Source organism: Xyrauchen texanus, chromosome 23, assembly GCF_025860055.1.
Source record: "Xyrauchen texanus isolate HMW12.3.18 chromosome 23, RBS_HiC_50CHRs, whole genome shotgun sequence".
NCBI classification, from domain to species: Eukaryota; Metazoa; Chordata; class Actinopteri; order Cypriniformes; family Catostomidae; genus Xyrauchen; species Xyrauchen texanus.
Genome location: NC_068298.1, coordinates 40,835,257 through 40,978,711, shown reverse-complemented (window position 1 = coordinate 40,978,711; position 143,455 = coordinate 40,835,257). Strand labels below are relative to the sequence as shown.

General features: G+C 41.1%; 5 protein-coding genes and 2 long non-coding RNA genes across 11 annotated transcripts in view; 4 read left to right on the top strand and 3 right to left on the bottom strand.

The window, feature by feature from the left end:
- LOC127663289 (misshapen-like kinase 1) overlaps positions 1-488 on the top strand; it is an 88,947-nt gene extending 88,459 nt beyond the window's left edge. For both annotated transcript variants that reach the window (XM_052154798.1, XM_052154799.1), the window contains one exon: positions 1-488. This exon is cut by the window's left edge and continues 2,591 nt beyond it. The gene's annotated coding sequence lies outside the window, so the exon portion shown is untranslated.
- Positions 489-831: 343 nt separating this feature from the next.
- On the bottom strand, positions 832-12,252 carry LOC127663290 (E3 ubiquitin-protein ligase TM129-like). Its single transcript, XM_052154801.1, has 4 exons — positions 11,830-12,252; positions 5,114-5,588; positions 2,848-3,007; positions 832-2,330 (listed from the first exon to the last, which is right to left on the bottom strand). Exons 1-4 carry the CDS (start codon positions 12,032-12,034, stop codon positions 2,082-2,084), a joined length of 1,089 nt encoding a protein of 362 aa, XP_052010761.1. The 5' UTR covers positions 12,035-12,252; the 3' UTR covers positions 832-2,081.
- An 818-nt stretch (positions 12,253-13,070) lies between these two features.
- Positions 13,071-22,524, top strand: LOC127663291 (uncharacterized). Of its 2 annotated transcripts, none has more exons than XM_052154802.1 (3): positions 13,071-13,587; positions 14,827-15,024; positions 21,584-22,524. In XM_052154802.1, exons 1-3 carry the CDS (start codon positions 13,182-13,184, stop codon positions 21,937-21,939), a joined length of 960 nt encoding a protein of 319 aa, XP_052010762.1. In that variant the 5' UTR covers positions 13,071-13,181; the 3' UTR covers positions 21,940-22,524. The 2 variants fall into 2 exon arrangements, with proteins under 2 accessions (XP_052010762.1, XP_052010763.1); XM_052154803.1 differs by having other exon boundaries at positions 14,811-15,024.
- Positions 22,525-53,365: 30,841 nt separating this feature from the next.
- On the top strand, positions 53,366-55,768 carry LOC127617334 (uncharacterized). The gene is made up of 3 exons (XR_007967306.1): positions 53,366-54,231; positions 55,020-55,094; positions 55,687-55,768. It is a non-coding gene; the product is annotated as an uncharacterized LOC127617334 (long non-coding RNA).
- A 3,587-nt stretch (positions 55,769-59,355) lies between these two features.
- On the bottom strand, positions 59,356-64,805 carry LOC127617188 (uncharacterized). The gene is made up of 3 exons (XR_007967289.1): positions 64,050-64,805; positions 63,005-63,964; positions 59,356-62,921 (listed from the first exon to the last, which is right to left on the bottom strand). It is a non-coding gene; the product is annotated as an uncharacterized LOC127617188 (long non-coding RNA).
- Positions 64,806-71,816: 7,011 nt separating this feature from the next.
- On the top strand, positions 71,817-81,158 carry LOC127617039 (transcription factor atoh8-like). The gene is made up of 3 exons (XM_052088906.1): positions 71,817-72,806; positions 76,902-77,093; positions 80,482-81,158. Exons 1-3 carry the CDS (start codon positions 72,210-72,212, stop codon positions 80,485-80,487), a joined length of 795 nt encoding a protein of 264 aa, XP_051944866.1. The 5' UTR covers positions 71,817-72,209; the 3' UTR covers positions 80,488-81,158.
- Positions 81,159-89,992: 8,834 nt separating this feature from the next.
- LOC127617228 (lactosylceramide alpha-2,3-sialyltransferase-like) lies at positions 89,993-143,034 on the bottom strand. 3 transcript variants are annotated; one of them, XM_052089163.1, is made up of 7 exons: positions 142,983-143,034; positions 141,707-141,782; positions 141,506-141,626; positions 105,226-105,563; positions 93,904-94,090; positions 93,642-93,800; positions 89,993-90,647 (listed from the first exon to the last, which is right to left on the bottom strand). In XM_052089163.1, exons 1-7 carry the CDS (start codon positions 143,029-143,031, stop codon positions 90,390-90,392), a joined length of 1,188 nt encoding a protein of 395 aa, XP_051945123.1. In that variant the 5' UTR covers positions 143,032-143,034; the 3' UTR covers positions 89,993-90,389. The 3 variants fall into 3 exon arrangements, with proteins under 3 accessions (XP_051945123.1, XP_051945124.1, XP_051945125.1); XM_052089164.1 differs by lacking the exon at positions 142,983-143,034 and adding an exon at positions 142,912-142,968; XM_052089165.1 differs by lacking the exon at positions 142,983-143,034 and adding an exon at positions 142,841-142,897.
- Between the last annotated feature and the right edge of the window lie 421 nt (positions 143,035-143,455).

Sequence of the window (143,455 nt, the reverse complement as noted above, 5' to 3'; positions counted from 1 at the left end):
GGGTCTTTTGAATGTTGTATCTGGGCTTTACTGCGGTTCATTTGAGCACAATAAATCTTCTTACAATCTTTATTCAGTTTGATTTTCATTTTCTCTATTTTATCATTAAAATGTCTTGATATAGTCAGTTGATTCTCACGTTGCTGTTTCACTTTTGGTCACCACTTGAAGTTTGAAAGCTTTTAATGTCATGTAATTCTTCATTCATGTGAGTCAGCTAATAATGTAAATGTATACTAAATTTGACCTTTTTTTCTTTATATCATTGTAATATGAATGTACATTTCCTGTATAAAGTTTTGTAGAGTTATTGTACTAGTATAATGGACAGTTCAGTATATGGGAATTATTTTATATACATTCGAGTGTTATGCTTGTCAAAAAACCCTCTTTTGTTCAGACTGTGCATTTTACTCTATGTATATATTCCTTTTGCATTGTCTGACTGGTCTCAATAATAAAATATCTGTATAAATGTACTCTTTCAGCCAAATAAATGTTTTAAAAGTTCTTTCTATATTTTTGGTTGTTTCAATTACTGTTAAGTTTCAGTACACTTAGCAAAACACCAGTGGAAAAACTGATAAATCACAAATAAATCGCTAAAATTTACATGAACATACGTTTTCAGTAATCAATCATTATTTTGGTTTCTGTTCAGAACATACAATCTTATATTGAAACAGTAAATGGCAGTAAAAGTGTGCATTGTGTCTAAAAGAATATAGATGTTTTCTTTGTAAATGATGGCCTTGCTTGAGTTCAGATATGAAAAATACCAGCATCAAGTGTGAAGAATGTTTTATGTTAAAGACTTCTGTGCTAGTGAAAGCGGAGTTATTTGCTTGTACATTGTGAAGTGATATTTATGTCAAAAGTAGCTCAAGCTTTTGGTTGGTTTTGAGTGTCAAAAACATACAATGTAAAATCAACTACAAAATAATACAAATAATACAATCCCAATGTCCAAAATCCTCATAATGCACCTAAACAATGATCAGCAACTCACTAAAATAAATCTTTATTATGAGGAAGAGATTCTTTCACAAAGATCAGAGATGGCTTTTTCTCAAACTTATATTTATTCTCAACAATATTTATAAGCATTATGCCTGAAACACAACTCAATTCTAACTATCAGTTGATGTGCATCACATTTCTGCAGCAGCAATATTATAAAAATTAAGCAAAAGGTTTCAATTCAAATCAGAGTTTGCATTTAAAGTAAATGTCTGACAGCATCTGTAATCAATTGAACCTTCAAAAATAAAATGAAAATGAAGCAACATTACAGCAAACTAAAGCAGATAAACCCAGCGTGATAGAATCGAAGCCAAACGCTGATTAACTTGATATTTCAACTTTTGATACGGTGTAAACTGATTTAATTCAATGTATTTTCATGAAAATTCAGCACATTTGCTCCCCAGTGTGTTATTACTGTAATGCATCTAAATTCTCAATGTTTTTTTTTATTGTTTTATTTGGCAATTGTCATTATTGTAAATAGCGATTCTCATAGCTGTACGACAGTAATTCTTACTTGATCACAGTAAAATGTATGCCTTTTTTCCAGTATAACTGAAAATTAGTGCAAGACATACTAAATAATTATGTATAAATACTTTGCAAAGTAACACTTTTTCTGGCACTACAGTAATGAATGGGATATATTTGCATTAAGGCAAAGGGGGGGCTTAGCTAGCATGAAAATATTGTTGCAATGCAAATTCTTATTTTCTTTAAACAACTTTATGAAAATGTCTTTATTTTCTTTAAGCAAAATATAATTTCTTGTTTCTTTCTTTATATGTTAGGGGGTGCAGTATAACCTTTGTTTTTTCATTATTATTACACCCCCATTATAATCAGATATGTGTTTAGCTTGGGAGGCACAAATATTTTTGAAGCGGTATGGAGGTGAGGTTTTACTGCATCCTTATTAAATGGGATGGGTGGATTTAACTTACCAACACATATCTAACCACAACACACATCTGATACAAAAATGTCCCCTTGAAGTGATCTGTGAGTGTTTCAAAGGCATAAAGATATAAAAAGCTTGAAGATGTAATATTCAATCAATGAATGGGACAGACATCAAGAATGCAGAACTTGGCCCTGCAGGTGGGACAGGGGACCCTGCTGCTCAGCCATGTCTCCGGCTGCTGCTGGTCCTGACGGCTGGCGAACCATTTGCCCATACAGGTGAGACACCACATGGGTCTGCAGTAACAGTGCTGGCAGTCACCTTCACCTTCCTCCTGACACACACGCACAAGCTTCACATTGGCATTCACCTGCATACATCCAATACATGCTTCCAGTTCCTAAAAAGAATGAAAACATGAACAAAAAAAACATGTTGACAGTCAGAGGACCAAAGTTTTGTCTTTTTAAAACTCAATGTAAAGGGACTAATGGAAAGGAGGCGGCGGGAGCTGGCTTGACAATATAAATGATATTTAATAATGAACTTAACCAAAAAGACAAACACACACAGGTGTCAGACAGCTGCCCGGAAACGCTATCTCTCGCTGTCTCACTGCCATCTCCGGTCGGCCCTTATCCCTCTCGGAGGCTTGATTAGCCTGATTAGGGGCCGGGTGTGCGGAATCACGACCCGGCCCCGCCCCCCACCCTGCCACACTCATCATACTTCTTTAACAGTCGAGAAGAACAGTCTTCAGTAGTTACAATACATACTCTAACAGTACTTGAAATTCTTCACTCGTTTAAGGTGGTCTAGTAGTACATTGGACAATTCATTTTAATTTCCCTTATTCCTGAATGGCCTCTTCAGATCCTAAAACATTGTAAACAATGACTGGTTGGTGATGTGCTCACCTGTCCACTTGGGCACTTGTAAACTTCATTCATCTTCACATAAGACATAAAGGTCTCCAAAAACAGCTCACTCATTGTCAAATGGATGACAACATTGGCAGCATTTCTGATTGGTGCATGCAGCTTCTCTTGTAGCTCAACGTACTCTGTAGATTTCAATCTGGAGGGTAAAGAACAGTTAGAGTAGCATATCATTTGAGGAGAATAAATGAGTCATACACAAAGGTTGCACTAAAAATAATCATTTTTCATCACATTGTTGCTGTCATTTTCTATAAAACAGTATATAGTGTTTTGGTCTATAATGATCTGGACTCGACAAAAATGTTCTGTGATGGAAGCTAAAAAAGATTTCAAGTTTGGCGAAACAGATTTAATTTATTTATTTGGTCACAAAACAAAGACAAAAATGTAAATCATTATATCTACAGCAATCTTACTATTGTTCACATTCCTATTCACATTTGAGGATAAGAATTATACTGTATAGGCTAATTACTATGCTAGTTCTTGAGATCAGCAATGCAATTAAGCAGATTTTTCCAGTGATTTTCAGGTGTGAGCTTCATGTATATAATCACCGGCCAGTAGGTGAGAGACGAAGCGCATTAGAGTCTGCCAGCGGAAATTGGTAATCACTTGACTGTCGGGACTCCCTGCTAAAAGTTAATGACTTCAAAAACTAAAAAAGCACATCAGCCTTGCTTGAAAACAAATTCTGTCGCTGAGGGCTCTTCAAGTGTTCTCATCAAGTGACCAATGTGCTTCTTATTTTACTTAAGAACTGACAAGACACACTCCGCTGCATAGCATCAATGCTGGTTGTAATGCAAAGTGATTATGTCTCAAAGCGTTTTTCCTGTGTTTTCCTCCTACACTAATATAACTAATGAAATCAGAAAGCGCAGACCCAATAGTCTGTTTTTATTGAACATAATTTCTTTGCTCTTTACTCTCTGCATATGGACATACACGTTCATCGCCATCAAGAGAGATGGCGATGAGAGATATAACAGGTGTAACTCTGCAGCTGAGTAGTTCTGTTAGCTTTACAATTATTGCAAATGGTGATGTAAAATAAGAAAGCGAAACAATTTGAAAGTCATCAAAAGATCGCTCCAACCTCGAGCATTTGCAAATTGTAAGCTTGCTTTTTTGATTATAAGCAGAAGTGACAGAGTTAGATACACAAAATAACAGCATTTGCATTTCGGATTAACAGGTTTATGAAGGTTTATACATGTGTAACATTGTAAGATCAGTAAATATGCGCTTCTCTGCACACGCTCAGATGCACGAGAGAGATTTTGACTTGTGCAGATTCTGCAGTTTTAAGCTTCTCCTCTATTCACGGCCCAAAATTTACGAAATTTAAGACTTTTTATGGCCTTACATTTTAAAAAGTTAATTTAACACTTTTTGAGGACCCGTGGATACCCTGGTTATTTTGATAAACTTTTATTATATTGAATTATCTTTAAAAAAAAAACAAGATTTAATAAATGTACTTTAGTTTAGTTACTATACTTAGATTGTATAGTAGTTTCTTTTGATTTCTGTTTAGTCATAACATGTTGTAATTAGTTTCTACATTACGTACTTGTTAATATATTAGAAAGAATGAAATGACAGTACACACAGTAGACCAGCAAAGATTTATGGCATTTGCGCATTACCAATCGCATTTTCTCATAAAAGACCCAATCAAATTGTACATACAGTGCGCAGAGAATATGGCATTTACTCATAGTGCACATGAAACGCTTTTACGTTGAAGTCGCACTTACGCACTTGTGCGAATCTAGCGAGAGCAGCAGCAATCTACTGAAAGTTTAAATGCCGTGGAACACCTGCTTGAATCATCACGGACTGATCATCATGATTTGTGAATTATTAGAGGAACATTTGATCCTTATCCTGAAGTTTTTGATTCTGGCTGATGGAATACACGCTTCAGAGGACAATATTAGATGAGCGCTGGACGGGAAGAAAACACTGGATTTTCGTGAGGTGCGTGAATCTGTTTAAATCATATTTGCAGACAGATGATAGTAGTGTCAATGTGATATGTTGCACACAGACACTCCTACACATGCAAGCAGGCAATTCTCTGCTCCCTCATGGCCTTAAGAATCCAATTGCCCAAATGGGAAAATGTATTGGCATCTCATTTTTTCTTTTTCTTTTTTTAAATTAATAGTGCACATCTAAAAGAAAGCATTTAAAAAAATTTTTTTTACAATACATATCCACAATAAGAAATTACCTTATGTCAAAAGACTTGACTCTTGGGTTGATGCTGGCAACGGTGATGGTGACAATCTGTACCGGTGTGTTTAATTCAGGTGATAGGTTGTGATGCTTGGAGTCTGTGACAGTCAAATGACAGTTCTGATGCAATGCAACATGCAAGTAGTATGTTGTGACCTTCATCACCCAAGTATCAGTGACTATCACTCTTGCGCTCAAAGAACCTGAAGTGAATTTGTCAATACGGCGAAACTCTGTGTTGATGGACGACGCGACGGCCCTCCAGCTGGAGTGGGGTAATGCATGCACACTCAGTGCTTTACATATCGGATGATTCGCCCATCCACGTCTGGACCAATAGAAAGCAAGAGCACAGCTTAGAAGCTGGATGGCCAGTGTAACACCCAAGTAGATTTGCCATCCTTTACTTGCATGATGGACGTACATGAGATTCTGTTCTGGAGAGGCAAAACACATTCCGATGTAGTAACCTGCAACACAGGTGTAACACAAGTGTTATGTGCTGATCAGAAAACTATACACACAGTAATGAGGAAAGATGTTCACAGATGCCAAGTGTTCATCAAACTATTCAATCATAGAAAAAGAAAATATATTATCTAATGAATTATGAACATATTACATCAATGTGCCCTTGTGTTCATATTGAAAATGCAGTGCACAGTAAACTTTTCATTCAATAATAAAAATACAATAAAATACAACAGGAACAAAATAATTACATTGTGTTTAAACTGATTGGGACTAATGATGGCAAACATACTGTATGTTTCATGTGTTTACAGTTTTTTACGATTGCTATGACAAATTTTTCAATAATTTTAAAAATTTTCCAAAACTCTTAACACAGTTAACACTACATCCGTCTGTGTAAGCTATACTATTAACGCATTTCTTGTTGCTTTAACACAAAATGCAAACAATTAACACATATTTAAAATGCTTGAACTTCTTTTACACACAAGTTCAAACAAGACCAAAACAATGGATTTTTACTGCCAAATTTAACAATGCTTTAACACTGTATGTCAGAACAGATAACACCATGTTCTAAACCTAACCTTACAGGCTAAAAACATGTATGGTAAACAGCTGTTTATATTGTGAATTGAAACACAAATATATCCTCTGTATTTTATTCTATTGTTGCTGAGAAACAGCTGATTGAATTATGCAAATATATAAATCACAGCCGATTCCCATCTAGGAAACACACTCAGGTGTTGAGGTTCTTTCAATCGCATGACCATATGGTATAATGTAAAAGAGGACCTTTTGGGCTGATGTTTTGTGGAAAGGGAACAATATAGAGCAACAAAAGAAAGAAAAATGTCTGCACTAAGTAGAGGAAGACGTATACCAGGACAAGGGAGAGGAGTGGGACAAGGGCAAGGGAGAGGGAGAGGAGTGGGACAAGGTCAAGGGCAAGGGAGAGGAGTGGGACAAGGGCAAGGGAGAGGAGTGGGACAAGGTCAAGGGCAAGGGAGAGGAGTGGGACAAGGACATGGGCAAGGGAGAGGAGTGGGACAAGGGCAAGGGAGAGGAGTGGGACAAGGGCAAGGGAGAGGAGTGGGACAAGGGCAAGGGAGAGGAGTGGGTCAAGGGCAAGGGAGAGGAGTGGGACAAGGACAAGGGCAAGGGAGAGGAGTGGGTCAAGGGCAAGGGAGAGGATGGGTCAAGGGCAAGGGAGAGGATGGGTCAAGGGCAAGGGAGAGGAGTGGGAGAGGAGTGGGACAAGGGCAAGGGCAAGGGAGAGGAGTGGGACAAGGACAAGGGCAAGGGAGAGGAGTGGGTCAAGGGCAAGGGAGAGGAGTGGGACAAGGGCAAGGGAGAGGAGTGGGTCAAGGGCAAGGGAGAGGAGTGGGACAAGGACATGGGAGAGGAGTGGGACAAGGGCAAGGGAGAGGAGTGGGTCAAGGGCAAGGGAGAGGAGTGGGTCAAGGGCAAGGGAGAGGAGTGGGACAAGGACATGGGCATGGGAGAGGAGTGGGTCAAGGGCAAGTGAGAGGAGTGGGTCAAGGGCAAGGGAGAGGAGTGGGAGAGGAGTGGGGCAAGGGCAAGGGAGAGGAGTGGGACAAGGACAAGGGCAAAGGAGAGGAGTGGGTCAAGGGCAAGGGAGAGGAGTGGGTCAAGGGCAAGGGCAAGGGTGAGGAGTGGGTCAAGGGCAAGGGAGAGGAGTGGGACAAGGACATGGGCATGGGAGAGGAGTGGGACAAGGACAAGGGCAAGGGAGAGGAGTGGGACAAGGGCAAGGGTGAGGAGTGGGTCAAGGGCAAGGGAGAGGAGTGGGACAAGGACAAGGGCATGGGAGAGGAGTGGGACAAGGACATGGGCAAGGGAGAGGAGTGGGACAAGGGCAAGGGAGAGGAGTAGGTCACGAGCAAGGGAGAGGAGTGGGACAAGGACAAGGGCATGGGAGAGGAGTGGGACAATGTGGCATTCCACCATTCCCGTGCAGTCACAGCATGGTTTGACGCCCATCCTAGGATGATGTCCCTTTTCCTTGCTCCTTACTCCCCTTTCCTCAACCCCATTGAGGAGTTTTTCTCATCCTGGAGATGGAAGGTTTTTGACCATCATCCACAGGACCAAATGTCCCTCCTGGATGCAATGGATGCTGCATGCCAAGACATCACATTGAACACTGCCAGGGGCGGATAAGGCATGCCAAAAGATTCTTCCCACGATGCCTTGCCAGAGAAGATATCAGGTGTGATGTGGATGAGAACATGTGGCCAAATGCAGAAGACTGGGCAGATTAGAAGATGACTCTTTTTTTTTTCTTCTTTTTTTCTTCTTCTGGTGCTGGCGTATATTTTGTATTTTCACATAATAAATGGCAGCTATATTGCATATTTTTGTTATCTTGCAGTAATGTCCTTTTGCAAATAAAGTCTTTATTGCAGCAATTCTGTCTCTGTATGGTTACTGTAATGAAAAAATGAAGACATTCTATAAAGCACTCTGAGATGGGTCTTTTTTTATTGAATTTCTGCAGCAAAAGACCTAAACCCAACAAAACAAAAATGTAGAGAGGCTTCAAAAGAAACTGCAGTGCAAAACACAATCTATGATCAATACAATATACTGTCTGTTGTATAAGACCTGACACATATAAAATAATGCAGTTTCTGTAATTCCATCTGATGTTAGTGTTTTTATGACATTGTGCTATGATTGACTAAATCTTCCTGTTGGACGAGAACATATGTTAGTGTTTTGAAAAATTATTTGATTTTGAGACATGTTTGCAGTGTTTTGGTAGACATAGTGTATTGTTGCTAGTGTATTATTTTATTTTGAAAATTAGTGTTGGAGTTTAGTTTACAATGTGTGATTTTGAGCATGAAATTAATTGTTTTGACAATTGTGTGTTGTAGGTGTGTTGGTGCGTTAAGAGTTTAGGAAATTTGTTAAAAGTATTGAAAAAATTGTCATAGCAATTGTAAAAAAACTGTTAAATTATTTTGAAAGCTTATAAATATAAAAGTAATCTGGAAATGTAGTAAGGTCATGCGACAACAATGAAGTGCACAACAGCCTAAATCAATTTTGTTTTTGCAACATACAGTGTACTTGTATACTATTTTTAAACAGTATGCAGTACATAGTATGTCTAGTATGCAAACACAGCAATTGTTTGAATGTGTCATTCCTACAATTTGGTGCCTTTTCAGTCCCAAGTACAAGTTACGGTTTTTATCACCCCAAATACTTTCCTTTCACTTATTGGAGAGTTATATTTGAATGTTAAATTTACATAGCACTTTTCTGATACTACACTCAAAGCACTTTACACAGTGAACAAGGGGACTCTTCTCAACCACCACCGGTGTGCAGCATCCACCTGGATGATGTGACAGCAGCCATAGTGGGCCAGTACGCTCACCACACACCAGCTATTGGTGGAGAGGAAAAAGTAGAGTTATAGTGCCAGTTATTGGATGGGGATTATTAGGAGGCCATGACTGAGAAGTGCCAATGGGGAATTTGGCCAGGACACTGGGGTTACACCCCTACTCTTTACAAGGAGTGCCATGGGATTTTTAATGAACACAGAGTATCAGGACCTCAGTTTATCGTCTCGTCCGAAAAATATATATACTGCCGGCCAAAAGTTTGGAATAATGTACAGATGTGGCTCTTACAGCTGAAGAAATTGGTACTTTTATTCACCAAAGTGGCATTCAACTGATCACAATCTATAGTCAGGACATTAATAATGTGAAAAAGTACTATTATAATTTGAAAAAACATTCAGAACTTCTTAAACAACTTCAGAGAGTTCTCATAAAAAATCCTCCAAATGCAGCAATGACAGCTTTGCAGATTCTTGGCATTCAAGCTGTCAGTTTGTTCAGATACTCCGGAGACATTTCACCCCACACTTCCTGTAACACTTGACATAGATTTGACCGTCTTGTCGGGCACTTCTCACGCACCTTACAGTCTAACTGATCAAACAAAAGCTCAGTGGGGTTAAGATCCATAACACTCTTTTCCAATTATCTGTTTCTTTGCCCACTAGAACCGTTTCTTTTTGTTTTTCTGTTTCAAAAGTGGCTTTTTCTTTGCACTTCTTCCCATAAGTGCCTGCACCCCTGAGTCTTCTCTTTACTGTTGTACATGAAACTGCTGTTGAGCGGGTAGAATTCAATGAAGCTGTCAGCGGAGGACATGTGAGGCATCTATTTCTCAAACCAGAGACTCTGATGTAATTATCCTCTTGTTTAGTTGTACATCTGTCCTTCTACATCTCTTTCTGTCCTTGTTAGAGACAGTTGTCCTTTGTCTTTGAAGACTGTAGTGGACATCTTTGTATGAAATGTTTTTTGGCAATTTTAAGCATTGTAAGGCCTTCATTCTTCAAAACAATGATTGACTGTTGAGTTTCTAGAGAAAGGGGTTTGTTTTTTGCCATTTTTGATCTAATATTGACAGTCTATTGCATACTGTGGCAACACAAAACAAACACAAATACAACGTTAATCTTCATTTAACGAATAAAATAGCTTTCAAGCGTTTGATATTTGCAAGTGATTTTATAGTACCAAATTAGCGTTACTCAAGAATATGGTGTTGGAGTGATGCTTCTGTCTAGATTTGATCAAAAATTACTTTTTTCAAATAGTGTTTTTTACATCAGTAATATTGCATTCTCTCAACAGCTTGTATTCTTTTGTGGTAAATGTGTAATTTAACCACTAATAGTGGAGGTTTTTTTTTTTTTTTTTACATTTCACATGATTGTCTATGTTCTATGAGGTCTATGTTATAAAATGACATCACACACACACACACACACACACACACACACACACACACACACACACACACACTAGAGGTGACATCAACCATTCGGAAAAACAATGTTATTTGAAGTGTGCAATGCTTCTTATGTTTTATTTTATTGTGTGATGTTAGTCATGTGTTGTCAAGCCTATACTTACGCTATCTCTAGTATAGCTCACAGAGATCACAGGTAAGGGACAAAACATGTTTAAATCTTAGTTTTAATTCTTTATCAAGTCTTTATCTAATAATAGTGTTCAGAAAAGGAGCAGTGATAAAATACATTCTATCATTTTTTTCTTCCGTTTTCTCCCTATTCTGAAAATTCTGAGCGAGTTGACAAGCTTTAATATTTTTCCATCTTAACCATGTGTTGTATTCTGGAGCCCTTTAGTTTTTCCTCAGTTGAAGCTGCTTCTATAATCTAAATTCAAATGCCGAAATTATTTTACAGTTCTTAACAGAAATTATCAGAATGGGATGAGGAAATTAACATATTGAATCTGTGACCGCAGAGATTTAAACTTTATTTCAAATAATAATAATAAAGAAATATGTGTCAAGCATGCCAGAACACATGTCTTACTGTTGCATCCACCATGAACAGGAACTGGGAAAGGGGTACTCAGAGTTACAGCTGAACATGACATTTTCTGATTTATTCAGGATTATAACAAATCTGACAGCGTTGACACCAAGTAAGGACACAACTTTTATAGGCAGTTTTATGGAAAATATCACTTAAAGTTTACTTTATGTATTGTTTGATATTTTACAGATCCCAAACTTTCCCAAAGTGTTGCATTTTTAAACACTTTGTTTGGCAGATAAGTTACATGTGCTTCCAAGTATAGAGTATGCATTATATAACTATTTAAAATTCTAAGTAATAAATGGCTTGAGTATACATATTTCCTTAAAATATAACTTTCTAAAGAATTTTGTGATTATGAATGTCTTGATTTTTAACATTTGTAAGTAGGACATGTTTTTTATCAGTTCATGTCAGTATATATCTTTAGTATCAATATCATGTTTTTTGAATCAGTGAGCTTAGTATACATGTTCAGTTTGAGAATGGTCTGTAGCTATGCATGGAACAACACAATGCTCAGTGTTCAACTAGAGCACACAATGCAATGGGACATCCCTAAAATGGGACAATGCTCAAATGAGGTCAGTGTTAACAATATACATTCTACAGTTTGAATCGTTTATTGTTGTACACTGCTTTGACAAATTAAAAATGAGATGCACTAGTGAGAACAGTATGCAATATATAGCATATAAAACACAGCGGTAGGTCATTTTTGTATCGCTTCTATTTGTGTAGAAAATGCCTTTAGGGTTTTATATTATTTACTAACATACAAAAAGAATACCAAAACTAAAGATCAAGAATCGTGAACGTGACATTACCCAGCGGTAAGAAGCAGTGGGCGAGTAGAGTCAGTGTGGTTCTCCTGATGTGGTGCTGAATAAAGCAGATGTCTTCACTGCCCAGCAATTCTGAAAACAGATGCTGAACCGTAAAACCAGCCGAACGAAATTCATTTGGCGTAAAAATAAAACACAGTGTGAATACTATATACGCCAGAGTGAAAGTAGTGTCCGGCCTGTCCATGTTTACATCATTAAAACACGCATGAAGCCAGACGCAATTTCATTCATACATATTCAGTGAGTCGCCCATAACAACAGCTATCGTCGATTAGATTTACATTTTTCTGTCAAATACATACATTCATATATAATTAACATGCACTCTTAATTAGCTTATGAAGTCGTCGAACACGTTAAAAGCAAAGAACATGTATTATTTCGTGACATTTCCATCAGTGAAAGCAGTGGACGTAGCAGCAACGATCGAGATTTTTCAAAATATAAGTCACAGACACGATACGTTTTCTGCTAAACAGTGCCCCCTGTTGGTCCATGAAGGTAATACAGGGACAGCGATGCGATTTGTATAAAAACTAGTAGTCTTGTGTTGTTTTGTTTCAGAACAAGCCATTTCATATTCAGATACACGTACGTAGCTGTAAATGATAATTGATTAGTGATGTTGTACGAATTAGTATTTGTATTAATGCCTCTTAATCTGATAATTTATTTCATTTAGAAACAGTAATATTTTAATATCAAAATGTCAAATTCTGTCGTGAGGGGCGTAGTTTCCAAAACAATAATAAAATAAAGTAAAATCTTCACCCTTGGCTGTCATTGAAAACAAATAAATGATGAAATAGGATGCATGAATACTGTGCTTAAAAGAATATACTGCAATGCTGATTCTAAATAAAAACTTGTTCTCTACAACATGTCCACAAGTTCACATTTCCATTCTGGTCAGGGTTGCAATAGTAACAGCAAACATGCCGACCTTTAGGTTTCATATGTATTGCTGTACCCAACAAACGTGCTTATAAAGGCGGTCAGTGAATAAACATAAGTATTTGGGCCATGATTTTCTAGGCTATGCGTCATGAGAATGCTATAATCCGATTGCAGAGGACAGAGAAATGTGCCCGTACATTTACTGACAGGCTGTCGAGCACATCACAACCAATCGTATTGGGACATTCGAAAGCCTGGGGGCGGAGCGGAGCCTTATGATTGGCTGTGGTCTTTAGGGGCGGTACAAATCCTCGTGGAAACCATTCTCCGTTCGGCGCGTTGAAATCCGAATCAAACAATTGACATTAATCTGAATTTTGCCTCAATTAAACACCTCATTGTGTTCATTAGACATTTATTGTGGGCAGTTCGAGATGTCAAGCGTCCGAAGAAGCACACATTTTTGGAGCGAGGAGGAGACAGATTTTCTTTTACAAACATTAAAAGAGATGAATATAGATCGTTATAAAGACGGGCGTAAGAACCGCAACAGTCTCATTTTTAGGAAGGTTTGTGCTAAACACAAACAGGCTGGATTTGTGCGCTCATGTGATCAGGTGAAACACCGCTGGAAAACACTCAAATCCATTTACTATAAGGCAAAAAAACTAAATCAAACCAGCTCGAATGCAGCTTTTAAGCATTTTGATACAATGGAAGACATTTTCGGACATAGACCTTTGGTGATGTCAAACCAAGCCGAAGTTGACATCGACTTCAAAGTCGGATCCCCTCTATCGGAAAGCAAATGTTTCCTTTTTGAGGATGAATGTGATGATGGTGAGTTAAAGTGTGTATTTGCTGCCCTTGAGCACACTAAAGAATCCTTTCATTGTGCTTGTTTATACCATTGGACTATCCATGGAATATGAATAATATAATAATACAATAATACAGTACGATGTTATACAGTGGTGTCCAAAATTATGGGAGCACTAGGCACAATGCTTCTATTTGCATTTTGCTTCAAAGTAATTTTTATTTCCAGATTTTCAATTTTATTTCCTCTTCAAACAGTGTAGAATGGTACTGGTAATACCACAGTACTGTCACATACTTTTTTCTAAGGGTATAGAAGGTTTGTTGAAAAAAAAACAAATAAATCTGGAAATATTAAAATCATCATATCAGTTATAGATAACATACAATTATAGATGTATGGTACACTAGTATAACCATAGCTGACCTTTTTTGGTTGTCTTACAAAAACCTCCCTGCAGCGTTCTAGGAAAGTTAGTTTATGGTTATAAGAATAAAACAAAAATATGGCAGCAAGCGGCAATTATCGGGGGCCAAGCACATATGGAAAAATGAAAAAAATAATCAGATTTGACAGAAAAGGTCCTGTGGAACCCTAACCGTAAATCAAACCCATAACCCTAAATGCTTTAATCACAGTTGCACAAATAGGACTTTAAGTTATTGTGCCCACTAGCATCACAAATTGATGAAATTATGCATGTGCCTGACTCAAACACTAACCCTAATAAAAATCCTAACAAATAACAATAGAGATCCAGCACCTTCGGTCATTGGCCGCCTAAAAAAAACCGCATTAGAGAACGTTTTTTACGTTCTTTTTAGATTGTCACACCAAAATCTCCCATCAAAGTTCTAGGAACATTAGTTCATGGTTGTTAAAAATTGGAACCTAAAGAGAGTGTTCCTAATATGTTAGGATTTGGTTCACAAAAAATGGGGACCGGATCTGTGTTTATTGGGATCTAAGCAATGCAAGTTTATAACAGTTTAATCACAGTGTTAATTCAAACTGGTATAATACTTAACAAAAAAATAGACATAAAAATAAAATAATCTAAGATCATAAGTTAATTCAAAAATGGACTATAATGAATAAGAAGAATTTAAGAACATCCATTGGAAGAAAATAATGCATGAAGTAAATGTAAAGAGCAGCTAAGTGCTTGATCGAAGAATGCATGGAAACTCTTTAATATAAGCCGTTTTAGTTGTGATAGCTGTGTGAAATTTCTAACCTTAAGGGTTTGTCTGTTGAAGACAATGAAGTGGATGACGTGGAAGGTGGATTTCAAGAAATCCAGTCCGTGAAAATAGAGGATGATCCCCTCATCCTCACACAGCAATCAAATGAGAGCTCCACCTCTACAGAAAGCTCCACATCCACCCAACTATCCATCTCTAAAGAGAACAGCACCTGTACACAGCCATCCACCTCCAGGCAACCTCCTGTTCAAGGTCTGTCCCAATCTATCTTTGAATAATCAAATGGTTTAACTGTGTTAAACTGTGTCAATTGTTGACAGTAGCCCCAAAATGATTTAGACAGTTAAAGGGATTGTTCACCCAAGAGTGAAAATTCTGTAATTATTTATTCACCCTTATTTTACTTCAATTACTTTTGACTTTTTTTTCTTCCTCCGTGGAACACAACATTTAAATGTAATTTTTTTAAGAATATCGTGGTCATTTTTTCCATATAATGAAAGGGAAAGGTGACTTGATCCATCAAGCTCCAAAATGAAATAAATCAATGTAAAAGCATCATAAATGTTTTCCATTCAAATCACACACTTTTCTGCATGTCATCTGAAGCCATATGATCTTTGGGTGAGGAACAGATCCAATTTTAAGTGGTTATTCAATGATAATCTGAAACAAACTAGAAAATCATATGGAGAGTGTATCGATGGCGTCATGTGACGCACAAGAACCAGTTCCATTTGTCATCTAATGACATTGAAATCCAGCATGATTGGAACACAGTAAAGTCTTCAAAACAGTGCAGGTCCACAATCCCGGGATCATTATACATCAAGCAGACATTGCATTTTCTAGTCTTTATTGTCAACCTTTTGGAGACCGCTATAGATTTTAAAAGTGTCCAAAAAAAACTTGCATCTGCATTTTCGAAATTGCCCAGCTGGGTGTGAAAACATTAACCTGGCAACACTTTTTTTTTTTTTTCACAGATATCTTTATTGAATTTTAAACATTTTTCAGACATACAAAAGAAAGGATGTACAAAGAGAAACATAAAAAGAAAAAGAAAAAAAAGACAAAGCCTCCCCCCACCCTAGAACCCCATGCTCACTCCATCAAAAAATATAGTTTACATGTCACAGGCTTTTACAAGGCGCAAGAAAGGCAACCACATATCTTTAAAATCCTCAAGTTTCCCTCTCGCAATATAGGTCAGTTTCTCCAGTGCCAGGTTGCTAGACATTAGTTTAATCCACTGGTTTATCTTTAGTCTTTCTGTGTCCTTCCAGTTCAGAGCGATTACATGTTTAGCCTGCAATAAGCCGAAACTAACAAGATTCCTCTTTTTGGTAGTCCCTTTAGGAAAGATGTGCAGCAAACAGAGTTTACCGTCCATTGGCATGTTACATTCAATCAAACAGGAAATAAATGTAGTAACCTCCTTCCAAAAAGTCTGAAGTTCCGGACACTGCCACATACAATGAAGAAGAGTGCCCTTGTCTACACCACATTTTACACAGACATCAGGAATATTAGAATTAAAATGGTGAAGTTTTACAGGAGTAATATAGGTTCTAAATAACCATTTGTACTGCAGCAATCTAAACCTGGTGTTAATAGTTTGCGTCTGTGCAAACAGGCAAGAATTGTTCCACTCATCATCTGAAATTTCTGTTTGTAAATCAGATTTCCATGCTTGTAAATAGGAAAGACTACTTTCTTTTGAGGAAAGTTGTAAAATGTTGTAAAATTTGGAAAGCAGGCCTCTACTCTGATGATGGTTAATGGCTATGTTCTCTATAGTGGAGAGTGGGGGTTTCACAGTAGACTTTAGTTGGGTAGTAATGAAACTTCTAACCTGTAAGTACTTAAAAAAATGTTTTTTGGGCAAACCATATTTATTTACCAATTGCTCAAAAGACATCAATACTTTAAATCTATAATTTCCCCAAATTGGCGACAAACATGAGAGCTTAGATACCTCCGACAAGGCAGAATGAGATTGGTGCCAGATTGATATTGTATTTTAGAGAAAAGGATTTTTCGTGTTTTTTAATAATTGTTTGATTTCAGCTGCATAAAGATAATTTGTCAAAGGTAGCTTCAATGTATTGTTCTCAATGTGTATCCAAGATGGTGTATCAGTGGTAGAAAAATAATAAGTAGCAGCACAACTTGAGCTGCCCAATAGTACAACTTAACATTAGGCAAGCTAAGCCCCCCTCGGTCATAGGGCAGATATAGAAGGGAGAGCCGCAGCCTGGGGCGTTTACTATTCCATATACATTTGGTAAAGGTTTTATTCAAGGAGGAAAAGGAGGAGGCTGGAATGTGTAAGGGGATGGACTGGAAAAGATATAAGAATTTTGGGAGAATGGACATTTTAATAATATTAATGCGACCTATCATAGAAATTGGCATCCTACCCCATCTTTCTAAGGAATCCAATACATTTTTTACTAAGGGATCATAATTAATAGATACAATTTTCTTTATGTCAGGATTTATTTTAATTTCCAGGTAAGTGAAGCCTTCATAGGTACATGTAAATTGTGTCTGTATTGTAGGGTTATTTTTGTTCAGCATTATCAGGGAGCTTTTCTTTTGGTTAATTTTATACCCTGAGAATTCACCAAACATCTTCAGAATTTGGCCAACAGCCTGGACAGACCTCCCTAGATCAGTTAAGAACAAAATGACGTCATCTGCAAAAAGAGACAATCGATGTTCTGTTCCCCCGATTTGAATACCAGTAATATCAGGGGAATTACGTATTGCCATAGCGAGTGGCTCGATAGCAAACAAGAAAAGAAGGGGCGATAATGGGCGTCCTTGTCGTGTCGATCTACATAGGCTAAAAGGTCTCGATAACTGGCTGTGTGTTACAACTTTGGCTATGGGCTCTGTATATAGTAATTGAATCCATTTCAAATATTTTTCTCCCAAGCCAAATCTTTTGAGTGTTCCAAAAAGAAAACACCATTCGATCCTGTCAAACGCCTTTTCGGCATCTAATGACAGAAAAGCATGATCCATGGCAAACTGTTTTTCGTATAATATATTCAATAATCGGCGGGTATTGTGAAAAGCTTGGCGGCCAAGAACAAATCCATTTTGGTCGTTCGAAATTAAATTAGGAATATGTGATTCAATCCTCCGAGCTAGAGCCTTGCATAGTATTTTGGTGTCACATGACATCAAGGATATAGGCCTGTATGAGCCCATGTCTGTCGGAGCTTTACCTGGTTTTAACAGAGGTGAAATAGCTGCCAATCTTAAGGATGGGGGTAGGATGCCCTTCTCATAGGACTCATTATACATTTCAAGTAGATGAGGTAATAATTTATCTGAAAATCTCTTATAAAGCTCAATAGACAGGCCATCAGGGCCAGGGGCTTTGCCTGTATTCATATGGGCAAGTGCCTCCTTAAGTTCTTGAATGCTCAGTTTTCCATCTAGACCATTTTTAGTTTCCTCAGACAAGGTTGGGAATTGAAGTTGGTCCAGAAACTGATCCTGTTTATCCATATTATCTGGATATTGGGATGTATATACATTTTCATAATATTCTGCAAAAGCGTCATTTATACATTTTGGATCCACTAAATTCTCTCCATTGTCAAGTACAATTGAATTAATATCCCTACTTTTCTGTATTTTTTTAAGCCTCCAAGCCAGGAGTTTTCCTGCCTTCTCACCCTGATCATAGTATGACTGTTTCAACCACAGTAAACTAGTTGCTATTTTATTGGTAGTGAGTTCATTATATTGAGATTTTAATAGGAGAAGCTTTTTATAATTTTCAGTGTCATCACAGTAATACAGCTGGTCCTGCAGTTCCTTTATTTGCTTGTCAATGTCTTTCAATTTATTTAGATGTATTTTAGATTTATGCCGAGTGTAGCTCATTATTTCCCCCCTTATATAGGCTTTAAATGCTTCCCATTTTATTGATGCACTGGTCTGGTCTTAATTAAAATTAAAATATTCCGTTATTTTTTCTTCAAGAAATTCCTCAAATTCTGCGGACTTCAGCCATTTAGCTTGAAACCGAAATGGAAGTGGAGATGAATAATAATTGGGAAACTTAATTGATAAGATAATTGGGGCGTGGTCTGAGAGTAGTATAGTCTCATACCAGCAATTCTGAATCATAGATACCAGACCAGAAGAAACCAAAAAGAAATCTATCCGAGAATATGTTTTAAAGGTAGCAGAAAAACATGAATACTCAATCTTGCTCGGATAAAGTTGTCTCCAAATCTCCACTAAATTAAGATCTTTCATAAATTTTCCAATCGTTTTCCTGGCTTGTTGGTGAGATTTGTCGGAGCTATTTGAACGGTCTACTACAGGATGTATCACACAATTAAAATCTCCTCCGATGATGAACTGGCCCCTATAAGCTGACATAGTTAAAAAGAAATGTTGGTAAAAGGCAGGATCATCCCCATTGGGGGCGTATAAACATACCAAGTTGACTAATGTAGAGATAAGTATAATAAATCTCCCAGATGGATCCAAATATTTATCTTTTAGATCAAAGGGAACTGATTTATGAATCAATGTTATGACCCCTCTTGCATGAGTCGTAAAACTAGAGGAGAATACCTGACCAGGCCACCTACATCTTCATCTACCAAGTGTGTCTCTTGTAAGAAACACACACTGTACTCTTCATTTGTTTAATTCTGCCCAGTACCTGTTTAAGCTTGACAATTTTGTTCAGACCTCTTACATTCCAACTAGACACATTTATAACAGCGGTATCAAACATAAATTATGTAATTGAAAATATCTCAGGCCATGTAAAGTCATCAAACACAAAAAAATATGGAGTGAGCCCCTTATTACAAAACCCCACACATTTCCCCAAACGAAATGTGATGCTAAACCCTTTAAGACTAGGAACTTGGGTTATATAAAACGTTTCATCCACATAGTGGGTAACGTGTAAATCTGCACACATAACATAGCCACACATGGGCTAGCTGTAGTAGAAATGTTTGGACCATAATAAAACTTGACACACATAAACGTGCACACAGTGCGTGATAAATCAAAAATCTATATCAATAATACAAAAAAAAGAAAAAAGAAACATATCTTAAGACAATCGTGCCAGTAACGTATTTTAACAAAAAGGCAACTTACTAAATTATCCGTTGAATTTTGTCCATTTTTATGGCCATACTCGTCAGTGGCTCCATTGCAAGAGAAACGAAAGAGAAAGCTTTAAGTCACGGAGTCTTCACAAGTCTGCAAGCTTATTTCCTGAACGTATTCTTCAGCCTCAACAACCGATTTAAAAATCCTGCGTTTGTCATTGTGCGTGATGATCAGATGAGCTGGGTACAGCATGCCATACCGAACATTCAGTGCACGAAGCTGGGTTTTCACACCGTTGAAGCGCTGCTGCATTTTACGTGTCTCTGCGGAGAGGTCAGGGAAAAAGGCGACTCATTGATTCTCATAGCGTACCTCCGTCATTTTCCTGGCGGTTCTCAGGGTTGCTTCCCAGTCCCGGTAGTTCAGAAACTTCATTATTACCACCCGTGGCGATGTAGATTTAGGGTTAATAGGCCCGATCCTGTGTGCTCTCTCTATGATGGGGGCGAGGTGAAACCTTCACCTAGTGTATCTCGGAGCCACTTCAGCCCAACCAGTCTCAAGTTAGAGCGTCTGCTTCTGTCTTCTTGCTCTGTAATTCTGTCGCAAAGGGTCTCCACAGTTTTCTCCAGTATTTTAACTTTGCCTTGAAGAGAAGTTACATCATCTTCTGTTTGCGAGATTCGCTCCTCCGTCTCATTGATTCTTTGAGAGTGTAACTGTATATCTCCTTTTATATCGTTAATTGCTTTCAGCATGTCGGTAGATTGTTTGGCTATGTCACCTTTTAACGACAGAATTTCCTTGAGAAGGTCACTATTTGTCGGACTCGGCGCCTCCGGCGTTTCAGGTGTCTCTAGAGTCTCCGATGCCTCCCATATATTGGCTTCATTGGGAATATCCAGCGATGTTTTGCTAGCATTAGCCGTGTCCACATTGGCCCCTTTGCCTTGTGAAGCCGTTTTACCCGGATGTTGGCCAGTTTTAGCATTTTTTGGTGGCATATTGTCCAGTAAAAGCGCGTGGGTCAAGAACAAGTAGAATTATGTTTATTGGTCCAAGTGAAGGATAGTTTCAAGGGATTTAACAGCGAGCCTCACGCACATGCAGCCTCCCACTAAGACGCCATAACCGGAACGAACCTGGCAACACTTTTAGTGATTTAGTGTCATGCACAAGAAAGTGTGTGAACGAGCTACTCTCATGAACATGCCAAGGAGGTTGTAGATGTCAAGATTTATAGTGAACAAAGACTTACATTTGTATCTGTTTCTCAGCCAAATTGATCATATCATTTCAGACAACATTGATTAAACCATTTGAGTTTGTATGGATTACTTTTATGCTGCCTATATGTCCTTTTTGGATCTTAAAAGTTTTGGGCCCCATTGACTTGGACAAATCATTTCATTCTATGGACAAAAACACGTCATACATCCTACAAAATATCTTAATTTGTGTTCCGCAGAAGAAGAAAAAAATATCATACCATTATGCAACAGCAACATTGGCTTGCCAAATGTTATGAGTTCAGGGTGGGACTTTCTATTTGTACAACCAATTTAAGTCGAAGGGAAACAATGTTTGTTTATTCAATTCCATTTTGTGATGCAGCAATCACACACTTCAGCTTTAAGTGTCTAGATACTTTTTGCGGCTATTGTATTGGTCAAATATTTGCTCATTTTCTCTTTGTTCTTTTCAGGTATGTTGAAAAGCAGAAGGCCTTGTTGCACTGCATTGCATGTGCAGTATCAAGATTTTCTGGAAAGAATACAGCACTCACAAAACATGTGGCTGGAGCGTCAGCTGGAACAGAGTCATGTCCGAGAGGAACGGCTAATTTCCAGAGTGCTTGCCGAACACACCCACTCTATGGAGGCCTTAGTTAACCAGTTGTTTGCAGGGTTAAGAAGCCTCCTGCCCCAGCCCCCTCCCAATATACAGTCCAGTCCCCAGTCCATGCACACCCCCCCAGAAATTCTCAATACATACCCTCATATGAACCCAGATGAGCACTTGCCTCCTGCAAATAACCCAAAATCAAGCATTCCTCCTTGACCTGAAGATCATTTAAATGACCAAATATCAGGGACTGTCAACCAGTGATCAAAGACTCTTTCAGAACTTGTAAAATATTTTTTAAATCCATGCATTCTTAGGTTGTTTTTTTGAGCCTCTATTGTTAGACTGGTTTGTAAAACTGAATATCTTACCTTGAAAATGTTGTCATCCAACATTGAATTGAATGGTCAAAATTGACATTTTTAGAAAAGAGAAGTTTAGGCATTCTGCTATTAAATAAATCCTTGTGTGTTCCGCAGAAGATAGAAAGACTTATGGGATTAGACTAGGATGAAGAAATGATTACAGAATTGTTCTTTTGGGGTGAATTGTTCCTTTAACATTTATTCACAGATAAAGACACCCAGTGATGGTAATTGTTGAGTTGTTCAAACAGTGATTTTATTTAGCCTACCTTATAGGGGTGTAAATACTGACTTCCATTCGATTAAGATTATTTACCTAACAATTAAAATGCATCGTGAAATCAGACATTTGTTTGCAATTCGATTTAATAATTTTTTAACTATTCATATGTAGTTTCTAAAATATGCTGGAAAAAGTTTTTATTGAATGTTCTTAATTTAGACAGCACAGACATGTACAACACTTGAGCACTATAGAATCATGGATGCGTTTAGGGCCAAGGAAGTTTGGCTTATGTGTGTCTGCATAATGATCAACAGAAAAATAATACTCATGTTACATGCATTATAGATCTGATATGAATAAAGCATAACATGTAACGACTTGATGCAAACACGCACATAAACAGACGGTAGGCGGAGTTGGTTCCGCTTCGCCTGTCAAGCTCGTTCACGAGAATGTTTTATCTTTTCGCTGTTGCCATGTGTCAAAGACCAATCAAAGGTAACTTTAATCAACTGGCATTTAGCTTTTAACTGGTTAGTTCCCTTTCAAAACACTCTGAAATTGCTGCCTAGTCCATATACTGTATAGTGGCATATGCATTCACTGTAAAGAGGGTGACTGATTTCATATATCCACATCTATTTAGGCTGTGTACTATTTGTGATGAAACTTTTTTCTTGTGACCTCACACAATTTCAGGGCTCCAGACTAAAAAAAATTACTGAGGTGTCATTGATTCCTAAACTGAAACATCTAGGAACCAATTGGCTGTTTTAGTTGCCACATCATAGAATTGCTCGATTTAGATTGTTATTCAAAATTAAGATAGAAAGCCAAAGAAAAGACAGCTGATAGCTCATTCATCTGGTGTTTTTGTAGTTAACATTTGTTTTTATTGATTCATATGTACATGACAAAGAAAAACCAATCACATATACAAGGAATCATCATTTTACATTCAAACCCCACTAATACAATCCCACCCTGACCCCCAACGAACACCCCCATGGTCCCACATAATAACACACATACACAAAACCCCCAAAAATATAAATACAAAAAAATAAACATACATAATTAAACCAAACTACACTCTCCACATCTCCCTGATACTCCCCCCCAAAAACGAAATAACTGCCCCATTTTTTAACAAGTTCCTAAACCCCAGCCTCCTACTTATCACTTCCTCAAATGCAGCTACCCTCCTCATTTCCACACACCACTCCGAAAAAGAGGGTGCTCCATTCGATTTTCAACCCCTTAAAATTATTTGCCTGCTGATCAAGAGACTGGTCAGAACCCAATTTTTTATGTGATTAGTCAAGTCAAGTCAAGTGTTTTTATTGTTGTTCAACCAAATACAGTAAGAACAGTACACAGTGAAACAAGACAACGTTCCCCCAGGACCATGGTGCTACATAAAAGAACATAGGACAAACACAGAAACACATGAGACTATACAGACTAAATAACACCTATATAAAGTGCACTTGCAAATGTGTGCAAAAAGTACTAGACAGTACAATAAATTACTAAAAATGAACAGGACCATAGGCACAGTGAGAGACAGCACCGACCAGTAAGATGACAGTTTCTAAAAATGCCAAATGTAAACATAACATACTATGAGATAGTGTTCTATGCACATAGCTGTTATTGAGGTAGCAGCCAGGTATAAAGTGACAATAATTAAAGTGCAACTCAGGACACGTATGTGTCAGTCCTGTCTCTGAGTATTGAGGAGTCTGATGGCTTGGGTGAAGAAGCTGTTACACAGTCTGGCCGTGAGGGCCCGAATGCTTCGGTACCTCTTGCCAGATGGCAGGAGGTTGAAGAGTTTGTGTGTGGGGTCCAACCAATGCTGGTTGCTTTGTGGATGCAGTTTTTTTTGTAAATGTCTTTGATGGAGGGAAGAGAGACCCCGATGATCTTCTCAGCTGTCCTCATAATCCTCTGCAGGGCTTTGCGGTCCGAAATGGTGCAAGTCCCAAACCAGGCAGTGATGCAGCTGCTCAGGATGCTCTCAATAGTCCCTCTATAGAATGTAGTGAGGATGGGGGTTGGGAGATGTGCTTTTCTCAGCCTTCGAAGAAAGTAGAGATGCTGCTGGGCTTTCTTGGTAATAGAGCTGGTGTTGAGGGACCAGGTGAGGTTCTCCGCCAGGTGAACACCAAGGAATTTGGTGCTCTTGACAATCTCCACAGAGGACCCGTTGATGTTCAGCAGAGAGTGGTCACTCTGTGCTCTCCTAAAGTCAACAACCATATCTTTTGAGATAGGTTGCTGGCTCTACACCAGTCCGTTAGCCGCTGCACCTCCTCTCTGTATGCTGACTCGTTGTTCTTGCTGATGAGACCCACCACGGTCGTGTCATCGGCGAACTTGATGATGTGGTTCAAGCTTTGCACTGCTGCACAGTCGTGAGTCAGCAGAGTGAACAGCAGTGGACTGAGCACACAGCCCTGGGGGGCCCCAGTTAAAGACCAGATTATCCCCCAAATTTAAGACCGCCCCATCACCCAAAATAAATGAGTCTGGGAAAAAGTAATATTTTAATGCTCAAACAATTATAATTAATTAATAATAAATCTTGGATCTTAACACACTCCCAAAAGACATGGGTTGCGTCTCCAACTTCTGATTGGCATCGCCAGCAGGTGGGTTTTTCTTTAAGACCAAGCCAATATACTCTAGAGGGGGTCCAATAAAATCTATGTAAAATCTTAAAGTGCATAAGGCAAACCCTTGCATATCTACTATAGATACAGACTTTGCATTTTTTAGAATCCTAGTCCAAACTCCTTCAATACCAAATTCAAATCTTTCTCCCAAACCCTTGATTGAAGTCAAAGCTCCATTCCCCAGACTCTGAGTTAGCAGGGAGTTATACATTGATGATAGGGTGCTACTCCCAAAAACAGTATAGAGCATGTGGTGCAGCTATAAATACCAATAAAACTGAGATCTGGGAATCCCAAAATGATGACCCAAATTCTCAAAAGATCTCAACACATCACTGTCATACAGGTTGCCGAGTGTAGTAACCCCCCTCACAATCCGTTCTGACAGAAAGGGGACTTGTTGATACATAATTTGGGGTTCAGCCATATGCTTGAGGCAGCATTTAAATAAATGTCTGAATTAAATACTCTGGCCACTCTTGTCCAAATCACATGCAAATGTAAAAGGGTATGACTTAACGTCTCCGGTTAGTTTGATAGACAGGCTTTGCAATGGCAAAATAGGGGCAAGGACTTCCTGTTCAATAGAAAACCAGGGAGCAGCTCTTTCAGATGGAAGTGATCAATGAGCCAAACGCTTAATAATAAAACATAATCTCAGGTAGACCTAGCCCACCTATGTCAATCGGCCTGTGTAGTTTGTTGAAATGTAGTCTGGGACATTTACCATTCCAAATGAAGAACTTCCCTATGCTATCAATTTGCTTGAAATAAGAGAGGGGGAAATCTATTGGAGTGACTGTAGCAGTTAGTTACATTTTGCAATACAATTCATTTTAATAACATTAACCTTCCCTATCATTGATAAATGTAATGAAGCCACAAAACAAATTCCAACTGATATAAAGCCATTCAGTTTCCTCGGACAGACAAACAAGTGTTCAGTGAGCCAGCTGTTTATGAGTGCAGCAGATGATGTAATCATTCCAATGTCCCACAAAAATACTCAACAAAACAAACTCCAGTCAACAGGAGGCATAAGCACAAAGAACGAACAGAATCATCCAACTGTCCCGAAACAGTGTTATTCCACAAAACAAACTCCAGCCACTAGGCGGAACCAGCACAAAATGAAACAAAACAGGCGTCCCGAATCTTCGGATGGTCAAGAGTCAAATTCACTCGGAGGCCGCATGAAAGAATACAACATGACTTACTCAGTCCATCAACTTTATAAAAGACATCCTTTGTGTGGGCATGTAGATATTTTGTGGCCATCCCCAGCATCCACTCTCCATCTGGATGAGAACCCCAGTGCAAAAGCAATCCTCCATCAATGCAAAAGTTTCTTGAAGGTGAAGAGTTATTCCACAAAACAAACTTCAGCTGCTTGGCAGAACCAACACAAACTGAAATAAAAATGGCGCTCAGCTTCCTCAGACAGTAGAGTGTGTGTTCAGCGAGTCAATCAAATGGCTTACTCACAATGTATTTATGAAGGACAGTGCTTCCATTGATGCAAGAGTTTCTTACACTGCTTGAATCGATCGTGTTTATCTCTTGTCGAATTCGCAAAATCCGGGAAATATTTATATCCTTATAAATAAAGTGTAAGTTTCTTACACTGCTTGAATCGATCGTGTTTATCTCTTGTCGAATTCGCAAAATCCGGGAAATATTTCGCATCGCGCAACATGAGATCTCTATTGGATGATATAAAAAAATTTGACAGAATTGACCGTGGCCTGTTTCCCTCAGCCGATCTGCGAGTCGATACTCTGTGAGCTTGCTTGATTTCCAGTTTATGTCCTGTTATGTCGAGCAGACCTGGAAAGAGCTTGTCTAGGAATCATATCTCTGCCTTCTTCATGCTCAGGAATTCCAACAATCCCTATGTTATTTCTTCGGCTCCTATTTTCAAGATCTTCCAATTTTGGTCACGAGCAGATTAGCGGATAATTCCCTTTCCAATAACTCCAGATAATCGATGCATTTCTCAACATCTGCAACTCTTGTAAACAATTCTGAGAATTTTGTATCCATCGCCTTAATCAATCGACGTATTACAGTGAGATCCTCCAAGTCAGCAACAAACTTTGTCAGCATCACAGACATGTTGGACAGTTGACGCTGGATTTCTTCTCCTGCCACGCCATCCAAATCAAGTCCCCGGTCTGCAGATGAGGTTTCCTTTTGAGCACATAAGTGTCTTTAATGTCTCCAGAGCCCAAGGATTTTGACTTCTTTGCCAAGCTACCTCAAAGAACAAATATGTAAATAGGTGTATCGAATCTCTCCGGATTATAACATGAAAATTATTTAAAATATAGCAAAGTGTGCAGAGCTCATCACTCACATGTCTGCTCCTCGCATGGCATCACTTGACCCCATTCATCGGGTGTTTAATATACTGAATAGTTGAGTGCACACATTTGCATTCGCTTTTTGTCTCATAAGTTTTTGCACCCGTTTCATAATTTATATAAAAATAAGGGTAAAAGGTATTTTTTTATTTAGTACTGCCCTTCAGAATCTACATAGAAGGTATTTACATAGAATATGCATATAGTAGTGTGTTGCCTTCTTGAGCAGTGAATGTTTGCACCTTGTTTAATAGTTATGAATGAGTTCCTCAATGGTCCTAAGTGTCAAAAGCTGGATCTCACATCACAAATATTTGTATGTGGGTGTGTGTGTGTGGGGGGGTTTGCATACATTAAATGTTTTTGATATATTATACATATGTGTATTATAAATAATATAAATATACAGTTGAAGTCAGAAGTTTACATACACCTAGGTTAAAGGCATTCAAAACATTTTTACCACTCCACTAATTTCATATTAGCAAACTATAGTTTATAATGGCAAGTTGTTTAGGACATCTTCTTTGTACATGACACAAGTAATATTTCCAACAATTGCTTACAGACAGCTTGTTTCACTTTTAATTGACTATATCACAATTCTAGTGGGTCAGAAGTTTACATAGACTAAGTTAACTGTGCCTTTAAGCAGCTTAGAAAGTTCCAAAAAATTATGTTAAGCCTTCAGGCAATTAGCTATTTAGCTTTTGATAGGCTAATTTGAGTCAAATGGAGTTGTACTTGTGGATGTATTTTAAGGCCTACCTTCAAACTCTGGTTCATCCTTGGGAGCAATTTCCAAACACCTAAAGGAACCACATTCATCTGTACAAACAATAGTATGCAAGTATAATCACCATGGGACCAAGCAGCAATACTGCATTCTGTCTCCTGGAGATGAATGTAGTTTGGTGTGAAAAGTGCAAATCAATCCCAGAACAACAGAAAAGGACCTTGTGAAGATGCTGGAGGAAACAGGTAGACAAGTATCTATATCCACAGTAAAACGAGACCTATATCGACAACCTGAAAGGTTGCTCAACAAGGAAGAAGCCACTTCTCCAAAACCACCATAAAAAGCCAGACTACAGTTTGCAAGTGCACATGGGGACAAAGATCTTACTTTTTAGAGAAATGTCCTCTGGTCTAATAAAACAAAAATTGAACTGTTTGGCCACAATGACCATTGTTATGTTTGGAGGAAAAAGGGTGAGGCTTGCAAGCGAACACTATCCCAACCTTGAATCATGGGATTGCTTTGCTGCAGGAGGGACTGGTGCACTTCACAAAATAGATGGCATCATGAAGAAGGAAAATTATGTGGATATATTGAAGCAACATCTCAAGACATCAGCCAAGAAGTTAAAGCTCGGTCGCAAATGGGTCTTCCAAATGGACAATGACCCCAAGCATACCTCCAAAGTTGTGGCAAAATGGCTTAAGGACAACAAAGTCAAGGTATTGGAGTGACCTTCACAAAGTCCTGACCTCAATCCTAATAGAAAATGTGTGGACAGAACTGAAAAAGTGTGTGAGTAAGGAGGTCTACAAATCTGACTCAATCTAACCAGTTCTGTCTGGAGGAATGGGACAAAATTCCAGCAAAATATTATGAGAAGCTTGTGGAAGGCTACACAAAACATTTGACCCAAGTTAAACAATTTAAAGAGCAATGATACCAAATACTAACAAATTGTATGTAAACTTCTGACCCACTGGGAATGTGATGAAAGAAATGAAAGCTGAAGTAAATCATACTCTCTACTATTATTCTGACATTTATCATTCTTAAAATAAAGTAATGATCCTAACTGACCTAAGACAGGGAATGTTTTTTATGATTGAATGTCAGGAATTATGAAAAACTGAGTTTAAATATATTTGGCTAAGGTGGACTTCAACTGAATAAATATATATTAAATGCAAATGAAATTCCAGATGTAGTTTATTGTGCTACTCCAATCCCAATCAATAATAAAGGAAGATTTGGTACATAACACAGGACTTTTAACACGGGACTTTTAATTATAAACAAGCCCGTAATAAACATGGGACTATTATTTTGAAAAATCTGCTCTCCCAGTTGTGAACTCACTGACAGCTGATTTGAGAAAGTGACTTGAATTCAAACTGCTAACCTGAGCTCCCGAGTTCAAATGAGCTCTTGTCGGGTGATTCATTATAAAGACAGAGTTCAAAAGAGTAATTTGTTCATGAATCGGACATCATGGCTCGTGCTGTGTTTGCTGTTGCGTGCAGGCAGTGAGCTCATATCATCAACAGAGAGGGTGAAAAACTGTGTGAGAAGCACTGGCACGCTAAAGATGTATTCAATAACTCAAAAGATGATATCTGATGAAACCGCATATGATAGCACTTATCCTGACTGTCACCAATGGTGAAAAGATTTTTCCATCCACAGAAATTCCACTCACTGGATGTTTTTTGTTTTTGGCACCATTCGGAGTAAATTCTAGAGACTGTTGTGAGTGAAAATCCCAGAAATACTCAAACCAGCCCTTCTGAGACCAATTATCATCCATGTGATTATCTAATCAGCCAATCATGTGGCAGCAGTGCAGTACATAAAATCATGCAGATACTGGTCAGTAGCTTCAGTTAATGTTCACATCAACCATCAGAATTGGGAAATATGTGATCTCAGAGATTTGGACCATGGACCGTGGCATGATTGTTTGTTGGCAAAGGACAAAATGACATCAAAAGGATAAGGATAAGACAGACAGTGTAAGTGAAAAATGTAACCTTTAGGCCATGAGCTTCCTGGACCTGTTGTTGTTGTTGTGTTTCTGTTGTGGGGCAGACCTCAGGGTCACTGATAGGGGGGTCCTGGTGACCATTGTTCTTCACAGTACATCTGATGTGCAGTTGAGAACTCTGATCTAAAGAGAGGAATGATTTCAACCAAAAGCTTGTTTTAATCAAATAATATTCTTTAAATATTATATAATTTAATTACACTTAATTACAGTCACAAGTTACTATGTTCAGGGGAGGGAATGTGTGTGTCCCTGCAGAACATTCTTCCTCTTACCAGTTAACACTTAGTTTTGTTTTGATCATGTGAAAAGTTATATACAATTCATATTATACACTAAAAAATATACATTTAATACTGCTTTCAGAATTTTACTGTAAAATAAATGCAGGCTATGCCATTTTCTGTTATAACACAACAAATTATTGCAAAAAAGAAATAACAATATCATTGCATCATATGCACTGCAGGATAATTGTGTTTCATTTGAAGTCACCATTATGGTGTTTAGGGTTCCCTTTCAATAGGAACTTTGACTTATTTAAAGTTAATACATTTTCTTCTAGCAGATGCAATTGTGTTTTAAGTACATTATTCTTTATACTGTGCAGCAGGGAGAAAATTAGTTCCATTTAGAGACTGATATGGTGCATTTGTAAGTATTACACAATGAGGCATAGATGCCATGCTGTAATATGATTCATCTGTTACTGCACATTAACTTTTAGTGGAGTTTAGTTGGCAAACAGGTACGCACAGATATCAACACTCCACATACAAAACTCAACAATGGTGACAGTTAACAAACATTGCAGGTTAACATTTATACATTTAATGTGATTCTACAATACAGCACTGCTACATTACCGTCATTTCCTGGACCTGTTCGATGTGAAGTCACAGAATGTTATCTTTAACTGTAATAAATTGTAGAAACACCACTGTAAAATATACTGTGAAAGTCTGCAAACTATTTTAATTAACTGTAAACATTTATATTTTAAACCTTTTTTTAAATTATAGGGGACCAAGTGCCTGAGGAACTTGGTCCCCTTTCTCACCCTGAGCTTTTTTTCCATCTTTTTGAATTTCTCCTCTTTTCTCCCTGTTGGAGACAAATGAGGAAAACACATCCACATCTCCCTTATCAACGCCAGCTGGTGTCTCATCTGGATTATATGAACGGTTTTCCACCAGTGTGGAATGTGGTGGTGTACACTTCATTGCTATCAAGTTCAGCTTTTACTTGTCGAGAACTTTGCTGGCCCATGATCAAACTAAACTCCTGCAAAACACCCTACAAATTGAGCAAAGAAATGCCATGTGTTTATATGTCCTCTCTAACAACATGACCATCATGTCATCACATTCTAGAACTATCACATAGAACTGATGTGTTTATAGCAGACTCGAACTCTGTGGTCCAATGTTGCTTGCAGAGCCTTTTTGGTAAGTTCTCATGTGATGCCCAAAGCGCCCATTGGTCCATTTTCCTCGGTGGGCGGGGCTTCCGCATAAGGGCTGAACTCAAAGAATCAAAGCACCAGAAAGCAATTCCTATAGTTTTGCAAGAAAAAGCAACACACTCTCACGGCGAAATCGTCAGGATTCGTAGGACTTTTCTAAATTTGGCTAATTTGTAGGATTTCGTGCGACTGCACTACAGCCATTCACTACAGCCAATGCCTCATTAAAAAGAATAATAATAAATCCTTGTCTGAAAAGGGAGATTACCATATATTGGCCTGAGAAACTTTTATAGTACTTATGCAATATTTAGCAATAATTTTGTGAGTCCCTATTTTCAGTCTCGTTATGCCTATTCGGGAAAGGATCATTCTTTTGAGTCGGTTCTGTTTAATGAAATGGTAAAAAGCGATCTGAATTGGTTTGCAGTTCACTCTGAATGATTCGGACAGTTCACTTGTGTGCAAATCGTTTGGAGAGGGTTTTCACTCAGTTAAACAGACTGAGTTTGAAATTGAGGGGAATTTACATATATCCAAATTTAAATCTGGAAATACACATCCTAATTTTAGGATTTTTAATCTTAGGATATAAAGTATCTAAGTGCACTTTTTCTAGGTCAGTAATCAAATATGCAGATTCATACAGTGTCATCATAATAAAAATGAGGCAAGTAGGAATTATGTCTTTCAGCAAAGAAGTTAGTGAAGTCAGAGATAATACATTAATTGTTTGAAGATGGCACTTCATTTGAAGTTGTTTTTTTGATCAATATCAAAATCCATAGACCAGCCTATTTGCAAGCACAAAGTACAAGCAAACTAAGTATTCTAGCAAGTGTGAAGGTGAAATAAATCAATCTTAATTTTGTGAACTTTAATTAAGTGAAAGTATGATCATTTGGACAAATCACATTATAAGTGAATTTATATTTATGCAAGGAAATAGCAAATTGTGTTTATGTTGATATTATAGGTCTATCGTTTAAATAATTGTTTAATCCCCAAAATTTGTCAATCATAATTTGATGCTTATTTTTGACATTTTGGTTTTGACCTGACGTGACCAACCTAATGCTTGACACAGAACAACTCCAGATCCAGAGGGATCATTTGAGCCACCTCAAGTATCTTGTAAACTGTCCACAATGGGTGTTGTGACCATACGTTTAGGAAGGACCATCAAATCTAGCTGTCTATGATTAAAGAGATTCATGGGTATGATGCACATGTGCATGCAAATCAAAAAACATTTTTTTTGGTATTTTTATTCTTCATGGCAGTTATAAAGAATTTTATGTTGAAACTAATTAACCAGATAAATATACGTGTTGGTACTTGCCAAGATATAGTCATGTAAACCAACATTAATTATCTGTCATTTTCATGTAATATTTCACCTGTTTATTGTTTTAAACACACATTTGCTTTGATGATGCAGGATTGTTTCATGATCCACAGGCTTATTTACTAAAGAATATATTTCTCACAATTCCTGTTTGGAATGTTGAATACTCTGACATGGAAAACTATTGCCTTACATTGTGAACAATTGATTGTTGTGAAAGTTTTTTTTTAGGTTTTTCCAAAGAACTCAAATGCATTTTATGCTTTTAACATTCTGCAGAAGAATATGGCGATATGACAGGTTTCAATTTGACATTTTCTTTTCCCTCTCTCTTTTTTTATACTTTGCTCACCGTTCATTATTCATTTTGTTCACAAGTACATTTGAATGATTAGCTGTGCACATGACGGATGTCAAGCAATTAAAGAATTAAGGTGTAAGCTCAATTCAATTCAATTTATTTGTATAGTGCTTTTTACAATACATATGGGTCCAAAGAAGCTTAACAGAAAATAGAAAAATAAAAAAGCAAAAAATGCTGTAATGTCTAGTTAGTGTCTCTTCTTTGTAAATGTTCCTTCAGGTAAGGATGCTAAAAGAGAATAGAAGTGATAGGAGAGTAGATTTAATTTTGAGTGCCCAATAAGGAAGGTGTAGTCAATAAGCAAGTATTTCAACTCATGTAATTGTTGTTAAAGCTGAGCTTGTAATTTCATCGCTTTAAGCTTTACCAAACAGAATTGGAAAAATGCCCAGTTTCTCCATTGGTCAGTAAATTCCATCGTTTGAGCCTATTTGGTTTGGACAGGATGCTCAAACAAACAGAGCAGGGCAGTTTCTGAGCATATGGGGCCCTAAATCAAATCCTACTTGGAACCGGCCATTTTATTAACAATAAATAACTTTACAAATGAACAAAAAATGACTATAAATAACAATTAATAACTACATACAATGGGAAACAGCTGCACAACATTAACTAACTTATTTTTGCAAATGAATGCATGACAACGAACAAACACAATTTAGCCAGATAGAAGGCCAACATTCATTTCTTAACAGTGGTCTGGCTGTGTTTTTCCTCTTCCCTTATCTTTTCCTCTCCGATTTGTTGGTGAGCTTCTTGATGATGATAAACTCTTTGAACGTTCGGGTCACATTTAGCTACAACTCTCTCCTTGCAGTTACATTCTCCCTTCCCTCTTGGGCCACAAGGGGGCCTCTTATAACTGTCTAATTGAGCCATAACAGCTGCCTGAGTCACCGATTTTACTCTTTTCATTAGCCACGCTTCCACCGCTGTGACAAATGAGGGCATGCGTGCCAGGGCCAGTTGCATTCCCACAGTCACTTAGGGGCATAATCGTGATCATAAAGGAATTTCATTGCCATATGTTCAGGGAATGACAAAAAACAAAACTGTAACACTCCCGTTAGCTTAACAGTGGTTTGACTGTCAAAAGAGACGTCTCCTAGCAAGCCAACTGATATTTGGTTTGCCTTGTGAAATGAGTGGGATGTGTGGTGTTTGCAAAGGGTGGGTTTTAGGGCAACTCTGCAGGGCTTTTGGCCCGATGGTGGGAAAGCAGAGCGATTTCGGTCTCGCGGCTTGAGGTCCAAGACTATCGGCCCCGGCTGACCAGTTTTTGGCCCTGGTTCGCACTGGCCCGTTAGTGGAAAAGTGGCTATTTTGTTATATATTGTGTATCACCTTTTATCCCAATTTGGAATGTTCAATTCCCACTACTTAGTAAGTCCTCGAGGTGGCGCGGTTACTCACCTCAATCCGGGTGGGGGAGGACAAGTATCAGTCGCCTCTGCTTCTGCGATCCGTCAATCTGCGCAACTTATCACATGACACTGCGGAGAATTCACAGCACGGGAGGCTCATGCTCCTCTCTGTGATCCACACACAACTCACCACATGCCCCACTGAGAACGAGGTTACCCCATGTGACTCTAACCTCCCTAGCAACCGGGTAAATTTGGTTGCTTAGGAGACCTGGCTGGAGTCACTCAGCACACCCTGGATTCAAACTTGTGATTCAACGAACTTGTGATAGTCAGCATCAATACTCGCTGAGCTACCCAGACCCCCGGAAAAGTGGCTTTTGAAAACAACCTTATAGTTAAGCTGATTTATAGTTGCCTCTGCATATTAAGCAAGGATACATAAAATTATTTTTACATCTAAAACATTACACAAATCAGCTGTAAAATCAAACTGTTCATTTCTACCACTAGATGTCATTACTTTGTTATGGAGGTATCTGTGGTTTAATTGATGGTTTAATTGATCAACAATAAACAAATCTATTCTAAACACAAATGAATTAGGAACTAATAGCTTTACTGAAACAGACACATGTACATACACATGAAATATTTGGTAATAAATATTCTTACAATGTTTTTACGGTAGATCTGCAATACAGTTAAGGAGCATCCTTTCAGTTTCACCATAAACATTTGGGATTTCACGTTTCCTTGCTCTTCTGTCCAGGACATTAAAAGCACACTGTGCTCTTGTGATGATGAATGCAAAGAGGCACCTCAAGCATTTATAGTTTAAAGATCTGCAGTTTGGTATTTTACAACAATGTACAAAGATATTCCATGCCAGTACTGAATTTTACTTCTTTAACCAAAGCCTTATTGGGAAACAACTGAACTCTGAACTTTATATCTTTCATTATCTGACCACAAGCAAAATAATTAAAATGTACAAAACTTGTATTAATTTAAAATACCTCAATAATACAATCAAATGTAAAAAACAGTCTAGAGCCTGTTGTGCAGACTTTTGAAACATTTTAAATGTGTGACAATACAATGAATTACCTCACTAGAGAGCACAACAACATTGACAGCTGGAAATATTTACTTGTGAGTTCTTGTGGAGGGTTGGCGTCAGGCAGGGCACAGTCAGTGCCAGAGGAATGTAATTTCAGAGGCAAGCAGCAGGTCGCTGGATGACTGGCACACTGCCCAGGAACAAATGGGCGCCCTTATGTTTGGAAAAGCAATTAAGGGAAAAAAATAGAGCGATGTTTAAGCATGTGTGTTCTCTATACCATACTGTCCTTTTAATTCATTTGATATTTTCCTTCGAGTTCATAACTGGTTTGTTTGCATTAGTTGTTTGCATTTATTTATTTTTTGACATGCAGTTTTTTAATCTCATTGTAGAGTAAGAGCGTCTAGGTTACGAATGTAACCTCCGTTCCCCGATGGAGGGAACGAGACGTTGTGTCGGAGAAGCGACACTAGGGGTCTCTCTTGAGCCACCGAATATACCTCTGATCTATGAAAAAAGGCCAATGAGAAGTTGGCAGCTAGTATTTGCATACCCCGCCCCCGGACATACGGGTACAAAGGCGAGGCAAATACTAGAGTTCATTCAGGATTTTTCTGAGGAGCCGGAAATGGTCCGGCCACTACAGCGGCTCGGCTCAGCGACGTGGCCGGGAAGGACACAACGTCTCGTTCCCTCCATCGGGGAACGGAGGTTACATTCGTAACCTAGACGTTCCCCTTCTGTCGCTCTCTCCACGTTGTGTCGGAGAAGCGACACTAGGGGTCCAATTTAAATTACGCCATGCGCTGGGCCGTGTGCGTGGTCTGACACAGGAGCTGGCAGGTGTTTTTTACGTGCCAGACGACCAGCTGTATCAGACTACAAGTACCCTTCCCCAATGCCCCACAAAAGTCGTCGGAATCCTTTCGGTTACCCTGACAGGGGAACAAGGCGACACTTTCCAACCTGGGAACGGGCCAAGCCTGGCTGGGCCTCTTTTCTCTCTTTGTTTCTCGCATAGAGCAATAGACAGCCGGGCCCTTACACGCACTGAGGGAAGGGGGTCTTACCCAATTTCCTATTCTATCAGGGGGAAAAGACCCTGCGGAGACCACCCCTACCCAGCTGGGGAGGTAAGGTGGTGAATACATCACATGTGTTTTTAGGCGACACGTGGAAGTGGCGCGGTGGTAGATCCAGCCTCAGCGAGGGGGGAGTTGCTACACACGGCGACCGAAGGGCATCCGGAACTTACCCAAGGAAAACGCGGGTCCACTCGTAAGGGGACCGTATCGCGGAAAATACACACAGGAGGAGTCCGCGTAGGATTCCTCACCCTGTGGAGCACCTATTCCAGTACAGGGTAGATTTGAGTACCCGCAGTGGATTGGGTCGGCAAGTTCCTCCGCCGAACTGCGGACCCATGAGGGCTAGGGAGGAATCGACCAGGGATTCGAGTTGAGTGAAATCTCCTGGGAAAAAAGATGCACAGTTTTACCTCAAGCGAGGGAAAGGGCGTATATGCAAGCGATTCACCCGGTCAACCCATCAGTGTGTTACCGAGTTCTACTGGTTCGGACCTGAGAAAACACGGGATGAAACTGACTCAACCCTGAGATTATAGTATCTCGTAAAGGTGTTGGGTGTCGCCCAACCCGCTGCTCTACAAATGTCTGCCAGGGAGGTACCCCTGGCCAGTGCCCACGAGGACGCAACACTCCTTGTCGAGTGAGCTCGGACCCGCAAAGGGGGGGGGGGCACGGCCTGAGTGTGATAAGCCAGTGAAATGGCATCTACTACCCAGTGGGAAAGCCTCTGTTTGGAGACAGCGTTTCCTTTCTGCTGTCCCCCAAAGCATACAAAGAGCTGCTCAGAGTGTCTAAAGCTCTGCGTGCGGTCCAGATAGGTACGCAAAGCATGTACCGGACACAGCAACGACAGGGCTGGGTCTGCCTCCTCCCGGGGCAGCACTTGCAGGTTCACTACCTGGTCTCTGAAGGGCGTGGTAGGAACCTTGGGCACGTAGCCCGGTCGCGGTCTTAGGATCACATGAGTGTCTGCCGGATCGAACTCCAGGCAAGTGTTGCTGACAGAGAACGCTTGCAGGTCCCCGACCCTCTTGATGGAGGCAAGCGCGATCAGCAGGGCAGTCTTAAGAGAAAGGGCCTTGAGTACAACTGATTCTAGCGGCTCAAAGGGAGGTCTCTGGAGGCCCGCGAGGACTACTGAGAGGTCCCAGGAGGGGAACAGGCTTGGCCGGGAGGGATTTAACCTCCGGGCGCCTCTTAGGAACCTGATGATTAAGTAGTGCTTACCAAGGGACTTGCCATCTACTGCGTCGTGGTGGGCCGCGATAGCAGCAACATACACCTTCAAGGTGGACGGGGACAGCCTCCCCTCCAACCTCTCCTGCAGGAATAGGAGCACTGACCTAACTGCGCACCTCTGTGGGTCTTCAGCCCAGGAAGAACACCAATTTGCAAACAAGCGCCACTTCAGGGCGTAGAGCTGCCTGGTGGAAGGGGCTCTGGCTTGGTTGATCATGTCTACGACAGTAGGTGGTAGGCCAGCTAGATCTTCCGCGTCCCGTCCAGGGACCAGACGTGGAGTTTCCAGAGGTCTGGATGCAGATGCCAGAGCATGCCCTGCCCCTGAGAAAGAAGGTCCTTACCCTCGCCAGGGAGGGGCTGTAGCGAGGAGTACGAGGTCCGAGAAACAGGCCCGGTTGGGCCAGTATGGAGCCACTAGTGTGACTTGCTCCTCGTCCTCCCTGACCTTACACAGCACCTGTGCAAGAAGGCTCACTGGGGGAAATGCGTACTTGCGCAGCCCCGTGGGCCAGCTGTGTGCCAGCGCGTCTGCCCCGAGGGGAGCCTCTGTCCGGCCATACCAGAGCGGGCAGTGGGAGGTCTCTCGGGAGGCAAGCAAGTGTACCTGGGCCTTGCCGAATCGTTCCCAAATCAGCTGAACCGACTGGGGGTGAAGCCTCCACTCTCCACTGGGCAAGCGTTGTCGTGACAGCGCGTCCGCTACCACATTGAGTTTGCCGGGGATGTGAGTGGCACGTCGCTGCTGGCTCCAAAGGAGGAGACGACGGGCGAGTCGTGACATGTGGCGGGAGCGTACGCCGCCTTGGCGATTTATGTACGCTACCGCAGTGGTGCTGTCTGACCTGATTAGGACATGTTTGTCTCGATTCAATGGGAGAAACTGTTGCAGGGCAAAGAAAACAGTCAACAACTCTAGGCAATTGATATGCCAGTGCAGCGGGGCCCCTCTCCAAAGGCCCGCAGCTGCGTGCCCATTGCAACGGCGCCCCAACCCGATTTGGAGGCATCGGTAGTGACCAGAACGCGTCGGGACACCTGCTGCAGGAAAGCAGAGGTCTGTCCAGGGTTTGAGTGTTTGGCGGCATGCAGGGGTGATTATCACACGGTGCGTGCCGTGGCGCCATGCTCGTCTCGGGACTCGAGTCTGAAGCCAGTGCTGAAGCGGTCTCATATGCATCAACCCCAGCAGCGTGACTGCGGCGGAGGATGCTATATGCCCCAGGAGCCTCTGGAAGAGTTTTAGAGGGACCGTTGTGCCTGGCTTGAACTTTGCGAGGCATTTCAGCACCGACTGTGCACGCTCGTTGGTGAGACGTGCAGACATTGAGACTGAGTCTAACTCCATGCCGAGAAAGGAGATGCTCTGAACCGGAGTGAGCTTGCTCTTTTCTCGGTTGACCTGAAGCCCCAAGCGGCTGAGGTGTTTGAGCACCTGGTCTCTGTGAGCGCATAGTAACTCTCGGGAGTGGGCCAGTATGAGGCAGTCATCGAGGTAGTTGAGTATGCGGATGCCGGCTTCTCCGAGCAGGGCAAGGGCTGCCTCTGCGACTTACCGACGAATGGTCCGGTACAGCCAGCGTGATGGGTTGGCCAGTGAAAGCCACGCCTCCAAACTTCGTGCTGGGGGTACCAAGGGGATGAGTATTTTGGACGTACCCGGTGGGGGCTTCGCAGCGGGGCGAAGCAGGTAGTGTGGCGTCAGGAGGCAAGGGTGTGTCCCGAGGCTTTGGTGCTGAGAACAAACTCGAAGCACTTACCTTGCTCCGCGCCTGGCAGGGGGCGGGTTCTTGACTGGAGGAGGAGGTCTGGTTGTAGGCGTCCTCTAGACTCGTCAGAACCGGCCGGCCGGGGGACAGTCGTGGGGCTGAAGGCGGACTGTGGCCGCGTCCAGCATGCCGGGACTGTTGAGGCCTGGCGGACAAGTGCCGTGAGAACGGCATTTGCGGGCCAGGTGACCCAGAGACAAAAAGGAAATAGCTCTATTATTGAGAATGTGAGTACCGCAGCCCCCGTTAGGGGGAGCGGCAAATGAAATTAATTCAACAAAAGATTCTCCTCCCGGCCCCCCACCGGGGAACGGAGTGGTCTTACCAGCTCCGGAGCTAACGTCTCTGTCTCTGGGTCGGTCATCTCAGGAGCGCCTGGGAGCCTTCTGGGTCCTCGAGGGGGTCCGTGAGATGAGGGGGCATCCATCTTCCGCGGGGAGCTCAACGCCGGGGCTGAGAGCTGAGCCCATGTTTGTTGAGGCGGAGCACCGCTTTTCTTTCTTTCTTGAAAGCCGCAGGAGGATGGCCTCGGCGAGCAGACAGGGCATGGTCCCTGGCGGCAGGTGTTTGCGGCAGGGCAGGATGTGTAAGTAGCCTCCGTCTGTTTCTTCACCACTGAGCACTGCTGGGTGGAGTCGTCAGGTGGTGTCGCCGAATGGACGGAGCTGGGATATGGGAGAGTTTGAGAAAGCCTGCTTTGTCTACCTCCTCTACTGCGACCAGGTCCAGTCCATGCGTTTCCGGACCACGAGGGTGCCCATCGCCTGTTCGAGTGCAGTTCCTGCGGCACGTCAAGAACAGGACTACCCAAGTGCAAATTTTGGAGTGCCTTGGCCCTGTGGACTTGCAGGAGGGGGCCATGGCGTGCAGGGGGGAGTGGTCTGCGACCGCTCTACCGCCGAGGTTAGTGAGAGTGGAGGAGCGAGGAAGCTTGGCTTGCTCAGCTCGTCATGCACGTCCATCTATAATTAAGCCTTTGTGGTGCTTTCAAAAGATTGCTCTGTTTGGAGCGGAACTATCTGTCTGATCATTGGCAGATGGGGAGGGTGTTTAGGAAAGCTATTTGAAAACAGTCATAATTTTTACTATTTTATTTGGTGTCGCTAGTTTGGCTTATTTTCACATTCTGGGATTTTGTCTGTAAACCGAGTTGAAATAGGCTACAGAAGAACGGATCAGCCTTTACACAGTTTAATGCTATATTATCCCTTGGTGATAGTATAGCTGTTACCAGCCATATACACAACAAAGAGAAATAATATAAATGTGTCAAATGCTGCTTCTGGCCCCATCATGCTGAGTTACTGACAAGTGCCTTTTCCAATTAGAAATGTTTGTATCAGTTCAAATGTGTAAAGTGTCAAATGTCTTTCTCCTTTGTCATGACTGGAAGTACATTTCTTTAGCAGTGAGAGAGACTTGGGTTCAGTTATACATTTATACATTTGTTAGTTATACAGCTAAAACCAACAAATCAAAAACATTTTTCACTTTGGCCAAAGGGGCAGTGCTTTGAAATTTGTTAACTGAAGATAGGTCAACCAACTTTTACAAAAATACACATAGAGCAGGTTCAGAAGAGTGGTTGCTTTTTACTCTCACAACAGCAACACAGACCCCGGCAGCTGCCTACATTCTTCACAACAATGCAGTGCACAAAATACAGCAGACTTTGTCACAAATTAAAACATTAACACTGAGATAATATGCATGAAAACAAAATAAACAGTTGCAACATGTTGCCCTCCAAAAAGTACTGAATTAGGTGTGGGAAGAAACCTCATAGTCTTTAAGATACCCTGGGCGCAACCGCACCCACACAGGGTAGGGAAAAACCTGCAGTGATTGCTGCCCCAGCTCCTGGTTGATTGTCCTCCCACCCCTTGACATGGGCTCGGGTATTGGTTCAGTGACAGGCTGGGGTGGCAAACTGTCCTGGGTTATTGTGGGAAGGCCAACCAGTTGGAGTGGAAAAAAGAAATGACGTGCTGTACAAAAAAGTTGATGCAAAATCCAAAATGGTGTTTTATTGGAGAGTGCTAAAATATTTACAGTGCAGGAGAAACAAAAATAAATAAAAACTGTACAAAACGAAAAGAAAACAGCAATAATGTGTTAATTTTGGCTAAACCAAATGGCCCAACGTTCGCAACACTGCTTACTATACAAGTTCACAATCAAAAACTGCTATCCTTTAAGCCAGCAAGCTTATTTATAGGCTGAAGCCCCGCCTATAGGGCATACCAACCAGAGGTACAAAACTAAAACGTTTGTAACAATCAATTTAAATAATATAAACACCCAACACAACACTTAAACCTTCCAAACAGCTAAAACAACAACCATTAACAGAAAAAGAGTTTAACAACAAAGTATATGACAAACACAACTGTTTCCAAATCCCCCCTCCTCCGACATCACACCCAAAATGGTATCTTCCACAGGAAGTGATGTGGCTGTTGCTTTAAAAAACAGTTTAACCTGGATTATGGGTTTGGTTGTGCAGAGTGTGAACCGGGAAGTTTAACTGCAATAAGGTTTGTGGAAAATATGTGGGAAAATAAAGGTAATGATCATATAAATTATTGCGTGTTCTGGCATTCTGTTCATTTAGGAAAATAATGACAAACTTTAAGAAAAACTATAAAGATTTGCAAACTTTAACAAAACACAGCAGTGACAAACTTTGGACTAAACAAAGCAAAAGATCCATAACACGTTCCTGATGTGTACACAGATGTAAATATTGCCGGCAATGCACAGTATCCGTGAAATGGGTGTATGTTTGTAAGTCCAAGTTTATAGAGTCACCAGGTTAACCTGTGACATTTCTCCCCCCTTCCTCAGACACCTGAGGTGTCCTAGAGAGATAATCTGCTGTACAATTTTGAGATCCAGCTTTGTACAAAATTTCAAAGTCAAATGGCTGGATGGCAAAAAACCATCTCGTGATACGAGCATTGGTGTCTCTCATACGGCCCAACCAGGCCAATGCTCTGTGATCAGTCTCAAGTGTGAATTTGCGTCCCACCAGGTAGTATCGTAAAGCCTCCAATGCCCATTTAATTGCCAGACACTCCTTCTCTACTGTGGAATACCTGGATTCACGGGGAAGGAGCTTCCTGCTGATGTAGGCAATTGGTTGGAGCTGACCTTGACCTTCTTGAAGCAGTACAGCCCCAATACCATGCTCAGAAGCATCGGTCTGCACAGTGAAAGTCTTTTCAAAGTCGGGAGTCTGTAAAACAGGCTCTGTGCATAAGGAATCCTTTAGGTCCTGGAAAGCCCTCACACAGTCCTGAGTCCAGTTAACTTTATTTGGCTTGTCTTTTTTAGTTAAATCAGTTAGGGTAACAGCTCGTTCAGAGAAGTTTGGGATAAAACGCCTGTACCACCCCACAAGTCCAAGGAAAGAACGGACCTGTTTCTTGGTCACTGGTCGTTCTGCATTCTTGATGGCCTCCACTTTCCCCACCTGTGGACGTATTACTCCATGACCCAGCACATACCCTAGATATTGTGTCTCAGTCCTGGCTAGGGTACATTTGTCTGCACGGATGGTTAGACCAGCATTCTTAATTCTCAGTAGCACGTCCTTCAGATGACCCATATGCTCCTGCCAAGTTTGGCTATAGATGATTATGTCATCTAAGTATGCAGCAGCAAACTTCTCAGTTCCCGGAGGATCTGGTCCATCATCCTTTGGAAAGTAGCCGGAGCTCCGTGAAGCCCAAAGGGAAGGACACGGAACTGAAAATGTCCAAAGGGTGTTTTAAATGCGGTCACCTCCTTGCTCTCTGAACTTAATGGAACCTGCCAATATCCCTTGCAGAGGTCAAGTGTGGTGAGATACTTCGCTCTTCCAAGACTCTCCACTACCTCATCCACTCTTGGCATGGGATACAGGTCAAATTTGCTCACACTATTGAGCTTACGGAAATCCAGACAGAATCTAAGACTGCCATCCTTCTTAGACACTAGGACAATGGGATTGCTCCATTCACTGGTTGAAGGTTCAATAACACCAAGGCTCTGCATGGTCTCCAACTCCTTCTTCATAACTGGTAGAAGTCTTTCTGGGACCCGGTATATTGGCTGACGAATGGGTTTGGAATCTTTGAGAGTAATGTGATGGTGGATAACGTTTGTTCTGCCAGGTGTCTCCATAAAGAGTTGGGCTGGGATGCATTGTAAATGTTCCAGCTTTTGACCATCTTCCAGGTGCTCAAAGTTCAGCTGACTGTTCCCCTGACGACCAGGCAGGTATTGTTCCTCTATTTCCTCCTCTCCCTCCACGGATCTCATGAACAAAGCATTTGTGGTTCCCGGTACTTCCTCAGACGTAGATTCTGGTTGTGTAGAACCAGCATACCACTTCTTCAACATGTTAACATGAAAGATTTGCAAGGGCTGGGTCCTGGATAGGATCTCTATCTCATATGTCACAGGACCCACTTTCTGCTTTATTTGGTAGGGGCCCTGCCACTTAGCCAGCAGTTTATGCTCACTCGTTGGTAACAACAACAAGACCTTCTCACCTGGCTCAAATGTACGGGATCTGGCTGTTCGGTCGTACCATTCTTTTTGTCGTTTTTGAGACTGCAGGAGATTTTCTCGTGCAAGGGCTGTTGTCTTCTGCAGATGCTCCCTCATCTTCAGTATGTAAGAGAGAATGTTTTTCTTATCTGGTTTATCAGTGGCCTCCCAACTCTCCCTCAATACATCCAGAGGCCCTCTGACATGGTGAGCATACAGCAGTTCAAATGGCGAGAACCCTGTAGATGCATGAGGCACCTACCTATATGCAAACAGGAGGAATGGAAGCCACTTGTCCCAGTCCTTGCCAGTGTCAGAAACATATTTCTTCAGCATGGTTTTCAAGGTCTGGTTGAAACGTTCAACAAGACCATCAGTCTGAGGATGGTAAGGGGTGGTTCAGTACTCTCTTTATGCCCAGCAATTGATATACTTTTTGTAGGGTGTGGCTCATGAAGTTTGAACCCTGATCTGTAAGCACTTCCTGAGGTATGCCAACCTGAGAGAAAAATCGTAGGAGTACAGTGGCTATTTGCTTAGCTATGACCTCTCGTAATGGATATGCCTCAGGGTACCTGGTAGCGTAATCGCAAATAACCAAGATAAATCTGTTCCCTCTCTGACTCTTTTCCACAGGCCCAACTACGTCAACTCTTATTCGCTTAAAAGGAGTGTCAACTACAGGAAGTGGTATAAGGGGTGCGTAGGCAGGAGTACGGCCAGTAGTGAGCTGGCATTCTGGACAAGATTTACAGAACTCCTTAACCTCACTGTACATCTTTGGCCAGTAAAATCTTTTTGCAATTCGCATTAATGTCTTCATAAAAGCCAAGTGACCTGACCAGGGAATAGAATGCCCAAGTTCTAATACCTCCTTCCTGTATGCCTTAGGTACTACCAGCTGCAGTCCGTCTTCCTTACTCTGTCGGTACAAAATGCTATTTTGTACCACAAAAGTCTCACCGAGCAAAGACACAACACCCTCAGTCTCCTCAGCCTGGTTTAAACATTCAGTCAAGGTTGAGTCCTCACGCTGAAGTTGAGCTAGATTACCTGGGACAACCAAGTCTTCTTCAGTGAGTTCGGGTTCTTCTGCCCCTTCTTCAGCTTCCTCTGAAGTTTCCAACAACCCCTCAACCCACTCCCTGCGTTTCTGCAGCCTTTCCTGCTCTGTAGGCCGTGACTCACCTAAACTAGTCTCCGAGCTGAAGGGCATTTCTCGCAGTGTGTCTGATGTTATTTCTTGGGGCTGTGGAACCTGAGTAAGCTGCTTTGCTTGGGCTCTCGTGACAACACCACACCATACAGTCTCTTGCACCAATTCCGCTAGTACAGGGAAGTCAGTACCTAACAGTACAGGATAGGGCAGCTTGGTAGCAACACCCACATTCATCAGATATGACTGATTACAGACCTCAATATAAACCTCAGCAGTAGGTAACTCAGTGCTATCCCCATGCACACAACAAACTGTTACCGCATCTCCTTCACTCCAGGAATCTCTGGGTATATATTGGGCCTGTACCAGAGTATGGGAACAACCTGTGTCCACCAATGCTGGAAGGGGTTTACCATTTAACAGTACAGTGATGACTGGCTCCCGATCGGTCTGTGTTCTTAACTGTTCTGGCCGCGGCATATAACAAAGACCAGTTGTCTTAGACTTTTTGAGTGGGCAAAAGGGCCTAGTATGACCTGGCTCACCACAGTTATAACATACAACAATCTCTTCCTTAACTGTTGTCTGGGGCATTGTGGCTAATAGGGGTTTAGAATGAATGAGCTTAAAGATTTTAGGACCACTTTGAGAGTTTGAACCCACCCCAAACCCATCAGACTTACCCTTCGAAGAGTGGAGGATGCCAGCATATCCAGTGGTTCCAGGTCCCTTTCGTGCAGCAATGTAGGCCTCAACCAATGTTGCAGCTTCTGCAGTGGTGTCAGGATCTCTTTCCTTTACCCAAGTCCTCACCTCAGGGTATAACACTCGCAGGAACTGCTCCAACACAAGTGACTCCATAATGTCCCTCTTACTACTTTGCTCAAAGTGTACCCATTTGGAGAACAAGTCCTTCAGTCGGATATAGAGTTCCGTAGGGGTCTCATCGGCAGGGGTACTAAGGGACCGGAATCTTAACCGGTATGTCTCTGCACCGATTTCATATTTTTTTTAGAATTGCAGCTTTCACTTGGTCATAGTCTCTGGTTTGTGAGGGATTCATAGCCACAAAAGCACTTCGGGCCTTGCCAGTTAGCAAGGGAATAAGACGAATGGCCCAGTCGCCCCTTGACCACTGATACACCTCTGCAAGTCTTTCAAAAGTTGTAAGGTAGTGTTCAATATCATCACTGTCCTCCAGCTTGGCTATTCGAGGTTCATGGTCTATCACCCGCTTTGCAGCTCCTTCCAAAGCTCAATGTCTTGTCCGCTCCATGTCTAGCTGCATTTGGGTGACCTGGTGGCTGAGGACCTTGTAATTTTGTTCGCAGCGAGAAGTCTCTCTCTCCTGCCTTTCATCCCGGTCCTTTTGATACTGCATGAATGACTGAAACATTTGTGCCAGCGCTGTGATGGCAGCATCTCCCCCAGTGGCTGGGATTTCCACAGGCAGCAATCTCTCCTTGGCAACACCTCCAACAGCAACTTGGTCCATTACTGCATCTGTGCCCTCTTCAGGCTGACCCCTCGTTTTGGGTGGCATGTCAGCAGGGCATTACCTTATGCAGGCACGTCACTCACTGGTGGGAGGATCCCACTTCTGACACCATATGTGGGAAGGCCAACCAGTTGGAGTGGAAAAAAAGGTAATGACGTGCTGTACAAAAAAGTTGATGCAAAATCCAAAATGGTGTTTTATTGGGAGAGTGCTAAAATATTTACAGTGCAGGAGAAACAAAAATAAATAAAAACTGTACAGAACAAAAAAGAAAACAGCAACAATGTGCTAATTTTGGCTAAACCAAATGGCCCAACGTTCGCAACACTGCTTACTATACAAGTTCACAATCAAAAACTGCTATCCTTTAAGCCAGCAAGCTTATTTATAGGTTGAAGCCCCGCCTATAGGGCATACCAACCAGAGGTACAAAACTAAAACGTTTGTAACAAACAATTTAAATAATATAAACACCCAACACAACACTTAAACCTTCCAAACAGCTAAAACAACAACCATTAACAGAAAAAGAGTTTAACAACAAAGTATATGACAAACACAACTGTTTCCAAATCCCCCCTCCTCTGACATCACACCCAAAATGGTATCTTCCACAGGAAGTGATGTGGCTGTTGCTTTAAAAAACAGTTGGATTACCTGGATTATAGGTTTGGTTGTGCAGTGTGTGAACCGGGAAGTTTAACTGCAATAAGGTTTGTGGAAAATATGTGGGAAAATAAAGGTAATGATCATATAAATTATTGCGTGTTCTGGCATTCTGTTCACTTAGGAAAATAATGACAAACTTTAAGAAAAACTATAAAGATTTGCAAACTTTAACAAAACACAGCAGTGACAAACTTTGGACTAAACAAAGCAAAAGATCCATAACACGTTCCTGATGTGTACACAGATGTAAATATTGCCGGCAATGCACAGTATCCGTGAAATGGGTGTATGTAGTCCAAGTTTATAGAGTCACCAGGTTAACCTGTGACAGTTATGGCAGGATCAGTGTCCTGCAATAGTTCTGCTGGAGATGACACCTTACGGAGACAACTAGCATGCCAACGTGAACCCAGCTGCCGAATGACATGAAGGGAAGAGGACCAAAAGGAACTGAGCTTGTTACCTCGATGTGAGTGGTGAGTACGGACCCTGTCTGAGATTTTGATGGTAGTGTTTTTGTCACCATGTTGCTCGTTGACCTGTTGGTGTCAATGCAGTGATTAAGGAATCAGGGAAGCACAACGGTGTGTGTGTGTGTGTGTGTGTGTGTGTGTGTGTGTGTGTGTGTGTGTGTGTGTGTGTGTGTGTGTGTGTGTGTGTGTGTGTGTGTGTGTGTGTGTGTGTGTGTGTGTGTGTGTGAGAGCGTGTATTTATCACTTTGTGGGGACCAAATGTCCCCATAAGGATAGTAAAACCCGAAATCTTTGACCTTGTGGGGACATTTTGTCGGTCCCCATGAGGAAAACAGCTTATAAATCATACTAAATTATGTTTTTTGAAAATGTAAAAATGCAGAATGTTTTCTGTGAGGGTTAGGTTTAGGGGTAGGGTTAGGTTTAGGGGATAGAATATAAAGTCTGTACAGTATAAAAACCATTATGTCTATGGAAAGTCCCCATAAAACATGGAATCACAACATGTTGTGTGTGTGTCAATGTACCATGAGAAATGTCTTAATAAAATAACAAAAAGGCATGGCAGAGGTAAATTTTATGTATGTGAATGTTGCTTTGTTTTCTGTGAGCAAACAAATACAAACACAAAGGAGCTGAAATCAACTTAACCATCTTTATTCGACACTCCTTTTCTAAGTTTTACCATCCACCTAAAACAATACAATTTTGTGCAAGCATCACATCAGGTTTTCTGGATGACTCTTCCTCTAGAAACCATCATTAAGTACAGAATATATCAAACAATTATTCAATTCTTAAGTCTTCACTTTTCTCTGTCTTTTCTTAAACAATATGGTAACTTTCCCTGCTGAAAAATCCAGCTAAAACCAGTCTAAGCTGGTTGGCTGGTCTTAGCTGGTTTAAGATGGAAGTAGCTGGTTTTAGTTGGTCTCCCAGCCTGGCTTAGCTGGTTTTAGCTGGTCTCCCAGCCTGGACAAGTTGGTGGTCAGCTGGTCTCCCAGCCTGGTTTAGCTGGTTTTAGCTGGTCTCCCAGCCTGGCTTAGCTGGTCAAGCTGGTCTCCCAGCCTGGCTTAGCTGGTTTTAGCTGGTCTCCCAGCCTGGCTTAGCTGGTCAAGCTGGTCTCCCAGCTAACTAAGACCAGCTAAGAGCAACACTGACCAGCTAAGACCAGCCTGACCAGCTAAAACCAGCTAAGACCAGCCTGGCCAGCTGAGACCAGCCTGACCAACTAAGACCAGCTAAGACCAGCTAAGCCAGCTAACACACGACGTACCAGTTACATAATCTTTCTGTACTTTTTGGTAATTTCATGACTTACTAACTGGTAACGTAACTACAACGTCGCAGGCCCATAATATATTCGTAATTTTGTGTGCAATTGTATGACTTAGTGGCAATGAGACTGCAATGTCCCAGGCCCGTAATTTTACCACCTTTCACGTAATAACTCAAGACAAATTGCATTTGTTTGTTTGTTTTTGTTGCTGTAGCAGTTGCATAACACCAAGTGTACATCTGGAAGACAGTTACATTTTACAAAAAGGGGTCATATGAAATAAAATGTTAATAGTAATGTATTTCACGCATTCTTTGTTTTGTATCCGTTTGCTTTACAGTCTCAGACGATTCATTATTTGGACATTACATTTTTAAATCCTCTGCAACAGAATACAAACCACAATTTGGGATCCTGACATGTCAAATTCCTATGCTATGTGGAGGTCCTCTGGATAAAGACAACATACACATATATATTAAACTTTATGAAGGCACTTTATTTAGACCAGGATACACAATTTCTGTATCAAACAGGCTTCCTAAAGGTTGCAATATATTTATCACTTGATATGATCCACATATTAATTTGCCACAGGTGCATAATGCTTTGTAGTAACTTGTAAAAAAATGGCCAACATAACCCCCTATTGTCTGACCTAAATTTAGGTAATGTATAGGATCTTCACACGTAAGAGTGCCCACTGATATTTTTTCCATTCCGCCACACATTAACTTTGTGTGGGGGAACAAAGTTGACTTTGACATTAACTGTCAGGGATACAGTAGGACATTTAATGATAACAAGGTAGTAAGTATACTGTATGATATGACATTTTGAAAAGGAACCACGATGCACAAAATTACTATGTACACTTACATTTTTGACATTAATTCATTAAGGGATACACTTTAATGATTGCAGGATCCGTACCTTAATGCGCACACGCAGCACAGTCTGCGCATGCGCATTGTCTTGTGATGTTAGAGACATAATTAGATTTAAAAAATAAAATGCTTATAGAATCCAAAAAAAAAAAAAAGTAATGTAATGCAAAGGAAAACAAAATATCAAAATTTCCGTTCATTTAAAAAAGCAGCTTGATTACGTCGTTTAACTTTTTTTTTTTTTTTTTAAATAACCGTTGCCTGAGGCGCGAAGTCCGACCGTGACCACACGCTGGAAGACACAAGGCGATTATGTTCGCGTTCATTAAATGGGTGGAGGATGAAAAATTCCCAATTCTGCCCACTGAACATATTAGAACATTTTATGAGGATGAATACACAGCGGGAATGGGCGAAAATTACGTTTACTTGGTGGAGTTGCGCCAAGGTGTCAAAGAGCTGAAAGGGGGGTGGGTGGCCGGCCTATGAGGCCTCCATCATCAAGATAGCAGGTGCCAATTTTTAATATGCTATTTCCAATATAATACTCTTATATTATCATCTATTATTCTGTATACCGCTTGTAGATTTATAACCAAACGTCAGTAAACTATTCAGTTTGTTATTTTATTTTTTTAGATAACATCAGTTAATAGGTAGTAGGCCTATGTAGCGTTATTCTACCTCCTCAGAAAGGGAAAGAACTTTACAAATGAATCTTAAGGAAATTGAAGAACAGCTACCCAAGTCAGACACTGAAGAGAAAGAGTAAACCTTCAATGAATCTCATAGAGGCCGCAGAGATGAGAGAGGAACCAGCTAAGAAAAAGGTTAGTGTTGGTCAGAACGTGTGTGTGTGTGTGTGTGTGTGTGTGTGTGTGTGTGTGTGTGTGTGTGTGTGTGTGTGTACATATATATATATATATTTACATAATTATAATTACATATAATTGTACTTGTTTACAGTCAATGATGTATGTTTAAGGTACACCTCACAGACCTACCAAATGATCTAAAGGTATGGAATGAAAGAAAAATTCTACAGCGTGTGATAAATCAGCTGAGAGAAGAGAACACGAATCTAAATAAAGAGAATGAGAGGCTGAAAAATGAAATGCTTGAACGTAAGTACTGTACTAATACAATTGTGTGTATATATATATGTGTGTGTGTGTGTGTGTGTGTGTGTGTGTGTGTGTGTGTGTGTGTGTGTGTGCTTACACTAACCACAGTTTGGTCTTTCAACTGTTTTATTTATTTTTTTATTTTCTTCAAAATATATTCACATTTAATTTTACTTTCACAGAAATCCCATCTCTCCTTCTGTCTACAGACCACTTAGGGAGGTTAGAATTGTTTACATAATATAAAGCACAGACTAATGACAATGTTCCACATTTCCTTGCCTTTTTAAACTTAAGACCTTTAGAGTTTTTGGGTTACTCAGTAGTAATATTTCTGCCTATTTATTTCATCCCATGAAATCAAATGCAGATGTCCCTGAAATAAGATTTAAATCTACTAAAAATTAAAAATGACAAAATCACATGTACATAAGTATTCACAGCCTTTGCTCAATACTTTGTTGAAGCACCTTTGGCACCAATTACAGCCTCAAGTCTTTTTGAGTATGATGCTACAAGCTTGGCACACCTATTTTTGGGCAGTTTCTCCCATTTTTCTTTGCAGGACCTCTCAAGCTCCATCAGGTTGGATGGGGAGCGGCGGTACACAGCCATTTTCAGATCTCTCCAGAGATGTTCAATCGGGATCAAGTCTGGGCTCTGGCTGGGCCACTCAAGGACATTCACAGAGTTGTCCTGTAGCCACGCCTTTGTTATATTGGCTGTGTGATTAGGGCCGTTGTCCTGTTGGAAGATTAACCTTCGCCCCAGAGCACTCTGCATCAAGGATGTATCTGTACATTGCGGCATTCACCAGTTCCTGTCACTGAAAAACATCCCCACAGCATGATGCTGCCACCACCATGCTTCACTGTAGGGATGGTATAGGCCAGGTGATGAGCGGTGCCTGGTTTCCTCCAGACATGACCCTTGACATTCAGGCCAAAGTGTTCAATCTTTGTTTCTTCAGACCAGAGAATTTTGTTTGTCATGGTCTGAGAGTCTTTCAGGTGCCTTTTGGCAAACTCCAGGTGGGCTGTCATGTGCCTTTTTCAGAGGATTGGCTTCTGTCTGGCCACTCTACCATACAGGCCTGATTAGTGGAGTGCTGCAGAGATGGTTGTTCTTCTGGAAGGTTCTCCTCTCTCAACAGAGAAACGCTGGAGCTCTGTCAGAGTGACCATCGGGTTCTTGGTCACCTCCCTGACTAAGGCCCTTCTCCCCTGAATGCTCAGTTTGGCGGGGCAGCCATCTCTAGGAAGAGTCCTGGTGGTTCCAAACTTCTTCCATTTACAGATGATGGAGGCCACTGTGCTCATTGGGACCTTCAATGCTGCAGAAATGTTTCTGTACCCTTCCCCACAGCTGTGCCTCGATACAATCCTGTCTCGGATGTCTACAGACAATTCCTTGCACTTCATGGCTTGGTTTGTGCTCTGACATGCACTGTTAACTGTGGGACCTTATATAGAGAGGTGTGTGTCTTTCCAAATCATGTCCAATCAACTGATATTTACCACAGGTGTACTCCAATCAAGTTGTAGAAACATCTCAAGAATGATCAGTGGAAACCGGATGCACCTGAGCTTTTGAGTGTCATGGCAAAGGCTGTGAATACTTACGTACATGTGATTTTTTTTTTTTTTACATTTGCAAAGATTTCAAACAACCTTCTTTCATGTTGTCATTATGGGGTATTGTTTGCAGATTTGTTAGGAAAATAATGAATTTAATCCATTTTGTAATAAGGTTGTAACATAACATAAAATGTGGAAAAATGAAGCGCTGTGAATACTTTCCGGATGCACTGTAGACATACAGTCCTCATGCACAGAGCACTAGGTTGAACCAGGAAGTTATTTAATTAATCATGATCATTAAGTTGTTTGCTGATGTCAAGATTTATAGTAGAGGTATATTTGTTTTGGTCTGTTCTCACCCAAAATCATGAAAACATTTGCTTCAGAACACATTTATTAAACTACTGGAGTCTTATGGTTACAATTAAGCTTTTTCTGTCTTTTTCAGAACTCCTATTCACTTGCATTTTATGGGTGTATTCACATCATACGTCCATCAAAATATAAGTCACATGACTTAAAAGCAGTAATGTTTAGATAATTGGGCAAAGTTCTGATATTCTGATACATCTACAAAGATTTTATGATGCTCAGTGTTATGTGTATTGTTTTTAATCTATCAATATTCTGCTTCACAGGTGCCAAAGGCTCCATCCAAGTCTTCTCTGTCTGGTTCTGCCAAAGTAAGTATTTTTTTTTCACCTTGCAAAAATACATTGTGCAGTTACATCAGTGTCATTGCTTTGTTAATTCTTAATAAAGTGTGTAAATGTTTGTAGGTAAGCTCTTCTGTCTGTAAACTGTCCGTCTGTAATAACATTTAATTTTATTATTTTTTTGTCATTTTTACTTTTATTAGTGTTGCAGTGATGCTAATTATGTAAGTACTTTTTGCTGAGGATTTAGGTCTGTACATACAGATTTGTTATGCATTTCTGTGATGGATGAAATGGTTGAATAAAAACTTAAGTTGAGTTTTAAATAATTTATTTGAAAATAATCTATATTGTAAATCTCTTTTTATGTGATCACAACCACAGGTGGAGTTAGCACATGGCACAGGTATAACCATTCTAAAGCATCGATGGACTTCTGCCGTGCAGACCCAAACAGCCACTTCAATGGTACATGTAATGGCCTCCTTCCCACTGGAGATTCTGATCCACAGCAATTTGAAAGGTAAACAGTTTCGAAGGCCAGGTCATAGTTTAAAAGTTGCTAAATCTAGCAAAATAATTGTGAAGTTTGCATCAATGCTTAAGCCTGCTCTACGCAGCTGCTTGTTGCCGAAGGTTCGCACACAAATTATGTCATTGCAGCGTTGCTGGGTAAAAACTACAGAGTAGTTTAAAAAAAAGGCTAATTCTACCTCAGTGAATGCTAGACCCTGAATCCAACCCTAGAGAAGTCCCTGGACGGGTGCTACACCAGGATGCTGCGTGCAGTGTTTAATATCAGTAAGAGTGTGCATGTAACCAACAAAATCCTGTATGAGGGAGCATCAAGAGTGAGCAATAAGATTGCTGTGAGGAGAATGAGACTTGCAGGACATTGCCGAAGGCATCGCGAGCTGCCAGCCAGCAAGCTGGTGCTATGGGAACCAACACATGGCCATCGGTCAAGAGGACGTCCCACGCTAACATACGTGGACATACTCAAGAGGGATACAGGTGCCCAGAGCACCAACGAACTGGCCGGATGCATGGAGAATCGGGATGCCTGGAGGCAACGATGGAAGGCTCGTCTGAGGACGACTTAGAGAGACCTCTCCTTCATTATTTTCTTTACTGTCCAAAACATACCTATAAAAATATCTTTCAAATCCAGCATACCTATAGTTATTTTTCTTTAGTTCCACTGTTAAGGTGTACAAAAATATTTGGAAATTTAAAACTAGTTTGAAGACAATGGTGCATGCCCTCTGTACCCTATTCAAATGTTCATGTATCGTGTATTGTCTTTTGTAGGAGGAATGAGTAAAACTGACTGTGGTGCAGAGAGAAGGAATGCCCTTGACAAGGACACCATGGCAGCAATATATGGTAAGTCAATAGTTGCTGTGCGTCATACTGTTTGAGTAGGTACTACATTTGTATTTGAATTTACTATATTAATTACATTTTGACTTTTTTTGTTTTTTTTTGTTTTTATTGTTTTAAATACTATGAATTCGGACATACTACCATGTTGGCATACTTTTTCCGAATACTGTATAGTAGATAAGTATTTGATTTTGGATACAGAGTTGGTGAAAGGAAAATTTACTAGAAAAATTCAGTTAAAGGATTAATTCAACCAAAAAATTAAAACAATTTCATAATTTACCCTCATGTTGTTCCAAACCTGTAAGACTTTAGTTCATCTTCAAAAACACAAATGAAGATTTTTTTTTTTTTTGTTGTTGTTTTATGAATTAACTTTTTGAAGCGTTAAATTGGTAGTTAAATTGGTGTGGACTGTCAATGGAGGGACAGAAATCTCTCAAATTTCATTAAAATATCTTAATTTGTGTTTCGAAGATGAACAAAATTGTATGGGTTTGGAATAATACGAGGACGAGTAATTAATGACAGAATTTTCATTTTTGGGTGAACCATCCCTTTAAAATATAGCTGTGATTTTTGTCTCTTACAGTGGCAGTGAAGAAGTTTCCCAATGTGTCCAGAGGAGCTTTGGGGTTTGCAGTGAATTCTAAGATGGGGGAACTGAGATGGCTTGAAAAAAAGTTAATTTTTAGAAATTTAAAGTATGTTCGTTGTTTGATTTTTATTCAAATATGTTACATACATTTTCACATTTTAGACATCATATAAAGATTTTCTTCAAATCTTACATGTGTGTATTTTCTTGTATTGAAATATATGGAGGGCAAAATATATTTTTAAATGCTTTTAAAGTATATTTAAAATATATTTTCAAAAATGCCCAAAAAATTTATTTGTAGAAAATGTATTAAGACAAATATTTTAGCAAATATATTTTTTGTATATTTTGAAAAAGACTCTACAATAGTTTTGGGCAAATGAGGACAGAAATTAGATTGGTACTGCAAGTCCTCCCATATAATATTAATTAAGATTAAAATTACCAACTGGTTACCAACACACAACTATTGATTCACGACATTGCCACAACGTTGCTACGACAAACAGGCATAGTCACAAAGTTACGTCGTGGCGACGAATCCAGGAATTTCACTTTTCCGGTTGTCACGACGTAACCACTTACGTTGCCACGACGAAAGATTCGTAATGTGATTACGTTGCCGTTACGTAACGGTCACGTAATTTGGCTAGCTGGGAAAGCCAACACTGACCAGCTAAAACCAGCCTGACCAGCTAAGACCAGCTAAAACCAACACTGACCAGCTAAGACCAGCCTGACCAGCTAAAACCAACACTGACCAGCTAAGACCAGCCTGACCAGCTAAAAAAAAGTGTTCAAAACCCCTCTAAAACCAGCCTGATAAACCAGCTATGACCAGGCTGGGAGACCAGCCAAAACCAGCCTGACCATCTTAGGCTGGTTTAAGCTGGATTTTTCAACAGGGTTCCGTGTTGAATGGAATGCATCAAGAGGCAGACTGCTAACATTAGCTAGCTAGCTTTGCTAGCATCACTTACACTTAGCTTATCTTTCTTTATGCTTCCTTTCTAAGTGCCGATAAAAGTTTGACGTGGTCCCAGCTGTCTCAGTAAACATTGCATTGCAGACTTTACATACTGCTGTGTGTTTTCTTTTGGATGCTTTTTTGCAGATGAACACTTTGTGATTTAGGTCAGTGTTTCCTAACGGCGCACTTTTTACGAATAAAAATCCCATGGCACACCAATATCCCACATAACCATCATAAAATTTTCCCTTTTCAAGAACTTGTCCATGTTTTCTGTCTGTCTTAGTAGCGTGCACTCATAATGTTTCAAATTCGGCTATGCAAAAAAGGCAAGAAGAAATAAATAGAAGTTCATTTTTGAAATAAATATTTATTTTTGCTCTGAAAAGATTAACTTATATACATACCTTTTGGATACATCATTTTTTATATGAGTTTTATAACAGTAATGTGTTATACTATATTAATTAAGATGCAAATTCGCTCTCTGACAGTTGGTGGCACATAAGCAGCAAAAATATAATTGTTACCCTGGTAACGACTGTACACAATGCAGCCCTGCGCTTATAAACAATACTTTATTAGGCATTATACGGAGGTGTGTAGGATCACGACCTGGCCCCGCCCTCCTCCCTGCCACATTCCTCCTTTGTTCTCTCAGGCTGGGGAGCCCCCAACATGACGTACACCCCCCCCCCCCTCTTTCGCTGGGGGAGGGCGTGCCCTAAGCCCCGTCTGCCGGCAGGTCATCCCCGTCTACCTGGACGAGGGAGGGGACAAGGGGAGGGAAACAGAAATAATTAAACTGGGGGGGTACTTCCTGTAACAGTGTAGTACCCCCCAAAAAACACTGTAAAATTTAAAAGAGGGAAAAGGCCAATGCAGAGCGGCAGTGAGAGAGAGAGAGAGATGAGAAAAAAAAACTCTTACTCGCTGGTTCTCCGATACACCGTCGCATGGTCCTCGAGCACTCCTCCACCCTCTCAGGCAGATGACAGCCGCTTCTCCCCGGGCGGACCGGAGTCAGACTCATGAACCCCGGCATTCAGAACGCCCCTCCGCGTTCTCGGCGACTCGTGGGGACACTCCTCCGCCCCTGGCAGCGGCCCTAAAACTTCCCTCCTCCCCTCGTGGACGGCGGTCTTGCTCTGACCCCTCCGCGTTTCTGGGGATAGCAGGGCTCTCCTCCGCCCCTGGCAGCGGCTCCATCGCTCCAGGCGGTCGGGGAGTCCAGTCCCCACTCGCCTTGCGGACGGCAGCCATTCACCGCATCCGGGCGGTCGTCTACTCCCTCCCCCGGTGGATGGCAGCGGCGCTCCCCTGGGTGGAAGGCAGTGTCGAGGACTCTGCGACGGGCATCCCTCCTCTTTCCCGGGCTTCGGCACCAGTGTAAAGTGATCCATGGAAAGGAGGAGGTGAGAACCGGCTTGACGATATAAATAATGTTTTCATGATAAACTTAAAAGAAGACACAAACACACACATGACGGACATGTCCGTAAACCATCTCTCTCTCCCGCACGATCCTCTGCAGTCGACCTGTATCCCTCAGAGGCTTGATTAGCCTCATACGGGACCGGGTGTGTAGGATCACGACCTGGCCCCGACCTCCTCCCTGCCACAGTATTGCATTCAAGGGCTTCAGTTAAAATTTTCAGAAGTCATAATCACAATGTCTTATAGACATATAAAGAGTCTTATACTACTTGTCATGTTTTAAATAAAGTGTTGTGACTGCAAATCTGCATGTTATGGTTATGGTATATTGTTGAATGTTGAGAAGGTTTAGAAAAGGCACACACACATTTAGAGGCAATGTCGTGTCATTTCAGACTTGTCGTGTCACAAAACATGATATTAATCATGAATCATTTTAATTTACTAACAACCCTCAAACATTTGAACAGTAATTTTATATATTAATCTTTCTGAATACTGAAATGATAATGAAATGATTTACTTACCTTTCATTGTGGTTTTTGAAATATCAGACGAAATTTGAGGTTGTGGTGGTTGTATTGGATATTTTTGCATTGCATATTGTGCAGATGCAGATCAGTGGTGCAGGCATGCTTACATTTTTGCATAATGAATGAATTGATGTTGCAATATTTTTTTAAACATGATTCATTACTCTTTATAATAAGTTATTGAAAATAATAATAAAAAACATTCAAGTCATTGTCGAGTAATGCAGTTCAAGTCAAGTCTCGAGTCTCTGGTTCTCAAGTCAAAGTCACGTCAAGTCATTTTCTTCATTTAGTCAAGCAAGTCACATGTCCATAAATTTGCCACTTAAGTCAGACTTCAGTCAAGTCATGTAACCAGAGTCCCCCACCTCTGCATCTAATACATGACAACTACTTGCTTCTGTCACACACAACAGCTTCCTATCATGTTTACACGCTCTACTGACTGGTTAAGTTTAGATAAGGGGCTTGGGTAAAGTCATCATATTAATAAGTATGTCCTCAATGCCTCGTGCGTGGAACTCATGCTTACTTCTGCATTAGACATCCGGGAATTTTCTTGTGATGAAGGTGAACGAGTTTATGCAAACAACTTTGTGCTAGACCAAAATAGCAACTTGTAAATTATGTACAACTTTTCATGAGATTGGGTTGTGAAAAAAAAAATCAAACATTTGTAGATTTGTAAGATTTTTAATTTATTTACTCTATTTTCCGGAAATAAAGTCACACCTGATTATAAGTCGCACCGGGTCAAAGTCGTGTTGTTGATGGAGAGAAAAAAACACATAAGTCTCACTGACAGAGGTTGGATCCGGCAGGCACTAGGACCCGAGAGCAGCTGCCCGGCCTCCATTCACTGTTTCAGATGTCAAACACTCAGTGAAGATTACAGTACCTCAGAATCTAAACATCATATCATGGAATCGTATGTAACAGTTTCTCATATACTTTTTATGTTTCATGAGAGAAAAGGGACAAGTAAGCCACATCTGTTCATAACATCTGTAACTCTATGTTGTGCACAAATAAACAGCTTTTAGTCTTTGAGTAAAATAATACACCTGTTGTATTCTATTCAGTGTGATGATGAAGCATCATATCGTGGGCATGTGAGGAGTTTGACAGCGGACTAGAATTTGTTATTTTATGTTATGTTATGATGGACAAAATATTTAAACTACTTTAAACTACATAAAATACTTTGTAATGGCAAATATACTGAATTGGCAACTTTAAAACTCTTCTACTGTCTCTATGCCTTCACTAAAATACCAGCAAAAAACTGTATTTATTTATTTTGAGAAATTTATAATTTTCCATGGCACAACTGACAATATTTTATGGCACACTAGTGGGCACAGTGGTTGGGAAACACTGGTTTATGTAGCCAGATTGTTTTACATCTCTCAGCCACTGTTTCTTCTCCTGTCTCCTGCATTCAATTTCTTGGAGTTTTTGTGAAGGTGGGTGGGGAGGGGTGACATCCATTTAAAGTAAAAAAATATTCAAATTAGAAATGAGTCATGTTATTGCTTGCATTTGAAGCTTCCATCCAATCACAGTAATAATAAATCAGACAATGCACAGGCAATTTAGTGATATCCCTGCAGTTGTGGTCTTGACCGGTCTTGAAATTAAATCCAGAGTCCTCTTTGTCTGAGACCGAGACAAGACAGAGTAAAAATGCGGTCGATTGCAAGACGAGACCGGGACTTTCAGAAAGCGGTCTCGAGACCAAGACCGATCTCGAATACTACTCTCACAAATCCCGCCTCTGTAGTTCCTCCCACTCACCACCTGAGAGCTCCATCACCTGAATCAACTGGCTGGTGTTTTTACGGACATTTTCAACCTGTCCCTCTCCCTGTCTGTAGTCCCCACATGCTTCAAAACATCAACCATTGTGCCATTGTGCCTGTTCAATCAGAGCTGGCATGTCACAACGAGGGTAAGACTTAGGATCAGTTCATTGAATTGACTATACGTATTGATAATCTCCTCCAAGAACATAAACCCAAAAATCATGTAACACATACTACCATTGCATTCAACCCTAGTGAATCTGAACCCATATACAATGGACACACCTACCTTAATTCTATGGAGAGAGATCGTCGCGTTCAGCAGCATCTGTGTTTGTACTGTGGTCAAGCCGGACATCAACGGATTTCCTGCACGTTTGATCTTTTCGAAGTCACTCCACTACGGTGAGTGGCTGTAGTTTATTAAACCCCTTTAATTCATGCGTTGAAGTGCCAGTGATATTAACCTTTGCGGGAGATCTGTCTCTACCACAGCCATGCTGGACTCTGGGGCAGTGGGCAACTTTATTGACAAGGATTTCGCCAGGGCTTATAATATACCACTTAACCTATGTGACTCTCTTTTGGCAGTGGTGGCGTTAGACGGACGGATGGTCATGTGTATCACCCTACAAAAAGATATCACTCTGCAAGTAGGAGTACAGCATACTGAAACTTTTCGCCTATATATCATCCCATCACCTCATTACTCTGTAATTTTAGGTCTACCTTGGTTGCAAAAACACAACCCTCAAATCAGCAAATTAGCCAGTGGTCCAGTACCTGCATCTCCACCTGCCTAAAGCCGATTCCTTCCAGGAATGTTAGAGCCGCTGCTGTGCGAGTTGAACCCACTTCAGTTCCTAATCTGCCTCCTGAGTTTTATGACTTAGTTGAAGCCTTCAACAAAGCCAAAGCCTCAAAACTACCTCCTCATCGCTCCTGTGATTGTGCCATAGAATTACCTGGTTCCTCACCTCCACGAGTCAGAATCTTCCCCTTGTCTAAACCTGAGTCCGAGGCCATGAAGTCATGCATTGAGGAGGAACTAGCCAAGGGATACTGAAAGTGAGCACAAGATGGTTGTGCTGCATTCGAAAGGGAGGGCTCACACTGCAATTCGAACGGGAGACTGCTCTATAGAGAGAGAGAGCTCACGGCATTCGAACGGGTAAGCTCAGCATGCAAATTTGAACCACTCTGTGTCTGAAACGGAAAGCGCATCGATCGCTGTCAGTGTTTTGCTTGTGTTGTGTTTTGGCCTCTAGAGGTCCTCCAGGTGCTCTCACGCCCAGTTTCTCTACTTACAATCAGTGTAATTAAGTTCACAAGTGTTTCATTCAGCCCTGTGTATTTAAGTTACTCTGTCTTTTAGTTTCTTGGTGTTTAGTTGTCCTGAAGCCAGTTACCTGAGTAAGTGTTCTCTTAATCTCTGTGACATTTGATTAACTCTGCCTTAGGATTATCCCCTTAACTGTTTTATTTCTTGTGGACGTTCTCCTCTGGAGTTTTTTTTATTTAACTTTTTTGGTGTTTTTTATATACATTTGGGGAATGCCATTTTTGGACTGGTTTTGTTTTTTGAGGATTACTTTGGGTGTTTTTTGCTCCAGCTGTGGATTTTTTGTTTCCTGAACTTTTATCAAAATATATTATGCATCTCAACTTATCCTAAGTGTGTCTTATTATTGGGTTCACCATCCTTCTTTGGCTCAAGGGTTGAGAGATTGACTCTGATTAATTAATTAATTAATTAATTAATTATGATTGAATTGAATTGATCTGATTAATTGAGATTTAATCTGATTAATGATAGACACCTGAGTTCAAGTCCCGGCTCTGACAGATCACCTCGGAGGGAAAAGGCCTTGATACAAGGAAGAGGATGAGCTTGTGTGGCATTTGATCAAGAGGGCTATGCTGCGATTCATATTGTAGGACTTCTGATCTAAATATATATATGCCCACATACGCACTTGAATGCACACCGGTGCTTAAACGTACGTGTACACGTATGTGTGTGCATGTTAGATGTATCGAGAGGGAGGTGGTGACAGGTGGTACTGATAAGGGATTAGCTGGTTAGTGATTGATGAGCTTTCCTGATGTGGAACCGATTGGATCTGATGTAGCTGTGATATGCATCTGAGGACCAATGACAGAGAGATTTAATTTGTTGTTCTGATAAACCTTTTTGGGCAGCTGTGATTGCTGTGCCAATACGGAATGAATGACTGGAGTAAAATTTTGCCTGGATGCCTGAATGGTGGAGGTTTGAAATAACTGAATGAGTTTATTTCACCATAGTTCACAGTGTGTGCTTTTACTGATACTGTTCAAAATAATCAATAGTGGTGGTGATTTTGATTCATTTTAATGGCTTGATTTTTTTGAGGTGATGGTCCATAGGAATCTCAGCTCTTAACAGGGAAGTACCGGGATCAGAGTCGAGTCTGCCTCTGGAATTAATGCACTGAATTTCTGAAAGGAAAAGCAGGAAAGTGAGTCAGCAATTTGATTCTTTGATCCTGTTATGTGTCTAGCAGAGATAATGAATTGGTTACCGGCTGAAATCCAAATTAGACGTCTTAAAAACGGCATGATTTCGGCAGCACGAGAACTTCTTTTGTTGATGCAATGAACTGTAGCCTGATTATAGCAATGAACTATGATGCTTTTGAAGTCCATTCGTTTCCCCACAGAAAGGGTGTGACCACGATAGGATATAATTTGTGTTTATCTCTGGCTTGAGGGAGCTGTAGTTCCTGATGAACCGGTGGTAGAAGTTGGCGATGATGATGATGGTAGGAGTGGGCCAGGATCGCACACCTTCTAACTTCCCCTCATCCGTCTGAATAACTTCAGGGCTGATGTTGCATCCTAGGAACTGGAGGGACATCTGATGAAAAGAAAATTTCTCAGCCTTGAGGTACAGGTGGTATTCCCTCAGCTTTTCCAACACAAGCGTGACATGCTGACGATGGTTGGTCTCATTCCAGGAGAACACTAGAATGTCATTGATGATGAAGAGGATGAATTGATGGAGGTACTCATGGAACACCTCATTCATGAAGCCCTAGAACCCGGAGGGGGCATTGACCAGGCCATACGTCATCACACGGTCCTCGTAGTGGCCGGTATGAGTAATGAAGGGGGTCTTCCATTCGTCTCCCCTTTGGATCCGAATGAGGTTGTAAACGCTGCGAAGGTCCAGCTTAGTGAAAATTGTAGCACCTCTCAACATTTCCAAGGCAGCTGGGACAAAGGGAAGCAGATATCAGAAATTGACTGTGCTGAGGGAGTGGTAATTGATGCAGGACCGCAGGCTTCTGTCCTTCACCACAAAGAAAAAACTTGAAGCAGCAGGGATGTGGATGGCCGAATAATACCTCTGCCAAGGGGCTTGCCGATTATGGAGTGTATCTTGAGGTTGGGGTCACATGGTCGCCTTTGGAGCTAGAGCTGGTGGCAGAGCACATCAGAGATTAAGTTGCCGGCTGACACAGAGTCGAGCAGTGCAGGTACTGTGAGAGAAAATCCAGAAGCAGTAAGCATCACACTGGTTAACAATGGGGAGGAACAGACATTTGAAGTGTTAATGTGACTCACCAGTGGGCTTGGAGGACGAATGGGACATGCCAAGGTGACGTGTCCCTCACTGCCACAGTACAGGCACAGTCACTAGGACAGTCGACGTTGGCACTCTGCCGAGGACAGCCAAAAAGCATCCATCTACATGGGCTCGCCATCTGGTTCTGAAGAGTTGACAGAGGATTGCTGCTGAGGAACAGGCAGAGCCTGCCAGGCAGGCAACTCGTCAAGGCACGTCTTCATTTGGTTGGTGACACAGATGGAAAGTTGGATGAAGCGCTCTAGACCTATGGTGTCGTAGAAGGATGAGAGATTCAGCCACAGCCTCAGTTCGAGCCCCAGACGGTAGGTAGTGAGGAGAACGGGCTAATTCCATCCACTGGAGGCAGCTTGAGTGCAAAACTTGAGGGTGTAAATGTTGATGGTACTATTGCCTTGACGGAGATTATAGAGTTGTTCACAAATGGAAGAATCTCACACTGGGCATCCGAATACTTCCCTGAAGTGTTGGGTGAAGCTCTCATGTGACTGAGTTACAGGGCTGATTGCTACCAGAGAGATTGAGCCCACTGCAGTCCTCGTCCAGCTAGCAAGGAGATCATGTAGGCTATTTTCACCCAATCTGTGGGGAATCAATACAGCTGCATCTCTAGGGCGAGCGAACATTGGAGCAAGAAGCTGCCGCAGTTCTCTGCTGATTCAGAGCATGGCAATGGACCGCAGGACTGGCAGAATAGACTGGTGAAGAAGAAATTGCAGAAATGCTGGTCGAGATCAGAGGTGCAGAAGGGTTAGCCGATGAGGTATGTGCTCGACGGAGTGTAAATCAGCTCCTGGGGTCAACCTGCTGGGTTCATGGTCTTGATTGGTCTGGTCTTCTGTTACAGAAACCCAAACTCGATGGTGTTGAACCTGAAGGCAGGTATTTATTGATACAAAACACAAACAGTGAAAAACCTTGTGCGCGGAACTTGCACGTCCGCATTACGTACAAATTCCCGTATGTCTAATGAAGTCATTCGAGTTTATGCGATCAACATTGCGCGAGTAAATTATGTACGAGATCGGTTTGGAGAAACAGATAAAAGCAATATTTTGTGATATTTATTACTCGGTGACTTCGGATGATCAAACACTATACATACATAGGCCAGACACAGTAACATATTGTATGTCTTTATATCCCGCTTGCATATATAAAGCTTATCATTTTCTAAGAAGAAACATTAAGCTTATTTAGCATGTGCTACAATGTGTTGTTGTTGTTACTGCATACCTTTGTGGTGGCCCTTAATGTCCAGTAACCATCCATGGAATAATAATGACATTATCCTAGAGACTTAAATATCCTGGCGTGCGTAAGCTCTAATGGTGTGCATCAAATGAGGGTACCAATGCACGTGGGTAATATCAGGACCAGAAGCTTTTTTTTCTTTTATTACAATTCTTTCCTTAAAAGTTTTTCGCACTCACATTGTTTTGAATTTCTTTCTCATCATTGGTTCTGGAGAAAAACTGTGATTTTTTTTTTGATCTGAGCTCTCCCTCCAACAAGGTGTTTGATGATGTATTAGAATACTATCTATAGCACAGGATAAATCAAATTCACAAATCAAAATCACTCCTGTTTGTATTTATTAGCATTTTCCAAACTGTCCCAATTTTTTCCAAATTGGGGTTGTATCTTGCTAGCCGGATCAAAAGATATGTGATATTAAAGGCACAGAAGGATTTTCAGGGCATGAACATTCACCGAATGGTTTGGAGATCATTTATTTTTGACCTAGGTGTGTATAAAAAAAAATTTCAGGTCTGATCCCATTCAAAGATTTAGCTTAGATCGATGCAAGGACATTGGCAGCAGCAGTAACTTGGTCATTACTGAACTGTTTCTCAGAAAGTCCCTTTAAAGGCAAGCCAGTACACTCAACGGCACACTTGGGACCACTCCTGGACAGTTACTTTCTTAATATTTAAGCAGCATACAAATACAGCTCCTATCTCCCAAAACGGTTATTCAAGTTTACGATCAAATAACATATTTCAAATCAGCAGTAAAATCTGACAACAATGGTATCCTATATTGTGCTTCTTTAACTCAGATTTAACTAAAATTTTTCATATGCCAGTTAATGCACATGTGCATTCTCAAGTTAACTAACAGGCCATCTCCATCAGCAAAGTTATTGGCTCTTTTATCTGTAAGGCGGGGATGCCTTTTCTGTCTGTTCTGTCTTGTCCTGATCGGCTTGTACCATTTTTTATGACTCCAAGTTGCCAAGGAGGTAAATTATAAGCAGATGAGTCCATACTGGTCATGCCCAGGTGACTTACATCATCTGTCTACTCACTTGCATTGGACCACTGTCATTGGCTTTCCAAGGGCCACAGTCATTTGGGGCAAAAGAACCATTACTTAGAGAGTTAATTTTTATCACCTAAACCATACTCACAAGGCTGCCATCTGCTGTCTGTACTTTGTGTCTATGGCAGGTAAACTGCTGTCTCAGATTGTGCCATTCATTTTGGAAGAGTGCTTGAAACTCTGAAGCCTTCACATTCTGGATCTTGAATCAAACCTAGAGAGGAAAATAGAAAGGTAAACACCAAACAAGGCAATTTGAATCTTCATGATTTAAAGAGTAACAATCTGGTGGCTATCTAGCATGTCTAAGTTCAGAGCAGGATGAATCAATTAGCTTAACCCCAAGTAAACACTAAAGACATTGAGGTAAATTGAAAAAAGACCACTAGAGTTATATAAATAAAAAAACAACAAGCTTTGTTTTTGCCCATGCAAAACTCACTGTCACAATGCCAAATTATTTGGGGTGGTTACCTTGGCGTTGCATTATGGATGCTAATGTGTTTTGAGTTGTTGTTAACAAGTTACTATGCAGCTACTAGGGTGCTCTAATTGGTTGCCAAACTATACTTTAGTTTTCCACATGCCATTACACCTCACGCATAGTGCACATGATGCAAATTTCATCAGCACACTGTAAAAAATTGCCAGGATTTTACAAGATTTAATCGTAATTTCTTATAATAAAATCCTACTTTCAGAATTTTACAGCAAAATCAATGCAGGCAATGTCATTTTCATTGCCGTGAAAAAATAAATCTGAATAGGGCACTGCATTATGGAAATTCTTTATTTTGTTTAAAGTGAAGGTATTTAGCAGGAGCGTAGATTCCAGTGGGGATGGGGGTAACCTCCCAATAAGTAAATACAACCCCCTCAATATTTATACCATGATTAATGGAAACAAGTAAATGCCCCGATGGAACCGGTGTTAATTTCTAGTACATTTTTTAAACCGTGTTTAAGGACAATTTATTGTACTGTCATGTATGGCGAAAATTAGACTATTTATTTGTGGATTTTGTAACAGACCATGATGTGTAGTCTACACTATATGATGCTCTGAAAGTAAAGATATAGAAGTATTTTAAAGGAAACATGACCAAGTTTGGCCATTATATGGTTGGTTCTAACACTCAATAACTTTTTATCATAAGATGTCAAACAGGTAAGCACAGACGTCAAAACGCAGCATACAAATGTCAATGATGGTGACAATTAACAAACACTAGATAAAAAAATACAGATGATCATTGTGATTTTACAACGCAGCACTGATACGATACCATAATCTCTTGGTCCTGTTCACTGTGAAGTCACAGTATACAGTTCTCATTTAATTTTAATAAAATGTCGAAATACTACAGAAAAATATACTGTGAATGTCATGTAACTAGTAGCCAGGAATTTATTCTATTACCACTTACTCTGCAGGACCAGGCTGAACTGTCTCCTCATTGTCAGGCCGTAGCAGAGATGATGTCTCACATATATATATATATATATATATATATATATATATATATATATATATATATTATTTATTTTATATAGAGATATTGATGACAAAAAAGCTATCGAACATTTCCACCATTAATGCCCTGGAAAAGATAAATTAATTCACACTGACCCTATAGCAGGGCATGTTGTCATACTATATGGGGTAGATTGACACAGAGGGAACATGCCATTTATTGACACTGATTTGAAAAGAATGATTTTATACAGAACAGTTAATGGCTTTTCAGCAATATTCCAACAGAAAAACAAAAATTAGAAACACTAAAATCATAAACGAGCATAAATAGACAAGTTAACATACAAAATATTAAATATGATTAATTTGGTTACGTTTATAAAATTACAATGTATAAAAAACTTTTGACAACCTGCTCCTAACTGACATTTATGGACAATACAATTGCTGTGAGAGGGTTCAACCATTCTAATAGCATAAGTCTTCATTGTCGACTCTTCGTGTAATGTTGATGTATTGTGTTCACTTGTTTATCAAACAGCTACTAAGTGTCACAGTCTGTCTTCCCCACGTTCAAGGACTTTTATTTTGAAGTTCTCTCCTGCACTACGTTTCCCAGAAGTCACTGCCCTGATCACTCCCTCCTTATCCCCACCTGTATGTCATTCCCTCATTAAGTTCCAAGTGTATATATATACCCTCTAGTTTTGTCAGTCATTGAATTGTATTGTTATGTTTGATGCCATGCCAGTGTTTGTTCCACTCCAGTGATGAAATTAAAGGATTTAAAGTTCCTACTCCTGCGACTCCTAGGACACCAAACAATACACTAAGTTTGGAGGACGTAATTCACAAATACAATGAGACTAAAGGCACACATTAAGGAAATTCGCTTTTTTTATTCTTGTCACAAAGTGTATAACAATTCAAGAAATAAATTTAGTTTTATTGATGGAGAAACATAATTTATGTGAAAGGAAAAAAACAACAGAAGGTTGTGTTGATACATTTATCCCCCAGGGGGTTATACTGATATATTGTTGATATTGGGGCAATCATTTTTAATATTGCAATAGGCACATTTTTTTAAGACACTAGATGCTTTTTTGAGTAGCAAATTAAGATAATGCTCATTCAAAATAACCACTTAAGAAAAGGGTGCATACTTTCTTGTTTATTTCAATCAAAATCAAGTTTGGAATAATGTACAGATTTTACTGTTTCAAAAGGAATTTGGTACTTTAATTCACCAAAGTGGCATTCAACTGATAACAAAGTATAGTCAGCACATTACTGATGTAAAAAAATAGCCATCACTCCAACACCTTATCCTTGAGTAATCATGCTAAATTGCTAATTTGGTACTAGAAAATCCCTTGCCATTACACTCACCTAAAGGATTATTAGGAACACCTGTTCAATTTCTCATTAATGCAATTATCTAATCAACCAATCACATGGCAGTTGCTTCAATGCATTTAGGGGTGTGGTCCTGGTCAAGACAATCTCCTGAACTCCAAACTGAATGTCAGAATGGGAAAGAAAGGTGATTTAAGCAATTTTGAGCGTGGCATGGTTGTTGGTGCCAGATGGGCCGGTCTGAGTATTTCACAGTCTGCTCAGTTACTGGGATTTTCACACACAACCATTTCTAGGGTTTACAAAGAATGGTGTGAAAAGGAAAAACATCCAGTATGTGGCAGTCCTGTGGGCTGAAAATGCCTTGTTGATGCTAGAGGTCAGAGGAGAATGGGCCGACTGATTCAAGCTGATAGAAGAGCAACTTTGCCTGAAATAACCACTCGCTACAACCGAGGTATGCAGCAAAGCATTTGTGAAGCCACAACACGCACAACCTTGAGGCGGATGGGCTACAACAGCAGAAGACCCCACCGGTACCACTCATCTCCACTACAAATAGGAAAAAGAGGCTACAATTTGCAAGAGCTCACCAAAATTGGACAGTTGAAGACTGGAAAAATGTTGCCTGGTTTGATGAGTCTCGATTTCTGTTGAGACATTCAGATGGTAGAGTCAGAATTTGGCGTAAACAGAATGAGAACATGGATCCATCATGCCTTGTTACCACTGTGCAGGCTGGTGGTGGTGGTGGTGTAATGGTGTGGGGGATGTTTTCTTGGCACACTTTAGGCCCCTTAGTGCCAATTGGGCATCATTTAAATGCCACGGCCTACCTGAGCATTGCTTCTGACCATGTCCATCCCTTTATGGCCACCATGTACCCATCCTCTGATGGCTACTTCCAGCAGGATAATGCACCATGTCACAAAGCTCGAATCATTTCAAATTGGTTTCTTGAACATGACAATGAGTTGTACTAAAATGGCCCCCACAGTCACCAGATCTCAACCCAATAGAGCATCTTTGGGATGTGGTGGAACGGGAGCTTCGTGCCCTGGATGTGCATCCCACAGATCTCCATCAACTGCAAGATGCTATCCTATCAATATGGGCCAACATTTCTAAAGAATGCTTTCAGCACCTTGTTGAATCAATGCCACGTAGAATTAAGGCAGTTCTGAAGGTGAAAGGGGGTCAAACACAGTATTAGTATGGTGTTCCTAATAATCCTTTAGGTGAGTGTATATCAAACACAGTGGAAAGCTATTTGTATTGTTAAATGAAGCTTAACATTGTCTTTGTGTTTGTTTTTGAGTTGTCACAGTATGCAATAGACTGTCTTAAGGTCAATATTAGGTCAAAAATGGCAAAAAAGAAACAGCTTTCTCTAGAAACTTGTCAGTAAATCATTGTTTTGTGGAATGAAGGCAATACAATGCTTGAAAATGTCAAAGAAACTGAAGATTTAATACAATGATGTACACTATATTCTTCAAAGACAAAGGACAACTGGCTCTAACAAGGACAGAAAGAGATGTGGAAGGTCAGATGTACAACTAAACAAGAGGATAAGTACATCAGAGTCTCTAGTTTGAGAAATAGACGCCTCACATGTCCTCCAGCTGACAGCTTCATTGAATTCTACCCGCTCAACAGCAGTTTCATGTACAACAGTAAAGAGAAGACTCAGGGGTGCAGGCATTATGGGAAGAATTGCAAAGAAAAAGTCACTTTTGAAACAGAAAAACAAAAAGAAACGGTTCTAGTGGGCAAAGAAACAGACATTGGACAACAGATAATTGGAAAGGAGTTTTATGGATCTTAACCCCATTGAGCTTTTGTGGGATCAGTTAGACTGTAAGGTGTGTGAGAAGTGCAAGACAGTCACATCTATGGCAAGTGCTACAGGAAGTGTGGGGTGAAATGTCACCTGAGTATCTGGATAAACTGACAGCTAGAATATCAAGGATCTGCAAAGCTGTCATTACTGCACGTGGTGGATTTTTTTTATGAGAACTCTTTGAAGTAGTTTAAGAAGTTCTGAACATTTGTTTCAAATTGTAATGGTAATACTAATCATGTAATATAATATAATCACCTTAAACAAAATTGAAAATGACAACAAGTATTGTCTCAAAATAAATTAAATATTTTCCAGGATATTCATTAGATACATACATTTGCAATATTTGTACTTAATGTAAACATTATTAAGTATTAGATCAAATTGCCTCAGAATCAACCTTTAAACATTACATACAAAGATCTCATAGATCAGGAAAACTTTGTGTTTTGGAATAAAATAAAATAAAAGGAGCCCTTTACACAGTGGAGCCTTTTGCCCAGTTGTACCATATCCTAATTTAATGAGGTGTTTGTCAATCAACATACAAAACTTCCAGAGAAGTTAAGCACATTTACTGCTACCTCACGTGTTAAATATTATCCAAATCCCCAAATGTTAACCTCACCATTCATTTTAGACCTGCTTTCACACACAAAAGCTGATTATATTATGTGTGACAATGTCGTAAATGTGTCTTATTTTAAACGTTTTCGAGGGAATGCTTTCATTGGTAATGTGTGTCAGCTCCAGGTTTTATTTTGGGCGGTCTCTCGGCGGCGCTGACTTATCTATCTCACCCACCAAAAGGGGCTTCTGTGTTAACTGAGGCTAAATAAACACAGATGAACTGTCGAGCACATTCACACAAAAAAAGGTTCTGGCAATGTCTGCCTGACTTCATAAGACTGTTGGAAACCACAGGAGAAGCACGTCACCTCGAAAAATACACTGAGATGGGGTTTTAAACAAGCGAAGCAGACATGTACCGCCTAGAAGACATTTCTGCAGTCATTGAACACTTATTTTAACACTTAACGCTTGTTATTTGTGAATTACCTCTCATCGGTATTTTTCCTTTCCTTTTTGCATCGGACTTTTAGTCAGTCTCAGTCTGTGTGGGCAGCCGAAATGAAGAATCCGCATCTAATCAATAGTCACTGCAAGATCCTAAATTCGGTGTCTGGAGACAGGAAATTCAAACGAAAAGCCAGAGATCCCGTTAAATGTGTCAGTGACGGAAATTTACCTTACTTTAAATTGTACAAGAACTCGCATCTCGTCAATAAGACCCTGGGAAATAACAGTGTAAAGGAGTCGCACGATGTGGAAATAATCGCACCGAAGGATGACAGCATCGGACACGATATTTTCAATAGCGCTCTCGATATGAGAATTAACACCGGGATTACTGGAGACATGTCTGACTCGAAACAGAGGCCCAGCTCCGACGTGGTTGTCCATAACAAAGTAGCAAAAACAAGCACAGAAGTTTCGGGTTTGAGCAGTCAACAGGTTTTTGTGTGGTCTCAGCACGCAGTCTCACAGGCGCCTACAGGCAGCGACAGGAGCGAGTCCGCGGAATCACACAGGAAACGCGCGGGAGAGCCATCTGGCGTCGTCACGGAGATCAAAGCCATTCAGCAGACGCGCAGGCTACTAGCGAACGCGCGAGAGAGGACGCGGGTGCACACCATCAGTGCAGCCTTTGAGGCGCTTAGAAAGCAGGTATTTTCTCACTGCATTACTCCTTTGTTTTGCAGAATAATGTACTCTATTCATGCCATATATCCATAAGGCTCGTGCACTGTGCAGGCATAATACATAATGTACACAGTTCAAGACAGAATATACAGTGCAATGACATTTTGCTGATAAATGAATAGAAAAAAGAACGCAATGTATTTATTTAGCTATTAATAAACTTCTCTGGATTTGAAATGTGTTTTTTTTTTTTTTTTTTTTTACATTCACAGTTATATGATATCAATAAGGTATTTATGTAACACTTTACATTAATGTTTCATTTGTTAATGGTTGAGTTCACTGATGATACTTGTTTACAAATACATTAGTAATTTATATGTAGTAATATCAACATTAATACAAATTTATACTTTAATGCAATACTTGCCAAATAGCCATTTGACCTCACATGTTATAAATTATTATTAACACACATTCAACATTATTTACATATGAAAATGTATACCTTAATACAAAGTGGACACAAATTAAGGATTTTAGAAACGTATGCACATACAGGTTAGAATGATATAGTGGTCATTGAGATTTATTATATGATATTTGCTGTGAATGAGCACAAAGACCTGAAAAGTGTTTTCGCAGAGGACTTTAGGTAGGATGTGTTAACAGGGATGCCTATCAGCTAAAGTCACCTTTTCTAAAGCTAAAATGTTTTGGTTAAATTTTCAAAATGTTCCTTATTAAAATCACTTGAAAGGGTTAATTTAAGCTTAAACACTTAAAAAAAAAAAGACATTCTCACCTTTTTCACTTCTCATGAGTTTGCATCCCTGTGTTAAATTGGGACAGCGCTCAGAGTAGGACCATTTTTTTTTACATTACTGTGCCAAGAAAAGCGACAACACAAGTGAGTCAAAACATTACAGTAATGAAAGAAACACAAAGTGCATTGTAGCAAAATTACATAATCCCTGCATTTAATCTCGCTCTAACATTTTGCTGCACTGACATTAATTTAGGGGGACATTTTATGTTTTTGATTAAGTATGAATACTGTATGTGTATTTATTAAGCATTTATAAAATGCAAGGTTAAATGGCTCATTATTGGGCAAGAATTGCATGAAAGTTGTGCTTTCTATTCATGTTGTTATAACTGCATATCACTATAATGCATTTTTAAATTACTTATTAGTCTTTATAAACCCTGAGCAAAGGAAATATGAATGTTACAATGTAAAAAATTACTGTGAAGTGTAGTTTTACAGTAAATAGCTGTTCTATGCAAGGCATTAGGGGAAAATGAACATTTAAAATCGTGATATCATCTCAAGCTATAGTGACATTTTGAAAAAAAAAAAAAAATATATATATATAATGTATATATATATATATATATATATATCATGATGCTTCTGACCAACTCCTCTGTTCTTTATCATCTCATATCAGCCTTCACTTGTCTGTCTAATCAGAAGTCAAATAAAAAAAATCAACCTTTGAAGTAATTTTTGGCCAAGTTTTGCCAAGATTATAAAGTGTATTTTTTATGATAAAACAAAAAACCATCAACAACCTGCACACAGTAAAATAACAGCATAGCACTGCATTGTGGGTTATAATGGTGACATACCCATAAGCCTTTGTGCTTGAATAAGTATGCATGCTTTGGAAATGCATTGGGGCTACAAAAATAAAAACAAACAAAAAAACATGTACAAAATTTTTTATTCAGACTTAATAGAAGTCTTAGTTTAATTAGTGTTGTTGTTTTGTTTTCAATAGGAGTGGTTTTTTTTAAGTCACCATTATGGTGATTAGTGTTCTCTTGAGCTGGCACCTCAGGCCTTCTTTATTATTATATTATGATCTTCCGGCCAGTCAATTTGTGTTTAAGTAAAACACTAGATGATGCACTGTGCTAGTTGGAAGACAAACATAGGTCAGACTGAATAACTGATCCTACCTCATAAACGTCACTAAACATGTCAATAGTTATGCATTACACATTAAAATATAAAAGCCAAAACAGTAAAGAATATTTCAGCAAAATTATATCAGCAAACTGAGTGTTTTATGTTTTTTATGAACTTACAGAAAAACAGAAGTTGCTAACAAGACACACACAGATATCAACTCGCGGCATACAAAACGCAACAATGGTGACAATTAACAAACATACTTTTACATAAAAAGTAAAAGCTGAACATTAAAATACAAGTAACTTAGATTTCAACAAAAACAATGTCAAAATAAACCAGCAAATAGTAAAAAATCTTAGTACATTCTTCATGCCACAGTGCATGCTGGGAACATAGCTGTTAATTTCAACAACAGTAGACAGTAAGTAATTTAACAACAATATGCAGCTAAATTGCAGTTGTATACTGTAGATGTCAAAAACAGTAACTTGCTGTTAATTTCAAGAATAGTAACAAACTGTATTTTTACAGTATAATGCTGGCAACCAAAGCTGCCAGTAGTTTACTGTTTTTTTACAGGATTTTTTTACAGTGTAATTGTAAGAAATTCAACAGAAAGTATTTCAATTTCAAATCCACTACAAATTACTAATTACTTCTCTTAAAATTGTAATCATATTACTTTAACAATAACTCCAATAAAAAGCAATTACATTACTAATTCATTTTAAGTTACTTTCTATAACATGTCACAGAAAAGTTACGTTTTTTGCTTAACAGATTCAAATGAATGTGTACATTTCCTCTTTGTTCATTGTCACACTCAAGTGTATACACAGCACCACATGCTTCTCACTTATGATGACTAATTAGCCCTTCAGCTGTCACACAAACAGACATATTGACATAATTCATGTTTTAAATTGTACAAAAATACAATTTAGGAATAGTTCACCCAAAAATGACTTTCTTTCATCTGCTGAACTCAAATGAAGTTTTTAGAAGAATTTCTATTTTGGTCCATACAATGCAAGTGAATGGGCGCCAAATTTCTGAAGCTTCAAGAAATCACATAAAGTCACCATAAAAGTAATCCATAAGACTCCAGTGGTGCAATCCAATATATTCAGAAGTGATATGATAGGTGTGGGTGAGAAACAGGTAACTTTCACATTCTTCTTCTTGTGTTTTAGGTAATTCACATTGTTCATGCATACTGCCCTCTACTGGGCAAGGCGAAGAATTTAAAGCAAAAAAATAATGTAAATATTGATCTGTTTCTCACCCACACCTTTCATATCACTTCTGAAAATATGTATTAAAACACTGGAGTCATATGGATTACTTTAATGATGCCTTTATGTACTTTCTGGACCTACAGAGCTGAAATATCCTTCTAAAAATCTTAATTTGGGTTCTGCAGAAGAAAGAAAGTCATTCACATCTGGGATGGCATGAAGGCGAGTAAATGATGAGAGAATTTTCATATTTGGATGAACTATTCCTTTAAGAAATGTCAAGTACTGTACTGAAAAGTAGTTAACTTACTTGAAAGTCAGGAACTGTAATCTGATTGCTAAAATGTAAAATGTTTATTTTAACACTACCTTTTGACTAAAAAACAATTTGATTACAGTAAATAATTACTTTGTAATCACATTACTCCAACACTGCTCATTTGATATAGGATATGCAATACAATGTCTTTCAAAACCTGTAAAATGCTTCTCTCAATTTATCTTGTCTCATTTTATGGTTTGGGTAACTTTATAATAAGGTTTGGGGTTTGTGTTTGTGGTTAAACTAAGGAAAAATCTTAAGAACTCCTGTTCAAAGGCCTGATGTTTCTCTTTTGTTCCGTGTTATACATTGTTTTTTACCCTATTAAAATAACAGTTAGGTTGAGGGTTTGGGGTTACACTTTATGTTTATGTTTGAGTTAGGGTTTGAACTAAGGCAAAATCTTAATAAAATTGCTCATTGTTCCTTTAAGTTTTTTCTAAGGGAGTAAAAGTTGTAAATTTTTGTACAATGCTACTTGTAGGATTTTGCCATCTCATATTATTATTTTGTCTTGTCATAACACAAAGTTCTTGTAATCATTACACAGGAGCAATTTTTACATCTATCTGTGTGTGTGTGTGTGTGTGTGTGTGTTTTATTTTTATTTTATAATGCTCCCATCCCTCTTCTAGGTACCCTGCTACTCTTATGGGCAGAAGCTTTCCAAGCTGGCTATATTAAGAATTGCTTGCAACTACATACTGTCCCTAGCTCAGCTTGCAGACCTGGACTATTCCCCAGACCACCGCAATATGAGCTTCAGAGAGTGTGTGGAGCAGTGCACTCGAACTCTACAGGCTGAGGGTCGCGCCAAGAAGAGGAAGGTAAATAGTTGTGAGCAAGATGTTTTCCAGGGTCTCATGATCCTGTGCACAAGGCTTCAAGCACACTACTGATGTGTAGTAACAGAATATGATGGAACCAGGAAACAAGGACTTTCCTTCTCACAGTTAAATGGCCATTTAGTGTGAGGATTTGCTAGTAATAAAGTTATCTGTAATCATTTTGGAGAAGAAAACGTGCCATCTGAAGTTGTAGAAAATGGTGTATTTATATGTTCGACTACTTTGAGCAGAGCCTGTAGAAAGTCCATGCTTCTTGAAAGTTCTTCTTATATGAACCATGGCATTGGCCCTCCAAACAGTTAATAATTATAGACCGGGTAGCAAAGGGTTAAGACAGAACAGTATTCTGTATTCTTAGACATAATTCTGTCATGCATTTTACTTTGGTTGGCATATTTGCTGCTAATTATTTTCTGCATGGGATACTATAGTAGCCAAGGCACAACATACTTTATGTGTATACATACCTATTAGAGGGAATTTTCCCTCTGCTTAATAATGATCCCATTCAATATAATTCTCAACAACTTTTGTCAGAGGGAGGACTTTTCCAATATTCCTCCACTACTCTGAGAAAGTTTCCCGGCTGAATAAATGGAGTGATTGATGTGTTTTTGCAGGGAGGTTTATGATAGAGGCAGCTATGTACAGTATATTGAGTCTCAATTTCCTGTAGCGCTCTCATGTGCCTACATGTGTGTTCCCTGCATAGTGATGATTATAGTGCCATTCCTGATCCTCTCTTAAGAAAGGTTTATTGGTTCTTATATCTTAGCACAGGGTAATCATTCATAATAAAGAGATGCTTCACTCAAAAATGAAAATTCTGGCATAATTTATTCACCCTCATGTTGTTCCAAACTAGGGATGCCAAAAGTACCAGTACTTCAGTACCAAGTTGATGCCAAAATAAAAAAAAGATTGAACCATGCCAGTGTTTCTGCAGTACCGCTAGTACTGAGTGTTGACTCAATTCATCTGACTGACACACGGCTGCTTTTAAATCTAAGTGTGTGCTCTTTTACTTATTTTAAACTGAAATTCTGCTGATTGTTACATCAGAGCCATAGCTCGGCCAGGTACTGAGAAGTAATCAGAAGAAGAGTGCTCGTGCAAATACGGTAACATGACTGTGCGTCATAGTCAAAATGGCCATCACATGCGATATTAAAGGAATAGTTCACCCAAAAATGTAAATTCTCTCATCATTTATTCACCTTCACTCCATCCCAGATGTGTATAACGTTCTTTCTTCTGCAGGACACAAATTATAATTTTTATTCTATCTATCTCAGCTCTGTAGGTCCAGACAATGCAATTGTATGGGTGCCAAAAGTTTGACGCTCTAAAAAGCACATAAAGGTATCATAAAAGTTATCCATTCCAATCCAGTGTTTTATTCCATATTTCAGAAGTGATATGATATATGTGTGTGAGAAATAGATCAAAATGTAAGTCTTTTTTTTTGCAAATAAAATGTGAATCACCAAAAACACAAGAAGAAGTATGTGAAAGTGAAAGTGGAGATGGAGGAGAATTTCTAGTAAAAATTTACTTAAATAACTTATTCTCACCTATCATGTCGCTTCTGGAGAAATGGATTTAACCACTGGAGTTTTATGGATTACTTTTATGATGACTTTAAGTGCTTTTTGGAGCTTCAAAATGTTGGCACCCATTCACTTGCATTGTATGGACCTACAGAGCTGAGATATTCTTCTAAAAATCTTCATTTGAGTTCAGCAGATGAAAGAAAGTCACACACATCTGGGATAATAAATGATGAGAGATTTTTCATTTCTGGGGGAACTATAACTTTAATGTAAACACAGAGGTGGAACAGAAACAATCAGGTATGTGTAAAAATATTGGAGCTAAGCATTAGACCTTGCAGTGGCCATCTTTAATATTGTGAATATTAACAACGAAAAAATGTTTTTTATGTCTTTGGTTTTTATGTCTGTTCTTAGTTTATTTTATAATTAGCTATTGAATATTATACATTTTTTATAAATTTGAAACACTAAAAGTAAACATGCAATTGTTTTAAGAGATGTTAGGCAGATTTAAAGGAATTGACAGTCTCAGTCACCATTCACTTTCATTGTATGGGAAAAAGAATGGTGACTGTCTGGTAGTGAAAACAATTCACCTTGGTGGTTGACATTTTTCCAAACATCTCCTTTTGTGGTTCACGGAAGAGAGTCATTTGGCTCTGGAACAACATGAGTATTAATAAATTATGGGTGAACTATTTATTCATCGTTTCAAAGCGTTTTAAGCAATCCACTTGTTAACATAATCAAAATGATGATATTTATCATATTTAAAAAATTGATTTATTTAGCAAATGTGTTGATATGGTGTTACAAATCAAATCAATGATTGATTGCTGCTGCATATTTTATTTAATTTGCAAGAAGTGTCTTCAAATAGCTCAACAGATTATATGCAAAGGCCACTTTCCACCTCTATGTGAGCTAATATGTTCTTTCAGCAAAACACATTGAAGAGGAAATGGGTTGAGAGCCCCCCTCCCCTGGTCAGAGCCAGACACCAGATGTTCGCAACACTAGTTGGGAAGTCCTGCTGGCGCCACTCAGGGCAGAGGGCAGAGGGAAGGCACGCGAGCCTGAGCCCAGAGAACTCACTCGCTACAGGAATTGGCACATTCCCCAGCGCGCTCTTGGCTGACTCCCCAGTTCTCCCTTGGCCATCTGTTCAAAAAAAAAAAAAACTTTGAAATAAAAAAACACCGATCATCACTCTCTCAGAGGATACGGCACCAAAGAGCAGCTGTTACAAACACGAAGGGGAAACGGGGGAAGGGTTTAGGGGAGGGGCGCCATCCGAGAAAGAAATCCCTTTGTCAAACAGAGCCAGTGAGTCTGAGGGGAAAAATGTTTTGGCACAGCTGACGATGAAAGCACTGAGTGAACATGGAAAAGTGCGGGAATGTTGCAATTCCGCAGCATTTATGAGACACGTTTAAATAGAATTATGTCCATTTACAAACAATTAGAGCAATATCTTGTCAAATACCTAGTGCAAATGCTATCTGTTTAAAGTTTAGTTTGCACTTTTGTAAAGTTTTTGGTATCTTTATTAATACAGAAATGACAACTCTGTCATCATTTACTCATCCTCATGTTGTTTCCAGCCCATATGTCTTTCTTTCTTCCATATAACACAAAAGGAAATATTAAGCAGAATGTCCAAGTTGCTCTTTTACATATACTGTACAATGAAAGTGAATGGGGAACATGGCTACCTCTGGTCCACTTTCATTGCAGAATTTTCATTTGGGGGGGAATTTTAAGCAATATAATTATGACATCTAAAAAATGTTTGTTGTTGTCTACAACAGGAATAAAATGAAGAATGTCCCCTGTGACTTTGGAGAACGAAGGACCTCAATTCACAATAACATGAAGACACTTTCCATATGAAGAAGCATCCTGCAATATAATGAACAGAAAAGTAAAGAGAGTTTTTTAGTAAAAAAATAAAATAAAAACTGTACTGTTGATTTGACTACAGCTGTCAGTGTTGAAAACCAAATTACGCTATTGTACAACTCTTTGTCCGTTGTTGCATAATTCGATTCAGGACAGAAGACAAGGTTTTTTCTCTGTGATCTTATACAGTTTTACAAATGATTTAAAACATATTAGCAAATCCCATATTTCTCTGTGTTGGTCAAAAATGTCCCGTCATGCACTAATCTCCTGACTTAATGAATTTATCTTTCAAGTAAATCTCTTTATATAATTATATTATTTGTCATTCTATCAAATACACATTATGCATTGATGTAAATGAAATTGGCATATAACTTTAACACTCATCTGCTCTCTTTCAATGGGTTTTAGTTTATGTTAACTGAAGCTTTGCGTTCTGGGCTATCTGGGCTTAGTCTGCCAGTTGCTTTTTTCAGTCTGTATCAGGACCATTTACTATTTAACTTGTAAATGAGGTATCATACAAAGATACACATTATATTCTGTATATAACTGTTTTTTTTTTTGTTGTTGTTGTTGTTAATAAACCAACATTTCAATCAAAATGAAAAAAAAAAAAAAGTTGTCAATGGCAGTTTTATTTTTTCTCTCAGATCCTATTGTATTAAGAAGATTACATTTGTGTCAGAAAGATCATTTTAAAATGGTTAATTTTAACATATTCTTAGGTAACACTAATGCTTACTGTATGTTAAGCTAACAAATGACCTTTAATGTGTCTCTAAATGTAATCCCAGAGAATGAACCATGGTGTATTTCCATGGCTTATTGAAGCAAGAAATTGGACATAAAAGCTTATTAAGCTTAGTAATTAAGTTAACATTTACTTGTTTATAAGCTTAACTAGATTAACCTCAAATATCTGTCATTGTCTTTACCATTGCTTTTCACACCAGTGGTCATGAATTGAGCTCTGCCACATATCAAAGTAAAATCATCCATTTTAAACCTCAAAAAGAAAAAGAAAAATGTAATGAAATATGAATTTACTTACGCTCATGTCATCCCAGAAGTATATGACTTTCTTTCTTCAGCTGAACACAAATGAAGAGTTTTAGAAGATTTTTAGGCCTAAAGACAAAAACAAATCAAGTAAGAAATATTGGTGTCATTTTGGAGTCAGACCTTAGTTTCAGTAGTCACATCAAAGCAATAACTGAAAAACCTACTATCATCTCAAAAATATAGCCAGAATTAGAGGTTTTGTATCCAGAAGAGAAATATATTCATGCATTCATCACCAGTAGGGTGGACTACTGCAATGGACTCCTAACCGGCCTTCCCAAAAAAATCATCAGTCACCTGCAGCCCATTCAAAATGCTGCTGCCAGGATTCTCACCCTAACCAAAAAAATCTGAGCATATTACTCCAGTCCTCAGGTCTTTACACTGGCTTCCAGTTACATTTATAACAGATTTTAAAGTACTATTACTCATTTATAAATCGCTCAACAGCCTAGAACCTAAATACATTTCAGATATGCTTGTTGAATATAAACCTAACAGACCTCTCAGATCATTATCATCATGTCAGTTATGTATACAGAGGGTTCACTCAAAACAAGGTGAGACAGTGTTTAGCTGTTATGAGGTCAGATGTGCTCCAACAGTAACCACATTTAATTCCAGAGTGAAAAACATCTGTTTAGCTGTGCATTCTTTCTCTGAGCACTGTTCTGCACTTATTGATTTCACTGAATCATTTTGCTTTTGTCTTTCTTTCATTTGAATTATTCTATTTTATTCTTTTTATTTTATTTTTATATAACTTTTTCTCAACGTGTTTAACAATTTTTGGTTATCCTCTGTTTAATCAGGGAAAGTTAACAACAGTTATGGATGGTGTTAAATATTTAATATTCTTTTTCTTATTATTCATTTTAATAATTGTAATTTATTTTATATATTTTTTTTCTTATTTCATGTTCTTAATAATTCTTTATTCTTTTATGTATCTTGTATTATCTTGAAAATGTATATGTAAAGCACTTTGAATTGCCATTGTGTATGAAATATAAATATACAGTACTGTGCAAAAATTTTAGGCACTTAAGATATTTCATAAACACATTTGTCTTAAGATGGTTATTATATCTTCAGCTTTAGTGTGTCAATAGGAAATATAAATGTTAGACTCCCAAACATTATTTTGCAAATAGAAAAGATTAGAATAGAAGAACAGGAAGACCTGCAACAGATGTGTAACAGACCCGCACACAGTCCCCCACTGAGATTATATAAAGAGACAGAAGTAATTGAGACAGATTAAATAGACAGAAGAACTGTGGAGAATTCTCCAAGAAGCTTGAAACATCCAATCTGCCAGCAACCCAGAAAAACTGAGTCCATGTGTATCTAGGAGAATTAGGGCTGTTTTAAAGGCAGAGGTGGTCACACCAAATATTGATTTAGCACTTTTTATATTTACTGGACTTTGTATGATGTTAATTGAAAAATGAAAACTATTTATGGCATTATTTTTGAAGAAATCCTCACTATGCAACATTTTTCACAAGTATCTAAAACTTTTGCATGCCTAGGAGAATATTTCATCTCTGTAGGTCCATACAATGCAATTGAAGCATATAAAGGCAGCATAAAAGTCATCAATAAGACTCCAGTGGGTTAATCCATGTTTTCTAAAGTGATCTAATCTGTTTTTGGTGAGAAAAGACCAAAATGTAACTTTTATTTCACGGTACATCTTGCAGTTTCAGTCTACAGGAATGATCATGATTTCGAGCTCAATTACACTTACTAGTGCAGTTCACAGAGTGCTAGATGGAACTGGGAAATATAATTGAGTTTGCATGATTGCCAAGGAGACTGCTGATGTCAAGATTTACAGTAAAAAGGGACTTAAATATTGATCTGTTTCTCACCCACACTTATCATATCACTTATAAAGACATGGATTTAACCACTGGAGTCGTATTCATAACTTTTAAGCTGCCTAAGCTAAACTAAAACAGATCAAACAGACAAACTGTGAAAACTAAACTTTATTGTAATGACAAATTGCATATAAAATCAAAACTAAACTAAAAATCCCAAACTTTAAAAACACTGGTTGGTACATAAAGTTCACACTAAGGGCTTTGTAACTACTAGTTAGTTTGTAACTAAGACAGACACACTCTCACGGCGAATTTGTCAGGATTCTTACAACTTTTGTAAATTTGGCTAGTACGTATGATATTGTGCGACTGCACTCGTTTGAATTCCTACGACTTCCACTACAGCCAATGACGTCGCTGGACATCGATTCCATCTAATATATGACAATTACTTACATCTGTCACACACAACAGCTTCCTATCATGTTTACACACTCTACTGACTGGTTAAGTTTAGATAAGGGGTTTGGATAAGGGCATAATATTAATAAGTATGTCCTCAACGCCTTGTGCGAGAAACGCTTACTTCTGCATTAGACATCCGGGAATATGCACATGATGAAATTGTATGAGTTTATGCAAACAACATCATGCGAGACCATACGAAATAGCAAACTTGTAAATTATTTACTAATTTTTATGAATTTGGTGAAAGATGAAGTTAGTATTAAATTTGGTTGCACTACCTGTTCTTAATTCAAGACATAGCAAGCTCTCCGTAAAGTAATGCGTAGTCGCATAATATGACATTTACCTGTATTGATCCAAAAACCAGCCTCCAAATTTGTACACAGAAGTAATCTTGTTACGGTTTTTGTTCAAACCTTGTTTGCTTACGAAACTGTCAGCTATGATAAATTATAGGCCTGTCCCCAGTGAAATATGATAATTGATTTTAATAAATAGTATACTTAACCTATGTAAATAACTATATTCAGGAACTGTATCTCAATTAATATAGGACAATAAATAAATACTAATACAACAGTCTGGAAAAATTTACATTTATTCATTCTATATCCTATATATTTTGTGTGTTTTTAAACTTGACACTGGGTGACGCACACAGTAAGAGTATCGTTAGGTTGGTTTCATGCTGACGAGCTGCTAAGCAAGTTTTTTTACACAAAGTTCTCTTTCGTAAATGTAAATGAGTATAAATATCAACATCATTTCTAAGGATTGAAATCTGTCACGCATAACATGAGCTAATTTAAGTCATTAAATCAGTCTGCTTTTTTATTCCAGCTGTTACTCCTGGTCAGATGCTTCCATAATAGTTTAGTTTAATCGTAGGGTTACATTCAGTATATAATGGTGTAACGCTCAAATATTTAGTAGTGCATCAATTGTGACAGTGCCTATTTGTGCCACAACATGGCTAAGTTGTAACACATAGAGCTGTTGCAACCAGCCCCTTGAAGGAAGAAGTATCTTAATAAACCAATGGGGTGCATCAGGGTTCAGTGCTTAGCCCTCTCCTTTTCTGTGTGCACACAACATCACTGGGCCCATTATAAAGGGACACAGCTTCTTAACTATGGACATTTTCCACTAACATCCGAAAACCAGAAAGTCTCCAAATACTTGACTTTGAACACTTTATTTTGTATTATCATGTGTGCTATATTTTTGTTAACTAAAGCAAAGACATTCAAACATATTTTGAAGTGATTTAAAGGAACACAAAAAGGGTATTTCTAAGAAGTCTTCACAGGTTTATTTTTGACATGATGAAAGTGAATAGTGAATCTAGTCTATGAAGCTTGAAAAAGGAAAAAAAAAAAGAACATAAAGCCACAGAAAGATTTATAAATAAGGCTCATACACTATATTCTGTAGATACAATTGCATGATGAACAAAACAATGTTAGTCATTCAATCAAATCAAATAATAAAAAAGTTCAAAATCAAATATGGTGGCTACATCAAACCTCTTCGTCATCAGGTTTAATATAATGGACTTTGCCACCATATTTGACAAAAATAGTTTATTAATGTTTTATTTGTGAGTGAATAACATTCAAAGTTCATCATACAAAGTGATTGCATGGCTTCAGAATACTTTTAGATATAGTGCTTGAGTCCAATGAGTCCAAGTGTACAATTATATTCTGAGGTCACATATAGGGCAGTACAAAATACAATATTAGGACAACAACAATAAAACTGATAGCACTAAATTAAATGAGTTGTCCAATGTTATGTTCTGGCCACAACAAGACTAATAAATAATGTAAAAAATTATTTCACATGTAGAGTAACCTAATAAGTAAATCATTGAGCACCCTTTAAGCATCAGTGTAACAAGTTCTAAATCACATCTAAAATATTAACGGACATACTGTACATGTTACAAATCCAAAACACTCAGATTGGGCCTAAACTGTACACATTAATCGTTAAACATTACATACATCCGTCTTAAATCATTGTGTGATTATATATGCATTTAAAGACTCTTTGCACACACTGACAGGAAGACTAAAGAGCGTTTATGCCAGCTGGTCTTAGCTGAAGTTCAGTCGGCTCATAAAGTTCCTCAAACAGTGTCGGGAGCCAGAGGGGAAACATTCATATCCTGCACACACACTTCTGTGTCTGCACACATGCAGCAGAAAGGCAAATGGAAATAAAACATGTCAGAAATATATCGAATCATTCAGTATTACTCAATCGTCAGATATGATGTTGGACTTTTTTTAAAAATTTTTAGACCTCCCATTATGACGCACAGAAAAGATGTTCTTTTCACTAGCGAACTGTACTGTTGAATATATTTTGTACAATTGCTCCATCTGTTGGAAGAGGAAGAGTACAGTCATTACAACATATAATTCACGATTTAACAAGAGCTATGAATGTAACTACACTGGTTTTAAATGAGTCCACGCTTCTTACTGATGTTCACATTCACATTTATTCTTCTTTGCCGTATCATGGAACACCGTGAAAACGTGTTCGCCTGGTAAACCAGCTGACGGAGCTTAAAAGTTCGCTGCTTTCACCCGCCATTCTCTTCTCTCTGACACGCTGCTCTCAGAGCTTCAGCGTTATCGTTATAGTGGTTGAGCATGAACATTTCCGGTGTAGTCATGGAAACGAGTTTACGCTGGACTCAGAATCAGCTACGTAAAATATTTATATTAAATATGTTCAGACAATTATATTTTCATTTATATTTGATTAATTTCTAAATAGTTGAAGCATTACATTATTTTACATAATAGTTAGTTGCAGTCGTCTAATCTGATTGGGCAAGTGACAAGTGACGTTTGAAGAAAATAGAAAATTCAAGATAAATACCATTTTCGAGCAGAATATTTTTATTGGGTGACATTTTCCAAATTATGCAAAAGTGTGAAAATAAAGCTGAAGCCAGAAAGATACACTTAGGTTGAAGTCATTAAAGCTAATTTTTTAACCACTCCACAGATTTAATATTAGCAAACTATAGTTTTAGCAAGTCGTTTAGGACATCTACTTTAGTAAGTAAATAAATTTTATTTACTTACAAATTACATTACTTAAAATTATAAGTAATGTTTCCAACAATTATTTACAGACAGATTGTTTCACTTTTAATTGACTATATCACAATTCCAGTGGGTCAGAAGTTTACATGCATTAAGGTAACTGTACCTTTAAACAGCTTGGAACATTCCAGAAAATAATGTTCTTTGCTGCAGGAGGGACTGGTGCACTTCACAAAATAGATGGCATCAGGAAGAAGGAAAATTATGTGGATACATTAAAGAAACATCTCAAGACATCAGCCAGGAAGTTAAAGCTCATTTGCAAATGGGTCTTCTGAATGGAAAATGACCCCAAGCATACCTCCAAAGTTGTGGCAAAATGGTTTAAGGACAACAAAGTCAAGGTAATGGAGTGGCCATCACAAAGCCCTGACCTCAATCTGATAGAAAATTTGTGGACAGAACTGAAAAGCATGTGTGAGCAAGGAGACCTACAGATCTGACTCAGTTACACCAGTTCTGTCTGGAGGAATGGGACAAAATTCCAGCAACGCATTGTGAGAAGCTTGTGGAAGGCTACACAAAACATTTGACCCAAGTTAAACAATTTAAAGGCAATGCAACCAAATACTAACAAATTGTATGTAAAATTCTGACCCACTGGATATGTGATGAAAGAAATAAAAGCTGAAATAAATAATTATCTCTGCTATTATTCAGATATTTCACATTCTTAAAATAAAGTAGTGATCCTAACTGACTTAAGACAGGGAAAGTTTTCTACAATTAAATGTCAGGAATTGTGAAAAACTGAGTTTAAATATATTTGGCTAAGGAGTATGTAAACTGTATAATTTAATTGTGTGTATTTAGGACATAGAATATGCTGTCTATATAAATAGCCTTTTCAAGACAAAGGAATGAGACATTGAACTTATATATATATATATACATACAGTATCTCACAAAAGTGAGTACACCCCTCATATTTTTGTAAATATTTGATTATATCTTTTCATGTGACAACACTGAAGAAATGACACATTGCTACAGTACAGTGAGTGTACAGCTTGTATAACAGTGTAAATTTGCTGTTTGCTAGCAACTAAAGTGAGTACACCCCTAAGTGAAAATGTCCAAATTGGGCCCAATTAGCCATTTTCCCTCCCTGGTGTCATGTGACTTGTTAGTGTTACAAGGTCTCAGGTGTGAATGGGGAGTAGGTGTGTTAAATTTGTTGTCATCGCTCTCACACTTCCTCATACTGGTCACTGGAAGTTCAACATGGCACCTCATGGCAAAGAACTCTCTGAGGATCTGAAAAAAAAAAGAATTGTTGCTCTACATAAAGATGGCTTAGGCTATAAGAAGATTGTCAAGACCCTGACACTGAGCTGCAGCATGGTGGCCAAGACCATACAGCGGTTTAACAGGACAGGTTCCACTCAGATCAGGCCTCTCCATGGTCGACCAAAGAAGTTGAGTGCACGTGCTCAGCATCATATCCAGAGGTTGTCTTTGGGAAATAGACGTATGAGTGCTGCCAGCATTGCTGCTGAGGTTGAAGGAGTGGGGAGTCAGCCTGTCAGTGCTCTAACCATACGCCGCACACTGCATCAAATTGGTCTGCATGGCTGTCGTCCCAGAAGGAAGCCTATTCTAAAGATGATGCACAAGAAAGCCTGCAAACAGTTTTGCTGAAGACAAGCAGACTAAGGACATGGATTACTGGAACCATGTCCTGTGGTCTGATGAGACCAAGATAAACTTATTTGGTTCAGATGGTGTCAAGCATGTGTGGCGGAAACCAGGTGAGGAGTACAAAGACAAGTGTGTCTTGCCTACAGTCAAGCATGGTGGTGGGAGTGTCATGGTCTGGGGCTGCATGAGTGCCGGCACTGGGGAGCTACAGTTCATTGAGGGAACCATGAATGCCAACATGTACTGTGACATACTGAAGTGGAGCATGATCCCCTCCCTTCGGAGACTGGGCCGCAGGGCAGTATTCCAGCATGATAACGACCCCAAACACACCTCCAAGACTACCACTGCCTTGCTAAAGAAGCTGAGGGTGAAGGTGATGGACTGGACAAGCATGTCTCCAGACCTAAACCATATTGAGCATCTGTAGGGCATCCTCAAACGGAAGGTGGAGGAGCACAAAGACTCTAACATCCACCAGCTCCGTGATGTCATCATGGAGGAGTGGAAGAGGACTCCAGTGGCAACCTGTGAAGCTCTGGTGAACTCCATGCCTAAGAGGGTTAAAGCAGTGCTGGAAAATAATGGTGGCCACACAAAATATTGACACTTTGGGCCCAATTTGGAAATTTTCACTTAGGGGTGTACTCACTTTTGTTGCCAGCAGTTCAGACATTAATGGCTGTGTGTGGAGTTATTTTGAGGGGACAGCAAATTTACACTGTTATACAAGCTGTACACTCACTACTTTAAATTGTAGCAAAGTGTCATTTCTTCAGTGTTGTCACAATAATAGATATAAACAAATATGTACAAATGTGTGAGGGGTGTACTCACTTTTGTGAGATACTGTATATATATATATATATATATATATATATATATATATATATATATATATATATATATATATATATATATATATATATATATATATATATATAAGACTTCAAAATTACTTTAAAATGTAATTTACAGCACATAATTCTATATAGATAGTGCAGAACACAGAATTTGAAATGTGCTGGAAATTACACTTTCATGACTTTCAGAAAAATCTGAGATGCATGTACACTGTTGGACATAGTCAGTAGACAATATAAATAAATGTGAGAAATCTTTTAACAAGCCAAGTTTCTAGACATCCACAGTGCTAAAAGAGCCAAAGGTTGAAGAAGCACCCAAGCATAAAACAGTCCTTCTGATATTCATTAAAAGATTTATTAAACATTTACATAAAAACAGAATTAAATGCAAAAAGTAAAATACATTGTATTCCAGGTCATGCACATGTACTTTAGTATAGTTCCAAAATAGACCAGTGAACATTACAGCACTGGAATAGTTTATTCTTGATTTCACATCAAACTTCTTGAAATGATGCAAACCCATGAGTTAAACTGGATTTAAAATGTCAGAATCTCAGTCTCTCAAGTGTCTGTAAATGGACACAATCCTTTTAAAACAAAATATATATAAAAACATACAATGTACATCATTAGTGTCTTTTTCGTATATTAGTTTTGATTTCACATAAAACAACACAGCTGTGGCAACAAAATCCCAGCTTTGTGGCTAATAAAATACTCATTAGTATGTTTTTGAAGATGCGCATACAGCTTTCCCATGCACTATAGTAACAGCTGGTCCATAAAAGGTGTGTGTTGGTGCTGGATGCACTTATCTTGAACAGAAGTTGCAGTGTATGCCACCTGTGAGGTCGGTGATGGTGCCTGAAGCTATGAGATGTTTGAGCAAAACTCTCTCACTCTGAACATCATGCATGGTTTCCTTTAACATGGCGGTCATGGGTAGATCATCATAGTAATGGAGATGAGCCTCTTTCTGGCTGAGATTATAGCCAAAGCCTGCTATACTGACCTCATCACATATATATGTGGCCAGGTTAAGAGCCGAGACACCTAAAGTAGGGACATTCTGGAGAGAGAACAGAAACATGACAAAATTTAGGAAACATTCATACAAACAACTGTATAAAGGGGAAACCAGCAGCCACATACATTAATGTCTAGGCTACAAAAAAAGCTCAGAATATATTCAGTGTAATTGCCCAGGAAAAAAAGATACAGATCATTTACAAATCTACACTTCTGTTTAAAACTGCCAGCATTATACAGCCCATTTTAGACTTTTCACCAAAATGTAAAAGGTAAAGCAATTTAGCAAAGCAATCCAAAGTGACATACACATAAGGAACATAAGCAATTTGTCTTACAAAAGTCAACATTTTATGCATTATCGCACGGCCATTGCTTTTGTTTTGGCTGACAAATACGGACAAATGTATTGGGCCACACCTCTTAATCACTGAAATCAGGTGATTCATTCAGTCCCATTGCCACAGGTGTATAAAATCGAGCACCTAACCATGCAGTCTCCACGGTAACACGCTCAACAAGCCACGTGATCAGATGCATGGGAGGCAACAAAGATACGTCCTCAGAGTTAATACGCCACAACGAGGACTTAGAGCGCATTGGGCATTCCAAACTAGGGAGAAAAGGGGAGAAATCCCCCAAAAACAAATCGGTCCAAACTTTTGATAAGAAACGTCTACGTTAGATGTAACCTCCGTTCCCTGATGGAGCGAAGAAGACGTTGTGTCGGAGAAGCGACACTAGGGGTCTCTCTTGAGCGCCGAATATGCCTCTGATCTATGAAAAAAGGCCTTTGAGAAGTTGGCAGATAGTATTTGCATACCCCGCCCCCGGACATACGGGTATAAAGGTACTCCATTCATGATTTTCCTGAGGAGCCGGAAATGGTCCGGCCACTACAGTGGCTTGGCTCAGCGACGTGGCCGGGGGGACACAACGTCTCATTCCCTCCATCAGGGAACGGAGGTTACATCCATAACCTAGACGTTCCCCGTCTGTCGCTCTCTCAACGTTGTGTCAGAGAAGCGACGCTATGGGTCCAATTTAAATCACGCCATGGGCTTTTGTAACCTCCATTCCCTGATGGAGGGAACGAGACATTGTGTCGATGTAGTGACACTAGGGATAACTCTTGAGAGCCTGAGATGCCTCTGATCTTTGATAAAAGGCCAATGGAAATTGGCGAGTGGTATTTGCATGCCCCTCCCCCAGACATACGAGTATAAAAGGAGGGGCGTGCATACCACTCATTAGGTTTTGTGCTGTGGAGCCGAGAATAAGGTACCGGCCATTTCCACAGGTAGTTCAGCATTGTGGCAGGAGGGACACAACGTCTTGTTCCCTCCATCAGGTATCGAAGGTTACAAAAGTAAGCCCATAATGACAAAGCAAATACCAGATTATTTACAACTTTGCAAATTTATAAAAAGGAAAAAACTGAAATATCATATTGACATAAGTATTCACACCCTTAACTCAGTACTTAGTTGAAGCACCTTTTGCAGTGATTACAGCCTCAAATCTTTTTTGGTATGATGTGACAAGCTTTGTACACCTGGATTTAAGGATTTTATACCATTCTCCTCTGCAGATCCTCTCAAGCTCTGTCAGGTTGGATGGAGACCGTCGGTGGACAGCCATTTTCAGTTCGATTGCTCGATTGGGTTAAAGTCTGGGCTATGGCTGGGCCACTCAAGGATATTCACAAAGTTGTCCTTAAGCCACTCTTGCATTGTCTTGGCTGTGTGTTTAGGGTCATTGTTCTGTTGGAAGGTGAACCTTTGTCAGTCTGAGGTCCTGAACGCTCTGGACCAGGTTTTCATTAAAGATATCTCTGTATTTTGCTGCATTCAACTTTTCTTCAGCCCTGACCAGTCCCCCAGTATCTACCACTGAAAAACACCCCCCACAGCATGATGCTACCACAACCAAGCTTCACCGTTGGGGATAGTATTGTGCAGGTGATTAGTGGTGCCTGGTTTACTCCAGACATAACTGTAAAGGGGTTCAATGGGAAGGAGGAGGCGAGAACCAATTTAATTGGTAAACTTAAAACAGAAGACACAAACACACACACATGACGGACATGTCCGTAAACTATCTCTCTCTCCCGCACAATCCTCCGCAGTCGACCTTTATCCCTCTCGGAGGCTTGATTAGCCTGATAACGGAACGGGTGTGTATGATCATGAAACAATTTGAAATTTCAGTTGTATAATTTCAATGTACTTGAAATGTACATGTAGGTATAAAAGCCTGAGATCTTACATGGACAGAAAACAATGAAAATCATGAAAAAAAAATATTATGTAAGATTGCACTTTTCATATGGTACAAATGTAGACATCACTGTTTCATTAAGTTATTTGCATCTGTTGAGCTGGAGAGGGTGCTAAGAACCAAGGCAGAAAAGCCTAACGTTTATGCAAAAAAAAAAAAATGGTGAAAAAAGACATTATGGAAAAAATATATGAAGTAGATTACTCCCTAATGACTAAAGTGGTACCTCAAAATGAATAAAATGGTCTGTCCCTATTATTATCAATGAAAGCAAGCCACAAGCGCAGCGTCTTGAGCTTCATGCATTCACAACTAAAATGTGCTGCTTCAATGTAAGCTTGACCGAAGCATAAAAGACATGTATCTCTTACAAGATGGAAAACACATGTCTTTAAAAAGATGTGTTTCGGCAAGCATAATCTTTATTTTGCTCTAAATTTGTATTTTGCGAGTACAATATAGAAACACAGCAAACCAGCACAAAAGAAAATTCTAAAAGTGTGACGCTGGGCCCTGGCTAATATGCTCATGATGATGTCAGCAGAAGCTGAGCACCAAGATTCACCAGCAAATAAATTTGCCGTGATGGCATAGGGTTTTAAAGACATGCCCCCTAAAGGGTGGTCCCATAGAATCAGCTACTGATGCAGCATCAAAGTTACTTTATTAAAAGGGAAATGTAATTAATTAGTAGTCATTACTTTTAGTTAGGTACTCCATAACACTGATGTCTGTTAAAGAACAGGAAGCTCACCTGGTCCCATCCCCACAGGCGCTGTCTGGGAGTGGGGTAGTGGAGCAGATCCAGGGCTGTTTCCCTGATGACCTCGGGATTCAGCAAACGAAACTGTGAGGGCTCAACTGGAACCTTCACTGGCACATGCTGCCAGAAAAATAGCCAGTCCCACAGCGACTGGAAACATGGAATCACATGTAAAAACCTTTCAAATCTTGTTCAGAATTGCTGCAAAGGTGAATAAAAAGTAAAATAATTATAACCTGCTACGAACACTCACAACTGTTGTTTTGGTGATCATTGCTCGAAGCCAGTGGAAGTCTACAGGCTTGTAGATCACAGCCACAAACTTGAGATCTGGATCGGAATCTTCCCAAACCTTTTGGCAGCCTTCAGGGTAACTAATTCTGATGGAGGTACGATTCCCAACATCTACACTGTAATCTTTCACAGGGCCACTGTTTAACCTATAGAGATTTAAATGTAAACAATTAAATGTTCGCCAAGTGTACAGCTCACTTTATCCATGTACATGCTGCAGCTAAATGAAGTTCAGTCATAACAACTCTCAGAATAATTTATTTGTATATGACTAACCATATTTGATATGGAGCACAGGACAGGAAGCAGACAGAATGGCTTAACCATCTGCAAGCTGCCATGACCCATCACACAGTTCACATAAACTACAACACATAGAGACTTTATTACCTATATATCATATAGAGACTGGTCTATTCTCTGAACTACCAAGCAGAAACCCTTCACTAAATAATAATAAAAAAAAAATGATTGGTCAAAATTAAAAATGACAAAAAAATGTAAATGAAAAATCATATAAAAGGTAGGACTACTAAAGCTTAGATCTCTTTTAACCAAAGCACTAGTTGTAAATTAATTTATTACAGATCATAGTTTGGATGCGCTCTGTTTGACTGAAACATTATTGGGCCTTATTCTGATCAGATCTTGTAGTTACTGTGGATAGAGCTTTCATAGTTGTTGACTTTAACATTCATATACTGTAGATAATGAAAATGACACATTGGGATTAGCATTTATCGATATTCTCAACTCTCTTGGGGTGAGACAAAATGTGACAGAACCAACTCATCACCCTAATCATATGCTAGATTTTATTCTGTCATATGGAGTTGATGTTGATAACATTTTTGCTACAGAGTGATGACATCTCAGACCATTACCATTATCATTCAGGTAGAACAGTTCAGAGGTTGATGTAGTCACAGAAAATATAAATACAGTCTTCTATAGCTCTCCTGAAAAGCCCCACACCTTTGTACAATGATCACACTCATGCTCATACCAGAACAGCTAAAAGCACAAGTGGAAGAGAACAAAACTAGAGGTATTTCGTGGTGCATGAATGGATAGTGTCTCGAGATACAGGCACTTAAAGCTGCCAGGTCAGCATATTTGAGCAAACTCATAGAAAATAACCACAAAAATCCTAGGTGTTTATTCAGTATTGTGGCTAAATTGGTTAGGAATAAAGCCTCGACTAAACCAGATATCCCAGCACAGCACATTAGTAATTACTTCATGAATTTCTTTACTGACATAATTGAAATCATCAGAGTTATGCATTTGTCTGCCACAGCACCTCAAAAAACTGTCTCATAATTTCCCCCACAAACAATTTCTAACTTTTTCAATCTAGATTATCGTAATGCCCGGGGGCAGAGGGAGAGCGCGGAGGACACTTTCCGTGGCCACGGGACGAAAGCGGCGAAGTCGGGCCGGGGGGGCTCTGTAAAGCGCGCAGCCGGAGTCGCAAGCCACCTTCGCCCCCTTACCCTTTCACCGTGCATACACGCCTTCCAAGGACTTCTGAGAACAGAGAACAAATTGCAATGCTACTGTCCGGATTAGCCAAATCAGTACTGTATTTGAAGTATCAGTCAGTTGCTGACCATTTAAATAAAGAATAAATTACAATTAAAGCAAAATAAAAATCAGTACTGTATGTTAAGTATCAGTCAGTTGCTGGCCATTTAAATAAAGAATAAATTAAAATTATAGCTAAATAAACATCAGCACTGATCATTCAAATAAAGTATAAATACAAATACAATAAATAGCTAAATAAACATCAGCACTGTATGTTCAGTATCAGTCAGTTGCTGACCATTTAAATAAAGAGTCAATAAAAATAAAAACAAACTATTTTAATACTGCCAGTCAGTTAGGAGCAGGTTGTATGATAAATGCCTGCTCCATCTAATGATGGACTACACTCATAAAATGGAATGCATAGACAGTTAATTAATTGCCAACAAAAGCCTGCATCAGCCAACTAACGAAAGACTATGTGAAATTCTGCACAGGTGTTCTAAATACAATTATTATTTACTTATTTATTTTTAAACAATTTACACTCATATCTTTATAAGAATGCACAATGATGACTCTAAGACTTTATATATATTACAGCTTCATTTTATGTAAAGCTGCTTTGAAACAAGCACTGAATTGTTGGGTGGAGGGGGTTCGAATAGTAAATGGGGGCTTGAAGAATGGGAACCACTGGGTTACCACATTATCTGAGATATCAAACTTCTTAGAGACCTCAAATTATAGCATGGGAGCAGCAGTGGTCCATCGAGAACCATCCTGGATAAATGGGCACCAACATTTTTGTCAAATCTAATTTATATTAAGGCCCACTCACAGCGCCAATGACATGGCGACAGGATGTCTTTCATTTTCAATGAGAGCAGAGTGACTTTGGGCAACACAAGCAAGAGTGATTGTTGGCGATAAGATGTGGGCATGGCAAGCGATATGACAAGGTTACGAAAAGTTATACTTTATGCAAATTACGAGCGACAAAATGACAAAGTTATATCCTTGTTTTATGAGCAGTACATCTCGTCTGTGATCAGATTTTCAGAAGGTATGGGCAGTTGTGCAGTCCACCAAATCTATTTTGTAGTGAACAAAAATAAATCAATCAAAACAATCATTTAGCTTTTTCAAAGTAACCCCTCTTTGTCTAGGTTACATCTCTGGACACAACATACTTAAATATCAAGATGTACTGTATATCAAGTGTTTTCAAAAGACTTAAAAAGATTAACAGGTGTTTCTTCAGATTCAGGCAATTTTAGGTACCTTTTAGATTTTACAGTTTTAGCCTTTAGCCAGACATTCAATATTTAACTATGACAATCCATTATAAGAATACAAATTATTACACATTTAAAACTATGATCATCTAAACCAAGTGAAATAAACATAAGAAATTTCAATATTTATTGTTTGAAAATGATTTCTATATTCAAAAACATCTAGGTTACTATTGTAACCTCTGTTCCCTGATGTAGGGAATGAGATGTTGTGTCGAATGAAGCGACACTAGGGGTCTTTCTTGAAGGCTTCAGTTACCTCTGAACTGGCCAACGCGAATTTGAATTTGCATGTTCCTCCCCCGGACATACGGGTATAAAAGGAGGGAATCGTGCATCTGTCAATTCAAGTTTTGCTCTGAGGAGCCGAGAAAAAGTTTTGGTCATTACAGTGGCTCGGTACAGCGTCGTGGCCGGGGGGACACAAAGTCTCGATCCCTCCATCAGGGAACGAAGGTTACAGTAGTAACCTAGACTTTCCCTGTCTGTCACTCACTCAATGTTGTGTCGAATGAAGTGACACTAGGGGTCCCTATTCAATAACAGCATTCGCTGAACCGTGTACGTGAGCTGCAGATGCAGGTGCGAGCAGGCAGTTGCGTGCCAAAGTAGCAGACTGCATCAGACTGCACGTACCCTTCCCCAACACCTCATAAAAACATCATAAACCTTTTAGGTTCCTAGCATTCCCGAAGAGGGGAAACAAGCGACGCGCCAAGCATGGGAGCAGGCAGCGCCTTTTCTGTCTCTATGTTTCTCGCATAGATTTAAAGCAGCTGGGGCCATTTAACGCTATAACACGCATCAGGGAAGGCGTTCTTTTCAGACTCCTAATATTTCAGGGGGAAAAGACCCTGCAGAGACCACAACCTCGACAGGGAGGATCTGTCGCCAGGAGAGTAAGATCCGAGAACCAAGTCTGTGTGGGGCAATAGAGGGCCACTAGAGTGACTTGTTCCTTGTCCTCCCTGACCTTGCACAGCACCCGTGCATGTAGGCTCACCGGGAGAAATGCGTACTTGCGCAGCACCCGGGGTCAATGCTGACTCCAAAGGAGGATATGGCGGGCGAGTTGCGACATGTGACGAGAGCGCACGCCGCCTTGGCAATTCATGTATGCTATCGTGGTGGTGCAGTCTGAACGGATCAAGACATTCTTGCCCAGAAGTAGCGGGAGAAACCTCCGCAGGGCAAGAATTACAGCCAGAAACTCTAGGCAGTGCCCATTGCACATGGTGGCCCAACCCCGTTTGGAGGCGTCAGTGGTGACCAGAATGCATCGGGACACCTGCTGTAGGGGGACTCCTGTCTGTAAAAAACAGAGGTCTGTCCAGGGGTTGAAAGTCTGGTGGCAGGAGGGGCTGATGAACACATTGTATGTGCCACGGTGCCATGCCAATCTCAGGACTTGAGTCTGGAGCCAGTGCTGAAGTGGTCTCTTATGCATCAACCCCAGCGGTGCGACCGCCGCGGAGGATGCCATATGCCCCAGGAACCACTGGAATTGTTTAAGAGGAACCGCTGTGACTAGCTTGAACAAGGTGAGGCATTTCAGCTCCGACAGCGTGCTCGTTGGTGAGGCGTGCTGTCATTGAGTCTAACTCCATGCTGAGAAAAGAGATGCTATGAACCGGTGTGAGTTTACTCTTTTCAGGTGCCTGAGACCCTGGTCCCTGTGGGCACACAGTAACTCTCAAGTGCGGGCTAGGATGAGCCAGTCGTCGAGTTAGTTGAGTATGCGGATGCCCACTTCTCTTAGCGGGGCAAAGGCTGCCTCTGCGACCTTCGTGAAGATGCAAGTGGACAGGGACAGGCCGGAGGGGTGGACATTGTACTGATACGCCTGGCTGTCGAACACAAACCGTAGGAAGGGCAAGGCAAGATAGAGACGTGGGAGTACGTTTCCTTCAGGTCTACCGCTGCAAACCAATCCTGATGCCGGACGTATGTTAGAATGTGTTTCTGCGTGAGCATCTTGAGCGGGAGTTTGTGCAAGGCCCGGTTGAAAAATCATAAATCCAGGATCGGTCGCAAGTCACCGCCTTTTTTGGGTACGATGAAGGGCTGTAGAAACCCTTCTTCATCTCGGCTGGAGGAACACGCACCCGTACCCGTGGAACAATTCGTCTAGCTGTGAGGGCTACGGGGAGGATGGAGGGTTCCAGTCTAACCCCACGCTCATGGTGGCCCAGGCAAGCATGTCGGCCATCTGGGTGTCAGCCTCAGACTGGGTGGGCCGACCCGAAGGCAGCAGCGGGTCCGAAGGAGTAGTCAGACTGGCCATGAGGCGAGCCGCTCTCACCTCGAGCCTGGACGAATGTCAACGAGTGTGCCGGGGGCGGGTGGTTCGTGGGGATTTATCCAGCAAAACAGAGCACGCTGACATCCCCAAATCGCCTCCATCGCAGTTTAGGAGTGGGTTTGATAATTTGCAATAATTAATAATTAGCATAGATAATTATTAATTATTAAAATCAATAGAACATTGATTAGAATCAATGTTAGTTTTTTAATCCTTCAAATTCAACAATCATCAAAGATAATTGTCAATTATCAAAATCAATAGAATAGTAATTAGGATTAATGTCGACGTGGCACCACCCTTGAATCAGGGACTAATAACCAGACAGTATAACAGTCTCAATATTAGATTGTTCTCTTAGGAAAATTGATGTCCGTAGATCATCAAGATTAAAAAGGGAACAACGAAAGGTTGAATTCAAGCACTGACATACCCTGACAGCCTTTGACATGTGTATGCAAAACAAACCAAAACACTTCTCTTTTAATTATAAAGAAATGTATTGAAAATATAATATCAATTAATAATCAATACAGTGCAGTCAATAAACTTCCGACATTCAATTATAAACTAATGACGTGATTAGATATGGTAACCAGAATAAGCCAATAACACATGAGAGGACGGTATGTGTGTGTGTGTGTGTGTGTGTGAGAGGAGTGACGCGCACAAAATGGCAGACGTGACTTTCGTGGAGAGTACGTCACGTGGGATTTCTGGCCAGAGAAGTTTCAAGTTGCACGTTACTTCCTTGTGCAACGAGGCAACACCTGAGAGCAGTGATGAGCCACTTCTACATACGGCACGCAAAGTCACTGGAAGCGAGGTATAGCCAATTTTAGAAGTATTTCTACTCTTGATAACATCATAGTTGAGGTGCGTTCTGTTGAGTGCCTCATCCACTAGGAGTTGAGAGTTTGATCCTTTGGAATAGTGAGCAAGGCTTCTTGGGATTTGTAGTCGGATTTGTACTCCCTTTGTTTGATTTTTGGCGCGTTTTTATCAGCAAGATTTGTGACTTTGTTTTTGTTGGCCTCAGTCAGGCTTTACGACTGTGTTAGGCCTGCCTTTGTCTTGTATCTGAATACATGAGGCCCAACATCAACAACAGATGAAATGAGGGACTTAGATATAAAAAATATATATATTCTAGAATAAATCTTATGGACTGATGAAAAACATGTATAGTCCCTCCCAGATGGGTTCAAATATCTGTAAGATCAAGGTTTTTACACATCCTGTGAAGCATCAATGTTGCTCTTTGGGGCTTGCACACTTTTGCTTTAATAAGATCAAGGATTAAGTCCATCAATAGATTAAAGTCTCCTCCCAATATTATATCATGAGGGGTGCCAGCGGCTTACAACATCCCTTCAAGATCTATAAAAAAACCCTGATCATCAGCGTTAGGTTCGTAAATCAACCTTTGCCCCTGAATTTCGGCTAAAACAATAATGACTCTAATTTATTTTTAATCTGTTTGAGACATTTGAATTGTAGATGCTTGCTTATCAGTGTAATGATCTTACTTGAGCAGCATTAAAGAAAAAAATATCCACTCCATATCTTCCCAAATTATTCAGCTTCCTGCGGGGAAAGATGTGTTTTTTGAAGAAACACTATATCATATTTCTTACGTTTAAGAAAAGAAATAACCTTCCTTCTTTTTATGAGGTACCCCAACCCATTCACATTCCACATGGAGAAAGACAATGCACTCATCTTAACATTTGACAAATTATTGTGTCAAAAATAAAATTATAAAGACCACCTTCCAACATTAGTGCAACAATCGACCTCTAAACTATAATAATTCACGCTTTCATATCAACAAGACTTGACTACTGCAACTCTGTTTTTATCTGTCTGAATAAGTCTGCTTTGAACAAATTGCAAATTGTTCAAAATTCTGCTGCTAGACTTTTAACAGGTGCCCCTCGAAGGTCTCACATAACACCAGTCTTACTGGATCTCCATTGGCTCCCTGTAAAATTCAGGATTGATTTTAAGATTTTAGTGCTGACTTTCAGAGCCTTAAATGGTCAGGCCCCACATTACATCCTGGACCTTTTGAAGCTGTATTCCTCTGACTGCACTCTCCGGTCCTCTGGCCAGAACTTGCTTGCAGTCCCTAAAGGGGGTCGCACACCGAGCAGCGCAGCGCAGCGCCGCGCCGCGCCACGTCTAGAACAACTCGCAGGTATCGCACACCGGACGCGCACATTCTATTCGCGCGAGTTCAATTTTGAATCAACTCCTGGTAGAAGTCTAGAAGAGCTGCAGGATGGGTGAGTTTTAACTTGATGTATTATTTATTTTTTATGTTAATTGAATAATAGCTGATGTTTGAAAGTTAATCAAGTAAAAGTGTCTATCACGTTGTTAAGTCTGTTATTCTGTTGTAATGTTATCCGTTTTCTAGGCAACTATGTTACATAATACAATAGTATTTATTTAGCTAGCGTTTAACCCGAGTGAAAAGTATGAGAGTATGGTTAGTATGGTAGAGTATTGAAAAATGGCACAACATGAGAAAATGAAAGATTTAAAAGGGCTATGTTTGTTATATATTTTTTCCAATATGACATTATTTAAGCTGTTAAAATAGGAATGTTAAACTAAATGTATATTGCAGCACAGGGTGAAGTCAGTATGTATATTAACGACGATTTGAGACAAATAAATGTAAATTCAATATACAACTATGTAAATGGCGCTCTGTGGCACGGCAGGGTTTTGAACAAGGTCCTGAGCAGTAGCTGAGCGCCATGGACAGACGCCGAATGGCGCCGCCGGTGTGTGTACACTCATAGAGAATAATGTGTTCGACTTTTAAAGACATGGCGCTGCGCGGCGCGTTCGGTGTGCGACCCCCTTAAGACTCGTTATAAGACCCGAGGGGACATGTCATTTCAGTCTGTAGCTCCCAGACTGTGGAACGCCCTGCCCCTGTCCATGTATCTGGCAGACACTGTAGCCTCTTTTAAAAAGGCTCTGAAAACATGTTTATTTAAGAAGGCTTTTGGTTGATGGGTTTTCACTAGTGCCACTTTAATCTTATATATGTATATACATTTTATACTGTTTGTTTTTACTTATCCTCCTGTACAGCACTTTGTGATTTTATCTGTGAAAAGCGCTTTATAAATAAACTTTACTTACTTACTTACTAAACTTCCCCCCGAACCAAACAAACAGAAAAAAGAAAAATGTGCACATTAACCCCGCACACGACAGTGCCAACTAGCATCCATCCCTCTAAACTCAAACAGCCCATGTACGCCTACCAGAAACAACTTTGCTATTAGATTGCTCAAGTCCGGTGAGACACAATTACACAACAGAAGATAATCTATAAAACACACAAACAGCCAATAGGTGGAATAAACACACAGAATATGTAGATTCATCCACATAACTGTCCCAAATGTATGTTCCTCCACAAAACAAGCTGCAGCCACTAGTGGAACCAGCACAACAACAAAAAAAAGCCACTCAGTTTCCTTGGACAGTCAAATGAATGTTCAGTGAGGCGGCCCATTCGACTGCTACATGAGTGCAACAAATGACACAATCACTCCAATATCTTGCAAGAAATACGCCACAAAACAAACTACAACCAATAGGATGCATAAGCACAAAGAATGTGCAGATTCATCCACAAAACTGTCCCGAAGGAGTGCTACTACGCAAAGCAACTCCAGTTACTATGCGGAACCAGCAAAAAATGAAACAAAAAAACGTGCTCAGTTTCCTCGGACGGTGAAGTGAATGTTCAGTGAGTCAGGCTCACTTGGCTGCAATGTGAGTACCACAAAATAACTTGCTCATTCCATTGACTTTATGAAGGAAAAAAGAAATCGATTAGATTTCTCTCGTCTAATTTACAAGGTCTGGGAACACGAAAATGCTGTGGTTCTTCCAAGAAAGCCTTCCTTTACTCCTCGCCTCGAGTAACATGAGATCTTTATCGGATGATCTCAGAAATTTGGCCAGAATTGATCGGGACCTGTTTCCCCCAGTGGATCGCCAAGCCAGGGCCCTGTGAGCTCACTCGATTTCCAGCTTATGGCCTGCTATGTCAAGCAGATTCAGAAAGAGCCCGTCCAGGAATTCCACTATATTCTGACCCTCCGCAATTGAATAATTAAAATGGCAGCACCCGGTTTAAGCATTGAGTCCCAGAAGAACAAGCTGCAGCAAAATAAAACACGCCCACAGCGTGGGAAATGGCTTATCACAGCAGTACAACCGCAGTACAACCATGAACAAACACTTGAAGCGAAAGCATCCTGGAGCGCTTGTCAAGACGGCAGCACCGTAAGTGCTGTTTACTTTTTGTCCCCACCCAAACATGACATAAGTATTACAACAAATGTTTCTGTTAATAGTAGTCACTTAAAATAGATTTTCTAAATGTGTCCTCATCGCCCCCATGTTAAAAGTAATTTCTGCACCACTGCTAACGTAACTTTACACCATGTGTCATCTAATTTTGTTATTTGGCCGTTTTATATTTTCTGTTTACTTTAACGGCCATGTATGAGTGAGAAAATGGTGTAAACTGTGTGACTGTTACAGTCTGTAAATCGTTTCAATTATATTCCTTGCCCCACTGAGATTTAATTCAGATTGCAATAGTTATATTTATTCCTGTTAGAAAAAGTTAAGTGTTACTCAAATTGCACTAATTTTACTGTAAGATGAAGGGGAGGGAGAGAGGAGGAGAGGTGGAATGTGGAGGGAGGGGAGGGAAAGAAGGAGGGGGAGAGAGATTGTATGTATGTGGTAAATTGTCTGTGTGTATTACTGAGAGTTGATTAAGAATGCACAAGTTTTAGTTATTCCTGTTAGGAAAAAGTTAACAGTTGCTCATATTGCACTAATTTTACTGTAAGATGAGTAATACACACACATCCATCTTACCACATACACACAATCTCTCTCCCCCTCCTTCTTTCCCTCCCTCCACATTCCACCAAATATATTAATAAAATATTGAAATATTAATGAGACAAGTTTTTTTATATGTATTTTGGTTAATTAATTGTTATATTAATCAAGTAATAATAATGAAAAATCTTTAGACAAATCGGCAAATATGTCATTAGATTAATCGACTAATCAGAAAAATAATCGAAAAAAGAATCGTTAGATGCAGCCCTATTTGTGACAGGGTGGAGGGCGGGGCAGGGTGGTGATTCTGCACACTCAGTCCCTTATCAGGCTAATTAAGCATCTGAGAGGGATAAAGGCCGACTGCGGAAGATGGTGCGATAGAGAGAGAGGCCGCTGACCATCATGCGTGTTTTTTGTCTTTTGTTTAAGTTGTTCATTAAATTATTATTTATATTTTCAAGCCGGTTCTTGCCTCCTCCTTGCCCGTCTAAGCCCCTTTACAGTATTAAAGCTAACAAAGTGCGCAGTGCTCGCCGTTCACATGACCGGACTTCGCATGGTACCACGCGACTCCTCCAGGCAGTTGGTTTTAAAGGGTAACTAAACCCTAAACCAACTGTTTGCGGTAGTTCGTGACGTAAGCGGTGAGAGCTAACGTAAGCAGGTTCCAGCTCATCACGCCCTTGGTACGAGCTAGACACTGACCCCATTCTCCCTTGCGCAGCTGCTTCGCTAGCATCGTCGGATGCCGATCGCGATGCGGGAGTTAAAACCGCAGTTTGAGCCAGCGGCTCGAATTGCTATAGCTCCGGCCCTGTGTCCACAGACAATTCACAATCTTCCACTTCAGGTGAAGGTGGGGGAGAAAAGTCCTCGACTTCAAAAGACCGCTCCGTGGCAAAGCTACTTGTGTCACTCCAGTCACTCTCCATTTTAGAGTCTGACAGCAGCTGTCAATTAATCCGTCACTATGGGTCTCAGGTGCACGCCCCCCCCCCATTTTTCAAATATTGCTAGTGGGTGGAGTCAGACTCTGAGCAGGGGTTTAGTTACCCTTTAATGTTGTGACTGATCAGTGTAAATCTCCTATGGTGCATGCACATAAATACATTTACATGCATGATTTAATGAGACTTTAATTCCTTAAATTAAAGAGAAAAACCCAGATACATTTTTAGCTATATGGCCCCAGCCCCTGTAACCATTCAGCAACAATCACATCCTGTAAATCTCAACATGAGCATGCTCTCACCTTATGATGACATTGAACTGATTCAAAAGAGGCCCAAGCCTCAATCCTTTGAGTATCCCTCCATTTCCTATCACCACACATCGACGACAGTCTCGCCCACCAAATCTCTCCTCAGATGAAGCAGGTAAGAGGTTTAAGACTTCTTGAAGCTTGTTCTGCATTTCCAGGAAACCAAACGGTGGAGGATATTTGAATATTTGTTCATTTAAAAGAGTGTTCTTGTCCAAAAAGGGCTCCGTCAATGGTGTGTAGCTGGAATGCTCAGTTTCCATTCTCTGACGGGCAAAAGAAGGTCTGCATTCTTTGGCCAGCATCTCACTGGCATACGAATGAACACGCTGCGACAGAAAATATAAGAATATGCTTATTTCAAAATCAAACAAAAACATTTATCTTTATTAATAAAGAGTAGCAGTAGTACAAATAATATTTACATTTTTAAAGTCCTCATTAATGGAATAGTTCACCACCAAAAAAAAAGAGAGAATTCTGTCTGTATTTACTCACATTCATGTTGTTCCCAGCCTGTAGGCTGTGGATATTTTGATAGAACACAAAAGGAGACTTTTTGATGAAGCTAAATGTAGCTTTTTTTCAAATAAACAACAGTTCATAGTGATCATGTTTGTCAAGTTCCAAACAGGACAACACAAATCCAGACTGCATATCTTCTCCTCCACTGCAGTTCTCAAATGTCATTCTCAGTTCTACACAACTCATTCTAATATGGTGTTTTGTTTAGTTATTTTGGTCCTTAAACACTTAAACTCAAAGTACACTTAGATTTTGACACAAGCGCTTAAGAGTATGCATACAGTCAAATGCTCAGCTTTTCATAGAATATGTCATTTGACTGTGCGTACATACATAGGCAGTTGGTGCAGGCACTTGAGGACTGCTATGAGATATTAGTCTATTTCTCTTCAGGAGTTCAGGTCCATAAAGATGTCTTTATATTCCTTCAGACTTGAGTTATAAAAATTCAGTTATTTTCAGACATCCTCACACACGTTCTTGAGGTGCACATCCACTTTTCTTGTTTCCACCTTTACCTCCTGATGTTTAGAGGTGATTGCATCTTCCGTGACAGCAAAGGCTCAGTTGTGAGTGTTGCCATCTTGTGAACACACTAATTTGTGTAAATAATTCCAGGCACATGCATATTCTGCGCTTTCAGAAACTACATGGTTATAAAAAACAGGCTGCATGTTCAGTGCTCGAGCATTCTGCTGATGATGAAATTTGCGTCACATGACCTTTGCGTTTACGCCTAGCGTTCGCATCTAACCAAAGTACACTTTGGGCTTTACATGAGCTTTATAAGTTCAACTTCCATCAGACTAAAACAGTAATTCATCAATAAATCATACCAGTTACATTTTTAGCAAAGCCAAACGAAAAGACCTAGATGATGCGATTGTAGCTCTGCTTCATCCAGCATGTACACACATTAATATAACCACAATTAATATCAGTGTAGCTCTGCATTTCAGAGTGACAGAAGTGACACTCGATGTGTATTTAACGCTTTCTTCACTGACTTCCTAGAAATATTCTATTACACTTTGAGTTATGTATACTTGGACAGACAGATGAAGACTGTAAATCAACAATGCAAAAACTTGCTTTAACTTCATTGTAGCTGTTATGGATGTGTGCCTGGAAGGCTCTGGAGGTGGCGCCGTAGGAGGCTCTAGAGGCGGAGCCCTAGAAGGCTCGGGAGGCAGAGCCCTGGAAGGCTCGGGAGGCGGAGCCGAGGAAGGCTGCGCCATAGGAGTCCTGGAAGGCTCAGGAGGCGGAGCCGAGGAAGGCGGCATCGTAGGAGGCTTTAGAGGCGGAGCCATGGAAGGCTCAGGAGGCAGAGCAGAGTGAGGCTCGGGAGGCGGAGCCATGGAAGGCTCAGGAGGCAGAGCAGAGTGAGGCTCGGGAGGCGGAGCCATAGGAGGCTCGGGAGGCGGAGCCCTGGGAGGCTTGAGAGGCTCGAGAGGCGGAGCCCTGGGAGGCTTGATAGACTCAGGAGGTGGAGCCCTGGGAGGCTTGAGAGGCTCGAGAGGCGGAGCCCTGGAAGACTCGAGAGGCGGAGCCCTGGGAGGCTCGAGAGACTTGAGAGGCGGATCCCTGGGAGGCTCGAGAGACTTGAGAGGTGGATCCCTGGGAGGCTCGGGAGGTGAAGCCCTAGAAGGCTCGAGGGGCGCTGGCTCTGGGACGGTCATGGCTACTGGCGCTGGCTCTTGGACGGTCATGGCTACTGGCTCTGGCTCAGGGACAGTCGAGGCTACAGGCGCTGGCTCAGGGACAGTCGAGGCTACAGGCGCTGGCTCAGGGACAGTCGAGGCTACAGGCGCTGGCTCAGGGACAGTCGAGGCTACAGGCGCTGGCTCAGGGACGGTCGAGGCTACAGGCGCTGGCTCACTGACCGGGGAAGGCGTGAGCCGGGAGGCGGAAGCCCGTCTTCTCTTCCTCCTCCGGGCAGACGAAGTGGACCGTGCAGGCTCATGGGAAACGACTGGTGTGGGGGTTTGCTCGCTGGCAGGTAGGGCAGGCGTGATGGGAAGTCACCACTGCGGGAGGTGAGGTTGGGTCCTCCTCTGCCACGCCCCCAGTGAGTGCGAGCCGCTGACCAGCAAAGTCTCTTCCACGATTTCCTGCAGGGTCCAGCAGCGCGTCGCCGGGGGCAGCCGCTCCTTCAGTGTCGCGTTCAAATTGCCCCTAAAGAAGACCACCAGGGCTGAATCCGGGAAGTCCGAGACGTGTGCCAGCTCAAGGAAGTCCTGGATGTGGTCTTCAACCGGTCGGTCCCCTTGCTTTAAACAAAGGATCTGATAGTTGGCCTGTTGGACCGTTGGATCCATTGGGTCGTTCGTTCTGTTATGGATGTGTGGGAAGGAGGAGAAGGCAGACGGGAGGTGCGGATCCAATCGCGGCTTTTATTGACAAACAAATAATTACTGAGTAAACACAAAGAAAAGTCCACGATGGGGAAAAACTAACTTTAACACAAAAAGAACACACGGCTGGAAGAACAAACACGAAGGGCAGGTAACAAGGGCAAAGGCACAACAAGAAACCATACAACGAACAACAAGGGAAAAGGAAAACAACAGGGTTTAAATACACAGACACAATGAAGACTAAACGAGACACAGGTGAGAACAATGATGCAATGATGGCAGTGATGAGATCAGGGAATTGTGGGAAGTGTAGTTTTTAGACAGACAAGTGAAACACTGGGCAGACAACAAGGAAAACGTGACATGGAATGTGATCAGTGACGAGTGAAACAGAAAACACGGGGCAGACAACACAGGAACGTAACAGTAACATTATTTATGCAGCTTTTATACATGTAAACATATTCCAGAAACATTCTCTCTTTGTGCTCAACAAAAGGAATAACAGCACTGAGGTTTTGAAGAACATGAGGGTGAGTAAATAATGACAGTAAATAAGGATTTATTTATTTTTTCTTTCTTGGTGAACTATTCCTTTAACACTACAATTTACTGAAATTATTGTGAAGCAAACAAAATTAAAATCAAATGTTCATCAACTCAGTCACTTCTAAACAGCAAAAGCAACAATAATACAGATGGACATTGCTGACTTAGAAGTGGATATATTCCACAGCTTCAAAGCTCTCAAGAAATTAATCACTACTGATAAGGCCATTTATAATATAATAATTATTAATAATTAATATCAATAAAATAATTTAATTACTAATGAGAAATGGTTATATAAGTGTATAATTAAGTGCTTTATTTCATTTAGCAAAACAGAATGGCTAATTTCATTATTTAGACTTTGGGATGAAATATAACCCTGGACAGGTTTTGTGAGATTCAACCATTTACACGAGTCATAAAATGAGGCCATATCAAAGCATTTCACCATTTTATGGTTGGATTACATTGGAAAAAATGTATGACACAAAACAAAAAAACATGCTAGTTCTGCTTTCAGTACTTTCACATAACGAAAGAAAACAGCTAAGACAAAGAGAAAAAAAAAAGAGAAAAATCTTTTTTTTTGGTCTGTCAGAGGCTAACAACAGCACTTTGTTTGTTTGCTGTGTTTTTTTAGTAGTTGTTGTTAGCCAGGATATTGTGTTGCACAATATTAAGGTAAATCTTTGTCTATTAGTGAGCTTTATAGGGCAATCCTTCTTCAGTTTTAGGCTTTTGACACTTTTTGACTTTGAGTTGCTAGTTTGTGGGCTGGACTCAGCATTTGCATCTGTTTACATGGCAGAGCAAGCTGCCCACATCAAATTCAAGGTTTTGACTCTGGCTTTCAGGACAGCCGATGGAACCGCACAATCTTACTTCAATTCACTTCTTCAGGTCTATGCTCCAACTCGCTCTCTGCGGACTGAATGAGCAATACCTGGTGGTCCCATCACAAAGAGGCTCAAAGTCTATTTCACAATCATTCACTTTCTCTGTTCCTCTGTCGTGGAATGAACTTCCAACCTTAACATGATCTGCGGTTATCTTCTCAATATTCAAGAACCAGCTGAAAACACATATGTTCCATGGGCACTTAACCAACCCACACTAATTGCCCTTACTACTGCACTTAACCTCCGTGTAATGTACAAAATAAAAATCCTTAATAAAAAAATAATAAAAATAAAAAGAGTATATTTACTACTTTTGCTTTCTATGTGTCTCATTTTATATGTCGCTTTGGATAAAAGCGTCCGGGAAATGATTAAATGTAAATTTAAAAATCAGGCCACAAAGGACACAAGAGAAACAAAAGGTTTCATCAAATTGTAAGTGCAAACTTCAGATCATATAAAAATTGCAGTGCTGATGTTAAAGGAATAGTTCACCCAAAAAAATCCTCTTGCCTTCATGCCATCCCAGATGTGTATGAAGAACACAAATTAAGTTTTTAAAAAAAATATCTCAGCTCTGTTGGTCTATACAATGCAAGCAAATGTGCTCCAAAAGGACATAAAGGCAGCATAAAAGTAATCCATCAGACTCCATTGGCTAAATCCATGTCTTTTGGAGCAATCCAATCAGTTTTGTGTGAGAACAGACCAAAATAGAACTCCTTTTTCACTATAAATCTTGACAGATGGAGCTATGAGGAATATTCTTCGAAAAATGACTTTATGCTCTGCAGAAGAAAGTTATACACATCTGGGATTTCATGAGGGTTAGTAAATGATGAGAGCATTTTCATTTTTGTGTGAACTATCCCTTTAAGTTGTAAAACAATTTGATCCAACCAGGCATTTCAGGTTGTATTTTACAGCACCCTGTATCATAGGCCTCTTTCAAAACAAAACAGGAACAACAAATCACACAAGTTACAACTGAGATTGTATCCCTTAAGGCAATGTGCATCATTTTACCTTTTATTTGAATGTAACAAATGAACCAGAAGTATTTTCCATCGTGCTTAACATCTTTTTTTATTCATTGTTTGACCAACCAACCATAAGGTAGGAGGACATTTTTACATAAAAGATCATAAAAAAATGTAAAATAACTACATTTAGCCTATCTCTGGGACGATGACTGGCTGCCACTCATCGTATTAAGCATGCAACGTGCAACGTGTATCCTGGGTCTCATTTACTTTTATTTTGCATAGATTTTTTCATGGTTTTCAAATATAAGGGCATGCATCAAGTGACATTTTTTTTTGTTGTTGATGTCAACAACAAAATCTACAGGAAGTTTTCTCTCCCTCTTTTAAAAATTGAAGAGCATATTTTTTTATAGGTTATGAGCCCATTATTATCCCGTTTGTTCCTAATTTCAAACATCATTCAAACAGAACATACATATTACACAGAAGGAAAGGCTCCTCATTACCATGGTTAGGTCAGTGCAGCTAGTCTTAAATAATAATAATAATAATAATAAATTATAGTAGCCTATTGATGAAGAAAATACTAGCCGAAACACATTTTGATACTTTAACTACAACTGCCACTGTTGATATAAAAATGAGGTCTAATAGATTCTACATATAGATTATTTCATATGAAACTATAATATTTTGTCAAAATATAAGTTACTTTTACTCATGTAAAATCATGGAACTTTATAAAGGCGATGATGTGTAATGATTTATTTTACTTTTTAGCGCATAACACAGTGTTGCTCTTTTCCTCATCAGTGCTGTTTGGCATGTCAGGGCTACCTGTTTGATGGGTTTGACTTGACTTTCTCTGTGACACTTTAAACTAGAAAAGTTTTACTAGATTTTAAATGGGTCACATCAGTTTTAAGGTCTGCGTGCCACAATATCGAGGGAAGGTCGGCTGTTGCGTGTGCACGTCAGAGAAACATCACTGGAGTCACTCAGCACGCCCTGGGATTCGAACTAGCTAACTAGCGTACCCCAGGGGTGGTAGCCAGCGTCTTTTACCACTGAGCTGCCCTGGCCCTGATCTAAGCAGCCTTCTTGCTTCCAAGCTGTTGTAAGCCAGGATAGAGTTTGTGGCAAGATGCATGTCATTTCGGTACCTGTTTAATATGCAAAATGCAACATTGAGGATAGGACTTATTTCTCATTATATACACCAGGTTGTGCAGGAAGCTGCTTAAGCTGCTTCATTGCTTCAGCAATTGTAGTAAAATATCTATTAAAATATTCTGCTTTCTCTTTTTGACTCCCTTAACTTTAAGTCTAATTCTTGAAAAATGTATCTTTTACCTGCTTACTATTCCTAATTTGTTTAACATCTTCCTGAGCTTTTGTGGCACCTGCTCATTCAGCAATTGTGTATCACTAAAACAATAATTTTTAGCTTCTTTTATAATATTTCTAACGTAATTTCTCGATACTTCGCGATAAACCGTCATTTTTCATTATTGCATCATCTGATAAATTTGGCCGTTTGGCCGATTTGTTTCTTGAGGCCCCCGAAATTACTGTTTATTAAACAATGAACACTAACGCTACACTCTTAAACACAGCTTTTACATTTCTTAGACTTTTTTCACACAAATTGATGTCAAGTATTGTCTGTGTTTTAGGAGTCATCCGATTTGGTTGTGTAATAATCTGTTTCAAAGCAAACGATTGACAGAAAGCTTTAAAAGTTTTATACATAATAGTATTCTTTTTAACCTCAGATCATCAAGAATGATAAACTCAGCTCCAGTAAACTTTGTGCCGTAATTTAAGGTCCCTTCAAGGAGTTCATAGAAATTGCTCTGATCTAAATGCCCTGACTAAAATAGGTTTACTTTTAGGTGAGAGAATTTCCAGCCATACTGCTTCGATAAATACACTGCCAAGTCTTCACTTAGATTAAATGGCAAATCTGATTTATACACCTAAACCACCTCCTTTAGGATTTCGATCTCTCCTTATCGGAAAATACTTAACAATTTATATTTCTGCTTCATAAATAGAGTCATTCAAACATGTTTCACTGCAACAGACAATTCCCAATTTATACTTTTATATACCTAACGTATCTCCGTTATCTTTGGGAGTAGACTCCGAACGTTGAGATGAGGAATGTGTAGATCATTTGTTGCACACATGGAATTTGAATCACTGACCTGACACTCCAGTTGTGACTTTATATGTCTGTCCGGTCCCCCCAAAGGCCAATCATTCCCATACCTCCTTCATGCAGGCCCCGAATACTCAGGCACTGTACAAAAATCCACCTCTTCAGTTCCCCTTTGACACAAAAATTTGCCTCTGGATTCATCAACAGGAAAGTGTGTTGTCCCATTGATTAGTGAATTTACCCCACAAGTGCATTCTGTCCATTCTCCTACACTTGACAAGACTCAAGCCTGTGGAAAACCCTTTCTTTGCATCAGTGCCAGCAAGCACTGGTATTAATGGCCACTGCAACTGCTGGGCTTGCTACGGATGAGACCTCTCAACTGCTGAGCTTGCTACGGATGAGACCTCTCAAGTGCTGGCTCAGTCCGAGGATCCCTCATCACACTTGACATAATTAAGGTCACCTTCACCATATAGTGATGCATCACTATTAAGCCACACTAGCTACTGAGGAGAACAGAGTTTTTCGGAAGGTGTGACACTCTCCAAGACAGGCAGATGCATAGTTGTCACTATAGCCATGTCTAATATGGACTGGGGAACCCTGAGCGGTGGATGTCAGGTGTTTGGTACCTTGAAAGGTGCCCAAACTGTGTGGCATATAATCTACAAGAAGGTCCGGTCAAGCGTCCAACATTTAACCTGGCAAGCCGAATTGTCCTGAGCACGTCCCTGAACACCTGAACAGCAGAGAATGTTTACACTAGCGTCAGGGTGCAACAGGATGGGGGAATGGAGGCTGCACCCTCAATAAGATGGTTGACAGCAAGCTCTTCCAAGGAACCAGCTGAACAGTAAACATAAAGTTTAATAAGAAACTCAACATAAAACAAACATAAACAGACACAAATGCAACGCGAACATGTGCGTCTCTCTCCCTCAAACTGGCGTCTCTGGCTGCCTTTATCTTATCTACCGGCAACGGCCCCTCCGTCCCCAGGCAGATGGCCGTGGCTGCTCCCCTGCCAGATGACAGTGGTGAGGACACAGTGACAGCGTTGTAAGTCTGTTGTAAGAGCCACACTTTCTGCTGCCAGATGGTGGCGCTATGACTGTGACCCCAAATAGTCAAATCCATGTGATTAGCCCCCAATTTTGATCTAGATCACACATTGCACACAGAAGATATGCAACACTTCCTGTTTCCCATTTTTCACCAATAATTTAACACATCGCTGTGGCAACACCATTCAATATATAAAAATCTGTTCGCAAATTAGCATCTTCAATGTCTTGGCATAATGTTGTCACCACATGAATCACCTAGGAGTAGTAATTAAAAGTTCAGAGTCTGCAATATTAAAAAAATCTAAAATGTCCGACATCCTGTTGGGCAGACCTAATGACCATAATTACAAAAGTTGTCAGGCTTGACAAGAACTATATATGTAGCAATTTTGGTGACTGCTGGTGAAAATGGGGGTGCTACAGAGGCCGTATTAGGGTGTTTTCACACTTGGTCAGTTTCAGGGCACTGAGCTCAGTTCGGGGGAATTTTTGGCCCATATGGGAACACACCAAATGTTCTTGGACCCCTTGAAAAAGTGAACCGAGCCCATCTCGGGAGGTGGTCTGAGTACGTTTCACTTGCAGCCTTCGGTTAGGTTCGCTACTAACGTGCATTGTGAACAAAATGTGCTCAGGGCTCACTTGAATTTCCTATTTGTGTAATACCAAACAAGTTTGGCCCTGACAGGTTCCCGTACTCAAAAAATTACCATACGAGCACCGGAGAGACGCAATGAGCCGCTTGCTTCATTTCTATGGATATGACAGAGATGCATATTAAAACTATTATAAACTGCACATGAAACAAACTCAAAGGTCTTTCTTTAATGTTCTGTGCAAATGAAGATTCAAGGGTTTAACCAGATGCCTTGAAACCACATGAAAATTTATAAATTACATGTAAGTAGCCTGAGGTTGTCAGTAAATTAAAAATGTTTTTGTTAATCTTATTGTTTGTCATTAATAAGACCATTCTACCACGATTCAATGCAGAATTTTGCCTCTAAATCCAGTATTTTTATATAAAAATACAATGCATTCAATATTTCTTTTTTTATAATAATATAGAATTACATAATATTGATTCCAATGATCAATAAATTAAATTGTATTTAATACAGACATATGTTCTTATGCTGCTTATTCATTTTGAGAGCAATAAACATAAATATTATATTATATAAATTTTATAAGATAATACGTATAGCTATGTGTACTCTTAACATTAAACATAGCCCAAATAATTATAATACATACAATATTTTTTAAATTGGGCTCAGTCCCACAAACGACACAGAGTGTGAATGCAAAAAGGACAGAGACCCCGTAACTGGTAAAGTGGACCTAAGAGATCTCTGAGCCCACTTACAAGCTCCCAGACAGTGTGAATGCAAAGAGAACTGGGTCCTTTTTCACTCAGTCCACTTTTTGGTCCACAGCAGGAGCCATCTCTGCTCTTCAGGACTGTTTTGAGTGTACTGACTGGCACATGCTCAGGGAAGCTGCACATATGGCGACTCAACCAACTTGGAGAAATACACAGCATCAGTGACCAGCTACATCAGCAAGTGAATTGATGATGTCACCTTCTCCAAGACCATCACCACACGCTCCAACCAGAAGCCGTGGATGACTGCGGAGGTGCGTGCGCTGATGAGGACCTGAGACCCCGCCTTCAGAGCAGGCGACAAGGCTGCCCTAAGAACAGCGAGTGTCAAACTGTCCTGGGCCATCAGAGAGGCAAAGAGCGCAAACACCCATAGAATCCACAGTCACTTTCAGGACATCTGCAACACAAGGTGCATGTGGCAAGGCATCCAGGCCATCACCAACTACAGGACAACATCAGTTGCCTGTGACAAAGATGCCTCCCTTCCCAATGCGCTGAATGACTTCTATGCTCGGTTTGAGGCGCAGAATGATGCAATGGCGAGGAAGACCACCCCTCCTCCCAACGACAAGGTGCTATGTCTTACCACGGCTGACGTGAGGAAAACTCTATGTAGAGTCAACCCATGGAAGGCTGCTGGACCAGACAACATTCCTGGCAGTGTGCTCAGAGGATGTGCAGACCAGCTGGCAGATGTTCTTACCGACATCTTCAATATCTCTCTGAGCAGCGCTATTGTTCCAATGTGCTTCAAGTCCACCACCATCGTCCCCATGCCAAAGAAGTCTTCAGTGTCCTGCCTCAACGACTACGTCCCGTCGCACTCACAACCAATATCATGAAGTCCTTCGAGAGGCTCGTCATGAGGCACATTAAGACCCAGCTGCCCCCCTCACTAGACCCACTGCAGTTTGCGTATCATCCCAACCGTTCAACAGACGATGTCATCACCACCACCCTCACTCTGGCCCTCACCCAGCTAGATAAAAAGCACTTGTACGTTCGAATGCTGTTCATAGACTTCAGCTCAGCATTCAACACAATCATTCCTCAGCACCTGATTGGAAAACTGAACCTGCTGGGCCTGGACACCTCCCTCTGCAACTGGATCCTGCACTTCCTGACTGGGAGACTTCAGTCAGTCCGGATCGGGAACAGCATCTCCACCACCACCACACTGAGCACTGGGGCCCCCAGGGCTGTGTGCTCAGTCCACTGCTGTTCACTCTGCTGACTCACGACTGTGCAGCAATTTTGTTTCACCAATGCACAGCTCGAACCACATCATTAAGTTCGGCGATGGCACGACCGTTGTGAGTCTCATCAACAAGAATGACGAGTCAGCATACAGAGAGGAGGTGCAGTGGCTAACGGACTGGTGTAGAGCTAACAACCTGTCTCTGAATGTGGACAAAACAAAAGAGATGGTTGTTGACTTTAGGAGAGCACAGAGTGACCGCTCTCCGCTGAACATCGACGGGTCCTCTGTGGACATCGTCAAGAGCACCAAATTCCTTCCCTGATACCTCAACCGGTCCCTCAACACCAGCTCTATTGCCAAGAAAGCACAGCAGCATCTCTACTTTCTTTGAAGGCTGAGGAAAGCACATCTCCCACCCCCCATCCTCACTTCATTCTATAGAGGGACTATTGAGAGCATCCTAAGCAGCTGCATCACTGCCTGGTTTGGGACTTGCACCGTTTCGGACCGCAAAGCCCTGCAGAGGATAGTGAGGACAGCTGAGAAGAGCATCGGGGTCTCTCTTCCCTCCATCAAAGACATTTACAAAAAACACTGCATCAGCAAAGCAACCAGCATTGTGGATTACCCCACACACAAACTCTTCACCCTCCTGCCATTAGGCAAGAGGTACCGAAGCATTCGGGCCCTCACGGCCGGAATGTGTAACAGCTTCTTCCCCCAAGCCATCAGACTCCTCAATACTATGAGACTGGTCTGACACACACACACACACACGTGTCCTGAGTTGCACTTTAAATTATTGTCACTTTATACCTGGCTGCTACTTTTTTTTTTGCACACGTTTGCACGTGCACTTTATATAGGTATGTAATTTAGTCTGTGTAGTCCCATGTGGTTCTGTGTTTGTCCTATGTTGTTTTATGTAGCACCGTGTTCATGGAGAAAAGTTGTCTCTTTCACTGTGTACTGTACTAACTGTATATGGATGAACGACAATAAAAACCATTTGACTTGACTAAAAGGGGTCTAAGTTAGGCTCTTTTTAAAAGGACCCAAGTGTGAAAACACCCTTAAACACCCACTTTAAACCTGTTAACTGTCACTGGCCAACAGGTGGGCCGTTCGAGTGTGGCTATAAAACAAAAGCATTAATGTTCACATACATGGTATGGCAAATTAAAACCTAAAAACTCAACTTTCATCTTCTGCAGTCTATTTTGCAATTAGAACATTACAGTGAAAAACATATTTTAAAATGTTAAAAGAGTGCATTTTTTTTAAATATGCAACATGAGCGACAGTACTTATGTTTCATGTTCTCTGCTTACGATCTGATCCACTGATTGAAAAAACAGCCTGCATTTCATTCAGCTCATTTGAGATGAGCAAGTTCTGTGCATAACCAATCACAGTGATCACGGACAGGTGCATGCCGGTTAGAAATCTGTACGACTTGCTGTAATATCATGACCATGTATGTAAAAAAAAAAACTCTTGTGAGAGCAAGGCGGCCGCAGATGTAGCAGGCAGGTGGCACAGTTGCTTTTTCTGAGTGGTGCGAACTGGAACACGATGGGAAATGACTTGCTGATGACACGACTTAATGCTCATTGGCTTAAACAACCATGTTTTATTCTATTTTAAAATATTAGATTTTTTTATATCTCTAATATCATGTTTTTATGCGTATAAAATATGTTCCAACATTCTGACAACAATTTCTGTATGGGATATGTGATTGGTATCATATTCCTGAAATATCTAAAATATGTATCTTTATTCAACAAAAAATGTTGAAAGACACGTCTTATGGGAGAATTAAATAACAGGTACATTGAGTGTTTTGTTCATCATATTTATTTCCATATAGTGTCTAAGATGGGTAGAAGTTCAAGACTCTACAGTAGTCCAGAGTCTTTGTTGCCTTTGTGTTCCATACTAATGCAAATTAAGAAAACAGTTCTTTTTAAAAGCTTAAAAAAAAAAAAACAATGATTAATTATTCAATTAAACATTCAGAATGATCTTGACATAAAATACCTACTGATCTTCCCTGTATGAACAATAGTTATATTAGTAAAGTTATCCAGCCTATAGCAGTGAGTGGTTTTGTCATTTTCATGTTATTGTTATTTGACAGCGGCAGGTCTATTAGTTTAAATTTAAACTTACAAGTCATACATGTCAATAAAAATCTGCTTTTCTCCTAATGTTTACATTCAGACATCACTTTCTATGTTTACATAAACACCTCAACAAGATTTTTAAAATGTATTTGACCGAGGGGTCCTGGGTAACTCAGTGAGTAATGACGCTAACTACAACCACTGGAGTCGCGAGTTCAAATCCAGGGTGTGCTGAGTGACTCCAGCTAGGTCTCCTAAGCAACCAAATTGGCCCAATTGCTAAGGAAGGTAGAGTCACATGGGGTAACCTCCTTGTCGTGGTGATTAGTGGTTCTCACTCTCAATGGGGCATGTGGTAAGTTGCGTGGGAGAGTAGCATGAGCCTCCACATGCTGGGAGTCTCTGCGGTGTCATGCACAGCGAGCCACGTGATAAGATGCGTGGATTGCCGGTTTCAGAATAGAAGGCAACTTGTCCTCCACCACCCGAGTAGCCACGCCACCACAAGGACCTAGTAAGTGGTGATGTCTGGCTGGCACCGGCTGCATTTAGTCATCATCACTCAGAGACAAGTAGCAGTGGTGACCTCAGGATAGCAGTCCCGATGTTGAGACAGGGATAAAAATAGAATTATATTAGCATAAATGTCATTCAATTTATTGCAGAGTTATAGATCATGATCAATGGTTTCTGATTTCGGCAGACCTAACTAAAGCAGTCTAATTGTGAGTTGAAGGATAAATTAGGTGTATGCCTGGCTAAATAGATGAGACTTTAGTCTAGACTTACACTGAGTGAGTGTGTCTGCATCTCGAACAGTGATAGGGAGACTATTCCATAGTTTAGAAAACAAATATGAAAAGGATCTACCTCCTTTTGTGGATTTTGATATTCTAGGAACTATTAACAGGCCAGAATTTTGCGATCGTAATGAAAGTGATATAGCGTGGTAGAAGGTCCCTTAAGTACTGCAGAGCCAGACCCTTCAAAGCTTTGTACATAGTTGACAGAATTTTTTAAATAATGTGAATTTAACAAGTAGCCAATGTAACAACAATAAAATATGATCACAACCATTCTTGGTTCTAGTCAGCAATCTGGCTGCTGAATTTTTAACCAATTGAAGTTTATTCATTGAACTTTCTGTAATCCCAGTAATGCATTACAATAATCTAGTCTTGAGGTCATGAACAAATTAATTAGTTTTTCAGCATCAGCAACAAGAGAGCATGTGTTGTAATTTAGCAATATTTCTATGGTGGAAGAATGCTGTTCTACAAACATTGGTAATTTGATTTTCAAAGGACACATTGGTATCGAATATAAAACCTAAGTTCTTTGCTATTGAAGACGATATAACAGTACATCCATCAAGAGTCAAATTATATTTTAGCGGCTTGTTTTTAGAGGTTTTTGGTCCAATAATTAGCACCTCTGTTTTGTCGGAATTGAGTGGAATGACATTTCTGGCCATCCAATCTTTGATTTCATTGCTAATTTGGAGAATTCTGAAATTTCATCAAGTTTTGAAGAAATATAAAGTTGTGTATCATCAACATAAAGGAGAAAAGCAGAGGCCCTAAAACTAATCCCTGTGGCACTCCATACTTTACTTTTGTTTAGTTTGACAATTCCTCATTTACATAGACAAAGTGGTAGTGGTTAGTGTTGTCACAGTACCAAAATTTCAGTAGTCGGTACCAATACCATTGAAATTTCACGGTACTTGATACCATTTTCGGTACCAAAGCAAAAACAGGTTACTAAACAACACTCTTTTATTAACAAAGTTAACAAAACATTAGCAGCAGAACTAAGTGCAGATATATGCCATTGAGCAACACTTTAATTTAAATATATTATTATTTAATTATAAAAAAAACTGTACAATGTATGCTTAAAGTATTTTTGAACACTTATATAAGATTTGCTTCAACTTTTGCAACTTTTACTTTAAGTTTTTACCAAGTACTAAAAAAACCCCCAAATAAACAAGCATACAATAGAATGAATAAAAACAATTTCCAAACTAATGTGCAAAGAGCTCTTGTATTAATAAAGCTTCATATTGCCATTTTTCTTCACGATAAGAAATGCCCAGTTGTTATGACTTGTGAAAATAGGAGAAGGCAGATGGGGGTGTGGATCCAAGTGTGGCTTTTATTGACACAAAACAAAAGAAACCAAACACGGGAACAAATAAAAAATCCACGATGGGAAAAGGCAAACCAAATACTGGAGGATACAGAGGGCGGAGAACAACAGGGTAACATTGGACAGAACAGACATGGAACAGGGTAACCACGAGCGAGCGGACAAACTGACAGGGAACACGAGCAGCGAGAGTGAAACCAGACAATAGCGTGACATGGAACGTCATCTCAACATACAACGTCAACGAACGACGGGTTTAAATAGACAGACATGGTGATAACAAAATAACAAACCGGTGCGGACAATAACATGGAGAGGGCGGTGATGAGTGAAACAGAAAACATGGTACAGACAACAAGGGATCGTGACACGGAACGTGATAAGTGAAAACGGAAAACACGGGACAGGCAACACGGGATCGTAACATAGCCCCCCCTCAAAAGGACCGGATTCCAGACGGTCTAAAGAAACCTAAAACAACAAACACAAAATGTTCCAGGCGAGGGGGGCTAGAAGAGGGGGAGAAAAGACAGACCAAAAGGGGCCCAAGGGACACAGAGACAGACCAAGGAGGCACAAGGGACACAGAGACAGACCAAGGAGGCACAAGGGGCAATTAGGCAGTCCATGGAGGCACAAGGGGCCGACAGGTAGACCAGGAAGGCCGGGGGGGCAAGCAGGCAGTCTATGGGGGTGTGAGACAGGGCCAGGGTCAGGTGGCCTGGGGAGCATCCACCGGGCAGGGACAGGTCCAGGAGACCAGGGAGGTGGCCACAAGGCAATGACCAGTTCAGGAGGTCTGGGGGGCGTCCGCTGGGTAGGGACAGGTTTAGGAGGCCAGGGAGGTGGCCACAAGACAAATACCGGTTCAGGGGGCCTGGGAGAAGGAGTGGCCACTGGGGAAGCTGGCGGAGCCAAGGTGGACTTCTGAGGCGGAGCAGTCCTGGCCTTGGATGGCGGCGCCGAAGGAGGCGTAGGCAAGGACGCCGGAGCCCCTGGGGCGGAGCAGAGACAGGCAGAGCCATGGCAGACTCAGGCGGTAAGGCCTTGGGTGGGTCAGGAGGCGGAACAGTGTTGGGCGGAGTCAAGGGAGGTGATGGCATAGAAGGCTCAGAAGGCAGAGCTGGGGGAGCCACTGGAGGCGGAGCCGAAGGTGGCGAGGGCGAAGAAGGCTCTGAAGACGGAGCCGATGGAGGCTTCGGAGGTGGAGCCGGGAGAGGCTCGAGAGACTCTGGGGGCGGAGCCGAGGGAGGCTCAGGAGGTGGAGCCGAAGGGGGCGAGGGCGAAGAAGGCTCTGAAGGCGGAGCCAAGGGAAGTTCAGGAGGCGCAGCAAAGGGTACCTCAGGAGGCGGAGCCAAGGAAGGCCTAGGAGACGGGGTTGAGGAAGGCGGAGCCGAGGATGGCTTGGGAGGCCCAGGAGGCGGAGCCGAGGGAGGCTCAGGAGGCGGGGCCGAGGAAGGTGGCGCCATAGGAGGCTTAAGAGGCGGAGACCTGGAAGGCTCTGGAGGCGTAGCCGAGGGAGGTGGCGCCGTAGGAGGTTTCAGAGGCGGAGACCTGGAAGGCTCTGAAGGCAGAGCCGAGGGAGGGGGCGCCGTAGGATGCTCTAGAGGCGGAGACCTAGAAGGCTCTGGAGTCTCTGAGAGCAGAGCCGTAGGAGGCTCGGGAGGCGGAGCCGTAGGAGGCTCAGGAGGCAGAGCCGTAGGAGGCTCGGGAGGCTCTGGGAGCTGAGCCGAAGGAGACTCGGAAGGCGGAGCCCTGGGTGGCTCGAGAGACTTGAGAGACGGAGCCCTGGGTGGCACGAGAGGCGGAGCCCTGGAAGACTCGAGGGGCGGAGCCCTGGGAGGCTCGGGAGACTTGAGAGGCAGAACCCTGGGAGGCTCGGGAGGAGGAGCCCTGGAAGACTCGAGAGATTTGAGAGGCAGAGCCCTGGGAGGCTCGGGAGGAGGAGCCCTGGAAGACTCGAGAGACTGGAGAGGCGGAGCCCTAGGAGGCTCGGGAGGAGGAGCCCTGGAAGACTCGAGGGGTGGAGCCCTGGGAGGCTCGGGAGACTTGAGAGGCAGAACCCTGGGAGGCTCGGGAGGAGGAGCCCTGGAAGACTCGAGAGACTGGAGAGGCGGAGCCCTAGGAGGCTCGGGAGGAGGAGCCCTGGAAGGCTTGAGAGGCTTGAGAGGCGGAACCCTGGAAGGCTTGAGAGGCTTGAGAGGCGGAGCCCTAGGAGGCTCGGGAGACTTGAGAGGCGGAGCCCTTGAAGGCTTGAGGGGCGCTGGCTCTAGGACGGGCACGACCACTGGCGCTGGCTCTTGGACGGTCCTGGCTACTGGCACTTGGACGGTCATGGCTACTGGCGCTGGGACAGGGACGGTCGAGGCCACAGGCGCTGGCTCAGGGATGGTCGAGGCTACAGGCGCTGGCTCAGGGACCTCTGGGGCGACAGGCGCTGGCTCACTGACCTCTGGGGCGACAGGCGCTGGCTCACTGACCTCTGGGGCGACAGGCACTGGCTAACTGACCTCTGGGGTGACAGGCTCTGGCTGGTTGACCGTGGTATGCGCTGGCTTGGGTTCGCTGGCGCTGAGGGCAGAGCCACGGGGGGTTTAGGGCACGGGGCTGCGGCAGGCAGAGGCTGGTGGGCAGAGGCCTTTCCCCTTCTCCTCTTCCTCCGGGCTGATGCGACTGGCTACGCTGGAACGCTGTCCCTGGTCGGCGTGGCTTCAGGCTCGCAGACCTGGCTGGCGTGGGCTGTGGCTCGCAGACCGGGGCTGGCGTGGACCGGGAGGCGGAAGCCCGTCTTCTCTTCCTCCTCCGGGCAGACGAAGTGGACCATGCAGGCTCAAGGGAATCGACTGGCGTGGGGGTTTGTTCGCTGACTGGTGGGGCAGGCGTGATGGGAAGAACCATGGGCGCGTGGAAGGTCGCCACCGCGGGGGGTGAGGTAGGGTCCTCCTCCTCTGCCAAGCCCACAGTGAGAGGCGAGCCGCTGACCAACAGAGTCTCTTCCATAATCTCCTGCAACGTCCAGCCGTGCGTCGCCGGTGGCAACCGCTCCCTCAGCGACGTTTCCAAATTGCCCCTGTAGAAAACCACCAGGACTGACTCCGGGAAGTCCGAAACGTGAGCCAGCTCCAGGAAGTCCCGGATGTGGTCTTCAACTGGTCGCTTCCCTTGCTTCAAAGAAAGCAGCTGGTAGTTGGCCTGCTGGACCGCTGGATCCATTTTTGGTCGTTCGTTCTGTTATGACTTGTGGAAATAGGAGAAGGCAGACAGGGGTGTGGATCCAAGTGCAGCTTTTATTGACACAAAACAAAAGAAACCAAACACGGGAACAAATCAAAAATCCACGATGGGAAAATGCAAACCAAATACTGGAGGATACAGAGGGCGGAGAACAACAGGGTAACCTTGGACGGAACAGACAGGGAACAGGGTAACCACGAGACAGCGGACAGACTGACAGGGAACACGAGCAGCGAGAGTGAAACCAGACAATAGCGTGACATGGAACGTCATCTCAACATACAACGTCAACGAACGACAGAGGAAAGGGGAAACAAGCGGGTTTAAATAGACAGACATGGTGATAACAAAATAACAAACCGGTGCGGACAATAACACGGTGATGAGTGAAACAGAAAACACGGTACAGACAACAAGGGATTGTGACACGGAACGTGATAAGTGAAAACGGAAAACACGGGACGGACAACACAGGATCGTAACACCAGTGACATATTATGATTAAATAAGTCACGAGCAATCGCATTCTAATCTAGCTGCATTAAGCGTCCGCGTTCGAGGGATGAGCGTCCCAGAGACAGAGTCTATCTCAGCCGGGTGCAGTTTCAATCTCTCCCCCTTAGATTGGGACATTCGCACAACTCATTGCAGAGGCGCATACCACACAGAGAAATGCCTGTTTCTGAGTTTAAAGTTATTAACATGACCTGCTTCTGTACTATTTGAACTTTAATAAAGCTATAACACATTAAATATAACTGCATTTGTAACACCGGGATGTTTCCTTTAAAGAGCTCTAAAGTAGCACTTATTCCACAAGGAGACTGCTTCTGAATGTACTTTTTTTTTAATAATTCCTTAATACTTTGGGATCTACATAAAATGTAGCTGTGAAAGTTTAGAGTGCATCTGGACTGTGATCTGTGTAATTCTTTCTCTCCTCAGTCAGGCGTGAACTGCAGTGCTGCTCTCGCGCATCATTTACAGTTTAATATGATTTCATTTTACGTTAAATGAGATCAAACGACTATTCGACAATGACAATTTTTCTTGTCATTTTTTTATTTTCGACGTTGCCGATAATGTCGACTAATCGTTTCAGTCCTAATGCAAATGATAATATGCTTTTAAACTAACCTGCTTTGGTTTCTTGAATTAATCTGGGTGTCTTGTCTATCAGGTGCTTTATTAAGTTTGATGTGTTTCCTCCTTTCATCAGAAAATTGCGAAAGCACCGTTTACAAATAGGTTTTTGCTGATCTATGATGTTTCCCTTTTCCTTTTTGCCACAAATACAAAGAATTTCCAAAACTGGCCTTTTCCACTTTTCTTTTCGACAAGATTCAGTTGAGACTCTGCAGCAGCAGCTACTTTGCTTGTCGCCATCTTTTGCTTGTTGTGAGCGTTCAAAAGTTCCCGACTCTGCATGGGTACCGGGTAGACCTGGTACTCTGTACTCCCTTACTGATACCTTCAGAAATTCTGGTATCATAAACATTTTTTTGTTTCAGTACCGACTTGGTACCGGAGTACCGGTATTTTTGACAACATTAGTAGCGGTAAATAAACCTACTGCAAGTCCACCTAAACCTAATGCAAGTCCACAAATGCCAACATAATTATCTAGCCTATTCAAGAGAATGTCGGGATCTAAGAAGTTGTTGCTTCTTAATAAAAGGTTTGGTAACTGCCATTTTAAAGTTTCTTGGGACATGTCCAAAGAATAGCGAGTAGTTAATAATATTAAGAAGAGATTCTGAGATTACAGTGAATACCTCTTTTGCAAGCTTAGCTGGTATTGGATCTAACATACATGTTGTGGCTTTTTATGTTTCAATAAATTCATGACCTATGACAGGGAAGGATTGAAGTTGCACGTGAGGAAAATTATGAGACACTGTTGTCTGAGGTACTGTGACATGATTTTTCTGATTATTTCAATTTTATCAGTAAAGAAATTCACTAAGTCATTACTATTGTACTGCGATGGAATATCTGGTTCAGTTGATGCTTTATTCCTAACCAATTTAGCCACAGTACTGAATAAACACCTAGGATTTTTTTTTTGTTTGTTTGTTTTCTGTTTTTTTATGAGTTTGCTCAAATATGCTGACCTGGCAGCTTTTAGTGCCCATCTGTAGCTACAGACACTATCCTTCCATGCACTGCGAAATACCTCTAATTTTGTATTCTTCCACTTGCACTACATTTTCCAGCTGCTCTCTTGAGCATGAGCAGGACTTTTTCTTTCATTATCTTTAATCGAAGGGGGGGGGGGGGGTGACACTATCAAGAGTGCTAGAGAAGACTGTATTAATATTTTCTGTTATTTAATCAAGTTATTCAAACTTTGGAACTTATTGAGTTTATGAGACATATCTGTAAGATTATTAGTGAAGCTATCTTTAGTTGTCGAAAGAATAGTTCTACCTGAATGATAGCGTGGTGTAGATTGAGTAACATTAGCTGATTGCAGCATACAAGATACGAGGTAATGATCTGAGATGACATCAGATGAACAGATTAATTTCTATAGTATTGACATCAACTCCATATGACAGAATTAAATCTATCATATGATTATGATTAAAAGCTCTATCTACAGTAACTACAAGATCTGATCAAAAATTACCAAATTCACAAAGGAAATCAGAATAAGGCCCGGGTGATCTATATACTGTAGCAAGGTCAAAAGGCGACAGTTTTTTTTTATATATCTGATGGTCACATTTAGCATTATTAGTTCAAAAGACTTACATTTATATCCTGTCCTCCAAGTAACACCAAAAACTTCACTGTAAATTGTAGCAACACCTCCTCCTCGACCCTTCAGACAAGGCTCATGTTTTTAACAATAACCTGGGGGAGCAGATTCATTTAAACTAATATATTCATCGGTTTAAGCCAGGTTTCAGTCAAACAGAGCACATCCAAACTATGATCTGTAATAATTTCATTTACCATTAGTGCTTTTTTTGATAGAGATTTAATGTTTAGTAGCCCTACCTTTATATGATGTTTATCTTAAAAAATATTTTTTATAAAAATAAATAAAATGTATTTAAATTATTTTTTTAGGGTTTTGTGTTTGGAAGTTCAGGGAACAGACACAGTCTCTAGAATATCTAGGTGATACAGACTCTATGTGTTGTAGTTTGTGACCTGTGTGATGTCTCAAGAGAGCAAGAAGATGTTCAGATTAACCAGTTTGTCTGCTTCCTGACTTGGGCCACAGTTAGTCAAATACTATCACTATTACGACTATGAGCCAAATTACTAGAGAGGAGAGCGGCACCATCCCTGGTGGGATGGAGTCTGTCTCTCCTTAGCAGGTCAGGTCTATCCCAAAAACTTGTCTATGAATTCTATGATATTCTCCAAACACAACTCAGACATCCAGCCATTCAGTGACACAAATCTACAATAAACCTCGTCACCACGATGAGCAGGGAGGGGACCAGAGTATATAACTGTCTGACAAGTTCACACACCTCTTTATCTTTAGTGATCTCCGACTGGCATTCCAGACATTGTTAGTGCCGACATGAATAACAGTTTTAGAAAATCTACGTTTAGCATTAGCCAGCACTTTTTAACATGATCTTATGTCAGATGCCCGAGCCCACACAATGCATTTAAGAATGGTGGCTGGAGTCTCTATTTCCACGTTCCTTACAATAGTCACCAATAGCAAGGGCTCTTTCAACATGATTCTCAGTGGGTGCATCACTGAGTGGGAAGAATCAATCTGAAACCCTAACACGAATCGCTTCGCTGAGCAAGTATGCGGCTGAGCCGGAACCAAAGTGTGTGTTGCTCACTGTACTAACCACATCCGAAACAGTATCTACCGGCTTCTCTTTCTCACTGACCTCCAATAGCATCACCTTCTCTAAGTCATTACCCTTCTCCGTCAGCCTGACTAATTCCTTACATTTATCACATGTGAGTCCCTCACTGCTGACAGAAGAAACTATAATAACCATTTGGCATGCAATGCATAAAAAAATTACATTAGTGGATGCCATGACTTACCGCACCTTTTTTTGCCATTGTTGGTTGTTCCTGAGCAGCGAGGGTTAGAGATCGATGTGAATCCCTAACGCAATTGTTTGTTGTATGGTTGTTCTTGATAAGCAGTGCTTTGAGATTGATGCAATAAGAGGAGGAGAAAAAGGGGTGTGCGCTGTAAAATCGGCACAGTTTAATCACCATAAAAAATAGAAAGCGGATGCACTCGGAAAAAGCACACAATTGAATCCCGATAAGAGAAAAAAATGCGGGGGGGAAACCAATGCACACTGAAAATGCCAGATATTAAGGATTAAAAGCTGAAAACAGATAGATAAGTGATGCTAAAAAAGCAAGCAGGCTACAAACACAGACTAAAGCTACGCGCAAGCAGCAACAGGAAAAATACAGACAGAAGAAACCTCTCGGGTTACGTATTGTAACCCTTGTTCCCTGAAAAAAGCGTAACGAGATGCTGCGCTGAGAAAAGGGCTTTGGGAACAATCCTACATGTTTGAGACCAGCTTTAATATGTGTGTAACACGTCAATGAACATTGACCGGAATTTATAGCCTCGGTTGGTGTAATTATTGGATGTACCTGTGACCGGGCTATAAATGGACGCGCCAAAAGCGTGTTGTCAGATATTTTTTCTGAAGAGCAGTCCTGGGGCATCCCTGTGCGACAAAGAAGTGCAGCATCTTGTTCTGCTTTTTTCAGGGAACAAGGGTTACAATACGTAACCCGAGATGTTCCCTTTACAAAAAGCTTCACTAGGATGCTGCGCTGAGAAAAGCGATTTGGGAACGAGAATACCCACGCCGCCGCACTGAGGCTGTCTGGACCCCTACGGTTGTGAAGTGTGCTCACAAGAATGCGAGAGGTCTCAGACAAGAGCTTGAGATGTCGACTCAAGGACATAAGAGCCCGGAGTAGCATGAACATCCAAACTATAAAATCTGATGAATGTGTGCGGAGAGGACCAGCCTGCTGCATCACAAACTTGCTGCAGAGGGAACCCTCTAGCCAAGGCTTTAGAGGAGGCTACCCCTCTGGTGGAGTGAGCCCTGATACCAACTGGCGAAGCTTGACCGTGCGCCTCGTAGGCCAGGGTAATAGCATCCCTCACCCAATGCGACATAGTCTGCTTGGTTGCGGCCGCCCCCTTGTTGCGGCCCCCATGGTAGACGAATAATTGCCCTGACTTACGCCACTGGCTAGTCCGGTGGACGTAGGTCTGAAAGGCACGGACTGGACAAAGTCTGTGAAGTCTTTCCTGCTCCAGCGTTAAAAACGGAGGGGAGCAGAAAGCTTCAAGAGTGACCGGATGTAATGTCGAAAAAGGCACCTTAGGCAGGCAGTCAGGATGAGGGTGCAAAATCACTTTAGCCATACCTGGGGCAAATTCTAAAGGGGCCGGCAAAACAAACAGAGCCTGTAGCTCCCCAATCCTCTTTAGAGAGGTGATCGCCCTAAGAAAGACCATCTTGAAAGTCAGAAGTCTGTCAGATACTGACTCTAGAGGTTCAAAAGGAGGTCTCAACCAGACCCTCCAAGACTATTGCTAAGTCCCAAGAAGTAGTCCTGGTCCTAACAGGAGGCCTCAGTCGCATGGCTCCACGAATGAAGCGAGCGAGTAGGCGTGGCAAGCCTAAATCGCGGCCACATAAACCCTGAGAGTAGCAGGGCATATGCCTGCTGACAGTTTTTCCTGCAGAAAGTCCAGAACTGAAACAAACTGGCAGTTAACTGGATCTGCATTATGAACTTTTAGTAGAGGGAAATGCATACAGGCGCATTCTGGGCTATGTATGCGCCACTCGTCCAGCCCCAGGGGGGCTGGGTGACTCTGAGAGAAGTAGAGGAGACATTGCGCTGTTCATAGAGGCGATCTCACCAGATTTGTTCCAAGTGGAGGGAGCCCTGGCACTTAAAATGGTCTCGATAACCTCAGGAGTAAGCCCTGTGTACCTCAGTTGGTACCCTATGAGGGCCAAGCATGAAAGGTTCCACAATTTGGGCAGGGGATGAAATAATATCCCCTGTGCCTGAGAAAGAAGGTCCTTCCTGTTCGGAATCGTCCAAGGCGAGCTGTCGAGGAGCGATATTAACTCCAAGAACCATACCCTGTTCAGCCAGTGCAGAGCTATCAGTTTGAGGCAAGACCCTTGCTGGCGAACTCTAGCCAAGACTCCCGGGAGCAGAGAAACTGGGGACTCAGGGAGAAGTAGAGGAGACATTGCGCTGTTCATAGAGGCGAAGAGGTCCTCTTCTGCCCTGTAAAATCTCACCCAGATTTGTTTCACTTCCTCGGGGTGGAGTTTACACTCCCCCGTCGGTATTTTCTCTCTGGACAGTAAATCTGCTACCACATATGGGCATCCAGGGATATAAACAGCCCTGAGTGACAGGAGCTTGCCCTGGAGAATCCGACGTGCCAGAGATTCAGCTGACGTGAACGTGGACCTCCTTACTGGTTTATGTAAGAGACTGCCGCTGTATTGCCCACCGGCACCAAGACTTGGCAGCCTCTGGAGGAAGAACTTCAGGGCTTAAAATACATACCAACAACTTGAGACAGTTTCTGTGACATCAAGACGCACCTAGAGTGGGACCCAAGGTAAGGAACCGGGGTCTGAACCACATAGAAAGGGAAAGAAGCGTGCGGCGCGTAACCCTTATTAGCCCTAGGGGACTGGCCCTTGGATGAAATCCCCTGGCTTTTAGCCACAGCTGAAACAGTCTCATATGGAGAAGGCCCAAAGGGAACACCGTGGATGCAGACGCCATGAGACCTAGTATTTGTTGATACAACTGGTAACTGGTAAACAGTGCAACCTTGGCCTAGCCTGAGTTTGCTCAGGGTGTTCTGAATGGATGTGATATGGGCAGGAGACAACTGTGCCCGCATCGTGATCAAATTCCATATAACCCCCAGATAGGTGATTCTCCAGGTGGGAGAGAGAGCGCTCTTTGACGTTGAGTCTCAGACCCAGAGAAACCAGATGAGCTAAGACAATATCCCTGTGCTGAACTGCCAGTTCTTGGAACTGCGCTAAGATCAGCCAGTCATCTATGTAATTCAGAATGCGGATGCCCCGGAGTCGCAAAGGAGCCAGTGCTGCATCCATGCATTTCATGAATGTGCGGGTTAATAGGGCTAGGCCAAATGGAAGAACCCGATACTGGAAGGCTTCGCCCCCAAAAGCAAACCTCAGGAACTTCCTGTGCTGTGGCAGAATTTCTATATGAAGATATGCGTCCATGAGATCGATGGTGACCAGCCAAAACGTGATCTTGGGCTTGTGACACAATCGTCTTGATAGTTAGCATCTTGGACATGAACACCCCGACTGGGCAGTTCAAGCTTTGAAGATCTAAGGTCGGACGCAACCCCCCACCCTTCTTGGGCTATGGCCCCTAGACTGAGAGATTTTGCAGTTCTTTCCACAGTAGAAATGCCTGCTCCGGTTTACGGTAGTGGGGACCACACCGTTGAAACAAGGAGGGAGGCGAGCAAATTGAATTCTGTAGCCCTTTTCTACTGTTCTTAGGACCCACATAGAAGTATCTGGCAGAAGTTTACATGCTGCCAGGTACTCTGAGATGGTATTCATTTAAGACTTCCTGTTGAGGGGGTGTTGAGTGTTCCGCGTCCTGGATTAAGGCAGGAAGCAACGGTACACCCATCTCTTTGTTGGAAGCCTCTGTCACCCGAAACACCAAAGGCGGCGGGAGTGAAGAGGTTTCGAGAGGGTATCGGGAGGGAAGAAGTGGATGGTACACGCGCCCTGTCCCGAGGGGAACTACCCCCACAAGGCTGAGTACAAGACCGTCAGGGTTTCTTTCTTTTAGAAATCATGACACTGATGTCCTGCTTGGGGGGCTGCTGAGGGCGACGAGCCTGTCTCCAGTCTTGACGAGGGGGAGCACGACTTGCCATGCACTGTTTCGGAGCCTCTCTCCTAGCAGAGTCGGGAGCCGATGGCCCGCCCCCTTTTTTACATTTTTGTTTTTATTGCGGCAAGGAAAAAACTGCCCGAAGGCTTCCTCGCTCAGGTCTTTCAGTAGGTCAGCCTGTTAAGCCTGTAACACGGCCATGGTGTACAGCGCAGCGCCAGCCTGACCAGCCACTAGCATGGAGGCCTAACAAATTCTAAATCCTAGCAGAGGAAAGAACATTTCTGACAGGCTTGTGAGACACACACACAGAGAATGCTCTGAAGAAAAGGATCTGACGACACGCTGGTGGCACGTCCATTTATAGCCCGGTCACAGGTGCATCCAATGATTACACCAATTACACCGAGGCAATAAATTCAGGTCAATATTCATTGACGTGTTACACACATATTTCAGCTGGTCACAAACATGTAGGATTGTTCCCAAAGCACTTTTCTCAGCGCAGCATCCTAGTAAAGCTTTTTGTAAAGGGAAAAATAGAAAAGAGGCAAAACCTGAAGCATGCAGTAAAATGGCAAAGGATAAAACGATGAACGTATGAGAATAAGAATAAGCAATGCCAAGCAGGCTAGCAGGCTACAAACAATCGTCCAGCATGCCGTCAGCAACAGGAACAGGAAGTGTGTGTGCGGGAGGGAGAGAGAGAGAGAGAGGGAGAGAGAGAGAGAGCTCAGTGTCCATGAGAACAGGCACATTTTTATATAGAAATAATGCAAAAGCAGCTAGTGACAGATAAAAATAACCATGATGAAAATATTACAACTCATTTCCATCCAAGAGTTTGAGATTGGAGAGATGTAAACACGGCATGGCTTTATGGAAGAAACGGGTTGTATATCACAGCAAACTATATCGATATAAACGGTATTGCCTCATCCTATATCTTGTTTGAAAATATATCGGTATACCTTAAAAAGTCAACATCCCACCCAGCCCTACATTGTAACCAGTTATTTTAGAAGTTAGTATAATATTTCTAATCTTTTAAACGTCTTATATAATGTTGTGCAATAAATTGTCACTTCACATGTGGTTTGAGAGGTGTTTCTAACATTTGTTTTGTTTAGATCCATAACTTTATATCTACTGTCCCATCTTAATGGAATTTAAAAAAAAAAGACCTGTCCTTAGAAAAAGCTTTCATATAACTGATATTTTTGTTTTATTGTTCTCAAATTAATATTGTGTTTTTATGCCAATTCCTGCCAATGTGAATCATTCACCAATTCCTCTACTGGACATTTCTGGTACTGGGTCTGATCACTCAACCTACAATTTTGAACAGAACTGGCTTTGATTTTTTTTTTATTTTTACATTTCAGTTGATATTTTCATTTCAATAAACTTAAACTACTAACAATTGCGGAGTGGTGGTGGCGTAGTGGTCTAAAGCACATAACTGTTAATCAGAAGGTCGCTGGTTCGATCCCCATGGCCACCACCATTGTGTCCTTGAGCATGGCACATTACTCCAGGTTGCTATGGGGTGATTGTCCCTGTAATAAATGCACTGTAAGTCACTTTGGATAAAATCGTCTGCCAAATGCATAAATGTAAATGTATCAATTTTACATTAGCTGTATCTTGACATTACATTTACATTTATGCATTTGGCAGACGCTTTTATCCAAAGCGACTTACAGTGCACTTATTACAGCGACAATCCCCCCAGAGCAACCTGGAGTTAAGTGTCTTACTCAAGGACACAATGGTGGTGGCTGTGGGGATCGAACCAGCGGCTTTCTGATTACCAGTTTACCAGTTATGTGCATTAGACCACTACACCCATTACCAAACATAGAACTGAATTTTCATCAAGGAAAATTCTGTTTCACATTTTTGCCCTTAATTTATTGCCTCGCCATGGCAACACTGTTCAATACATCAAAAATCTGTTCACAATTTGGCATCTTCAATGTCTTGGCATAATATTGCCTAAATTTGGTGATCACATGAATCCCCTAGATGAAGCATTCAAAAGTTCAAGGCCTGCAATTTAAAAAAAAAAATGCACATTCAATACAAAATGGCCAACTTCCTGTTGAACTGAGCTAATGAGTGAAATTTTGAAAGTAGTCCAGCTTTATGAGAACAATATATTTAGCAAGTTTGGTGACCGTAGAACAGCGTTTCTCAACGGGGGCGTTTGGACAGTGTTGGGGGGCGGTGTGAACGAGGCAGCAGAGAGGGGGGCGCTCAGGCACAAATGGGGGGCGTTACTCAGAGGTACTCAACAGGCGGCCTGTAGGTCCTTAGCCTATGTCTTCGTCTTGCTCGGATTACTGCTGCCACTTCACCAGGAGGATATGCCAGGAGAGCCGCTTCCTAAGTTACACATGCTTTTAATAGGCGGAGAATTTTCAGCGCAAAATAGAGGCGCGCTTTCACCGGCTTTTTCTGTACATAAAGCGGAATACATAATTAGGCACATAATTAGTGCTCAGGGCTCACACTAATGACCGTAATTAATAAAAAAAAAGTGGCTGTTTTTGACATCGTTTTTACTTCAGTTCAGTTCAGGTGGCCGAGCTGTTGTCGTCTTTGTTCGTCATTTGAAATCAAATGACCGTTTGTAGGCTATTCAAATTTGAAGCCTAGTATATATATTGCCTAATTGAGTGCGCGAACGACCGCTGCTTTTTCATTGGCCATTTAGGTTAGTTACGTTATTGTTCACGTGATTGGTTCATCTTAAAAAAAATTGTGTGTGAGCCTGAATTTGTTTGAATTTCTAAATACATTTGCAATACCTTTCAAACAATCCATGTGTCTTTGCATTTTTTTCCAAACACAATATTACTCAACTTGAGGCTTTTACATGTAGTTTAAATACAATAAGAAACTTCTGTTTCAGTTTTTTTTTTACCAAAAACTCAGGCTTCAGGTATCAGTGTTGCAATTGTTTGGCTGTAATAGTATTTCTGAAGTGTTTTTTTTTGTTTGTTTTTTGGGGGGGGGGGGCATTAAGAGGATCATGAAGAGGTCAGGGGGGCATTTGTTCAAAAAAGGTTGAGAACCACTGCCGTAGAAGAAACTGACCCCACCACTGCAGAGCTCTCCAGCAATGCCTGTGTTAAATTTTGCCCAGACCTAATGGCTGACAACTCTGATGTGTGCTGTCAAGCATTGCAGGTACCTCAAAAACGTGAATATAAATAAAAAGGAATAATTACATTTAATGAGCTGCCATGGCAACACTATTTAAGATCCCTTCAGGATTTTAAATCTACACTGTCTATTGAAGCTATTAAGGTAAACATAAGAGTGATATTTCAAAGTCTGTTAAATGTGCCACACTTCCTTTCACCAGTTGGTGGTGCTACGACTGTGACCCACAATAGCCACATCAATGTGATCAGCCCACAAGGCCACAAATACCTCCCCATCCCCGCAACTTTGTCCAGCCCTAATGGCCAACAACTCTGATGTGCGTGCAAACTTCCAAGAGTTTTCAGGCATGTCAAGTACCCCAAAAGTACAGAAAGCCTTGAAAAGACGAATAATCCTTAAAAGAACAATAGGGCCTCCACACTTTCAGTGCTTGGGCCCTAATAATCCTTAGAAAAACAATAGGGCCTCTGCACCTTTAGTGCATGGGCCCTATTAATCCTTAGAAAAACAATAGGGCCTCTGCATTTTCAGTTCTTGGGCCATGATCATCCTTAGAAGAACAATAGCGCCTCCGCACTTTCAGTGCATGGGCCATAACGATGAAATGCAATTTTAAAAAATATACAGTTGAAGCCAGAAGTTTACATACACTTAGTTTGAAGTCATTACATTTTAACAAATCCACAGATTTAATATGAGTCATGTTTAAGGACATGACATGAGTAATTTTTCCAACAATAGTATACAGACAGATTGTTTCACTTTTCATTGACTATATCACAATTCCAGTGGGTCAGAAATTTACATACACAAAGTTAACTGTGCCTTTAAGCAGCTTTGTAAATTCCAGAAAATTATGTCAAGTCTTTAGACAATTAGCCAATTAGCTTCTGATAGCAGGTGTACTGAATTGGAGGTGTACCTGTGGATGTATTTTAAAGCCTACCTTCAAACTCAGTGCCTCTTTGCTTAACATCATGGGAAAAAAAAAATCAGCCAAGACCTCAGAAAAAAAAACATTTTGGACATCAATGTATACAATTCTGGTACATACTTAATCATACAATTTCCACATGACTGAAAGTACCACATTCATCTGTACAAACAATAGTACACAAGAATAAACACCATGGGACCACACAGCCATCATACCGCTCAGGAAGGAAATGCATTTTGTCTCCTAGAAATTAATTTTGGTGCTAATAGTGGAAATCAATCTCACAACAACAGCAAAGGACCTTGTGAAGATGCTGGAGGAAACCGGTTGATAAGTATCTACATATATCCACAGTAAAACGAGTCCTATAGCATAACCTGAAAGGCTGCCTAGCAAGGAAGAAGCCACTGCTTCAAAACTGCCATAAAAAAGCCAGACTTCAGTATGAAAGTGTACATGGGGAAAGAGTTCTTACTTTTTGGATAAATTTCCTCTGGTCTAATGAAACACAAATCAAACTGTTTGAACAGAATGACTTCCAAATGGACAATGACCCCCAGCATACCACCAAAGTTGTGGCAAAATGTCTTAAAGCCAACAAATTCAATGTATTGGAGAGGCCGTCACAAAGCCCCGACCTCGATCTGATAGAAAATTTGTGCATAGAACTGAAAGACTCAATTACACCAGTTCTGTCTGGAGGAATGGGACAAAATTCCAGCACCTCATTGTGAGAGGCTTGTGGAAGGCTACCCAAAATGTTTGACCCAAGTTAAACAATTTAAAGGCAATGATACCAAATACTAACAAAGTGTATGTAAACTTCTGACCCACTGGGAATGTGATGAAAGAAATGAAAGCTGAAATAAATTTCACATTCTTAAAGTAGTGATCCTAACTGACTTAAAACAATAATTTTTTCTGTGATTAAATGTCAGGAATTGTGAAAAACTGAGTTTAAATGTATTTGGCTAAGGAGTATGTAAACTTCTGACTTCAACAGTAGCTCATGGCTGGCTCTACAGTAAGGATTTGATCTGTTGGTCAAGTCAGTGTTGGTACCATTAATGGAAACTAGAGCAAAAGCTAAAACCTTTTCGTTGACAAATAAAACCTTAAATACATGTCCATGACTTCAATGTTCAATTTTTGTGAAATTTATTTATAAAGCACATATTAATACAACAGAAGTTGACCACAGTGCTGTACAGAGGATAAGATAACAATCATAAAATCACAATTAAATTCTAAACATTGTCACAGACACCTCAAAATCTAAGCAGCATCAATAATAACCTATTACACCACTAGCACAATACTCATGAATGATCAAAACGCCAGAGTGAAAAAATAAGTTTTTAAATGTCGTTTAAACTCTATAAGACAGGAACATTCCCTGATATAATGAGGTAAATTATTCCACAGCCTGGGAGCAGCCGCTGCAAAGGAGCGGTCTCCTCTCATTTTCCTGTACGTGCGCGGGACTACCAAGAGATTTAATGATTCGGAGCGCAATGCTCTCTTTGGTTTATTCACCTGGATTAGATCATCTATATATGTCGGAGCAATGCCATGTAGTGCTTTAAAAACAAATAAAAGTATCTTAAAATTAATCCTGTAGAAAACCGGCAACCAATGTAGTTCTCTTACGAGAGGTTCTCTCGTATTGCGTAAGCTAGCTTACGCTACGGGAAAGATTAATTTTTTCTGAGATGTTGAAGCCAAAAAATTATCCTTAATTTTGTATCATTTGTCAACGCAGTGCAGCAATTGCAGACCTTGAGCGGGCTAGCTAGCAAGCTCATTGGTTGCTCTGCGGCAACTGCTGCAGCCTATAGACGAACTTGGGCGAACTCGCGTCCAATGAGAGGCGTCCGCGCGCTTACTGCATCAAAGCCCGCCAAAATGGGCGTGGCTAGAGCGCATATAAGCATAGTTCGTAGGCTGGAACCCTGATTTTCATCTCTTCGCATCTCTGAACTGGAAGCCGCGTCGCCGTTCGAGGGGCATCTAGCAAGCTTGGACAGCGCTCGAAGAAGCCGGCCGTCTCTGCCACCTTCAGCCATCCTGCGAGCTACGCCATCCGGCGACGTATCCTTTTTTAGAGCAAGCTAGTTCTTAACGAACTTCACAAGAGTAACGAGCGTCTTTTTTAAGATGCCTCGCACCACTTGCGCTTCATGCCGCGCCCCTCTCAGCGCCGGAGACCGCCACCTCATCTGCGCTCTCTGCCTGGGACTGGGGCATGCAGAGCTCGCCCTCGCTGAAGGTGGATGCGACCCTGCGTGCTCGACTCGAAGCGCTCAGAACCGAAGCCGCCGCGCCACCTTCTGTTCCGCCGCACAGGAAAAAGTGCCGCTCCCAAAGGCTGCCAGAACCGGTGATAGAAGCGACTGCCTCGCCGGAGCCTCTCCCTCGAGCATCGCTCTCACCCTCCCCGCCCCCCGGGACGCACAGTAGCGGCCATCTCGGAGGACGAGGTGGAGGATAAGGGCTGTTCCATCATGGCTTCGGACAGCGAGGAGTGGTCAGGCTCCCACGCCTCCTCCTCGGCCCAGGAATCCAGCAGGACCCGCGCCGGAGTCGAAGGGGAACTAACACGCCTCCTCACACAGGCCGTCGACCGCCTCGGGCTCGAGTGGTCACCGCCCCCTGAGCAGGCTCCCAACAGACTCGACGGCTGCTTTCTTCAGAGCCGTCGCCACGCAACACCCGCGGCCCGGGCCGCTCCCTTCCTGCCGGAACTCCACACTGAGCTTGCAAAAGTCGTGGAGCAGCGCTTTCTCGGCCAGGATCCGTTCCCACGTCTCCACCGCTCTCGCCCGGTGGGCGGCGCCACCGAGAAGGGCTACTCCTCCATCCCCCGGTCCAGGATTCGGTAGCAGCACACCTTTGCCCGCCCTCCGCGAGATGGCGGTCTAAGCCAGTGCTCCCGTCTAAGGCCTGCAGAGCGACTTCCGCCTATGTTGGCCGCGCCTATTCCGCCGCCGGCCAAGCCGCATCTGCTCTGCACTCCATGGCCGTCTTACAGATCCTCCAAGCGGACCTTCTTCGGGAGTGGGATGAGAAAGGCAGGCACCCAGAGGCTGTTACAGATCTAAGAAGCGTGACGGACCTCGCCCTTCGCGCCACCAAAGCTGCAGCCCAAGCTCTAGGGAAGTGCATGGCCTCGCTGACTGTGACCGAGAGACACCTGTGGCTAACGCTAGCCGACATGGGAGAAGCAGAGCGCTCCACGTTCCTCAACGCACCGCTCTCTCCGACCGGTCTCTTCGGCTCCGCGGTGAGTGGCATTGTTGACTGCTCTTCAGAAGTCCAGAAAGCCACCCAAGCCATGAACCTCTTCCTGCGGCGTCGCGCTAAGCTCCTCTGCAGGCCGCCCACGTGACCAGCCTCCTGCACGAGCCTCTTCACAGCGCCCAGCTCAACAAAGTCAGACTTCTCAGCGTCGACAGGGCGGCCGCCCTCGATCAGGCTCAGACAGCCGCCGCGAGACCGCCGTCCCCTGCGGGCCTCGGTCTAAGGTTGCGCTGAAACCTGAGCAACCGAAGTCCTCCTAGCCTTGTTGAAAAAGCGACGGCTCAGTCCCGCCGCGGCGGACCACCGTCAAAGCTTCGCCCCTGTCAGTCCCCTCTCTCAGGCTACTACAGTGGTGGATTCAGCAGCCAACAAGCCGGTGATACTGCCCGCTTGCCTGCACTCAAGCGCCGTTTTCACGGCGACCCAAAGAAATCTTGTAAAGAGCAAACATGCCTTATGTGTAGAAAATGTGCCCACAATCCAGTGTTCACCCCTACATACAAGCATTACACTTCCCGTGTTCCTATCAGAGCCCACTCACATAAAGCGGACACAGCCCGCTCGAGTGTTAGAGTCAATAAGCGCGCTCACGAATACGTCGCGGCGCCCATTCTCTGCCCGCTCTGTCACCACGGCCAGCAAACACTTCTCTGTATGTAAGTCCCGTGCCCGTGACTATGCTCGCGCATCACTTAACAGATGTGACTCTTTCCCCATTCACCTCAATCGGAAGTCACTCACAGAACAGCCTGTCCCTGCTGTCTCGCGAGCAGTCATGCATAAGCACAGTAAGCGCGCTCACACATTCTGTTCAGCGCACTGTGTGCAGCAATCAGGGCGATTTGGCCATTCACCCTCTAGCGTTACGCTTCAAAGCGTGGGAAGCTATCCCAGGGATATCCAAATGGGTGTTAAGCACAATAAAACAGGGCTATTTGCTACAGTTCGATCGCCGCCCTCCCGCTTCAGAGCTGGCTCGAAACTATTGTGAACACGGAAGCAGCCTGCATGCTTCGTTCAGAAATAACAAACCTTCTGTGCAAAAGGGCCATAGAGAAAGTGCCGCCTTGGCTGAGCGAGTCAGGGTTTTACAGCCGTTATTTTCTTGTTCCCAAGAAAGACGGCGGCCTCAGACCAATATTAGATCTCAAGGGTTTGAACAAGGTGCTTGCAAAAAGACCGTTCAAAATGCTTACAATCAGGAAACTCTTCGCGCATACGCGCCAGGGGGACTGGTTTATCTCTCTCGATCTGAAAGATGCCTACTTTCAGATTCAGATAAATCCCCGTCACAGGCCATTCTTGAGATTCGCCTTCGACGGCCAGGTTTATCAATACACCGTCCTTCCGTTCGGCCTGTCTTTACCCCATGGACTGTCTCATTTCCCTCTGTGCCCCTTGGACTGCCCTCAATTTTGTTTGTGTGTTTTGTGGGTTGTCTGTTCAGGGTTTTTTGTTTGTTGGGTTCGTCCAGCACCACTTCCTCGCAACCGGCGCGGCCGTCAGGAGCCGTCCGTTTTAGAGGGGAGTACTGTCACGAACCCGCTCCGCTCCGCCCCTCGAGCTTCCAGCTCGTTCCGCCTCGAGCTCCCACGCTCGTTCCGCCCCTCGAGCTCCCACGCTCGTTTCGCCCCTCGAGCTCGCACGCTCTTTTTGCTCGCTCGAGCCCTCACGCCCACTTTGCTCCTACTCGCTCACATGCTCGTAGGCAATCTCCCTTCCTCGAGTTTCCAATCCCCCAGAACATTATGACCACCTGCACTCGCGTCATCTGCACTCCTGCACATTAGTTTCACCTGCACTCGTCTCATCACCTGTCATGGTTTACACCTGCACTCGCCCCTATATTTATCACTACCCTTTCGTCTCACGGTTGTTGGTTATTGTATTTAGTTTCCTGTGTCTTTGCCCCCCGCTAGTCTCGTCTAGTTTTGACCTCCTCTCGTTCACCTCTTAGCTTGCCAGCTCCCCTTGTTCCCCTGTCTTTTGCTCCCACTTGTTATTCTTATTCTGATTATCCCCCGGCTTTGACCCCCTACGCTCTCGTTGACCACTCTCTCCTGGATTTGCCCCTTTACCCTATCTTGATTCCCGGCTCGATTTAGCGCTCACCCTGACCATTCTTCACTGGATTTGCCCTGTTTTTGTACTGTTGCCTGCTTTGTTGGAATAAAGCAGTTTTCTCCGACATTGTGACTGTCTCGTCTTGTGTTTGTGTGTGCGGGTTACAAGTAGAAGCAAGGAAATGAAAAGGTGTGAACACATTCTGAATGTAAAATGTATCTTACCTCTCGATAGACAGGATCTACTGACACTCTAATGACACTCTTTGGGTCGGTGTGAAATATAGGCAGTTTTAGAAGTGCCAGGGTAATCAATGCCAGGCTCAGCAGAGGAACAAGCAGCCTTCTGTTGGGGTACAAATACCAGTTACTTATTGGTTTACAGGCCAAACATTTTTTATTTGATTTTGTCAACAGTTTGTTTACCTGGGCAGAAAATGCCATTGTTTGATATTTCTCCTCATTGTATCAGAGCAGGAAGTCTTCTCTGTAGATTTGCTGCCTGAAACAACACGCTCTCATTTCAGCATGAGCTATTTTCTGATAACTGATAAACTGATAAAAAGATAAACTGTTCATTTAAAATATCAGTGTGAAAATAAGTATTTATGCCACCACAAAAAAGTCTATCCAAGACCTTTACATTTTTACTGTCACATTGTTCACTAGAATTATAATAATTACATAAAATATCAAGTTTAAATGTGTGTGTGTGTGTGTGTGTGTGTGTGTGTGTGTGTGTGTGTACTTAATAATGTATATATGGACAACTTTCATGTTGAAGCCTTGTTTCATCTTATCTCGATTTACATTTCTTATATCAGATTATATCGACTGAACAAATAAGCTTCAGAAAACCGGCGACATTTTCATTTCAGATATCATTTACCTAGGTTATAACCTAACATTAAAATGAATAAAAATCGGTCGAGTTTAAGATACTGTCACGCTCTAAGCTCACTACATTTCAGTCGCTTGTGTTTGTATGTGTAATGCACATGCTCTTTCGCCTCTTATACGCACTTTCTCAGAATGTAACAGGATTTCAAGTGTTAGTATGCGGCTCTTGTTTACACTATTCTGAACACATTTAATGTCTTAGTATAATTATACATCATTCACACTTACCTCTAGTTTTGTGCTCCAAAAAGAGTCTGAATAATGAGCAAACGAATGATTCTGCGAATTGATGATTTTCGCTGATTCCGAGAACACGGTGGCAGGTGTTATGACAAACTGTCCTACCCGCACAAGACGTGCTACCTACCGGTAGTTCAAGTGCAAGGTCATACTGCCTAATAAAATGTGCTTCTTTCTCAGAATGAGCAAACTATTTATTTAAAAAAAAAAAACACCTTAATAAATGATGTAAAAACAGGGGTAGCACATCCTGTCAGCTTCAGATAGGCCTACCCATCAGAATGAACCACCGCCTTAATAAATGATGTAAAAACAGGGGTAGCACATCCTGTCAGCTTCAGATACCCATCAGAATGAACCACCGCCTTAATAAATGATGTAAAAACAGGGTAGCACATCCTGTCAGCTTGAGATACCCACCAGAATGAACCGCCGCCTTAATAAATGATGTAAAAACAGGGTAGCACATCCTGTCAGCTTGAGATACCCACCAGAATGAACCGCCGCCTTAATAAATGATGTAAAAACAGGGTAGCACATCCTGTCAGCTTGAGATACCCACCAGAATGAACCGCCGCCTTAATAAATGATGTAAAAACAGGGTAGCACATCCTGTCAGCTTCAGATACCCATCAGAATGAACCACCGCCTTAATAAATGATGTAAAGACAGGGGTAGCTGTTATGAATCAGAGGAGGGTAGACGAGGAGTGAGGATCTAAATGCAGTTCTTTAATGAATGAACAAAAGGGTGAACAGGGTAACTCTAATAATAAAACAACACAGGGAACAAACAAAACATCCACGAGGGGAAAACAAAACACAAAAATGAAAAACATCCACGGAGAGCACGGGCAGGAGAAACATCGAGGACAACTATAACATACAACGACCGACAACGAATGAACAAACAACAGGGCTTAAATACACAGGGATGATAATTAAATTACAAACAGGTGAGAACAATGACACTGGCAGTAATGAGGGAAGGGGATTATGGGAAGTGTAGTTCGGGACAGGTGACAGGGGAGAAACA

What these genes read in the sequence shown, in the direction of transcription:
- LOC127663290 (XM_052154801.1), bottom strand. Translation starts at nt 12,034, where the DNA reads ATGGACAGGCCGGACACTACTTTCACTCTGGCGTATATAGTATTCACA. An exon ending in CCACTGCTTCTTACCGCTGG is followed by an intron (nt 5,589 to 11,829) that starts GTAATGTCACGT and finishes CCTGTGTTGCAG; the next exon opens with GTTACTACATCGGAATGTGT. An exon ending in ACAAGTGCCCAAGTGGACAG is followed by an intron (nt 2,331 to 2,847) that starts GTGAGCACATCA and finishes CATTCTTTTTAG; the next exon opens with GAACTGGAAGCATGTATTGG.
- LOC127663291 (XM_052154802.1), top strand. Translation starts at nt 13,182, where the DNA reads ATGTCAAGCGTCCGAAGAAGCACACATTTTTGGAGCGAGGAGGAGACA. An exon ending in TGAGGATGAATGTGATGATG is followed by an intron (nt 13,588 to 14,826) that starts GTGAGTTAAAGT and finishes TGTCTGTTGAAG; the next exon opens with ACAATGAAGTGGATGACGTG. An exon ending in CAGGCAACCTCCTGTTCAAG is followed by an intron (nt 15,025 to 21,583) that starts GTCTGTCCCAAT and finishes TGTTCTTTTCAG; the next exon opens with GTATGTTGAAAAGCAGAAGG.
- LOC127617039 (XM_052088906.1), top strand. Translation starts at nt 72,210, where the DNA reads ATGAAGAATCCGCATCTAATCAATAGTCACTGCAAGATCCTAAATTCG. An exon ending in TTGAGGCGCTTAGAAAGCAG is followed by an intron (nt 72,807 to 76,901) that starts GTATTTTCTCAC and finishes TCCCTCTTCTAG; the next exon opens with GTACCCTGCTACTCTTATGG.
- LOC127617228 (XM_052089163.1), bottom strand. Translation starts at nt 143,031, where the DNA reads ATGTGCTACCCTGTTTTTACATCATTTATTAAGGCGGCGGTTCATTCT. An exon ending in TAGATCCTGTCTATCGAGAG is followed by an intron (nt 105,564 to 141,505) that starts GTAAGATACATT and finishes TTTCTGTCGCAG; the next exon opens with CGTGTTCATTCGTATGCCAG. An exon ending in GCCTGTGGGGATGGGACCAG is followed by an intron (nt 90,648 to 93,641) that starts GTGAGCTTCCTG and finishes TTCTCTCTCCAG; the next exon opens with AATGTCCCTACTTTAGGTGT.